At 46.1% G+C, this 104,570-nt stretch overlaps 8 protein-coding genes across 14 annotated transcripts in view; 5 read left to right on the top strand and 3 right to left on the bottom strand.

The window, feature by feature from the left end:
• The window catches only part of LOC118080109 (zinc finger protein RFP-like), a 10,230-nt gene extending 4,561 nt beyond the window's left edge, over window positions 1-5,669 (top strand). The window contains exons 4-7 of the mRNA XM_035105039.2: window positions 262-284; window positions 994-1,109; window positions 3,328-3,381; window positions 5,116-5,669. Coding sequence (XP_034960930.2) covers window positions 262-284; window positions 994-1,109; window positions 3,328-3,381; window positions 5,116-5,669 — 747 coding nt within the window. The remainder of the gene's footprint in view (window positions 1-261; window positions 285-993; window positions 1,110-3,327; window positions 3,382-5,115) is intronic.
• A 9,657-nt stretch (window positions 5,670-15,326) lies between these two features.
• LOC118080111 (zinc finger protein RFP-like) lies at window positions 15,327-25,976 on the top strand. The gene is made up of 7 exons (XM_060270780.1): window positions 15,327-15,735; window positions 16,435-16,530; window positions 19,865-20,095; window positions 21,291-21,313; window positions 21,449-21,567; window positions 22,735-22,761; window positions 24,845-25,976. Exons 1-7 carry the CDS (start codon window positions 15,334-15,336, stop codon window positions 25,387-25,389), a joined length of 1,443 nt encoding a protein of 480 aa, XP_060126763.1. The 5' UTR covers window positions 15,327-15,333; the 3' UTR covers window positions 25,390-25,976.
• A 1,878-nt stretch (window positions 25,977-27,854) lies between these two features.
• LOC118080993 (pogo transposable element with KRAB domain) lies at window positions 27,855-39,703 on the top strand. 4 transcript variants are annotated; one of them, XM_035107079.2, is made up of 7 exons: window positions 27,889-28,053; window positions 29,988-30,480; window positions 32,048-32,152; window positions 32,425-32,499; window positions 33,136-33,197; window positions 33,445-33,634; window positions 37,054-39,703. In XM_035107079.2, the coding sequence occupies exons 2-7, from the start codon at window positions 29,988-29,990 to the stop codon at window positions 37,539-37,541; spliced, it is 1,413 nt and encodes a 470-aa protein (XP_034962970.2). In that variant the 5' UTR covers window positions 27,889-28,053; the 3' UTR covers window positions 37,542-39,703. The 4 variants fall into 4 exon arrangements, with proteins under 4 accessions (XP_060126635.1, XP_034962970.2, XP_060126644.1 ...); XM_060270652.1 differs by lacking the exon at window positions 37,054-39,703 and having other exon boundaries at window positions 27,855-28,053; window positions 33,445-35,997; XM_060270646.1 differs by lacking the exons at window positions 27,889-28,053; window positions 37,054-39,703 and adding an exon at window positions 28,122-28,273 and having other exon boundaries at window positions 33,445-35,997.
• Window positions 39,704-46,674: 6,971 nt separating this feature from the next.
• On the top strand, window positions 46,675-55,180 carry LOC118081011 (E3 ubiquitin-protein ligase TRIM11-like). 2 transcript variants are annotated; one of them, XM_060270810.1, is made up of 3 exons: window positions 46,675-46,952; window positions 49,919-50,122; window positions 52,634-55,180. In XM_060270810.1, exons 2-3 carry the CDS (start codon window positions 50,047-50,049, stop codon window positions 53,251-53,253), a joined length of 696 nt encoding a protein of 231 aa, XP_060126793.1. In that variant the 5' UTR covers window positions 46,675-46,952; window positions 49,919-50,046; the 3' UTR covers window positions 53,254-55,180. The 2 variants fall into 2 exon arrangements, with proteins under 2 accessions (XP_060126793.1, XP_060126794.1); XM_060270811.1 differs by having other exon boundaries at window positions 46,675-46,988.
• A 322-nt stretch (window positions 55,181-55,502) lies between these two features.
• LOC118081010 (16 kDa beta-galactoside-binding lectin-like) lies at window positions 55,503-67,984 on the bottom strand. 2 transcript variants are annotated; one of them, XM_060270817.1, is made up of 4 exons: window positions 67,864-67,984; window positions 59,471-59,550; window positions 57,990-58,161; window positions 55,503-55,710 (listed from the first exon to the last, which is right to left on the bottom strand). In XM_060270817.1, the coding sequence occupies exons 1-4, from the start codon at window positions 67,975-67,977 to the stop codon at window positions 55,564-55,566; spliced, it is 513 nt and encodes a 170-aa protein (XP_060126800.1). In that variant the 5' UTR covers window positions 67,978-67,984; the 3' UTR covers window positions 55,503-55,563. The 2 variants fall into 2 exon arrangements, with proteins under 2 accessions (XP_060126800.1, XP_060126801.1); XM_060270818.1 differs by lacking the exon at window positions 67,864-67,984 and adding an exon at window positions 64,915-65,518.
• Window positions 67,985-68,060: 76 nt separating this feature from the next.
• Window positions 68,061-71,111, bottom strand: LOC132591636 (16 kDa beta-galactoside-binding lectin-like). Its single transcript, XM_060270993.1, has 2 exons — window positions 70,875-71,111; window positions 68,061-68,237 (listed from the first exon to the last, which is right to left on the bottom strand). Exons 1-2 carry the CDS (start codon window positions 71,109-71,111, stop codon window positions 68,061-68,063), a joined length of 414 nt encoding a protein of 137 aa, XP_060126976.1.
• Window positions 71,112-80,613: 9,502 nt separating this feature from the next.
• Window positions 80,614-98,035, top strand: LOC118080985 (zinc finger protein 436-like). The gene is made up of 10 exons (XM_035107067.2): window positions 80,614-80,716; window positions 81,946-82,019; window positions 84,730-84,856; window positions 86,715-86,828; window positions 87,984-88,042; window positions 89,517-89,643; window positions 91,317-91,427; window positions 91,671-91,931; window positions 93,508-93,921; window positions 95,515-98,035. The coding sequence occupies exons 2-10, from the start codon at window positions 81,996-81,998 to the stop codon at window positions 95,859-95,861; spliced, it is 1,584 nt and encodes a 527-aa protein (XP_034962958.2). The 5' UTR covers window positions 80,614-80,716; window positions 81,946-81,995; the 3' UTR covers window positions 95,862-98,035.
• A 704-nt stretch (window positions 98,036-98,739) lies between these two features.
• LOC118081006 (butyrophilin subfamily 1 member A1-like) lies at window positions 98,740-103,870 on the bottom strand. Of its 2 annotated transcripts, XM_035107098.2 has the most exons (4): window positions 103,511-103,870; window positions 102,314-102,403; window positions 101,444-101,527; window positions 98,740-101,018 (listed from the first exon to the last, which is right to left on the bottom strand). In XM_035107098.2, exons 1-4 carry the CDS (start codon window positions 103,590-103,592, stop codon window positions 100,495-100,497), a joined length of 780 nt encoding a protein of 259 aa, XP_034962989.2. In that variant the 5' UTR covers window positions 103,593-103,870; the 3' UTR covers window positions 98,740-100,494. The 2 variants fall into 2 exon arrangements, with proteins under 2 accessions (XP_034962989.2, XP_034962990.2); XM_035107099.2 differs by lacking the exon at window positions 101,444-101,527.
• Window positions 103,871-104,570: the final 700 nt, after the last annotated feature.

Genomic DNA, 104,570 nt, shown 5'->3' with positions numbered 1-104,570 from the left:
GTAAAATCTCTCACTGCCTCCATTTCTTCCCCTTCTATTTGCCAGGAGGTGACGGGACCAGAGGCCATGATCTTAGTTTTTTTTGATGTTGAACTTCAGACCATATTTTGCGCTCTCCTCTTTCACCCTCATTAAAAGGTTCTTTAATTCCTCCTCACTTTCTGCCATCAAGGTTGTGTCATCTGCATATCTGAGGTTGTTGATATTTCTTCTGGCAATCTTTGTCTGTGTAGCTGAGATTTATTTCTCTCTTTCTTTCAGGACGTTAGCCATGCAATCAGTAGGTATGTAGCTCCCCTTTTTGTGTCCTTTGCTCTTTGCATGGACGAGTTTCGGTCACACTGGGGGTGTTCCTGCAAACAAATGACACCGTTTTCCTTCACTGTGTGTGGTTCACACTGTTGTTTGTCTCTTTTAATTTTGAGTTGGTGCTGCCCTGCTATTTTTCCGGGGGGGGGGAGGTCCTCGCCCCCTCACACATTTGTTTTCATTTTAAAAAAAAACAAGCATAAATGGATCTCTGCAAAATATGGTTCTAATATTCCTTAGATACAATCAACTGCTGCAAGCAGTTTTCTTCGTAGGGATAATATGGAAGATTGTGACTTTCTTATTTCCTCTGCAATCTGAGAGCTGTCTACCTGCTTTGGGGGTTTCATGGTGGATATTTTGTCAACGACAAAAGGATACAATTTTGGCCTGATCCAGGAGGTCTCTCCCTACTTTAGGAGAGAAGCTCTTTTTTAATTACTATTTTACATTGTTTTATGTGACCCACTTGGAGGTTTTTTTTCCCTTTTATGATTAAGTGGTCTGCCTTTTTTATTTTTACTACAAATAAATTTTAAAACGTACAAGAGGTCTCAAGCTTTAAAACGCCAGGCCCAGGCACTTGTTCAAGAGTGGTTCTTGAGTTAAAAGCCTGTCTTGTCCTTTAATGATACAAGTTCACGGGAGAATGTCATTAATTTATCATTTTGTACTTCCTTCCAGGTGTGAAGAGAATTTAGTAGAGCCTGTGGTGGACCTTCATTCCTGTTTGGAACCCCATTTCAGAATCGCCGTTCAGAAAAGCATTGCTTTAAAGGAGGCCATGGAGGATTACAAAGGTACAATTTGTTGATGTGTACGCAGCGTTTACTCTTGGGTTTTCTTCTTCTAATAGACTTGCAGCAGAGTCTCCTTTTAATTGAGTATCTTTATTATTTACAAAAAGTTACACTGGTTGAATACAAATAAAATAACACAATTCTTTCCTCTTCCACCCATCTGGCCAGAGACTCATGCTCATTTGCACACTGACCCTTGTTGATCACACGCCTTTAATAAAGGCACCTGTTGCTGGGTAGATTTTTCTATTGCCCAGCAACCTGTTCAAGACCAATTCTCAAGTTCTTTCCAGAATATTCCAACACAGTTGACATTTGAAGGAAGGGAAATGGCTACAAGTGTTCTCAGAAAGCTCCAATTTCACACTCCTCTGCAACGAATGTCGTTTAAAAAGGGGGTTGGGAATCCATTCCCCTGCAAGGTCCCTCAGTAGGTGTTCAAAAAAGAGGCATTGCCTGCTTCTGTTTCTCCTTCACACAATCTATATTCCAGCTACAGAATTTGCCGCCACAAGTTGTAAGGCTGCTGTCTTAGATGAGTTTACAAAAGGCTCTTGGTGGCTACAAGTCATGATAGCTGCAGGTCCTGTGAAGGTCCTGAAGAGTAGGTGGGTTCCCACGAGGCAAGACACAATGATAACATCAAGAACCTTTATTGAACTAACAGAACTCGACAACAGCGGCAAAGCAACTGCTTATATACATTTCTGAAGGCCTGGACCACTCCCACTCCTAACGCGATTGGCTGTGTCCCAACTTCCAAGCTGTGAATCATGACTCAGAGTTTAAGGGCCAATGGCAGAGGCCCAAATCCTGAAATGTCCTGTGATTGGATACCATGTATCGAATCAGAACACGGGGGCTCAGAATCCATAATCCAGACTCAGGCTCAGGCAAACGCAGCCCACTGAATAAATAACAGGTCCCGTCGGTAGTATTTTGGAAGGTGGGTGCCTTTGATGGCCACAGGGTGATAATCTAAACTGGGGGCAGGAACTGGATGCAACTGTTGGAGCAGATTGTCGTTTCTCCACTCCCCTGTGAGCCAAGTAGGACCGATCAAGGGTATGTGACCCCATGCCCACCTATCACCTAAGGATGCCAGGCGACCCTTTGTGGCATGCTCAGTAGGGCAGGTGGGCATGGTTGACCGAAAAGGCTTCATGGGTATAAATGGGCAGATACAGCACCACCATTGCTCTGTCTCTGCCCCAATTAGCAAAAAGTCTCAGAGTGCACCAGCACAAATGGAAAGTGCCTCCTCTTCCTGCTTTGGGAATCCTCCCCTCACTTTCACCTCCGTATGTTGTTGGACTTGCTATTCCCGATAGACATGTTGTACAGGCTTCAAGAATAAAATGTTACTCCAAACAGCATGATCTCAATTTAAATGCTGACTCCGTAAGGTTTTCTGTGCCTTGAGAGAGCTGATTTTTGTTGTTGTTGTTGTTGTTGTTGTTCATGAAAATCACCATTGAAATAAAACTGATATACCGCAGGGCGGTTCACAAGATAAAATTACAATATAAAAACACAAAATACATAAAATATATACAAAAGGGGCTGGATAACCACACACACAGAGTTAAAATAATTTTAAAAAATGCAATTACAGAGCAGTTTAAAAGAATGTAAGCAGTACTCTCTGCTGGGCGATAGCAGTCCTTTTGTAGTCTGTCAGGCCCCACTCTAGGCCAGGTGAAGTAAGGCAGAAGCAGGTTCCATAATAATAATAATAATAATAATAATAATAATAATAATTTATTATTTATACCCCGCCCATCTGGCTGGGTCTCCCCAGAATAAAACACAATAATCTATTAAACATTAAAAGCCTCCCTGAACAGGGCTGCCTTCAGATGTCTTCTAAAAGTCTGGTAGTTGTTTTCCTTTTTGACATCTGTTGGGAGGGCGTTCCACAGGGTAGGCGCCACCACCGAGAAGGCCCTCTGCCTAGTTCCCTGCAACTTGGCTTCTCGCAACGAGGGAACCGCCAGAAGGCCCTCGGTGCTGGACCTCAGTGTCCGGGCAGAATGATGGAGATGGAGACGCTCCTTCAGGTATACTGGACCGAGGCCATTTAGGGCTTTAAAGGTCAGCACCAACACTTTGAATTGTGCTCGGAAACGTACCTCAGACTCTCTGCAGAAGTTCCTTCCTTGCACATGGCCATTTGCTTTATGTTTGAGGGTTTGAGCAATTTCCCCCTCCTCCGCAGATTCCCTGGAGCGAGCTATGGATGCAAGCAACTTGGAGCAAGCTGTGAACACAGGTAACCTCCCAGGGGAGACAGAGAGAGAGGGGACATTTTAGCAGGAGGTGGTCCTTAGGCATTGGGGTCCAAGAGAGCCCCCTCTGCATAACCCAGGGGGGCTACTTTTGCAATGAGGGCGTACGGGAGATGGAACAGCATAGGATGAGGTGCAATGCCCTGAGGACAGGATCACACTTCAGAATGACCTTAACAGATTAGACAACTGGGCCAAAGCAAACAAGATGAATTTTAACAAGGAGAAATGTAAAGTACTACACTTGGGCAAAAAAAATGAAAGGCACAAATACAGGATGGGAGACACCTGGCTTGAGAGCAGTACATGTGAAAAGGATCTAGGAGTCTTGGTAGACCACAAACTTGACATGAGTCAGCAGTGTGATGCAGCAGCTAAAAAAGCCAATGCAATTCTGGGCTGCATCAATAGGAGTATAGCATCTAGATCAAGGGAAGTAATAGTACCACTGTATTCTGCTCTGGTCAGACCTCACCTGGAGTACTGTGTCCAGTTCTGGGCACCACAGTTCAAGAAGGATACTGATAAGCTGGAACGTGTCCAGAAGAGGGCAACCAAAATGGTCAAAGGCCTGGAAACGATGCCTTATGAGGAACGGCTTAGGGAGCTGGGTATGTTTAGCCTGGAGAAGAGAAGGTTAAGGGGTGATATGATAACCATGTTCAAATATATAAAAGGATGTCATATAGAGGAGGGAGAAAGGTTGTTTTCTGCTGCTCCAGAGAAGCGGACATGGAGCAATGGATTCAAACTACAAGAAAGAAGATTCCACCTAAACATTAGGAAGAACTTCCTGACAGTAAGAGCTGTTCGGCAGTGGAATTTGCTGCCAAGGAGTGTGGTGGAGTCTCCTTCTTTGGAGGTCTTTAAGCAGAGGCTTGACAGCCATCTGTCAGGAATGCTTTGATGGTGTTTCCTGCTTGGCAGGGGGTTGGACTGGATGGCCCTTGTGGTCTCTTCCAACTCTATGATTCTATGATTCTATGAGTGGGAGATGAAATGGCACTCCGGCCACAAACTCACAAAATTGGTTGAGGAACCTGTGGCTGTTTGCTGTGCCTCCTGCCTACATTCAGCTGAGGTTTTGGGGAAGGGGTTGGGGGGTGATTCTGCAACAGCTGAATATTATCCTTTGCATGGGAAGCTGTGTTGTACTGACTCCAACAAAAGTGGTACCTTGGTGCTTGAACGGATTCTGTTCCGGAAGTCCGTTTGACTTCCGAAAACGTTCGGAAACCACGGCGCGGCTTCCGATTGGTTGCAGGAGCTTCCTGCACTCAATCTGAAAACGTTCGGCTTCCCAAAAAACATTTGCAAACTGGAACACTCACTTCTGGCTTTGCGGCGTTCGGGAGCCAAAACGTCCGAATCACAAGGTGTTCGAGAACCAAGGTATGAACCAAGGTATGACTGTATTGGCCGATCCAGTTCAGTACAGTCAGGGTTTCCTGAACTTAGGTCTACAGCTGTTTTTGGACTACAACTCCCATCATCTCAGACTCTAGCTAGCAGGGGTGGTGGGAATTGTAGCTGGAGATCCGTATTTGGAGAATCCTGGTCTACTCTGACTGGTAGGGACCTTCCGGCTTCTCAGGCACAGGTCTGTCCCAGCCTTACCTGGAGATGCCCAGAATTGAACCTGGTGCCTTCGACATGCAAGGCACGCACCTCTACCGCCTTCTTCCCTGAAGCTGCTCAGTCTTCCCTCTTTCCTGCAGTGAATGTCGTTCTGGATCAAAACACAGCACACCCCTATCTCATTCTCTCTCCGGACCTGAAGAGTGTGCAATGGGAACCGTTGTGGAAGGAGAGGGAATGGAGGAAGAAGAACGTTTCCCAACATTCGGCCAGATTTGACTGGGAGGTCTGTGTGCTCGGCCGCGAGAGGTTCATTTCGGGGACGCAATGGTGGACGGTGGAGGTGTTGGGAGAAGGCAGCTGGACCCTGGGGGTGGCGAGAGACTCGGTCGCGAGGAAAGGAAGCTTCAACGTCAGCCCTGACGAGGGCTTCTGGGCTCTGAGGAAGCCGTTTCGCGACACGTTCCTGCCTCGCGAAGTCTTGGCCCTAACTTTCCCCAAAACGACACCGTTGATGTTGACAAAGGAGCCCAAGAAGATTCTGGTGGCCCTGGACTATCCATTAGGCTGGGTGGGCTTCTTTGACGCCGAGACCGACGAATTCATCTTTGCTTTCCACTCGGGGTCATTTGCTGGGGAGAGTATCAGGCCCTTTTTCCAGCTGCGGGAGAGAGGATTCGCTCTGAAGTGCTGACTCTTGAGTGGGGGGGCCCTATCACCCCACCCAGAAAGGTAGTGACACACTAGAGCAGGCATTCCCAAACTTCGGCCCTCCAGATGTTTTGGCCTACAATTCCCATCATCTCTGACCACTGGTCCTGTTAGCTAGGGATCATGGGAACTGTAGGCCAAAACATCTGGAGGGCGGCAGTTTGGGGGTGCCTGCACTGACTAGAGCTTTATCTGTGACTATATAAGGGCGGTCATTTTAACTGGTTTTCAGGCAGGACTTTGTTTCCTGACCGCAGGTTTTAGATTGTTTCCCCATCTGCTTTATTTGCATGTTTCCAAGAAGGCTGAGAGGCCCTCCTTGTCATTACTGTGTTTTGAAATAATGATTCCTTCTATCCTTTTTTATATATATAAAATGCTGCAGACAATCAAAAATTTTAGGGGTATTGATCCCGTACCTTTGACGGGGGGAAATGAACAGATTTCAGAATTGCCCTCACTGTGCAGGTGTCGGGGGCAAACAAAAAATGTGAACTCTACCAGAAAACCTTTTCAAAAATTATTTTGGGGGAGAAAGCAGGTTCATTTCAGGATATTGCAATTGGAAGAAGCGTCTAACTGTGCTCACTTTGAGCTTTTTGCATTTATTTCCTTGTGCTTTTTTTCCACCATTCTTTCCCTCCATATGAAGGAATGCAGTATACTGTATATATATATACATCTGTCCCTCAACAACTGCAAAGGGGAAAGTTGCCTCTTTGCAGCCATTCCACGCAATTGGGTCCCCTCCATGACCAGGGACTGTGATCGCAAAGAGTGGTCTGTACTTAAACAGCTGCTCATGCCTTACTCTCTCTTTTGGAAATGTCAAGGGGCGGGTTTTGGGGTGCAATTTTGGAACGGGGCTCACGGTGCACGCCTCTGCTTCGCTTCTACACAAAGAGGCTTGTAGCTGCAATGGGGAGGTCTCACTGGTGAGGAACACATTTCTTTTGGTGGGTGACGGGCTTAGGTAAGTCACGTGACATTCTAGGTCAGGTGCCTGTGAATCTGAGAGCCTAGGCAGGAGTTTCCTGCAGGAGGGGAACCACTATAAAGAGTGGACAAGTGTGGCAGTGGTATGAGGTCAGAATCAGGCAGGCTTAATCCCCATATTTGCAATACGTTTGAAGCTATATCATGCTACTTTGAATAGTCATTGCTTCCCCCCAAAAGAGTCCTAGGAACTGCAGTTTGTTAAGGGTGCTGAGAGTTGTAAGGAGCACCCTATTTCCCTCGCAGAGCTAGACTTTCCCTGGGAATGGGGAATGATTGGAAACCACTCTGGAAATTGAGGCATGTAGGGGTTTCCTAACAACTCTCAGCACCCTTCACAAACTACAGCTCCCAGGATTCATTGGGAGAAGCCGTGCCTGTTCAAAGTGGCACGATACAGCTTTAAATGTTTAGTGCAGGTGGGTCCTTACAGATTGGGACATAACCCCTCGAGTGATTTGATTGCTAATAGGGAGAAATTCCCACTTTTAAAATTAATTCTTATTTTATTATCTTTGACACGATACTGATTTGGGAACATGCAGGTCACACTTCCCTCATAAAAGGGCAGTTCTGTTTTTAGGTTTTTTGGTCTTAGCCATCATTTGCGTGCTTTTAAAAGGATTATGTAACAGAGAGAATAAAGTTACTTTTTTTGAAATTTCCCTTGCTTCAGATGGCCATGTGTGTTTCCCCCCCCCCCCACAACCCTGCTGGTGTTCATAACATTTTAAAATACTTGCAATTTGAATGCTAGCAGCTTGAATTAAATATTTCTGTCCTGTCATTCTGCCCTCTTACAATATTGCATCCCTGATTTTTTTTTTTTACAAATGTATTTTTATTAAAGATTTTCTTGATTTACAAAAGTATGTGCAATGTCTCTCTCTCGTATTTCCCCCCCCCCCATGTAACATTTTTACAAATCAGTTTCATTTGTTGAGACATTAGGAAGTAAAGGGGGAAAGAGGTGAGGGGAGATGGGGGGGTCGGGTGACAATGTTTCTATTTTACTTAATATATGTAGGGTTTGGTGTCAGCGTCGCTTGTGCAGGTTCTCTGCTGTTCCCTTGTGTTCCTTTGGTGGTGAGAGAGGTTGGGGTTGGTCTAGGGTGTGGTTGTTCATTTGTGGTTGGCTGTGGTGTTCTTTGTTTCGTGTGTGAGTGGGGTGGGTGGGTGTTTTGGATCAGGTTAGCCATATTGATTTGTATGCTGTTGGTGGGTTTTTGTCATTGTCTTGTTGGGCTGTGTGTGTGATAAAGGGGAGCCATACTGGGGTGAAGGCGTCTTTTTCTACAGTGGTACCTCAGTTTATGAACACAATTGGTTCCGGAAGTCTGTTCATAAACTGAAGCATTCATAAACTGAAGCGAACTTTCCCATTGAAAGTAATGGAAAGTGGATTAATCCGTTCCAGATGGGTCCGCGGAGTACTCAATCTGAAGCGTACTTAACCCGAAGCATGGGTGTAATTGGTTCCGGAAGTCTGTTCATAAACTGAAGCGTACGAAAATCCGTAAACCGAGGTGTTCATATACCGAGGTTCCACTGTATTTGTCCCCGTGACAGTTTCAGCTTATTGGTTAATTTTTCTAGTAAGGCTGTTTCCCATACTATTTGGTACAATTGGTCCATGCTTACTCCAGACAGGTCTCTCCAGTGTCTGGTTATGATGTTTCTGGCTGCTGAAAGTACTGTAGGTACTGAGTTCTTTGTGGTGTAAGTGGGCATTATTGGCTTGGAAGATGTTTAGTAAGGCCAATTCTGGGGTGGTTTCTAATACTTGCTTGGTTATGTTACATATTTCTGGTATGGTTGTTGTCCAGAATAGTTGTGCATCCCTGTTTTTAAACACACACGCGCACACACACACACACACACACACACACTTCCATTCTGAAGGAAACCAGCCCTAAGTGCTCACTGGAAGGACAGATCGTGAAGCTGAGGCTCCAATACTTTGGCTACCTCATGAGAAGAGAAGACTCCCTGGAAAAGACCCTGATGTTGGGAAAGAAGGAAGGGCACAAGGAGAAGGAAACGACAGAGGACGAGATGGTTGGACAGTGTTCTCGAAGCTACGAACATGAGTTTGACCAAACTGCGGGAGGCGGTGCAAGACAGGAGTGCCTGGCGTGCTCTGGTCCATGGGGTCATGAAGAGTCGGACACGACTAAACGACTAAACAACAACAACAACAACACACACACACACAGCTAAATCACACCAGTTCCACTTTAAAAACCGAAGCAATGACCGCTCCACACATCAAATAGGGGGGCGGCTTTCGCGTGGTCGCACGCAGCCCCCTGATCCCATAGGGCGACTCCCTGGTAGTTTGGGGCTGGCACCGCCTTCCCAGGTAGGGTGCCAGGGGTCTCCACCTACCCCAGCCTAGCGTTCCAGTCCTGCCTGGGGAGGCGTTGCCAGGGGATGGCCAGGTAAGGGGAGGGACTTTCCAGCTCACACAATAGAATTTGAATCTTACCTCCAAGCACCAGTTGGCTCCAGAGCTTCTCCCACCCTCCACACCCTCATTCAAGTTTCTTTTTGCAGGTTAACCTTTTTTCCACAGGTACACAGGCGCTGCTACGTCAAGGTCACTGTTGGAGGGCCGGAAAGGAATTTCCCTGCATTGGCAGGTTTTGCCTTTCCCGTAGCAATACATCACAACTTTGGCGGTTTCAGGCCTTGGGCGGAATTCTTTGGCGATTTTCCTAGAGGGAGGGGCATGAGGCGGAGACCTCACCCCCTTTGCGGCAACAAGAGCGGGGTATTGGGGGGAAGCCTTGACCATGCCAATAGGTGTCATCACTTCCCCCTTCCAGCGGCGGCGAACAGGGGGTGGGCTCTCTCTGCCTGAACATATGTTCTCCAGAGCCAGCCCCAACCCCCATACATGTGGATAACCCCGACGCCTCCCAGAACCCCGGCTGGGGACTGGGATGGATAACGCCCAATGCCTGAGCCAAGGTCTCCCTACATCTGAATCTTAATAAAGTTGTGGCCAATTTGAATCCCATAGCACGTTGTCTTGCGTATTTATTCCGCTCCGGGGGTCGCCTGGGGGTTTGGGGGACTCCGGCTGTCGACGCAAAATATTCCCGATAGGCATGTTTTAGAAAACAACCAACACAAAACAGCTGTTCTCAACATTTGGGCCTTAAAGCATTCTCTAAAGAAGAGGTGGACAACCCGGTGACCCTCAGGATAATAGAATTCCTTCCTTAAGAGTTTTATAAGCAGAGGTTGGATGGCCATCTGCCATGGATGCTTTAGCTGAGATGTCTGCATGTCAGGGGGTTGGACTGGATGACCCTCGGGGTCCCTTCCAACTGTATGATTCTATGATCCTTTGCAGATCCTGCCATCTTCCATTCTGCGGACGTGGAATAACATAGACGTCGCTGAGACAGGCATGTGAACACCTGACCATGAACCTGTTTACCAGCAAACAGAAACTCTTCTGAGAAAGGAAGCTGGTGGAGGAGGGAGGACATAGAACATCCTGGACAAAAGTGATGGCTCAGAGATATCATTAATCCTCTCCAAGGTTGCAGAAAATGCCTGTTTTCCTCTCAGTTCTCCTCCCAGGCCAATCAAGCACTCAGTTGCCTGCCAAAGCCTCGTGCTCCTTTGACTGGCATGCGGACTGGTTACACTTTTAGATATCAGAATTGTAGAGTTGGAAGGGATCCTATGATCATCTAGTCCAACCCCCCTCAATGCAGGAACCTCAACTAAAGCATCCCTGACAGATGGCCAGGGCCATCGTAAGCATACCTGGCGCCCTTGGTGTGACGGATCCCGCCGGGCCCCCCCGGCCTGTTTCGCAGCGCGACTGCCGCCTGGAGGGCCGGAGCCCTGCGCAACCCAGCCTGGCCGAAGGGTAAGGGTTAGGGTTAGGGAACCCGGGCCTAGAGACGGCTCTGCAGATGGCCATCCAACCTCTGCTTAAAAACCCCAAGGAAGGAGAGTCCACCACCTCCCGAGGGAGTCAGTTCCACTGTTGAACAGCTCTTGGTGCCAGAAAGTTTTTCCGTAACTTGAAGCCATGGGTTCGAGCCTTACCCTCCAGAGAAAACGAGCTTGCTCCATCTTCCATGTGACAGCCCATGAGATATTGGAAGATGTCTATCCTATCTCCCCTTAGTTTCCTATTTTCCAGGCTAAAAACATCTTCATTAACAGAAATAAATACAAGTTACAGGTAGGTTGCCGTGTTGGTCTGACGTAGTCGAAACAAAAAATAAAAAAAAAATTCCTTCCAGTAGCACCTGAGAGACCAACTAAGTTTGTCATTGGTATGAGCTTTCGTGTGCATGATATCTGAAGAAGTGTGCATGCACACGAAAGCTCATACTTAGTTGGTCTCTTAAGGTGCTACTGGAAGAAATAAATACAGTGGTACCTCTGTTTACGAACGCTTCTGGTTATGCACACTGTGCATGTGCATGTGCAGCGGGAGGCGCCATTGGCGAAAGCACGCCGCAGGTTAAGAACGGTTTCTGGTTATGAACGGACCACCGGAACGAATTCCGTTCATAACCAGAGGTACCACTGTAAATGGCTAGCAACATCCTGCAGGGATGTGACTATTTTTTCCCCCCATGGTACACAAGAATGAACAAAGAATGGTGAAAGAACCTCACACCATTGAACTGCAAGGAGACTAAGCAACCCAAACAAGTAAAGAACTCCTTTTTGGATTAAGTTGGCATGGGCAATGCTGACTCAGGTTTGAGTGTGACAAATCCTGTACACAGTTCTGTCCTATACAGTGGTACCTTGGTTCTCAAACTTAATCTGCTCCGGGAGTCCGTTTGGCTCCTGAAACTCTTCAAAAACCAAGGTGCAGCTTCCGATTGGTTGCAGGAGTTTCCTGCACTCTTCTACGAGCTTAAAGCTGAAATAAAGTGATTGAGTAATGAGTTTCCTGCACTCAAATCAGAAGCTGCATTGGACGTTCGGCTTCCAAAAAACGTTCACAAACAGGAACACTTACTTCCAGGTTTGTATTGTTTGGGAGCTGACTTGTTCAACAACTAAGCCTTTCGGGAACCAAAGTATGACTGTGTTAGATAAATTTATCACTGAGACTAGCAGAAGGCAAGCAGCATGTGCCATACAGAATGAGAGGTTTACACGCAGGGATAAAGCCTCTATCCATCAGATCTCAAACATGCAGCTACACACAAATTTCTGTTTTTTCACATGTACATTTGTAGGCAGAAAATCTGTGGCTAAAAAGATCATGGGACAAATGACAAGCCAAAATGACAAGCTTTCCAAACATCAGTGGCTTTTTAAAGAATGCCATCTTGCCATTTCTGGAACAAATGGTAAAGAGGAGCGGAAACAGATAAAGAACTGTCTAAGGTCAAACGTGAGATACTTTCCCCTACTTTCAGCTGAGGGTGAGCTGCTGTGGAATAAAAAAATATGATTTGAAGAGGTGATCTGTCATTTCGTTAACATGAAATGCCACAAAGTGAGTGCTTGATTTACATTTACCTAAGGCTTCCCTGCACGTTGTTTGTAGAGATTGAGAAAACAGCTAAATAAAAAGCAATCATCTGCTTTAACTGAACTGAATTTTTTGTAGGACCCCCCCCCCAAAAAAATTGTAGACCCTTGGGTCTTTTTGTATGCCAGAGGCCTGATGGATAGTCCACCCTGAGTCTATCTATTTCAGTATTGTCTACACCAGGCATCCCCAAACTGCGGCCCTCCAGATGTTTTGGCCTACAACTCCCATGATCCCTAACTAACAGGACCAGTGGTTGGGGAAGATGGGAATTGTAGTCCAAAACATCTGGAGGGCTGAAGTTTGGGGGTGCCTGGTCTACACTGACTGGTTGCAGCTTCCTGGGATTTTAGGCAGGGGACATTCCTAACCTTTTAAAAAAATATATTTATAAATTTCAAGTTTACAATTTTAATATAAGATACATCCTAATTGGTATTCGTTTGTCATTTGACTTTCTTTCCACGCCTCCATGGTTTCCCCATATTATGTCATAGTTGTACCTTGGAAGTTGAACAGAATCTGTTCCAGGGGGGTGGGGTGGGAGAGATGAAGGCAGTGGGAAGCAGGTCACACAGTGTAATTTGCCCCAGGCCCTGCACCCCTCTAGGAACAGTCCTTTGCTTGCAGGAAGGTTAAAAAGGTAAAGGGACCCCTGACCATTAGGTCCAGTCGTGACTAACTCTGGGGTTGCGGCGCTCATCTCGCGTTATTGGCCGAGGGAGCCGGCGTACAGCTTCCGGGTCATGTGGCCAGCAGGACTAAGCCGCTTCTGGTGAACCAGAGCAGCGCACGGAAACGCCGTTTACCTTCCCGCCGGAGCGGTACCTGTTTATCTACTTGCACTTTGATGTGCTTTCGAACTGCTAGGTGGGCAGGAGCTGGGACCGAGCAACGGGAGCTCACCCCGTCGCGGGGATTCGAACTACCAACCTTCTGATCAGCAAGCCCTAGGCTCTTTGGTTTAATCCACAGCGCCACCCGCATCCCTTTTTTTTTTTTGCAGGAAGGTTAGACAATGATTTCCCCCCCACTTCCTAATGCATTTCCCCATCACTTTCCATATTGCTAATGATGATGATGATATTTCTACCCCACCCCTCTGGCTGGGTTGCCCCAGCCACTCTAGGCGGCTTCCGGTATATACAAAAAAACATAATAGAAACAGAAAGCTACAAAGAAAAGCAGGTGGTCTCGGGGAAATATTGGAAGGGGGGACTCGCTCGCCCCAATAGCCGTGGGTTCAGCCTGGGAAGCCAAAAGAACCCAGGCCCCAATTTGTCTGTCAAACCAGACGGATTTATTTGAAGCATTGCAATGGTTGTCACTTCACCCCCACGGATACCCTTTAGGCAGAGAGGAAAGTTCCACTGCCCGGGGTAAAAGACACAATATTGATGCCTCAAGTATTCATAAACAGCAGATGTTCCGTCTCGCTCTGGCAAAGTTGCATAGCAACGGCCTTCGGCCTTCACTCCTTATCTCCTGTTCCCTCCAACCTCCTCCTGCTTACGTGCTACTTCGACCTTCTCTTTTGGAAACGCAAGCTTCCCATGCTCGACCCTTCCCACACAATTTTCATTCTATAGTTTCTATAATCACTCCAAAAGCCTGAGTGGGTTTTATTCAGGCATCCCAAGCAATTTTGTGGGGTGAGAATGAGTTAATCAACTTTTATCCACTGCTCGTATTAAAATGTCCCATCTAAAGTTTTTTTGACATTGCCCAAAAACATTTCTCCCATGCGTTGACAAATTAGAATCAGAGAATTGTAGAGTTGGAAGGGACCCCAAGAGCCATCTAGTCGAACCCCCTTTGCCATGCAGGAATCTCAGCTAAATTAGCCAGTTTTAAATTCTGCAGTTTTTTCATTCATGTCGGTTTGGACACTTAGTATTGTTTCTTTGCAATCTGTAAAATGCTCTATTTCATAAAATGTGTACAGTGGTACTTTGGTTCTCAAACTTAATCCATTCCAGAAGTCCGTTCCAAAACCAAAGCATTCCAAAACCAAGGCGCTCTTTCCCATAGAAAGTAATGCAAAACGGATTAATCCGTTCCAGACTTACCCCTAATAACCCCTAAACACTCAGAACGGAGCATGTTTGGCCTCCGAAAATAGTTCGCAAACCAGAACACTTCCTTCCGGGTTTGCAGTGTTTGGGTTCCAAGTTGTTTGAGTACGAAGGCATTTTGAGAACCAAGGTACCACTGTATACCTCTTGATGGTAAAAAAATAAAGTGGTTTTGCAAAAACGATAAAATGATGAGTAAGGTAAAGGTAAAGGGACCCCTGACCATTAGGTCCAGTCGTGACCGACTCTGGGGTTGCGTGCTCATCTCGCATTATTGGCCGAGGGAGCCGGCGTATAGCTTCCAGGTCATGTGGCCAGCATGACAAAGCCGCTTCTGGCGAACCAGAGCAGCACACGGAAACACCGTTTACCTCCCCGCTGTAGCGGTTCCTATTTATCTACTTGCATTTTGACGTGCTTTCGAACTGCTAGGTTGGCAGGAGCTGGGACCGAGCAACGGGAGCTCACCCCGTCACAGGGATTCGAACCGCTGACCTTCTGATCAGCAAGCCCTAGGCTCAGTGGTTTAACCCACAGCGCCACTGTAAAAACAGCTATTTAAAGCATTCAAAAAGTAATCAGAATCAACAAGAAGCTAATAACGAACGCGAACACATGTCAAATGTTGTACTGTATTTTGTAAGTGTTTTTGTCAGGTGGATGGTTTGATTGGAGATGGTAAGCTGTTCTATGGAGGCATATATTTTTGCAGTGCTTTTTTTCTATTAAAAAATAAGTTTAGAGGTACCCTCATTTTCCTACTCATATTGAAATACTGCCCCTCAATGAGGCCAGACGTAGATTCACAAAATGTTTAAGGGTATGCGTATCCCTGCGTTCCCCCAGAAAAAAACCACTGCATTTTTGAATGAATAATTGGCAGCAGTCAAAGCCCACCTTTTAAAATTAAGTGATGTGGCTTGGAACAGCTAATCTGGGATGACTCACGCTCGAGAGCCCTGCAGTTCCAGGAAACAGTCAGTACCTTGAAACCAAAAGCAAAACATCCTCCCTTTCTCCCTTCTGTTTCAGAGAGGAGCAGAGCAGACATGGCAACCCAGAGCCTCGTCCGGCAGTTCTGCCACGAAACCACCTGCCCCATCTGCCTGGAATATTTCAATGACCCGGTGATTCTGGACTGCGGGCACAACTTCTGCAAAGTCTGCCTCATCAGGTGCTGGAAAGAAAGCCAAAGACCCCCAACCTGCCCCCAGTGCAGGCAAGTGGTCCAGAGAAGCAGCTTCAGGCCGAACCGGCAGCTGGCAAACCTGGTCGAAATAGCCAAGAAGTTCACCCACCAGGTGGGGAGAGCCGGTTGCGAGAGACACGGGGAACCCCTGCACCTTTTCTGCAGGCCTTGCGCAGTCCCCATCTGCATCGACTGCAAGAGGTCGAAAGAGCACAGCGAACACGAAGTGACTAATCTGGACCAGGCTTCACGGTGGTTGAAGGTAGGAAATCTCCTGCAGGCATCAATTCTCAGATCTGTGTCTTAGGTTGCATGAGCGCACTACCTGGAAAGCCCATTCCAAGCCCATTTTCCCTGTCAAAGAATTCTGGGCATTGTAGTTGGTTCCTGGGAGTTGTAACCCTGCGTGGGGTGAACTGTAGCGCCCAGAATTCTTTGAAGAGGGAGATGTGCTTCGAATGTGCTTCAGAGGTCTAGCTTTCATCTCCACCGTGCTATGATATACGGATGGTACCTAACACCAAGCAAATTAGCCAAAATATATATAAATCAACGTCAAATCTTTGTTGGAAATGTAAAGGCTCCTTTTACCACATGTGGCGGACAGACGTGCAAAGTAGCTAAGGACTTTTGGGGAGATTGATTTATAATGAGTTGAAAAAGATATTTAAGGTAACTTTCCCAACAAGACCGGAAGTGTTGTTGTTCACTTGCTAAGGTTAACTGGAGCAGCCTTTTCCGTTTGCCGCTTCTACATCAGCAACGTCTGCTTAAAAGGGGGTAGCATGACTGTCCTTTAGCATGAGAAAAGTTGAGCTACAGCACACGCCACCCCAATAAATAAAAATAAAATAATAATAATAATAAATAATCCAATATTTTGTGTGTGGGGGGGGTCGTGTCTAGGCATCAAATTGGCTGATTTCTCGCAGGTCAAAAAGCCTCATTTTATTTTCCACAGCAAAAAATGCAGACCCAGATGCAGTTTCTGGTGCAAGAGAGACGAGTGATTATGGAATGGAAACTGGCTGAAGAAGAGAGGATTCAGGCGTATCCGGTAGGTCTTTGCTGTTATAGTTCCCACACTCGGGATGCATGTCGTCCTGGATATGTATGTAGGCAGATATCTCAGGTTGTATTCACTAGGGCAGTGTTTCTCAACCAGTGTGCCTCCAGATGTTTTGGGACTACAACTCCCATCATCCCTAGCTAGCAAGACCAGCGGTCAGGAATGATGGGAGTTGTAGTCCCAAAACATCTGGAGGCACACTGGTTGAGAAACACTGCACTAGGGTGATGACTTTTTCATTATTTTTCTCAAAAATTATTTCCTGTGGCACAAATGGATGAACTTTTGCCTTGTTGTTGTTGTTTAGTCGTTTAGTCGTGTCCGACTCTTCGTGACGACATGGACCATAGCATGCCAGGCACTCCTGTCTTCCACTGCCTCCCGCAGTTTGGTCAGACTCATGTTCGTAGCTTTGAGAACACTGTCCAACCATCTCGTCCTCTGTCGTCCCCTTCTCCTAGTGCCCTCAATCTTTTCCAGCATCAGGGTCTTTTCCAGGGAGTCTTCTCTTCTCATGAGGTGGCCAAAGTATTGGAGCCTCAGCTTCACGATCTGTCCTTCCAGTGAGCACTCAGGGCTGATTTCTTTCAGAATGGACAGGTTTGATCTTCTTGCAGTCCATGGGACTCTCTATTAATGACTAAAATGAGGTATATTCCATTGAAATATTTAAAAAAGGTTACGCACAAACCGTTTTTTTTGTATGCCGTTTTAGCATTTCATAAAATTGTATTAACAATTCTATATATATTTCGTATCAAAGTTGGACACATTCCACAATGGGGAGTGTTCTTAGCAACATAGGGTATACAAATGTCACACCTGCGCAAGGCAAAAGCCCCTTTTTGGGACCTCCAAACTCAGCCACCATACCCTCCCGGGCATGCTGGGAAAAGAACCTACAGGAGAGGTAGCAAAACATCTTCCTCTAGCGGTGTCTATACTGTTACTGCAGCTAAAAAAAAAGCTTCCTTGTGTGTTTGATGACCCTATATAATGTTGTATATATGTGACTCTAATGCAGGCATCCCCAAACTTCGGCCCTCCAGATGTTTTGGACTACAGTTCCCATCTTCCCCAACCACTGGTCCTGTTAGCTAGGGATCATGGGAGTTGCAGGCCAAAACATCTGGAGGGCCGCAGTTTGGGGACGCCTGCTCTAAAGCTCGGGTTCAATTTTATATCTGCTTACAGTGACTTCAAAGATGGTCAAAAAACTGATAAATAATTTTTTTAAAATCATTTTGTGCGTGTTTTTTTTAAATCAAATCTCTTTGAAAGTAAGATTTTATCTAATCTTTAATGAAAGCTCATCAAATTATGATACAGGGAAATGAGGTTGTAAAAAAGTCATCACCCTAGTGTTCACGTTTCTGCCTTAGAGCTCTGTAAAGTTGCTGTGCAGAAGGGGGGAAAGAACACCATCTGTGCTGGCTGCCCATTTGCTACTGGCTCAGTGTGCTCCTGTGATATGAAGGGCCCTGAACATCTTGGGTCCAGGATACCTTAAAGCAGGGCCGGCTCAGGACATTTTGCCAGCTCGGCCACCTGAGCCCTAATCAGCTCAAAGATGGGGATAACATGAGGGAGCAATGTTTTTTTTAAAAAAAGAATCTTTATTGGTTATTACAAATCGTTTCACAAAATCTACAAATATACAAAAACAGAAGAAAAAGGCAAAACAGAAGAAACAAAACAGAAAAAAAACAATACGGTAAAAAAAACAAAAAACAAGAATAAAAACTAAAACAACAACAACAACAACCAAAAAGAAAACAAAATACACATATATATCCATTCAGTTAATCAGTGTTTAAAATACATCGGATCCTTGCCAATTTATTTTATTAATTTCATTACTTTCCCCCCCCCTCCCCCCACCATGAGGGGGCAATGTTAGTTGTTTCAAAGGCTTTTTTCCTCCAGCCGGAGCTCAGCTCGGGTATGTCTCAAGTGGGCGCCATTCTAAGAGAACAAGGGAGAGGTTCGTGGTAAGCATCTGGCACCTCTTTTTCTAGAAAAATATCACTGGTTGCTTCCCATGTTAGAGAGGCCTGACAGACCTCCACAAGAAATCGGGTGTTTAGTGTTGCAGATCCCATGCTGTGGGATGCTATTCCAATAGATAAATTGGCAGGCAGCCTTTGCAGGGCTGGATTAAGAACTTTGGAGGGACTTGAAAGATTTTGGTGCTAATTCAAAATATAAACACACAAACCTTGGTGAACCGAGTGGCCGTTTTTACCAGTTGTTGTTGTTGTTTAGTCGTTTAGTCGTGTCCGACTCTTCGTGACCCCATGGACCATAGCACGCCAGGCACTCCTGTCTTCCACTGCTTCCCACAGTTTGGGCAAACTCATGTTCGTAGCTTCGAGAACACTGTCCAACCATCTTGTCCTCTGTCGTCCCCTTCTCCTTGTGCCCTCCATCTTTCCCAGAATCAGGGTCTTTTCCAAGGATTCTTCTCTTCTCATGAAGTGGCCAAAGTATTGGAGCCTCAGCTTCACGATCTGTCCTTCCAGTGATCACTCAGGGCTGATTTCCTTCAGAATGGATAGGTTTGATCTTCTTGCAGTCCATGGGACTCGCAAGAGTCTCCTCCAGCACCATAATTCAAAATTCATAATTTTACCAGTTACCTGATTCTAATTTTGTTGCATTCCCAAGATTAATGTATATCATTAATGTATATCATTAATCTCTAATATTAATATAATATTATTTACTTATTTATTTATTTTCTGTGTTTGTGTGTACAGTGGTACCTTGGAAGTTGAACAGAATTCATTCCGGAAGTCCATTTGACTTCCAAAATGTTTAGGAACCAAGGCACGGCTTCCGATTGGCTGCAGGAAGCTCCTGCAGCCAATCAGAAGCAGCGGAAGCCGCGCCGGACGTTCGAGTTCCAAAGAACGTTCACAAACCGGAACAGTCACTTCCGGTATTGCGGCGTTCGGGAGCCAAAAAGTTCGACTCACAAGGCGTTCGGGATCCAAGGTACGACTGTACAGTATGTTTTTTATTTATTTATTTATTTATTGTGAGAGCCTTTCTCCCCAGCTTGCAGTATAAGCACCATGGTAAATCTGGCAACAGAAAAATTTCTGCAGTGTCCCCCTTCCAAAGTGATGACAAAGTCAGTACAAAAAAAAAAAAAGTTCATTCCTAAGAATCCTGTGGAAATTGACGCATTGTGCTACATTAAAGGAGCATTATGTGTAGAATTCTTTTGCAGTATCAGTCGCAGGCCTGTAGCTATGCTCCCTTGAACGGCACTCAGCTTCCACCTCTGCCCCCTCCCCAATTTCTATTTCCCCTTCAGGGGGAGCTAGAGGTGGAGAAGAACAAGATCACGGGCGCTTTTGAGCAAATGCACAGTTTCCTGGAGGAGCTGCAGCGCTTTTGGCTGACCGAGCTGGAGGATCTGGAGAAAGAGATGAGGAAGAAAAAGGAAAGAAATATCGCCAGGCTTTCACAGGATCTCGCCGGTCTCAGTAGCCTCATCACAGACATGGAGGAGAAGTGCGAACTGCCCGCTGTTGAGTTCCTGCAGGTGAGACGTGAAACACAAAGGCAGCTCCCTGATCCCGGGACTTGTAGAAGTCACGGTCCCTTGGGAGGGCACTTGGGCTCTGTACAAACTTATCCATTTGTAGCACAAAGGAGTAGCTTTTTCTCAGCGTGGAACCATGCATGCTCATCCTCAACCTGCTGATTTCAGCCCAGGTTGTTTCTAGAACCTTCCACCACCACCCCAAAAGTGGGTGTGGTTACTTGATACACATTTCAAGATGCTCTTATTGATTAGATTTTTCGTGACTTTTCCTCCCTGCCCCATACGCCAGGGGAATGAAGAAGGAATTGGGGGTTGAAATCTTGGTGTACACCCAGCCACAGCGACATTGGGCAGATCTCAGCCCCCATTGCTGGGGCTGCCTCCGTCCATTTTCAACTGGACGCACCGGGGGGGGGGTAATGCAGAATCGATCTGCGTTAAGCTTTTATTTTGAGAACGAAACTTAATTTGTGAAAAAAGTGCTTTCCCAGGGCACCAAATGTGTAATAGGTCCAGGTTGTGTATGGACTACTTGATAGAAGAAATGTGCCCATTGAATGTATAATGTTCCCGTGCAATCTGGCTTCTGTCATGGTGTCCCGTTGCACCAGGAGCTGTCTAGTCATGCTGGCCTCATGACCCGGAAAGCTGTCTGTGGACAAACGCCGGCTCCCTCAGTCTGAAAGCAAGATGAGGGCTGCAACTCCATACTCGCCTTTGACTGGACACAACCGTCCAGGGGTCCTTGACCTTTTTATAATGTGTGCATGGCATAGGTGCCGACACCCAATTTGAAAAATCCAGGATCGGCAGCGGCGCGGCACCAGAAGTCGCGCTGCGGCCATTTTGGAACTGGGCAGAGCAGCATCGGAAGTCGCTTCTACTCATGCTCTGCCCATTTCCAAAATGGCTGCTGTGCCAGAAATTGCTTCTGCGCATGTCCAGAGACTCCAGACATGCGCAGAAGGAGCCTCCCCGGGCCGGTAAGAATCCGGGGGATTTACGGGTTTTTTAAAAATCCGGGCTGCCAGCGGGAAACGGCTGGAAAAACGGGGGTTTCCCGGGGAATACGGGAGACTTGGCAGCTATGGTGCATGGAGCCTTCTAAGAAAAGTAGTATCCAATGGAGCAAAATGCCCTGTTTGTGTTCTGCCTGTGATCTGAGACCCATTTCTCTCATGCTCTCTTTCAGGGTATCGGGACTACGGTGATGAGGTACGTAGCTCTTTCTCGGTCTCCTTCCCATCCTTTTCCAGTGGCAGGTCATCCACATTGGTTGTTGTTGTTGTTGCTGCTGCTGCTGCTGCTGCTGTTTAAACCATCTCTTAGGCTGACCCACCTTCCTTCCAGGTTTCAGGAGTTGAAAAGAAGGCAGACGCTGCTGGGAATCTCTCCAGGCATGGAAGAGAGACTCATAAGTTACACTCAGAAAAATTCAGTTCTGAAGGATACCATGGAGAAATGCAAAGGTATTCTTTAGGGGTCGGAGGGTCAGTTCGGGGAGGAGGGAGGGCGCCATTTGTCAGGCAGTTCCGCATCTCAGTTGGTTGCTGCGAAAGTCTGAATTTCGCTAAAGAGGAGCTGGCTCCTACTTGGAATGATCCAAGGGGTCTCAAATCACATTTCCCTCATTCCACCCACTTCCTAGAATTCCTTTGATGTAACTATCCTCCTTGGCTGTGGACACACTTAGCCATTTGAAGCACAAAAATGCAGTTGATCTCAGTCTGGAATTCTTCCTGCTAGTCCTCAACCTAGGTGGATTCTAGATCCTGCCATTCATAATGGGGCGTGTGGTTATTCTATAGGTGTTTGAAAACCCTTCCCTTGAATAGGCTATCCATGCCTTTCCCTCCCTGAACATGCCCCAGGTGAGCGAAGAAGGAAGGAAGCGGTGTTTGTGATCTTGGTATATGCATGGCAAGGTCACACATAATCCATAATCCATCTGCAAGTGTATTTTTTTTCTCCCACATACCAGGGATACTCTGAAAAGGAGAGGGGATGAGAAAACCTGGGATTGAGGGAGGGGAAAAGTGTGGGGAGGTTCTGATTTAGAGGAGACCCATCATATGGATAACAGAGAATTGATGGAAGATTCCACCTAAACATTAGGAAGAACTTCCTGACAGTGAGAGCTGTTCGGCAGTGGAATTTGCTGCCAAGGAGTGTGGTGGAGTGTCCTCCTTTGGAGGTCTTTAAGCAGAGGCTTGACAGGCATATGTCAAGAATGCTTTGATGGTGTTTCCTGCTTGGCAGGGGGTTGGACTGGATGGCCCTTGTGGTCTCTTCCAACTCTATGATTCTATGATGGAACCTTATGGCCATATTAAACAACAGTATGGATGAGCCCTTAGCCGAGAAGAGGATGGAGAAAATTAAAAATAGTTGTCTTTGCTTGATAACAACAGTCGTTATTTTTCTTTTTAGGCGAGGCATATCCTTGTTTTTCGTCCGTGAGTAATTGGCCACCTGACCCATCTTCTGTCCCCCCCCCCAATTATATCCACGATAGGCCTCATTAATCAATAATTTAGTATGAGGGGGGCTTGGGGGGCAGGGACATTTAACAAATTATATACTTGATGGACTTTTGACCACGTTTTTAATTAGTTCCTCTTTCTTCCATGTAACAGGGCTTCTGATGCAGGCACCGAACAAAGGTAAACTATCTGTAAGGATGGAAGAAGTATTTTGTTCAAGTATTTCATCTGGCTTCCTTAATTTTTTATTTTTTTTAGTTTGTTAGATTTATATACCCAATCTTCATCAAAAGATCTCAGGGCCTTAGGCGAGTGGCTTGTTGCAACCCTCTTCTGGAAAAGTCCATTTATTTTCTTTCATATGAACAGAAATTGGGCTCATCAATGAGAGGACAACTAAGATGCTGGATGGCAGGGATTCCACATGTGGTATAATCAGTGCCTGCTTAATCCAGAATGCGGCAGCTAGACTGGTGACTGGGAGCGGACGCTGAGACGATATAGCACCGGTCCTGAAAGACCTACATTGGCTCCCAGTAGGTTTCTGAGCACAATTCAAAGTGTTGGCCTTTAAAGCCCTAAACGGCCTCGGCCCAGTATACCTGAAGGAGCATCTCCACCCTCATCGTTCTGCCTGGACACTGAGGTCCAGCGCCGAGGGCCTTCTGGTGGTTCCTTCACTACGAGAAGACAAGTTACAGGGAACCAGGCAGAGGTCCTTCTCGGTAGTTTCCCTGTGGAAATCTGATTTTTAGAAGACATCCGAAGGCAGCCCTGTTTAGGGAAGTTTATAATGTTTGATGTTTTATTGCGCTTTTAGCATTCTGTTGGGAGCTGCCCAGAGTGCCTGGGGAAACCCAGCTGGATGGGCGGGGTATTATTATTATTATTATTATTATTATTATTATTATTATTATTATTGGAATGTGGGGCTTCCAGAATATCTACATGTGAGTGGGGGTCCAGAGTGCCTCTGTGTCCTCAACCTGCCTGTAATAATAATAATAATTATTATTATTATTATTATTATTTATTATTTATACCCCGCCCATCTGGCTGGGTTTCCCCAGCCACTCTGGGCGGCTTACAACAGAACATTAAAATAATCTATTAGACATTAAAAGCTTCCCTAAACAGGGCTGCCTTCAGATGTCTCCTAAAAATCTGGTAGTAGTTGTTCTCTTTGACATCAGATGGGAGGGCGTTCCACAGGGCGGGCGCCACCACCGAGAAGGCCCTCTGCCCGGTTCCCTGTATTTTGGCTTCTCGCAACGAGGGAACCGCCAGAGGGGCCCTTGGTGCTGGACCTCAGTGTCCGGGCAGAACGATGGGCGTGGAGACGCTCCTCCAGGTATACTGGACCAAGGCCGTTTGGGGCGTTAAAGATCATCACCAACACTTTGAATTGTGCTTGGAAATGTACTGGGAGCAAATGTAGGTCTTTCAGGACCGGTGTTATGTGGTCCCGGCGGCCACTCCCAGTCACTAATCTAGCTGCCGCATTCTGGATTAATTGCAGTTTCCAGGTCACCTTCAAAGGTAGCCCCACATAGAGTGCATTGCAGTAGTCCAAGAGAGAGATACCGTGTTTTCCCGAAAATAAGACACTTATATTTATTTTTCCTCAAAAAGACACACTATAGCTTATTTTCAGGGGATGTCTTATTTTTATTATGCGTCCAGCCTCGCCTCTTCCTTGGAGCCCTCCAGAACTGCGCCAATGTCTTATTTTGGGGGGTATGGCTTATATTGTGCAAATGCTTAGAAATCCTGCTACGGCTTATTTTATGGGTATGTCTTATTTTAGGGGAAACAGGGTAACTAGAGCATGCACACACACATAATAATAATAATAATAATAATAATAATAATAATAATAATAATAATTTATTATTCCCCCGTCCATCTGGCTGGGTTTCCCCAGCCACTCTGGGCAGCTTACAACAGAACATTAAAATACAATAATGTATTAAACATTTAAAAGCTTCCCTAAACAGGGCTGCCTTCAGATGTCTTCTAAAAGTCTGGTAGTTGCTTTTCTCTTTGACATCTGATGCCTGTAATTGAAGGAGTGGTCCTTTCCACTTTTTGCTGAGCCCGAGGAACAGGCCTGGAGTGTTTTCGAGCCTCTCTCCAGTAGGCATCCTCAGTCATCCAACCTCCTTTGTCGTCGTCTTCTTCTTCTTCTTCTTCTTCTTCTTCTTCTTCTTCTTCTTCTTCTTCTTCTTCTTCTTCTTCTTCTTCTTCTTCTTCTTCTTTGCAGTGAGTATCACTCTGGATCCAGGAACAGCACACCCGTTTCTTGTTATAACCGAGGACCTGAAGAGTTTGAGAAGGAGAAGGGGAAGGCAGGAAGTGCTGGACAACCCTGGGAGATTCGACAACATGCTCTACGTGCTGGGCCATGCAAAATTCACCTCGGGAAGATATTGGTGGGAGGTGGTGGTGGAAGAGGAGGAGGAAAGGGAACGGGCCACTTGGGCCGTAGGGGTTGCAAAAGAGTCTGTCAGGCGCAAAGGCTTTGTCAGCATGCTTCCTTCTGAGGGGATCTGGGCCATTGGGAAGGCGAAGGATGAGTCAGCCTCATCTGATCCCTTCTGGGCTTCAACCCTCCCCGAGCGGACCCCTTTGAGCTTGAGCTATGAGCCCAGGAAGATCCGGGTGTCCCTAGACTATGATGAGGGCCGTGTGGAATTCTATGATGCCCACACCGACGACTTGATCTTCAATTTCCAGCAAGCCTCATTCTCTGGGGAGAAGGTCCAGCCCTTTTTCCATGTTTGGTGGGGAGTTGGTCTGAAGTGTTGAGTCCTGAGGACGATCGTCACCGCTCCCAGCTCTACCACCCCCACCCTGAGAGGAGGTGACAGCCTAGCATTTCCTCTGCAGTGTTATGAGTTTGTGGGTGCCAGACACCCTAAATTTCTGCATCCAGTAAGTGTTAGAATTTAATTTGTGTGTGGTGTGTTAGAACTGGGTGCCGGTCAGTAGGTTTAGCGAGCATTAAAATATAAGCCAGGCCAGCTTCCCCGTGTCAGGAAAGTGCCTGGGAGACGAGCCATGGCTCCCACACCATTATTTTTCCACTTTATTTTGTGCAACTGAAAAACTTTAAAATAGTAATAATAAAAGAACTACATGGTGGAAGGAAAAAAAGAAGGAAGGAACGGGCCATTGAGAAAAGTCAAGGAGAATGGGATTCTGGACCAGATAGCTGTTGCGTGGGGCCCCTCCTCCAACTCTGAGTTAGTTCAGAAAACAAAGCAGAGTTTGGAAGGAGAGTCTTTGGGATTGGTGGCCTAGGGGGAAGAGGTTGCAGTCTGGTAAAGGCGGCAAGCTGGGGAGAGGGTCAGAGCACGATGGTTGGTGTTATTTTGAATCCTAAGCTGCAGCTATGGAAGAGTTTGTTTTTTGGAAAATAAAAAATGAAAAAAACCTACAAACCTTTGCAATCCTCTTGCGTGTTCTTCACACATACATTCCCTATGAGGTCAATAGCAGCTCCTTAAAGATAATGGTTTCCTTAATTTGCTTCCTCCCGAAATGGGTTGTCCTGCGGCTGCTTAGTGTACTGCGGGGGGTGGTGGCTTAAGTTTGGTGACTTCCATGGTTTTAAGCTTGGTAATTAGTTGCAATTCAGCAACTTCTCTTTCCAGTCTATTTCTGAAATTCTTTTGTAATAAGACAGCTACTTTGAGATCTTGTATAGAATGTCATGGGAGATTGAAGTGTTCTCCTACTGGTTTCTCTCTCTTGTGATTCCTGATGTCAGATTTATGTCCATTTATCCTTTGGCGTAGGGTTTGGCCTGTTTGTCCAATATAGAGAGCTGAAGGGCACTGTTGGCATTTGATGGCATACACAATGTTAGATGAGCAATTAAATAGTCCTGAGATGGTATGTTTGATGTTGTTGGGGCCAGTAATGGTGTTGTCTAGGTGTATGTGGCAGCAAAGTTGGCATCTGGGCTTATGCTTATTGCAAGCTCTGGTACCAGTGTCCATGTTAAGTCTGATGGTTGTATTATTGTGGGTGAGGAGTTGCTGAATTGCAACTTATTACCAAACTTAAAACCATGGAGAGACTTGGTCTGAATAGAGACATTGGATTCTTATCTCATTAAACTGTACATGATAAAGCTATTTTTAGCCATCTCACCCCTTGCTTTCCTGTAAGACCAATTGCAGTCGTTAACAGTCGTCCAGAGGTTTACCACACCTATCAGCCAATCACCCATTTCCACCCCCCTTCGGAGTAATACCCCTCCCCACCCTCTGGGAGACTTCTGTTTCAGTGTATCTGAAGAAGTGTGCATGCACACAAAAGCTCATACCAGTGACAAACTTAGTTGGTCTCTAAGGAGCTACTGGAGGGAAATTTTTATATTTTGTTCAGACGAATGTGCTCAAAGAGCAAGGGTCCCAGCCATACTTTCCTCCAGGTTATGGCAACCAAATGTGAAATGAAATAAAACTGATGTAAAACATGTCTCCTGGTCCAGTTCTTGACCACTGATCTGCCCGGACACTGAGGTCCAGCTCCGAAGGCCTTCTGCAAGAAGCTCTGAGGGCCCCCCTTCAAGAAGTCAGGTTCCAGGGAACCAGGCAGTGGAGCCCTGCCTCAAGGAGATAAAGAAATACACAATCTTTAGAAGGCATTTGAAGGCGGCCCTGTATGGGGACGTTTTTAATGTTTGATGTTCTATTATGTTTTTATATGTCTTTGAAGCCGCCACTGTCTCTTACCCTAACCTACATCACAGGGTTGTCCTGAGAATGAAACGGGGAGAAGGAAATCCTGAATGCCACATTGAGCTCCTTAGAAGATATAAAGTATATAAATGTAATAAATTAAGTAGTAAAATAAGACATTTAAGCGATGCATCAAAGTTACATTGTTCCACAAAAAGGGCAACCTTTTTTTTAAAAAAAAAACTTGCTCTGCTTTTGACATGCACTGGCCAAGATTTGCTATACTTCGAAAGGCTGTGACCAAAAAGGGGGGGAACCACAGAATCTGGATCCCCAAGGGTCATCTAGCCCAAATCCCCTTGCAATGCCGGTGTCTAACCTAAAAAGGAGGCGCGTGGCTGAAGGAGCTCTGCTGCCCCCCAGCGCCAAAACCCGGAGTAGCATGCTTTCAGTTAATACCGTAACACATGCACACACGGCCCAGACTTATTTCCCAAGAAGGAGCAACCCGAAAGCAAAGCTCCGCGGATCCACCCACTTCCGCTGGCTTTCCGCACGGGGCGGGCGGAGAAAGCCGTGAGAATCCCCCGCGAGCGCCTCGTTCCCGGATTGGACGAGGGAACTTCCTGGAACGTTCCTGAGCCGCGCTCGGTCCAATCAGAGGAGCCGCTCCGCGCCGCCAGCCCCCGCGAGTCGCGCTGCCCGGGTCCGGGACTCTCGCCTTTTGTTTTGGGCCCCGCTTTGCAGGCGCGGCTCTTCCTCGTTGCTCCTTCCCTGCAAGGTGTTTGCTGGTTTGGTGAATAATCCGTCGGTGTTTGGGGGGCGGGGCGGGAGGAGGGTGCAATGGTTTCCGCGTGGACTCCCACCTCGGAAGCTGTTGCTGCCAAGCGGCGAGGCAGGCGGCTGGTGCCCCCTCTGCCCTGAGTCTGATGGCATTTTAGGGTGGGGTGGGGCAGATGCAGGGCCGGATTGAGGTTTGATGAGGCCCTAAGCTCCTGCAGGTAACGGGGCCCTTGATATGTCCAGCTGTCCTTTGTCAACAACAAATTGCTGCTGTTTTTTTTGTATTGAATATATGCTATATGGTGATTTATGGACCGCATAGGTATCTAAAGCATAACAAAATATGTATTTAATCAAAGTAATTGTTGAACTGAAATACAATTAAGGAGAAGTATATTAATAAAGGTAAAGGGACCCCTGACCATTAGGTCCAGTCATGACTGACTCTGGGGTTGCGGCGCTCATCTCGCTTTCCTGGCTGAGGGAGCCAGCATACAGCTTCCGGGTTATGTGGGTCAGCATGACTAAGCCGCTTCTGGCGAACCAGAGCAGTGCACGGAAACGCCGTTTACCTTCCCGCCTGAGCGGTACCTATTTATCTACTTGCACTTTGACGTGTTTTCAAACTGCTAGGTTGGCAGGAGCAGGGACCGAGCAACGGGAGCTCACCCCATCGCGGGGATTCGAACCACAGACCTTCTGCTCGGCAAGCCTTAGGCTTAGGTTTAACCCACAGTGCCACTTGCGTCCCTCAGAAGTATATTAATAGTGAAATACAATTAAGAAGAAGTATGTATATTAATAGAGAAATAATTATTAACCACTAAATGATTTTTTAAATTCATAACAGACTTAATAATGCAAACACATTGGCATTGGGCAAGAACAAAAGTTCCTTTAGAAACACAATATACAATTTACAAAGACTCATAATCTAGTCTCTAGAAACTTGCTATAGCATGAAATAATAATAGCAATCCAGTGATATTTTAGGGAACAGGCTAGCAGGGAACAGGCACAGCTTCTTGCCTTCGCAGCCCCCGCACTGCCGCACTTCGGCTCCGTCCAAAGTCTCGCTACACGGTAGACTGCAGTCGGAGGTTCATTTTTCTATGGCCATGCTTCACAAGACAAAGCGGCAGCCATAGAAAACCTCGTCGTCTTACGAGGCAACCTCCGATCGTAAAATCCATTCGTCTAGCGAAAAAATTGTCTTACAGGGCATTCGTTAAGCGAAGCACCACTGTATTAAAAAAACACGATAAAATATCAAACATTAAAAACTTCCGTAAACAGGGCAGCTTTCAGATGTCTTCTAAAAGTCAGATAGTTGTTTATTTCCTTGACATCTGATGTTATAGCTCATTTCCATTCCCCTACATGACAGCGATAGGGACGCGGGTGGCGCTGTGGGTTAAACCACAGAGCCTAGGGCTTGCCGATCAGAAGGTCAGCGGTTCGAATCCCCACGACGGGGTGAACTCCCATTGTTTGGTCCCAGCTCCTGCCAACCTAGCAGTTCAAAAGCACGTTAAAGTGCAAGTAGATAAATAGGTATCGCGCCAGTGAGAAGGTAAACGGCGTTTCCGTGTGCTGCTCTGGTTCACCAGAAAGCGGCTTAATCATGCTGGCCACATAACCCGGAAGCTGTACGCCGGCTCCCTCGGCCAGTAAAGCGAGATGAGCTCCGCAACCCCAGACTAAACTAAACCCTCTTTAGTTTCCTGCATTATGCCAGTTCGTTACAGCAACCACAACCCTTGTGGCACCTCAGAGACCCAACGAATTCATTACGTACCTGAAGAAGCGATCTTCAGGCCGCGAAAGCTGGCGGCAATAAATTGGTTAGCTTTCAAGGTTCTGTTGGTTGTAGCTTACGCATTCTCTGCGTGTGTTTTGAAACTCTTATTTTCCTCCCCGTTGTTTCGATAGATGACCGGCAACAGCAGCGCGGGAACCAGCAACGGCCGCAAGGGCCGTGGCGTTTCGTGGCGGCTCCAGGAAACCTTGAATCTCCTGGAGATCTGGGGAGAGCAGAAAATCCAGGACCAGCTCCGCAACAGCCACCAGAACATAGACTTCTTCGAATACATCGCCCAGAAGATGGCCACGCGGGGCCATCGCCGGACCGCCTTGGAGTGCCGCTCGAAGACCAAAGTGATGAGGCTGGAATACAAGCGTGTGATTGATCACAACTCCAAGGCGGGGAGCAGCAAGGTGACTTGCCCTTTCTACGAACAGCTGCACCACATCCTCCAAGGGAACGCAAGCATGAAACCCAGCCGGGTCGGGCGAACCCTGAGCTTCCACTTGGTGCCGCAGCCGGAAGCAGCACAGGAACAGCCGCAGCCGGCTGTGGAAGAAACCATCCCACCGGACGTCCATGTGGTTAATGTTGGAGAATACCTCAAGCAAGAAGACGCTGGTAGGTTTCCACAGCCGCGGCTGCCTGGAGTCCTGCTATGCTATTTGGTCATTTTAATATTTCTCCACACCGATATTTAGCAATGCCAGCTCAACGGGATAATTTCCAAGGGGGGAGTTTGATTGGCGGTATGCATTGCGGCCTCCTGTTTTCTTTCTCAAGAGAAAATTGCCGCAGTTATAGTTTTGGTCTGTAGCATACAGTGGTACCTTGGTTCTCAGACTTAATCCATTCCGAAAGTTGGTTCCAAAAGCAAAGCGTTCCAAAACCAAGGCACGCTTTCCCATAGAATGTAATGCAGAATGGATTAATCCGTTTCATGCTTTTAAAAACAACCCCTAAAACAGCAATTTAACATGAATTTTACTATCTAACAAGACCATTGATCCATAAAATGAAAGCGGTAAACAATGTACTGCATTCTCACACTCAATCAATCAGTAGCTGAACTGGGTTCCACACAGTCACAAAAACAAAACAAAAAGAGCCGCGAAAACGCAAAATTAGCAAAGACGGACAGACCTCAGCGTGACACTCAAAATGAAAGCGTGGCACTCAGAATGGAGCATGTTCGGCTTCTGAAAGAAGTTTGCAAACCGGAAAACCTACTTCGGGTTTGCAGTGTTTGGATTCCAAGTTGTTTGAGTACCAAGGCGTTTGAGAACCAAGGTACCACTGTACATAAGTAAACATTATTCTCTACGTCAGGCATCCCCAAACTTCGGCCCTCCAGATGTTTTGGACAACAGTTCCCATCATCCCTGACCACTAGTCCTGTTAGCTAGGGATCATGGGAGTTGTAGGCCAAAACATCTGGAGGGCCACAGTTTGGGGATGCTTGCTCTACGTTACCTTTTTCAGTTCACGGTGGGACTGAAATGATTTTTTTGGGGGGGGGGTGTAACGGTTTTTTCCCATTTCACTAGGCCAGCCTTCCCCAACCTGGTTTCCCCCAGATGTTTGGGGCTACAGCCAGTGACTGGGACTGATGTAGTCTAAACATCTGGGGGAAACTAGGTTGGGGAAGGCTGGCCTGGGCTATTGGTCATTTTAACCTGGTGATAACCTATTATTTGAGCACCCACCATGAATTATTGTTGAAGGTAGAGCGTTCAGGGGTTGGCATGAAAGAGAAAAAATTGAGCATTTCTTTATTCTTTATTATTTTCTTAAGTTGTGTCACAAACATAACCAATTGTCTGAAATACCCTGTTTCTCATATTTTAAGACATACCCATAAAATAAGCCATAGCAGGATTTTTAAGCATTCAAGGAATATAAGCCATACCCCGAAAATAAGACATAGTGATAGGCGCAGCAGCAATGCTGGCCGCGGCAGGAGGAGGAGGAAAAAAATAAGACATCCCTTGAAAATAAGCCATAGTGTGTTTTTTTGAGGAAAAAATAAATATAAGACATGTCTTATAATATGAGAAACACGGTATTTGTATAAGCAGTAAAGCACCACCCGTGTCTCGGGAATGTGTCTCTGTCTATTTCCTCTATCTGTTTTAACTTGAACTGTAAGCAGGTGGGTATTTTTTTCCTTGCTTGCTTTGTTCTCCAGATGACACAGGAGTGGTGACTGGGGATGGTACTGAGGAAGACATGGCAGAGGCTGGGGAGAACGACATGGCAGCAATGAAGGAGGAAGACGGCAATGAAGGCAGCGGTAAGAGTTGGCCCCTTGCGCTGTGTGTTTGCTGGGTGTGTTGCTTTGCCCTGTGGGTGCTGGAGAAATTGCAGTGAAAATGTTCTGCATGGTAACTCTGCTATGAATCTTTTTGCTGCTTCATTTGCAACACACTTATCTTTTTGTGCAACAATTTTTTAAAATAAATAATTTAAAAAAACGTTCATTTCTGTTGTGCAAGCCCAGCTCTACTAACCTCCTTTAGTCTCAGGTGTTTCTGCTTTGTTTTTCCTCCCTGCGTTTTGCCACAGGAAGAGACCTGGATTATCAGAGACCCCGAGTTAACCAAAGAAGCCCCATACATCAGGATGCCCCCGTCAACACAGGTACGCATTGTCTAAGTGCAACTCTCGGTTTGGTTTTGTCTGCAACATAAATTTACATTCAAGAATAGTCACGGCCCATATGCTGCTGTTTTTACTGTTCTTGCGACTGGTGTTCAGTCATACCTTGGTTTTTGAACAGCTTAGTTCTCAAACGTTTTGGCTCCCCAATGCTGCAAACCCGGAAGTGACTGTTCCGGTATGTGAACTACCGTATTTTCCGCTCCATAAGATGCACTTTTCCCCTCCTAAAAAGGAAGGGGAAATGTCTGTGTGTCTTAAGGGGCGAAGGCAAGAGCCACGCACAGCGGGTAAGTGGCTCTCGGGCTGCTTGGGCTCTCGGCCGCTTCCTTGACAGCGAGCTGGGAGGAGGGACCTTCCAGGAGTTTTATCAGTTGTTAATGAGGCATGCAGCGATCGCATTAGGAGTTCTATTGATGGCTTAATGAGGCGTGCAGAGGGTTCCATTTGGCTGAGGTCTCTCTGCAAGGCTACAAGGAAGTGAATAAGGAAAAAAAGGGGGGGGCTGTAGCTTTCGTAGGCACATTGATGTTTCTAAAAGTGGTGGTGTTCCCCTCCGCCCATCCTCTGTAAAGCAAGCAGAGAGAGAGCTGCTTACACGGATCCTGTCCTGTACAGGCATCTCCACCTCCTCCTCCGGAGTTCCAGCGTCACGGCGTCACCCACAGGCACCCACAAATGTGAGTTCTCCCCCTCTCTTCCTTCCCTCCCTCTCTCCCTCTTCCAACTTTAATAAAATATTGGGGGGGCAGGTAAGCCCCACCTCACATGCCCTCAACATGGGTGTGTGTGTGATTCTCACAAAGATGGTATTTAATTGGGGGGGAGGCAGCTAGGCCTCTAGGAGTTGGCTGTTATGCCTAGGACAATTCAAGAAAGCAAAATGATGCATATGCTATAATATAATACCACTGTATTTTCTTGCAGAAAACACCCCCCATTCGGATGATGAAGCAGAAAAGACTAGCATATAAGATTCCTTTTAAACTGGAGGTAGTAAAATATGCCAAGGAGCATGGAAACAGAGCAGCGGAGAGACATTTTGCGCCACCTCTAACTGAAAAAATGATAAGAGAGTGGAGGAAACAGGAGGATCAGCTGCAAAAAGCAGATAAAAGTAAGCACACTTTTCGTGGGCATGCTGCAAAGTGGCCGCAGTTGGACATCGCCATGACAAAATGGATCACAAACCACCGGAATAATGGCTTCTCAGTCTCTAGAAAAATGATAATATATGAAGCCAAACGCATCGCTGCAGAGAAAGGCATTCACGATTTTACTGGATCACCATCGTGGTGCTACAGATTTATGAAGCGATGTGGTCTTGCTATGCGCACCAAAACTAGAATTGCACAAAAAATGCCAGAAGAATATGAATCTAAGATTCTGTATTTTCATAAGTTTGTAATTGATGCTAGGAAGAGAAATGGGTTTGAAATTGGCCAGATTGGGAATATGGCTGAAGTCCTGCTAACCTTTGATGTGCCATCTAACAGGACTGTTGATCCGAAAGGTGCCAAAACTATCACCGTGAAAACCTCCGGATATGAGAAAACCCATTTCAAGGTTGTGTTGTCTTGCTGTGCAGACGGCACCAAATTGCCACCCATGTTAATTTTCAAAAGGAAAACCTTTCCAAAAGAAGTGATTCCAAGAGGAGTTGTTGTACATGTTCATGAGAAAGGGTGGATGGACGAAAATGGAATGAGAGTATGGGTTGAAAAAGTGTGGTCCAAACGTCCTGGAGGGCTTTTGAAAAAACCTGCCTTATTAGTGCTTGACCAGTTTAGAGCACATATTAGCGAAACTACAAAAAAGTGCTTTAAAGATGTGAAGACTCATCTAGCTGTAATTCCTGGAGGTCTTACCAGCCAGTTACAACCTCTCGACGCTTCCATCAACAAGCCATTTAAGGTCTTTATGCGAGAAGAGTGGAACAAATGGATGGCTGCTGGTCATCGTGATCTTACTGGAGGGATGAAGAGGCCCACTATCACTCAAGTTTGTGAATGGGTGAAAACATCATGGCACTCGGTGAAGGAGGAAATTGTTGTCCGGTCATTCAAAAAATGTGGCATTAGCAATGCTATGGATGGAAACGAAGATGATATTTTATTTGAAGATAGCGAAGAAAGTGATGTCAGTGATTATGAGCAACTGAGCTTCCTAAATTCTGACTCTAACACTGATGAGTTATTGGGGTTCACAGAAGACTAGAAGATTAGGCGAGCCTTAAAGTCTCTCTTCATTTGTTAATGACGGTGATGATGGTTCTTAATGCCACTGTTGACTGCTTTTCATTTTACATGTTCAAACATTATGCTGATATACTGTACCGGTTGTTTATTAAATAGTTTAGTACAACATTTGATTCAGAATATTTTTTTTCCTTGCTTTCCTCCTCTAAAAAACTAAGTGTGTCTTATGCTCCGTCTTACGGAGCGAAAAATGCGGTATTTTTGGAAGCCGAATGTCCGATGGGGCTTCTGCGGATTCCGATTGGCTGCAGGAGCTTCCTGCAGCCAATCAGAAGCCGCACTTTGGAAGTCAAACAGACTTCCAGAACGGATTCTGTTAGACTTCCAAGGTACGACTGTGATTCTTGAGGCTGTTGCTTTCTTTTGTTACCATAGTAATGATTACTAAGTTTGTTTGTTTTAACTCTAGTTTTAGTCTGTTAGTCGTGTGGAGACTGATGACTAAGGGACCCCTGACCATTAGGTCCAGTCATGACCGACTCTGGGGTTGCGGTGCTCATCTCGCGTTATTGGCTGAGGGAGCCGGTGTACAGCTTCCAGGTCATGTGGCCAGCATGACTAAGCCACTTCTGGCGAACCAGAGCAGCGCACGGAAACGCCATTTACCTTCCCGCCAGAGCGGTACCTATTTATCTACTTGCACTTTGACGTGCTTTCGAACTGCTAGGTTGGCAGGAGCAGGGACCAAGCAACGGGAGCTCACCCCGTCACGGGGATTCGAACCGCCGACTTCCTGATCAGCAAGCCCTAGGCTCTGTGGTTTAACCCGCAGCGCCACCCGTGTCCCTACTAATAAATAGATGATAATAATATCAGTTCAGTCATTTAGCCATTTGAGACGGCTGGAAGAATTCATTGTGATCTGTGCTCAGTTACTCAGTTGAAGAAGTTCTAGCAGATCTGGATTCTTGAGTAATGTGGAAAGAGCTTTGGCTCGGTTGCATCAGGTGTGGTGGGAGTGGTGTTGACTAATGAGAAAAGCCAGCAGCTCTGGACAGAGATGGAGCCCAAAGTGTCCACAGCCTTCCCTTCTTTCCATCAAGTCTTACACACATGCTACCTCTTAGAATTGTAGTGCAAAGAAGCACCTCTGCAATCCACCTGTGGCTCAGAGCCAAGAGGGGCATGCTGGTTTTCTCTCCCCCCCCCCCTGAGCTGTGGGTGGCTGGTGCAAACTGTAGGGTTGCCAGACTCAATAGAGGACAGGACTTCTGTGCCTTTAATTGCCCTGCTCTCTTTTGAGTCTGGAAACCTTAAAGAGAAACCAGCAGACCCTTTGCTTGGAAATTAAACAAAGGGTCTGCTGGTTTCTCTTTAGGGGTTTCCAGGCTCAGAGAGCAGGGCAATTAAAGGCACAGAAGTCCTGCCCTCTATTGAGTCTGGCAACCCTAGCAAACTGTTCCCACAGCGGGAAGGGGTGGGTTCTCCGTTGCTGACGGGTTTCTGAGCAGAGGCTGGACCTCTGCTGCAATGCTGTCATGGTTAACATTTAACGAAAGACAGGAAACTTTTCATAGACCTTTTGTACAAAAGGAGAATATAAAATAATGACCTTTGGATTTGAGAATTGAAGATAATGGTTTGTAGAAAGTGGATTTATTAGGTGTTCTATTGGAGAGGATGAAGTGAATAATGTTTATATATAGCGGTCAGAGGAAAAATGGGAAGTTATTTAGCTTTACCCCCCCCTCCTTTCACTTTCACTCTGTCTGTTCCTTTTTTTTATATCTCCTTCCTTCCTTCCTTCCTTCCTTCCTTCCTTCCTTCCTTCCTTCCTTCCTCTCTCTTGCTTTTTCCTCTTCTCTCTCTTGCCTTTGGATTAATGCTTTACTTTGGACAAAAAAATAGATTTGACAATAATCTTTCTATTTTTCTTTAGAAACTCTAGTACAGGCATCCCCAAGCTGCGGCCCTCCAGATGTTTTGGCCTACAACTCCCATGATCCCTAGCTAACAGGACCAGTGGTCGGGGAAGATGGGAATTGTAGTCTAAAACATCTGGAGGGCCGAAGTCTGGGGATGCCTGCTCTAGTATGATTTATTTTATATTTTATGTTTGAATTCAATTGAATTGAATTGAATTGAATGCTGTAGTACTGGGTTTCCTGCCTTGGTAGGGGGTTGGGCTAGATCGCCTGACTCCAAATAATACTACCTGTGTGGGCTTCCATCTTTTGACAAACCATTGTTCCATTTGTTGTTGTTGTTAAAATTTAAAAAAGTTAAATAAAAGTAAATAAGTAGATAAAGTTATCATTTGTATTTCCCCCACCCTCAGAACCCCCCGTGGCCCACCCGCCACCCGCCCCATCTCCCCTGGCTGACTTTGCCATTCTGCGGCCCAAGAAGAGGAAAGGGGCCGAGACGCTCTTCCAGGAGTTGCTGCAGCAGTCGAGAGAAGAGCAGGAGGAGCTACTCCTCGAGATGGGCCGCGACAGAGAGGTGGCGCTCAGTCTCCTGAAGACCCTGAGGCAGGACGCGGCCGGGTGCCGGGAGGAGAGGAGGCAGATTATGGAGACGATGCGCGCCCACCACGAGATTCTGAAGGGACTCGCCGCCAACCTCAACAGCCTCACCGACGCCTTCGCGAGCCCCCCGCAGGCCAGGACGCCTCGTCCCGGCGTGGCCAACAGTGCCCCGGCCCAGAGGGGCCACACAAGGCCGAATGACGAGAACTGCAGCCCGCGGAGCCCCCTCCGCCGGTTGCACTCCAATATCCTGTCCTCTTCGTTGTTCCCCGCCAACAACACGCACCACATGGCCTAGCCCTGGAGAGACCAACGAAATGGCGGCCGCGAACGGCAGCCACGGAAACGTGTGTTCTTACCAAGAGACGTTTTTCAGTTCAGTTTTTGAAAGCGGGTTGTTGTGAAAGAACGGGTAGCTTGATATAAACTCGTTGCTGAAAAAGGAATTCTGGACCACCTGTTTCTCTGCAGGCCCATCCACCCGACTGCTTATAGTGCAGAGGTGCCTTTCAAAGGGTGTCAAACCGCCCTGGTCCATTGGGAAAGGCAGGAGGAAATCATCCTTTAGTTGGGAGCCCTTAGTTGTCTAGCTAGCTAGTGCTTCCCGTGTGGCTTACAGGGTTTTCCTCCTCCCCATATCCTCCTCACAACAACCCTGTGAGGTAGGTTAGGGCAGGCATCAGCACCCTCTGGCCCATGGTCCGGATATGGCACATGGAGGCCGTTTATCCGGCCCACAGGCCGCCCATGAAACGAGCCGCCCGCTCGGCAAGTCCCCCGCCCGCTGCGGCAAACCAGCGCAGCCGCGGACATGCGCAGAAGCGATTTCTGGTGCTGCACTGCCCATTTCCAAAATGTCCGCAGCGCCAGAAACTGGTTCTGCGCCTATGCAGCCCTTGTCCGGCCCACGGGCTGAAAAGGTTGCCGACGCCTGGGTTTGGGTAAGAGATAGTGACTGCTTCAAACACATATAAAAACATAATAGAACATCAGACATTAAAATCTTCCCGATACAGGGCTGCCTTCAGATGTCTTCTAAAGGTTGTGTATGTCTTTATCTGAAGGGAGGGGGTTCCACAGGGAGGGTGCCACTATTATTATTTTATTTATTATTATTGATTGAATTTATATACCCCCCCCCATACCCGGAGATCCCAGGGCGGTTCACAGAACAAAATCAATATATAAAACCATAAAATACCTAATCAAAATAAAACCAACAACCCAATAACCCCCATTTTAAAAGGCCAATCAACTGACCCAAAGACCTGGTTAAAAAGGAGCGTTTTTGCCTGGTGCCTATTGGTGTATAGTGAAGGCGCCAGGTGAACTTCCCTGGGGAGAGCATTCCACAGATGGGGAACCACCGCAGAGAAGGCCCTGTTCTCGTGTTGCTACCCTCCAGACCTTTCAAGGAGGAGGCAAATGAAGAAGGGCCTCAGAAGATGATCTCAAGGTCTGGGTAGGTTCATATGAGAAGAGGCAGACCCTGAGGTCTTGCGGTGCTTAACTAGTGTTATGTCTTCCCTCTTGTTTTCTCGAACAGTTTCTGGGGTGGTTTAACAATCCCTCTCTCCAGAGAACAGGGAATGGAATGGCCGTTCTGAGAGTGGAATAGGGATCTCCCAGCAACGCTTTTTAACAGATTACATGTCCCAGGATTCTGGGGGGAAGCCATGCCTGTTTTAAAATGGCGGGAGACTTCTCTAAATGAAGAGAGTCTTGTGCATCTGTGGTTGGTGTTTTGTATCATTCGTTCCTTTAGAAATAAACAGTTAAAGAGCAACTGCCTCAGAAGAGCTATGGAGTTTCCACCCTGCGGTTTCTGTTTCTCGTACACCAGCCTCCTTTTTCTCCTAAGTTTCAGTTTCCTGGGATGGCCCTTTGAACCACTTGGTAAAAAAACAGTTGCGGGGGTTAATGACGATAATTTTATTATTTGTACTCTGAGTTGCCCCAGCCACTCTGTGTGGCTTCCAGCATATAAACAAACATACAGTCATACCTCGGTTTAAGTACGCCTGGGTTTGAGTACTTTCAGTTTAAGTACTCCGCGGACCCGTCTGGAACGGATTAATCCACTTTCTGTTACTTTCAATGGGAAAGTTCGCTTCAGGTTAAGTACAGACTTCCAGAACCAATTGTGTACTTAAACCGAGGTACCAGTGTAATTAAACATGGAAAACCTCCCTATACAGGGCTGCCTTCAGAAAACAACCGCCATGTTATCATGGAAACCAAATTGAGCTGGTGAGACAATTTCACTCCTGCACAAAAACATATACTCCCATTTTTCCCAGGTACCTGCTATGAGCTCTAGCTGGATCATCCACCGACACAGCTTTTTCCATCCTCAACTTTTATATTTGCAAGCAGCCTGGAAGCTTAGAATCATAGAGTTGGAAGAGACCACAAGGGCCATCCAGTCCAACCCCCTGCCGAGCAGGAAACACCATCAAAGCATTCTTGACATATGCCTGTCAAGCCTCTGCTTAAAGACCTCCAAAGAAGGAGACTCCACCACACTCCTTGGTAGCAAACTCCACTGCCGAACAGCTCTTACTGTCAGGAAGTTCTTCCTAATGTTGAGGTGGAATATTCTTGTAGTTTGAATCCATTGCTCCGTGTCCGCTTCTCTGGAGCAGCAGAAAACAACCTTTCTCCCTCCTCTATATGACATCCTTTTATATATTTGAACATGGCTATCATATCACCCCTTAACCTTCTCTTCTCCAGGCTAAACATACCCAGCTACCTAAGCTGTTCCTCATAAGGCATCCTTTCCAGGCCTTTGACCATTTTGGTTGGACACGTTCCAGCTTGTCAGTATCCTCCTTGAACTGTGGTGCCCAGAACTGGACACAGTACTCCAGGTGAGGTCTGACCAGAGCAGAATACAGTGGTACTATTACTTCCCTTGATCTAGATCAGGCATCCCCAAACTTTGGCCCTCCAGATGTTTTGGACTACAATTCCCATCTTCCCTGACCACTGGTCCTGTTAGCTAGGGATCATGGGAGTTGTAGGCCAAAACATCTTCTTCTTCTTTTACAATCTATTTTTATTAATTTTCCAATTAAAACACAACTATATCACATCCGTTATTCCAAATTATACAAATCCATATCAATTAAACCGAATATTATACCAAATCATATACAATTTTGGAGTTCCCATGCTTCAAAAATTGGGGTTTTCTCGCAACTGCTTACTGCCGTCTTTATTCTAAAGTCCAAATAGTCACTCATAATCCATGTTAATCCCGATCTTCCCCTGCAATCACTAAAATATTTTCTTCTTTCATCCATTCATCCGATTTTTCCACCGCTGCTGAAATAAGCATCAAACGAGATTTCCCATATATTCATTCTCCTGTGTGAGTTTTAATCAGTCCGGCCTCCCCCTAAATCCCCATAAATCCTCTTTGTCTGGAGTGCTTTCTTCTTGCGTAGGTCTTTCAACACAAAACAGCGCCATCTTAAAAAGCTCAGATCACTTTCGTTTTCTTCTCGACGTTTTTTTTGCAGACGATCATAGTAAAATTTATAGCTTTCCGGGCATAGGCACAGCTGTCACATGATGTAGAGACTCTTAACAGATTTATAGCTCTCCTTGCCCTATAGCTGAACTTAACTTCAGATCGCTGTTCAAATTCCAAGTGCGTCACACCTCATAAATCCAAACGCTTCCAGCCGCACTCCGATTGTCCAGTTGGAGGGGGGGGGCCTCTCTTCAACAGTTTTACAGCTTCTGACCATATCATATCGATAGTTTTATAGAGTCCAACTCACACAGTTAAGTTCCATTTCTCATTTGTTCCAAACAAACAGGACATCACGTCCGGGAAGGTATAAAATAACTCGTAGAGTGTATGAAAGAATAAAGAAGACTCACTTCCCTTCTCGTGGCGTCCCAATCAATCTTTCTTGCCGATGATATACTCCCTCACTCCTCACGCTCAGCAGCGAAAATTCCTTGGCAATAAACAGAGCTTCTGCCCTTCCTTTTTGAAGCACGTCCATGAATTTAAGCCCAATTATCTTCTTTAATCATGGAGATCCCGCTACGCAGGTAGGCGTCCGGGGAGCTCCGCTCCTCCATAAGTGCTTTCAGCCCTGGCCCCCCCACCCCTTGAACAGTCGGGGTGGGTTTAGGGGCATCTGCGGGCCTGCGGCCCCTCTCCGTAACCCCCGGAGAGGTGGGGAGGTTGCCATTTACTCCCCTAGCAACCGCCAAATTCCTTATGAAGGTCGGAAAGATGGAAAAAGGGTCAGCCATTCCTGCGACCGGAACCGGAACTCGTAGGCCAAAACATCTAGAGGGCCGCAGTTTGGGGATGTCTGAGCTAAATGCTATACTCCTATTGATGCAGCCCAGAATTGCATTGGCTTTTTTAGCTGCTGCATCACACTGTTGACTCATGTCAAGTTTGTGGTCTACCAAGACTCCTAGATCCTTTTCACATGTACTGCTCTCAAGCCAGGTGTCTCCCATCCTGTATTTGTGCCTTTCACTTTTTTTGCCCAAGTATAGTACCTTACATTTCTCCTTGTTAAAATTCCTCTTGTTTGCTTTGGCCCAGTTGTCTAATCTGTTAAGGCACGGGTGTCAAACTCAAGGCCCGGGGGCCAAATCCGGCCCGCCAGGCCTCGTCATGTGGCCCACCGAGCGCCCCAGCCAGCGGGACCCAGCAGCGGGACCTTGCTGCTAAAGCACCGCGCCGACAAACAGCTGGGGCCTGGGGGAGGTAGAAAGGCGGCCGGTGGAGCGCCCCGAGCCACAGCAGGAGAAGGAGGAGGCAGCTTGCCGGGTCAGCCCCCAGCAGCGCCGCACGAAGAGTCCCGAGCCTCTGCGACGCAGCAGTGCCCTGTAGCACTTTGAATCCTCCTCCTCCTGCCACGGCTCGGCGCCTGGAAACGGCTGCTGCTGCTGAATCACAGACAAAGCACCCAGCAGCGCCGCGTGGAGGAGGAGGAGGATTCAAAGTGCTACAGAGCACTGCTGCGTCCCAGCGGCTCGGCACTCTCCGTACGGTGCTGCCGGGCACCGACCCAACAAGCCTCCTCCTCCTCCTCTTGCCTCACCTCCTCCTCCTCCTGCCGCGGCTCAGCCTCATGAACGTGAGCTCAGCAGCGGCTCAGCCTCATGAACGTGCAACTCTGAGGCTTTACGCACGTCTGCTAAAACGGACACCCGCTGCCTCACGCTGCACGGGAAATGCTTTTTGCCCCTGGGTCCCTTCGCGCTCTTTTCTGGCGCTGAATCAAGGCGGCGACCCCCCCTTCCCTTTCTTTCTTCCTCTCTCTCGTTCTTATTCTTTCTTTCCCTCTCCTTCCTTCTTTATCTCTGTCTTCTCTCCGTCTTTCTTTTTCTTTCCTTCTTTATTCCCTTCCTTCTTTCCTACTCTTCTTTCTCTCCCCTCTTTCCTTCCTCTCTCCCTCCTGCTCCCTCTTTTCTTTCTTTCTTCCTTCCTTCCTTCCTTCCGTCCTTCCCATCTTTCTTCCTCTCCCTCATTCTTATTCTTTCTTTCCCTCTCTACTTCCTTCCTTTCTTCTTTCTCCCTTTCCGTCTTCTCTCCCTCTTTTTTTTCTTTCCTACTCTCCCCTCTTTCCTTCCTCTCTCCCCCCTGCTCCTTCTTTTCTTTCTTTCTTCCTTCCTTCCGTCATTCACATCTTTCTTCCTCTCTCTCATTCTTATTCTTTCTTTCCCTCTCTACTTCCTTCCTTCTTTCTCCCTTTCCGTCTTTTCTCCCTTTCTTTTTCTTTCCTTCTTTATTCCCTTCCTTATTTCCTACTCTTCTTTCTCTCCCCTCTTTCCTTCCTTCCTCTCTCCCTCCCACTCCCTCTTTTCTTCCTTCCTTCCTCCCTCCCTCCCTCCCCTCCCTCTTCCTCTCCTCAGAAACATAGGGTGCTGCTTTATACTTCTGGCCCTTAAACCCTGGAACCAGGAGAGCAGCTCCAGTGAGTCAACCTCAGCCAGTCCCTTTGGTGAAGGGTGGTGGCTCACTGGCAGAACATCTGTCCTGCATGCAGAAAGACCCCAGCATCTCCAGGTACTAGTAGCTCTGCAAAGGTCCTGCATGAAACCCTAGTGAGCCTCCACCACCCAGTGCAGTTACAAAAAATCATTTTTCAATAAATTGTACAATAATTGTACATTTGAATATCTACTTGCCATTATTCTGACTATGTTTCTGCTTTCAGAGCTAGTTATTACTTACATTATTACAAAAAAACAGTAATAATTGAATGCAGTGACAATAATTTATGATAATAAAGAGTGGACACATAGTCCTACAGATACAACCGGCCCTTTGAGGGTGACCAAACTGCTGATGCGGCCCCCGATGAATTTGAGTTTGACACCCCTGACTGTTAAGGTCATTTTGAAGTGTGATCCTGTCCTCTGGGGTATTAGCCACCCCTCCCAATTTGGTGTCGTCTGCAAACTTGCTCAGGATGCCCTCAAGCCCATCATCCAAGTCATTGATAAAGATGTTGAATAAGACTGGGCCCAAGACAGAACCCTGTGGCACCCCACTAGTCACTACTCTCCAGGATGAGGAGGAGCCATTGATGAGCACCCTTTGGGTTCGGTCAGTCAGCTTCAGAGATCTTTGACAGACCACTTCATAAAAAATACATTTATTTACAAAATTTCTACATCACCTTTCTGTGATTCTATGAGAGTTGATAGGGAAGGGGTTGTACCATTGCAGTGTGGATTGGGGCTGGTCCTGGGATCACTAAGGTGATTTGAGGGTATGGATGGGGAGGGGGAGAGGTTTGATTCATTTTGCATCTCAAGCTGAGCCTACCTAATTCACACTTTCTGAAACAGCACAAGAACTGAAACTCAGCCATCCTTTGAAACCCGCGCTTCTCCAGACTTTGCAATGCAGCTGTCCATTTGTGTGTGCAAAAGTGCATGCACTGATGTAAAGTGTGCATACAAATGCGTATAATGGGTGGGGGAAACACACATAGGTGTTACGTTAGGCAAAATTGCTTTGCAAAAATGTATATATTTGGAGAAAGGGACATTAAAATGCTAATTAACTTTCACGGGTCCTTTAACAATAAAAGCACCAGAAACAAATGTGGAGGACAGAGCTTGAGATTGGGAAAAGGAGAAACAGAAACAGAAATTGAGACATTTGCCCATCTGTACTTGATGGACCTTTGTTCCCGGGTTTTAAACATGCAGCTGGAAAGTCCCAAGTTTACTCTTGAGATTGGAAATGCCATGCTGAAGGCCATAAAATCGTTAGTTGGCCTTACGATAAATCATATAAACCTGGAAGTGGCAACAAGAGAAGTGCCCTCGAAAGATGGGCTGCATCCCCTCTAGATGAGCCCCCCCCCACATTATACATTTAAAACAGCATCCTACCCCTCTAAACAGTCATGGCTTCCCCCTCATAAAATCCTGGGAACAAGTTCGTTTAGGTTTCTGAGAATTGTTAGGAGAGACGCCCCTGTTCCCCTCACAGAGCTTCACACAGCTTCCTGTGGGAATGAGAGCTCTGTGCGGATGTCCTAGAAATTCTCAGCACCTTTATAATAAACTACAGTTCTTTTACGGGATTCTTTTGAGGGGCTATATGGGACGCGGGTGGCGCTGTGGGTTAAACCACAGAGCCTAGGGCTTGCCGATCAGAAGGTGGGTGGTTTGAATCCCCGTGACGGGGTGAGCTCCCGTTGCTCGGTCCCAGCTCCTGCCAACCTAGCAGTTCGAAAGCACGTCAAAGTGCAAGTAGATAAATAGGTACCGCTCCGGCGGGAAGGTAAACTGTTTCTGTGCGCTGCTCTGGTTCGCCAGAAAGCGGCTTAGTCGTGCTGGCCACATAACCCGGAAGCTGTACGCCGGCTCCCTCGGCCAGTAAAGCGAGCTGAGCTCCGCAACCCCAGAGTCGTCCGCGACTAGACCTAATGGTCAGGGGTCCCTTTACCTTTACCTTTGAGGGGCTAGCCATGACTGTTCTAAAGTCTATACTGCTTTGAGTCTATAGTGCAGAATGTGGCCTTTGTTCCCATGCAGATCAATGGGCCTGAAGTCTTGACACATGATGTCCCATTGATTTCAGTGGGAACAGACTGCAGTTGGGCCGATCGGGGGATTTTTTCCTCGGGTGGCAGAAGCTGGAGCCTCTGCCCCCAAGCCCCCCCTGGAAAAGGGTACCTCACTGGCTGGCTTCAAAGAGCGGAGCTGAACTGCTTCTTGCCGGCTTTCCTCACTGACTTTGTGGGCTCCTGTGGTTGGCCTGGAGGACCCTCGCAGGCCCTTCCAACGCTACAGTTCCTTTTTTTAAGATTCTTTATTACAAAACAATTTACATAGAACGTAAACAAAATGGAAAACAACATAAACAGACCCTAGACACTGGCTAACAACACCTCATTTGACATTACATACCCTTTAATTTCCGATTCACCTCATTGTGCTATTTATACCTTACTAGTCTATACGCAGCAGTTCGAAAGCAAAATAAAAGTGCAGGTAGATAAATAGGGACCACTCTAGCGGGAAGGTAAACGGCGTTTCCGTGTGCTGCTCTGGTTCGCCAGAAGCAGCTTTGTCATGCTGGCCACATGACCCAGAAGCTGTCTGCAGACAAACGCCGGCTCCCTCGGCATATAGAGCGAGATGAGCGCCCCAACCCCAGAGTCGGACACGACTGGACCTGATGGTCAGGGGCCCCTTTACCTTTTAGTCTATACACACTTCATTTTTAAAAATTCTTTTCAGTTAATTATCAGGGACAAAATTTACTTTATAATTTCCTTAAACTTCAAGATTCAATCCAAATCTGTCAGGAGATTTGTGTTATTACTAAATGATTTACTAAATTTCTGGTCAGAATTTCCTCTTATTCTCCCAATCATCCTTGCAAGTTTTGAATATTCTATCTTCTTTGCTTGCCAATCAGTTTTTGTGGGGATTACATCACCTTTCCAATTTTTTGCTATTAAAATCTTCACCGCTGTGGTTGTGTACATAAAGAGGTTTCTGTGGGGTTTTTTTGTATATCAATGGACATAATGCCTAACAAAAAGGCTTCAGGGGTTTTTTTTAACGATGATTTAAAGATCTTTTTGAGTTCATTGTATATTCTATCTCAAAATTATCCAATCTTCACACAGTCCCACCCCATGTGCATAAAGGTACCAGCCCCTTTTTGGCATCTCCAGCAAACGTCGGAGCTTTTCTTGTACAACCTGGCCTGTTTGGCCGGGGTCAGATACCATCGGTACAGCATTTTCATTACGTTTTCTCTCAAATTATAACATGTCTTCTCTCCATGCTACAGTTCCATGAGGAAGCTTCTCTGCCCCCCCCCCCCCGGCGGCCACCCCTCTCACATCTTTCTCTGAGGCCTCACTTTTTCCCCTGATAACTTAGCTCATAAATTCGGGCTTGTTTGAGCACTTTGTCCGCTTACGTAAATCCAACTTGCTTGTAGGAGAGGCAAAACCGATAAGCAAAGGTTTCATTTTGCAATGTTTGGCGTTGCCAAAGAAAAGTCCGACTCAAAAAGTCCCCTGAGTAACCAATGAGGATTGCATTGGAGTAGCATCAAGGGCAGGCTATAAAACCACCTGAGGAGGGAGGTGACAAGAAGCATTGGTGTAAAGTCTCTGCCTGGAAGCTGCTGTCAACTTCAGAGACACCGAAACTTGAAGACTGGCGAGGTCCGATTAGCCAGCAGGTCTGTTCATTCCACTGTTTCATGTCCTATTGTGTGGTAAGTGTGGTCTGAGTTTCCCCCAGGAACCTTATCTTGCGGCTTTGCTTAATATCCTGAGTCTGCCTCGGCCTTCGCAAGTTCCCTTGCATGTGTGTGCGATAACTGCAAACGTGCATTTTGCAGCACTGCCTCCGGTTGTCTTGAGTTATCCTCCACCTCAAAGCAAAAAGGTTTCACAGACAGAGGACTTCTGGGGTCTGGGATCAAGGTAAGGAGGAAGGAGCAAGATGCAAAGCTGTTCGTTTGTTTGTTGTGTGCTTACCTGCTTACACTTTGCACCTTCAAAAAGTTCCTGGTTTTTTTTTTTATAAAAAACAACAACAATCCAAAATCATTTAATTTTAAAAATAATTTATATACCTCCTTAAATATCACAGTTTTAAGCAACATACAAAACACAGATACAGTAATAAGAAATAGCACCATATAAACAGAAAACCTCAAGAAAATTAAAACTTTGCAGAATAGAAAAGCAGACAGTGGAATTTAGAACATTTATAAATTCCCATTAATGTATTATATTTGCTGACACTGGGTTTTTGTTTTTTTAAAAGCATTTTTGAGATACATGCTGGGAAGCAGTAGTTTTTATAGTATTTTGTCGTTGCCCCCCCCCAAATACCCCCAGTGATTCTCAGACTTCCTCCTTACTCCCATAGACTACTTGAAAATTGCTGGTGGTCTTAGCAGACCACTGGATTATTTTAATTATTTTGCCTGTTGTAGTTACTGTATTGTAATTCACATTGTGCTAGGTTTTTAATTGTATTTTTACAGCTTCTTTCATTTCTTACATTGCATTTTACTTCGTCACCATTTGCATTCTGTAGAATTAAAAAAAACTGTAAAACAATAAAAATGCAAGGCAAGAAATACAAGTAGCAATCGAATGTGCAGTTAATGTGGAGATGCCATGGACCACCCAAATGAAGTTCACAGACCACAGTTTGGGAAGCCCTGTGCTAACGTATTAGGAGTAGAGGAGCAGCTATTAAGAAAGAAGATTCCACCTAAACATTAGGAAGAACTTCCTGACAGTAAGAGCTGTTCGACAGTGGAATTTGCTGCCAAGAAGTGTGGTGGAGTCTCCTTCTTTGGAGGTCTTTAAGCAGAGGCTTGACAGGCATATGTCAAGAATGCTTTGATGGTGTTTCCTGCTTGGCAGGGGGTTGGACTGGGATGGCCCTTGTGGTCTCTTCCAACTCTATGATTCTATGATTCGAATGGCAGTTCTTTGGGGGGATGGGGGGGGGAGAGGGGCAAAATCAAGTTCTGTTTGCATTTTCCCCTCACTAAAGTAATTTATACGGCCACAGAACAGTCCCTTCCCTTTTAAGACCACCTAGTCCAGGGTTTCTTAAAATTACTTTGCGGCACCACAATCTGGAGGGACAATGGTTACCTACTCTAGTTTAAAGCTCATCCTATTATGGAATCTGTTGCCAGCACTCTGCTTGCAATACTCAGCCAGTATGTTTGTAGCATTAAGCTCTGTTCTGGAAGCGCCCATATTGTTTCACTTTAACTTTCAGTTCAGTCAAAGGAATGCTGTTGTAGGCGTAGCTGCTGCAAACTGGTTTCGGTTATCGCTTCTGAGCACATCTGAAGTTAGCCACAGACTAAAGGAACCTATCAACACATCTGGTTGGCGAAGCTACCCCATGTTGTCTCCCTAACCCAGAGGTAGGCAATCTAAGGCCCGGGGGCCGGATGTGGCCCAATTGCCTTCGCAATCCGGCCTGCGGGTGGTCCAGGAATCAGCGTGTTTTTACATGAGTAGAATGTGTCCTTTTATTTAAAATGCATCTCTGGGTTATTTGTGGGGCATAGGAATTCATTCAGTGGTACCTCTACTTATGAATAACTCTACTTACTAATGTTTCTACTTACGAACGGAGCTCCGTCCGCCATCTTGGATGCGGTTTAGATAGGATGTTTTCTACTTACGAATTTTTAGATAGGGTTGCTTCAACTTACGATTTTTTTTAGACTTACGAATGTGCGTTCGGAACGCATTAAGTTCGTAAGTAGGGGTACCACTGTATTTATTTATTTTCAAAATCTAGTCCGGCCCACCACATGGTCTGAGGGACGGTGGACCGGCCAACGGCTAGAAAAGGTTGCTCACCCCTGCCCTAACCTGTGGAATCTGGCACCCAAAGACACCCCACCACAGTGCCTTTCGGGTCGCAGCGTGCAGAGCAGCTCAGCAACCGACGCCGACAAATGGGCATCTGCAACAAAATGTTGCAGTGCAGCCACAACACCACTTCATAGAAGTGCTTCTATTCAGGGGTAACAACTGCTAGCCTTTGACAGGAGTCCGATACTGCTTTGCGGGCTCACGAAGGAACGGGGGAGCTCACACGACACGGCTGCGGTATACGACATTGCGTTAAGTCGCAGAACAACCACCGCAGCTTAAAAACTAGTAGGCATGACCCACATGCTGAAACAGCAATAGAATAATGCAAAGGAACTCTCACTATCCCCTACAAATGCACAAAAATGGGAGAAGAGTTTTAACCATAAAACAGGGTTTGAGAAAGTTGTTGTTCTCCTCCTCCTCCTCCTCCTCCTCCTCCTCCTCCTCCTCCTCCTCCTCCTCCTCCTCCTCCTCCTCCTCCTCCCATCAGGCCTAGCCAGCATGGCCAATGGTCAGGGATGATAGGAAATGGAGCCCCAGAACATCTGAAGGGCTCCCAGCATTTTTGTAAAGGGATCGTGCCTTCCCTCAGGGCTGGGGAGGCAGAGAAAGAGGAGGTGGAGGTCTCTGTTGGCTTCAGGTTAAATAACAACAACAACAACAACAATTTATTATTTGTACTCCGCCCATCCGGCTGGGTTTCCCCAGCCACTCTAGGCAGCTTCCAACAAAAATTAAAATACATTAAAATGTCACACATTAAAAATGTTTTGCCTTGCAGGAGTCATGCCAAACCATAGTCGGGGGAAGGACTGACCTCTGAGCAAACGTTTTATTCTGACCGAAGTCACCCCTCTGCGCCGCTGAAGCCACCCATTTTTGCATCGTTGTGCCGGCAACACCAAACCCATGGCAAGGTTGTGCCTGCATGAAAAGTTCAAGGAGAACACGCCTCTACGAATCCTTTCACAACCACGGAAGAAAGGTAGATCTCCGCGACTGAAACATAAGGGAGCTTTTGGCTCTTTAAATGCATGAGGTTGAGGTCAAGTAAGGGGCCTTTGTGTTAAATCGCACCTGCTCCCCATGAAAAACATCATTGCAATATAATCCTATGTCAAAACAAGAATTTCTTAACCTAGGTTGCACCTTGCTATATGTTAAACACCTAGGTAAATCTAATAATCGGCTGCCAATTCAGTTCTCGGTGAATTTAAGGCGCTCTTGCTGGTGGTGTTTAAAGCTCTAAATGACTTAGGCCCCAAATATCTGAGAGGTTGCCTGCTTCCCTGCAAGACCCTCTTGGGCAGGCATCCCCAAACTCGGCTCTCCAGATGTTTTGGGACTACAATTCCCATCATCCCTGACCACTGGCCCTATTAGCTAGGGATGATGGGAGTTGTAGTCCCATAACATCTGGAGGGCCAAGTTTGGGGGTGCCTGTTCTTGGGTGTTAGGATCAGAAGAGGGAGTATTTCCACTGCCCACAGATGTTCAAGGAGGGGGCATTTTCTGTGGCAGCCTCAAACATTGGTGCCAAAGTGAAGGGGCCAGGTATGTATCCACAAATTTTGGTGTCAGGGCCATGCATGCTGCATGGCACCCACGGCCCCAGGCACCCACAGTTGTGGGGCCAAGCTGGCACTCCTGGCCTCAAAGTTGTGGGGTTTCCTCCCCACAGAGGTGAGTGCCTGGCCCCTTCAGAGAGGTTACCCTGGCCTTTGACACCTATTTAAATTGTTCCAACCCGCCCTGGGACCTGCCGGTAAAGGGCAGGGAATGAATTTTATGTGACAACATTAAATATCTGCAGCGTTTTCTTCCACACAAATGGGCCACATTCCATGCCACAGTATAAACGGTGTGGGTGAAAAGATGTTCAACATGGCTTGGAGAACAAGCAGCAGCTAGGCCTCAATCTAGAATTTGTTCCCCCTCGAACCCTGAGCCAGCAGCCTCCTCAGCCAACGTCCATCAAGGATACTGTAAAAAGGTAAAGGTAAAGGGACCCCTGACCATTAGGTCCAGTCGTGACCGACTCTGGGGTTGCGCGCTCATCTCTTCTGTTTAAATATCAACGCCAAAGTAAAATTTGGAATGGGAGGGCTCAAGTTATGTGAAAGGAGACAGGGACCGTTTGATTCAGGGGGTGAGTGCCCAAGGCTCAAAATCAGGTTGCAATGCATTTTTTATTCTTCTTATTCTTTATTTATGTTAATGCCATCAGTGTGCACATGAAACTTTGCACAGAATGGTTCCTCGGTGCTAAGGACCATCATTCCTCCCTTCCCATTTGCAACCAGCCCAGAGGGGCTTATGGGCCCCGGCAGTCGTCTTCCTGCTCCTGCTCCGTCTCGATGTCGTTGCCTCGAGCTGGGTGTGCCGGGCAGTTCCTCTGGCTCCCCCTGCTGCTGGCCTCCCTCCCTTCCTCTCCGATGAGCATCAGCCGCTGCCAGATTCCCTCCCCGCCGGACTTCTGGCCCTGCGCTCCATTCAAAGGGCTATGCTTATTATGGCTGGGCATTGCCAGAGGAGGATGGGGGGTTTGGATGCTGAAGCAGGTGAGTTTTATGCCCCTCCCTGGAGTCAGCTGACATTGAGGTGGGCGAGGACTTAACAAGAAACAAGAAAATTCAGAGTTATCCATATATAACACAGGTGGACCCGGAAGCTGTCTGCGGACAAACGCTGGCTCCCTCGGCCTATAGAGCAAGATGAGCGCTGCAATCCCAGAGGCGGACACGACTGGACCTGATTTTTTTCCAGTTCATTATATATCACTGATCATAATCTTTCCCCGCCCATCTGACTGGGTTGCCCCTCTGAGCAGCTTCCAGCATATACTAAAACATTAAACATTAAAATCTTCCCTCAGGTTGAGAAGGCTACTTTTTAGTTGTTTATTATTACTTATAACTTATTATTATTATTAGACTTTATATACTGCCCTATACCCACAGGTCTCAGGGTGGTTCTTGGATAAAATCGGAATATAAATCCACAAAATACATAATCAAAATAAAAACAACTACCCAATAACCACCACCCCCAAACAGATTTTAAAAGGGCATAGGATGTCCATCAAACCAACCAAAGGCCTGCTTAAAGAGGTATGTTTTTGCCTGGCGCCAGGCAGCCATTTAAATTTCATTACATTCAAATCCCATATTTTTGTAAGCTTGAGGTGGCTTATGTTGTTCACATTTAATACTGTATACTGTGTGTAGTCTATACAGTGTTAGTTTTATGATGTTAGCCGCCTTGAGCCCGGCTCCTGCCGGGGAGGGCGGGGTACAAATAAATTATTATTATTATTATTATTATTATTATTATTATTATTATTAATCCCCAGAACACCTCTGTGAGGTAGGTTAGCCTTGCCTCCTGACCAGAAGCCAGTGGAAAGAGAGTTTTGTGAGTCCCTCTCTGGTCATGTTTATGCTTCTACGGGCACCATCCAACCATCCTTCTTTATTATTTTTTCTATTCTCTGCAGTGAACGTGACTCTGGATCCCAGCACAGCTCATGCCAACCTCATCCTCTCCCAGGACCTGAAGAGAGTAAGATGGGGATGCAGGACACAGGACCTGCCTGACAACCCTTCGCGGTTCGACTGGGAGCCCTTTGTGCTGGGCCAAGAGAGACTCGCTTCGGGAAGACACTGGTGGGAGGTGGAAGTGGAAGAGGCGACGCCACAGGCCCTGCGGGCTTCGCAAGAACCGTCCGTCAGGAGGAAAGGAGAGTCACGTCCACGTGAAAGGCAATGGGAGGTCTGGGCCGTGGGAGCTGCCAGAGAGTCCGTCGTGAGGAAAGGAAAGGTCAATTTCAATCCCAACGGGGGAATCTGGGCTCTGGGCAAGGCCCTGCCAGACTCACTGAGGACTCCATTGTCTCCTTATCGGCTCACGGCGTTTACATCCTCCGAGAGGACCCTCTTGAGCTTGAGATACGAGCCCAGGAAGATCCGGGTGTACCTGGACTATGAAGGCGGTCGCGTGGATTTCTTTGACGCCAATACAGATGACTTGATATTCAATTTCCCTACAGCCTCATTCTCCGGGGAGAGGATCTGTCCCTTTTTCGGGGTGTATTGGGGAGTCAGACTGAGCTGCTGAAACATCAAATTCCCCAGCTCAACCCAATGGCCCAGTGGCAAATTAAGTTTTAAAATAAAATAAAATAAAATACTTTTTATTATTTTCTCAAATACAAACACAAGATTACAACATACAGAAAGGAAAAATAATCATCTATTAGACAATTCTTCTGTTTCACTTCCATTACTATTTACTATATACATTCTAATGTTCTGCCGAATGTGACTTCCTCCTTTCTCCACTTTTGGTTTTCTACGCTATCGTCTTATACCTTGCGCTTTCTTCATCCTAGTCTCTGTTATTCTGTTATTCTCTTAGTTATATTTACCATTTTTGTAACCACAGACCTCTGTTACTCCTGTTGTAGGTTTTATGTCAATCCTGTTAAGTGTTTTTATTGTTTTACAGTAATCCTTTAAATATTCCACAAATTTACTCCAATCTTTTTGGAACTTCTGGTCTTTTTGCTCCCTTATCCTTCCAGTCATTTTAGCTAACTCTGAGTATTCCATCATTTGGACCCTCCACTCTTCAACTGTTGGAATATCTGTTGTTTTCCATCTTTGAGCCATTCTAGCAGCTGTGGTGGCATACATGAATAGTCTTTGGTCTTCCTTTTTAATTTCGTTGCCCATTGATCCTAACAAAAAGATTTCTGGTTTCTTGGGAAATGTATATTTTAACTTTTTTAAAAAACACATTGTATATTAGCTCCCAGAATGTTTTCACTTTTTCACATAACCACCACATGTGATATATTTCTCCATCCTTTTGGTTACATTTCCAACACTTTTTGTCTTTCTTTTTGTAAATTTCTGCCAATTTGACTGGTGTCAGGTACCAGCGGTACATCATTTTCATGACTTTTTCTTTTAATACCGTACACGCTGTAAACTTTATATGTTGATTCCAGAGCTTTAGCCACAAATCATAGTCTATATCAGGCACCCCCAAACAGCAGCCCTCCAGATATTTTGGTCTACAACTCCCATGATCCCTAGCTAACAGGATCAGTGGTTGGGGAAGATGGGAATTGTAGTCCAAAACATCTGGTGGGCCGAAGTCTAGGGATGCCTGGTCTATATTATAACCAAAGTCAATTGCCCACTTAATCATAACCTCCTTAGTCTCTTCATCCTTGGTGTTCCACTCTAATATAAAGTTATACATTCTTGACAATTTGTTTTTCCCCTCTACCAGTTCAATTTGAAATTCAGATTCAGTATTTTCAAATCCGTTATTTCTTTTATCTTCATTAAACAGATCATTTATTTGGTGGAAAATTCTGAACTGCGAGTGCTCTTTGTGACCAGCCGCACGTGAGGTATAAAAGGGAAATGGATTTTTGACCCCTGCAGATGTCAACAGCAAGACAGCTTTCCTCCATCACTCCTCTTCCTTGCTTTGCTTAAGACCTAAGTTCTGGTGGACTCAAAAACCTTTTTTGATTTTGCTGTCTGGTTTTATATGTTGCTGTAAAGCACGCTGACAATTTTTTATGATACAACAGCATATAAATATATAAATAGCTAAATAAATAAAAGCTTGCTCACTAGTTTGAGACATTTGGGTTGGCCATAATAATGTTAAACTTAGATGGCTGTAAGGAGACAGTTACCATATTATGGTGAAGGAAAGATCAGAACTCATTTATTTCAAGTACAGTCGTACCTTGGTTTTCGAACACTTAGTTCTCAGACATTTTGGCTCCTGAATGCCACAAACCCAGAAGTGAGTGTTCTGGTTTTCAAACTGTTATGTCCTAAGCTTGGATCTTAGAACAATAGGCAAGTAGGATCCTAGAATGCAACAACTGATGGGCTTGCAGGAGAAGACCAATCAGGCTCCAGGAGGGAAGCAGAATCAGCCAATCAGATGGGACTCATGTATATAAAAGCCTGAGGTTTGGGGGGGCATTTCATTCACAGTTTTACAAGCTGCAATAAAGAGCATGAAGTCACTACAGGACTCCGAGTATATTTCACAAACGTTCTTTTGGAAGCTGAACGTCCAACGGGGCTTCCGATTATATAATAATAATAATAATAATAATTTATTATTTATACCCCGCCCATCTGGCCGGGTTCCCCCAGCCACTCTGGGCGGCTTCCAAAAAAAACAGAAATTCTAAAATACAGAAATCCATCAAACATTAAAAGCTTCCCTAGACGATTGGCTGCAGGAACATCTGTTTGCCTCCCAGAGTGGAGCGGTATTTGTATGTCAATAGGAATCCCCAAGAAAATGGCAAGGCAGACAAGGTCAAGCAACACATTTTATTTACTGTTTTTCCTTCTATAGACATACAAAATGAGACACGGCTGAACTTCAGTCAAACTTGACACTTCTGATCGCAATGTCTCCCTCCACGGAGAATATTTTTGCAGAATTCACCCCAAGCCGATTAGGGAACTTGACTTCCTGGTCTCCATTGATCTTTACAGTCACTTCCTCTTCATCAAAGGACAAACAGATCTGGGAAGAAGAGGAGTCAAGAGTTAGGGTTGTGGGTTGTTCCTTGGAAAGAGGCAATTAGATGCTTCCAAGAGATTTATGGCCCAAACAGGAGTGGATTAATGCAGGGAGGGAGGGAGGGAGGGAAAGAAAAAGAAAGAAAGAAACTACTACCACCCTTGCATTACACTTCCTGACCAATTTTGTTTGGGGGGTTCTTTTAGGGCAGTCCAACCTGAAACTATGACCCTCATCATTTGGCTGTAGAAGTTAAGGTTGGGGAGAGAAATTCACAGTTGTAGCCAATGCTAGTTCTACTTAGGGTAGGCCCCCTGAATTAATAGGCATGGAAAAATTGAGTTCATTCATTTCAATGGGTCTACTGTAAACAGAACATGGATGCAACCCTCTTTTAAAAAACATTTTAATGAAAAAACCTGATGCCTTTCACATGAAAACACAGCTGTCCTTTCTCTCCCTCTAGTGGTGCAGCAATAAAATTGCTAACACATTTGCAAGGCTAAGCAGGCTTTGGTACAATTTCAAACATAGCTGCCAAGTCTCCCGTTTCCCCCGGGAAAACCCATTTTTTACTTACCTTTTCCCGGTGGTCCCCCGTATCACTTTGTCTCCCGTTTTTCTCAATTATTTTCTCCTGCAGGCGGCCATTTTTTTTCTTTCCGATTTGCCCTTCTATGGGCACCAAACATGGCCGCAGCCAGCTTCAAAAGTCGCATCTACACATGTCCGGAAGTGCATAGACATGACTGGCGGCGGCCATTTTGGTGCCCATAGATGGGTGGAGCGACACGAAGTCGCGTCGACACACTTCCTGACACGTGTACAAGCGACTTTCGAAGCCGGTGACGGCCATTTTGGGTGCCCATAGAAGGGCAAAGCAACACTGAAAGTTACGCCGACACAACTTCCGGTGTCAAATGGCTGCCGGTCCCGGATTCTGCAGTCCGGAACTTGGAATGTAAGATTTCAAATTGGATGGGAAACCATGTGTTAAGATGCCTGCATTGCAGGGGGTGTCTGGAGGCAGTTGGAGGATGGATGGCGGCTAACAGATTGAGGTTGAATCCTGACAAGACAGAAGTATTGTTTGTGGGGAACAGGAGGCAGGCTGGTGTAACTGTGCCCCTGAAGGACCAGGTGCGCAGCCTGGGAGTCATTTTGGACTCGTAGCTGTCCATGGAGGCGCAGGTCCTGAAAGACCTACATTGGTTCCCAGTACATTTCCGAGCACAGTTCAAAGTGTTGGTGCTGACCTTTAAAGCCCTAAATGGCCTCGGCCCAGTATACCTGAAGGAGCGTCTCCACCTCCATCGTTCTGCCCGGACACTGAGGTCCAGCTTCGAGGGCCTTCTGGCGGTTCCCCCCCCCCTGCAAGAAGCAAAGTTACAGGGAACCAGGCAGAGGGCCTTCTCGGCAGTGGCGCTTGCCCTGTGGAACATCCTCCCATCAGATGTCAAAGAAATTAACAACTATTTGATGTTTAGAAGACATCTGAAGGCAGCCCTGTTTAGGGAAGTTTTTAATGACTGGTGTTTTAATGTATTTTTAATATTTTGTTGGAAGCCACCCAAAGTGGCTGGAGAAACCCAGCCAGATGGGCGGGGTATAAATAAATTATTATTATAAGAAATTATGTGCCGAAATTAAGAGAGAGATTCACCAGAAATTATCATACTTCACTTCAGAACACCCTCAAAAAGGCAGAAGCAGCACAAGAGAATTATTTCATGACATTCCTATCTGGTTAGCAGCCCCTCTGAGGATGCTATAGCCCAGGGGAAAGAGCAAGCACATCACATGCAGAAGACCCTGGGTTCAGTTTTTCAGCATTTCCAGGTAGCCTCTCCCTGAAACCCAGGAGAGTCACTGCCTGTCAGTGACGGCAGTGCTGAGAGAGATGGACCAAAGATTCAACTTACAGTGGTGCCTCGACTTACGAATTTAATCCGTTCCGAAGGCACCTTCGTAAGTCAAAAAATTCGTAAGTCGAAAAACGCCATTGGAAACGCGATTTCTCATAGGAATGCAACCCTATCTAAAAATTCGTAAGTCGAAAAATCCCTATCTAAAACCGCCGCGGTTTTTTTCCGGATGCTGAGACATTCGTAAGCGCGCGGCCATTACCCCCATTCGTAAGTCAAAAATTCGGTTGTCGATTCGTTCGTAAGTCGAGGTACCACTGTATTTACAAGTTCCCAGTGCCCAAGGAGCCCCCAAATCTAGGAATGACAACTGCCTCTCCTTGAAGTTATGGTGGTGCGGAGACTATTCCTACTCACCTTGGTGTCTTCTCCCTGCTGGAAGGGGAAGACCGACTCCCGCAGCTCCGAGTCCCACTGCCCATTCGTCTTTGAGTTGCACACAATGGTGTTGACATCTCCATGACAATCAAAGCGAGGATTGAAGTGGAGGATCATGTCTGAATCATCGTGGCCCAAGTTGAGGGCAAAGCTGGAAAGAGGGGAGCACCACATGAGACAAACACTCACAAGGTGGATTAGCAGGAGCTGGCGGAGACAAAGACTAACCAGTTCTATTGGTATAGTGATATTGGAAGTAGGATACTGCTGCCAATTGACAAAAACCTAGTCTGGGCTTGTGGCTTGGCAAAAGTCTTTCTGCCTTTGCAAAGCCCTGTTGGCAGTGGTGTAGCATGGGGACAGTTACCCGGGGCGCAGATTTCAACACCCGGTGCTACCTCAATACAGTTGTGTGCTTCTGTCGCTGGGCTCCATTGAAAACAACTTCTCCATGTGAAGCAGGAAGTCACCTCTCCAGACAAAGGAAGAGCTCTTCTTATCTCTGCAGCTGCGATCTCCCGGGTGATGCGGATGCCGTTAAGAGTTGAACGTGCATGCGTACTACATCCATTTACCTCCCTCTCACCCCCTCCATGTGGCCCCGGGCACTGCCAACCCACGCTAAGCCACTGCCTGCTGCTGAAGGTATTTGACTGTATCTTTCAAGTCTATTAACAAACTGGTGGCGGTTGTGGTGACCATGGAACCGTTTAACTTGCTTGTACTAAGAGGTGTCGGAAAAATGATTAATGGGAAGGTATGTAACCTCCCCACAAGGCTATGCTCTGCCTCCACCGTCAGAGCAAATGCTCAATAAAGAGAAGGCATTGAATAGCTCCACGTAAGCTTTGAAAATCAGGATGAACACATAATGAACAGTTCACCTGGAGGAGCCCATAAATGCACACAAAAATAGCATCTAATAATTCTTAAGGAAAGTTAAGCTAAGCATCCTTTAGTAGTGAGCAGCATCAATGGCTGGTCAGATTACCAATTTAACAAATATGGTTGTACTGCGTCTCTTACCTTATTACAATTGGTTGCTCCAACCGCATGGCTCTCATAAACCATGATTGAGTTCCTACACCAATAATTTAGGCCCTTTCACCATTTTGTAACCAAGCTAAGTTTTGCTGCCTGTGCAACTTTTCTGAAGCACATGAATCTGACCTTTGGAGAGTTTGTAAGTAAACCATTTATAACATACCAAATGTGTGGTCTTTTTTATGCTGGGGAAAGAAACATTGGAAGGAATTTTTTTAAGGGGGCATTTTGGAGAGGCATTTTTAAAATGCAGACTGTGTTTCCACGCTCTGCTTTGCTGCATATTTTGTGACTTTGAATCTCTGCTGGAGTTCCTTGACCAAAGAGTACTTCCCCCTTGGCATTCAGGAATTCTCCTTTCTATAGGTTTTCTTGCACCAACAAAAATAGGCCAGTCCACCTTTAACAACACAAACCTCTTGGCCTCTGGTGGCACTTTCCCCTTCACTTTGATGCATTCACCAGACTTGATTGACAAGTGGGAAAAAACCATTTGCTGGAGGAAAGGCAGAAACAAAGAGCATTAGAATGCACACAGGTAACTTCTCTGCTATCTTTCCTCTGGAAAGAGGAAGCATTTCCATTCCAGTTTCTCTTGGAAGAAACTTCCTGCGAATGTTTGCAGTTCCCAGAAATGGCCCAAATCAATGAAAGATTGTCCCTACCCCCACCCCCTGTGTCTTGGCCTGTCTATTATAGAACACACAAGCCCTTAAACATGCCCACAGTTTATTGGGTTCCAGAATTAGATACCTACCTATTCCGAAGGAAGGAGACATGTAACAGGCTGCTTTCTGTGAGCAAGTGGGGGCAGTGGCCATTATTTCCATTGATGGAGGGGACATGCCCGTACATGTTCTGGTCCCATCTGTTTCTGGTCTTTCGGATGTGGCAGCCATTTTGCATTATGCTATGCCGCACCACCACTGCCATCTTGTATTGCGCCACAATTCCACAGGCACCATTTTGCTTTATCCCAACCCCACCACAACAGCCATGTTATGACTGGTGCCCACACTCCCAAAAAGGTTAGGAACCCCCTGAAATAAACAAATTAGGGTATTGCTTATCTATATATATATATAAATGTAAAAATCGTGAAAGTGTGGGCTCCACTTTTCTCCGTAACTGCTTGACCGATCGTCCTGAAATTTTGACACAATGATCCAGCCCACTCCCCAAGTGTTCCTAGAAAAAAAATCCCTCAGAACTCACACCTGCGCAGGTACAGACCTCTTTTTCAACAAAGTAAAACAGCGCCCTGAAGTGCATTTCTTCCCACAGTACACCTCCTCCCTTCCTGTGAAATCTACACCAAACCCACAAACCCCGCCTCCACCACGAGATCCACCACTCACATACATACATCCGGCAGAGGTATTGAAGACCTCAGCAGAACTGAAAACAGGCCTTTTACAGCAACAAGGCCCAACATTGCCAAGTGGAGGTAGGGGCCTGCCTGGGGGGGGGATGGGGGCCCGAATACAGGGCAGGGATAGGTAATGGGTCACAACAGGTTGGGGGTAGACACAGGGATGAAACCTGCCCTCTCCACAGTATCTCACCTTGGCTCAGGGGGACTCTGAGGCTCAGAGGGATCTGAAGGGGGGCTATTACCCTCCATCTCGCAGACTAATGCACAGCAACGCGTGCAGGGCCAGCTAGTATATAATAAATGTTCATAAATGTACCAAGCAAACACATACAGGAAAACAGTCCTGAAACCATTTTGACTCTACTTGGCTGACTGGGCATTTCTCTGGAAGGAGGGAGGAAATGGAAAAACCTCCCCATTCTCTTTGTGCTCACAGATCCTGCCTTAAGGGCACATTTAAGGTGTGAATGGGGTGAGCCTGGGACCTGGATTCCAGGAATTGAGTAGTTAACAAAGGGTGGCGAGGCCCCAGGAAATCCAGCATTAACAGGTAAACTGCCAGGCAGGAGATAAACAAGGTTCTGTACTCAGATTTCTGCTGTAGACCACCCTTTTCTGTGATGCAGGTATGATGTGTCTGGGGTGGTGGTCTTGGGCTACACCCCTTCTGTGATGAATGTATGGCGCTTCTGGGGGTGGCCTTAGACTGGAGGGTGGGCAATTATAAATGTCTATATAAGGGCAGGCACGCTTTTGTTCTGGGTCCTTCTTTTTTCTCCTGTGTGAGAGAGAACACCCTGTTGCAACAGTCAATAAAGATCTGGCTTACTAGCTGCTTTGCTTCTCAATATTCTCTGGTTGGCCCGTTATTTCCTCCTACCAATGGAGAACCTCCAAAGGACTCAAGGCTTAGCTGCCAAGTATCCCGTTTTTCGAGGGAAACCCCCGGATTTTAATTGGTTTCCCCGTTCTCCCGAATGGAGAAAAATCCCGGAAATCCCCCGGATTTCCTACCTGCCAAGGAGCCTTCATTTTGGGTGCCGCTCTTCCCATGTGTGGGCACCGGAAATCGGGCAGAGCGCATAGCTGCCAAGTCTCCCGTATTCCCCGGGAAACCCCCGTTTTCCCAGCCATTTCCTGCTGGCAGCCCAGATTTTTAAAAAACCCGTAAATCCCCCGGATTCTTACCCGCCCAGGGAGGCTCCTTCTGCGCATGTCTGGAATCTCTGGACATGCGCAGGAGCGATTTCTGGTGCTGCAGCCATTTTGGAAATGGGCAGAGCATGAGTAGAAGCGACTTCCGGTGCTGCTCTGCCCAGTTCAAAAATGGCCGCAGTGCGACTTCCAGCGCTGTGGCCATTTTGGAAATGGGCAGAGCATGCGTAGAAGCAACTTCCAGTGTCGCTCTGCCCAGTTCCAAAATGGCCGCAGCGTGACTTCCGGTTCCACGCAGCTGCCGATCCCGGATTTTTCAATCTGGAAGTTGGCACCTATGCAGAGCGGCACTGGAAGTCACTTCTACACCACTTGGTGGTGGATGCATGGCGGTGGCCATCTTGGTGGGGGCCGCATGACGGCGGCCGTCACCAAGATGACCGCTGCTGTGTGGCCACCAAGATGGCCATCGAGCATGCGTAGAAGCGACTTCCGGTGCCGCTCCACCCGATTTCCGGTGCCCACACATGGGAAGAGCGGCCCCGGAAGTTGCTTCTACACAACTTTCGGTGCCGCACCGCTGCTGATCCCACATTTTTCAACGGGAGCCTTGGCAGGTATGCTACAAGGGCTCTTGTATACTCCTTAAGGAAATAAGGGCAGATTTTGTTTATTACACCCCCTCTTCCCAGAAAACCGGGGAACTGTAATTCTGCAAGCATGGAAGGGGAAGGGAGAAGGAACCAGAGATCCACACCTGCATTATACATTTAAAACACTCATACCACGTTAAAACAGCTATGTTCCCAAAGATTCCCAAAGAGGGTGCCAAGAGTTGTTAAAAATCTTAAACCACAGTTCTCAATATTCTTTGGGGGAAACCAAGTATACGAGTGATTTAAATCTATGGTCTGGACATGATCACAGACAAAGTGTTACACAGCTGTTATTGCTGGTTTCCAGGTGAATGCTCCCACATGCAGAGCAGGGACACAGGGCAAGAAATGACAAGCCTTCCCCGTTTCCTAGCAATTATAGGAATCCAGCTGGAAGAGAGGCATTTTCAGGACAGCTCACCTGCGGCGTCCAGCTCTTGCTGGACTCCAGCTCCCATCAGACCCCAGCAAAATGGTCAATGGCCAGAGAGGATGGGAGTGGGAGTCCCCAACAGCTGGAGGGCACTATGTTGGTTGCAGATGTGGTTCACGTCAGACAAGGGAGTCACACAAATAGTTCATTACTTCAGAATAAAATTATGATGTGGAGCGAGGCACAGAAAACCATTAACAAATGTGTTTGTACAGGGGAGAAAATTCGGCTATTTCGATTCTGTTTCACAAGAAGTCATCTGCAGCTCTCTCCACGTAGTTAATGAGTAAATGAGCAAGGCGAGTTGTTTGCGTTTCTCTGACTTAATCCAACAGGAATGCTCTTTTTTTGGTTAAGAAAATCAAGGGTGTCTTTTTCCAGGAATGTCCGTTATCATTAGGAGCTATAGCTAAGCGTTTGCCTTTCCGTTTTGCTCACAATGCCTCTGTCCTCCTCAAGGTTGGCATCCTCCTACCCACAAGTCTCCCACGTAGTATCATGGCTTGCAGAGCAAGAGAGAACGTTTACAACCCCTAATAAGCCCAGCGGCATCATCAGGGAAAACCTTCGGGCAGAGATTCAGGGCCACACTCTGTGGAATATGCCGGAAGGCCCCAAACACAGCAGAGCTGCTTTGGTACATTTTGAAGTGAATTTAAGTAATAGGCGTTATCTAAACAAGAGAACAATAAGAAAACGAAGTCCAGAGAGCTTTAAGCAATTTAAGATCTAGCTGTACCACTGAATAATTTCTAATGGTATGCCTGGTCACACGCAGAGCACAATACAGTGGTACCTCGGGTTACGAACGCGATCCGTTCCGGGTGGCAGTTCGTAACCCGAAAAGTTCGTAACCCGAAACCGCCATTTTGTGCATGTGCAAAGTGCTATTTTCGCGCTTTGCGCATGTGCAAATGTGTGTGGCGCTTCTGCGCATGGGGCGAAAATACTTCCGGGTTTGTGCAGTTCGTAACCCGAGTTCGTAACCCGAGGTGTTCGCAACACAAGGTACGACTGTACAGTGGTACCTCTACTTACGAATAACTACTTACGAATGTTTCTACTTACGAACGGAGCTCCGTCTGCCATCTTGGATGCGGTTTAGATAGGGTTGCTTCGACTTACGAATTTTTTCTCCCAATGCATTCCTATGGGATTCGACTTACAAATGTGCGTTCAGAACGCATTAAATTCGTAAGTAGAGGTACCACTGTAATTAAATTTGTTTATTACCAACCGTTATATCAGCAAATAACTACTCTGAAGGCATGAGTAACTGCTGTAGCCTTGACTCCTTCTGATCATAATCAACTCATGGATAAACATAGATTTGCAGAGTTGGAAGGGACCGTGAGGGTCATCTAGTCCAACCCCCTGCAATGAGAGATTCTTTCACCCAATGTGGGGCTCGAAACAACAACCCTGAGATTAAGAGTCTCATGCTCTGCCGAGCAAAAACAGGAATGACCATGAGAGATAATATTTTGTTGCCCAAAGCAAATTACACACACACACGGCCACCTCCAACAATTTACAGGAACCTTTCCTTTTTCTAGAAGTAAGGAGATACAGGAAGTTAGATGCTGAGAATTTGCTACCCTTTCACAAAACCCAGCATCACCAGCATCAGCTGCCCGAGGCTGGAATGTCACTTTGCCTAAACGGTAGCGCCAGGGCAGTGCTTTGAGCTCAAAGCACTATGCAATACTAGCCTTCATTCAGAAGGGACTGCTGCAGCTATGAACATTTCATCCACCTTGACCCATACAACAAGGAACTAGGAAACTACAATCACTGCCTGCAATTCTAACCCCACTTACACCCAGGAGTACGCAGAAGTACAATAGGACTTGCAACCTCGTAGACCCAGACAGAATTGGACTGCTAGTTCCTTTTCCATTCTGTCCAGCAGCGGAGCTTGGGGGGAGAACTCTTTTAAGGCGGTTTCGCTAGAGCATCTTTCAAGAATCCTTAGATATGCGCATGCCACAATGAGCCAGAGAAACCTATTATTGACCTAGAGCCGCCAACCTCCGTTCCCCAACTCATTAAGGCTGCAATCTCTCAGCTCCACTTAGAAATAAGCCTCCATCAATTCTACCGGGCTGACTTCCAAATAGACATACTTAAGAAGATTAAACAGTAAGCTAAAATGCTTACCAGCTGACCCTATCTAACATTAAAGAACAAACTAAACTCCCCTATGCCTCAGTCGGTGTCCACTCTCTCCGTACAACTTACAGTCTCCATTGTGAATGTTTGATGACTCAGCTGCAGGCAAACACAAAAGCAAGCAAGTCTTCCTTCTTCTGCCTGAGCTTTAAATAGTGGCCAAGAGGAGGTGTGGCCTTCTTCCTGCCAATCAGGAGCAAGCCTGTAAGGACCAATCAATCAGAGAGGAAGAGACTGGCCAATGGAAATTGGAGTCTCTCCAATTATTAACCAAATTGCTAAGTGACGTGACTTGTGTCTCTCTCGGTCCATTTGATGCCCTTTGCATTCCTGACTCCATGTGAGGAACCCATAATTTTAGTCAAGTCCCAGCATCATGAACATAGAGCAAGTGTTGAACTACAATTCCCATCATCCCTGGCTGTTGGCCATGCTGATGGAAGAATAGGGCATCACCACCCACAAAATGTCAGAGCAATGTTTTTGATCCTGTCACTGATTAACAGAACAAGCCCAGGCATCTACTCAGATGTTAAGTCCCACTGAATCCTGGTAAATTTCGCCCAGTAAAATAAGTATATGGAACGCAGGTGGCACTGTGGGTTAAACCACTGAGCCTAGGGCTTGCCGATCAGAAGGTCGGTGGTTCGAATCTCCGCGACGGGGTGAGCTCCCATTGTCAGTCCCTGCTCCTGCCAACCTAGCAGTTCGAAAGCACGTCAAAGTGCAAGTAGATAAATAGGTACCGCTCCGGCGGGAATGTAAAATGGGATTTCTGTGCGCTGTTCTGGTTCTCCAGAAGCGGCTTAGTCATGCTGGCCACATGACTCGGAAGCTGTACGCCGCCTCCCTCGGCCAATAAAGCGAGATGAGCGCCGCAACCCCAGAGTCGTCTGCAACTGGACCTAATGGTCAGGGGTCCCTTTACCGTTTACTAAATATGTACAGTGGTACCTCGGGTTACAAACGCTTCAGGTTATAAACTCCGCTAAGCCAGAAATAGTACCTCAGGTTAACTTTGCTTCAGGATGAGAACAGAAATCTTGCTCCGGCAGCGCAGCAGCAGCAGGAGGCCCATTAGCTAAAGTGGTGCTTCAGGTTAAGAACGGACCTCCAGAACGAATTAAGTTCTTAACCAGAGGTACCACTGTATTTAGGATTGCTCCGGGCAGCTGCTAGTGGAATCTCTCAGAGCTGCAATTCTCAGTATGATTTAACAGTCAATCCCTCTTTTCAGGGAAATCTGGGAATCGTTGCTCTGTGAGGGGAATGGGGTCTGCATGCAATGCTGGTTACCCTTAACAAACTACAGTTCTCAGGATCCTTTGGGGCAGCGATCCTCAACCTTGGCCTCCAGATGTTTTTGGCCTACAACTCCCATGATCCCTAGCTAGCAGGACCAGTGGTCAGGGATGGTGGTCCAAACATCTGGAGGCCCAAGGTTGAGGACCACTGCTTTGGGGGAAGCCATGGAAGTTACTACTATCAAAAACCTTTATTAGGCATTTTACAAATAGAATTGCAAGAAAAAGAATCACATACAAAAGTATTTAAAAGGCATACAAAGAGGCAACAATAAACAGCATATACTAATTGTGTGTGTGTGTGTGTGTGTGTGTGTGTGTGTGTATGTATGTGTGTATATATATATATATATATATATATATATATATATATATATATATATATCTCCAAGCCATGGAAGTTTAAAGAGGTATTAGGTAAAGGGACCCCTGACCATTAGGTCCAGTCGTGACCGACTCTGGGGTTGCACGCTCATCTCGCATTATTGGCCGAGGGAGCCGGCGTATAGCTTCCAGGTCATGTGGCCAGCATATATATAAAATCCAAGCCATGGAAGTTTAAAGAGGTATTATACAGCTTTAAATGTGTAGTGCATTGTTGTAGTTCTTGTTGGAATTTGGCAAATATATTGCAGATGCAACTTACACCTGTAGTAACCAAATGTGGAGAAGCACCAGGAAGGAAGCAAAGTCCAAAAGGAAGCAAGCTACTTTAGCAGCAGAGCAATTCTTACAACTTTATTTGGGGCTGAAATCAAACCTTCAGACAAATAAACCTTGTTTCAATCTGTAAGACTTTAAGCCATATATCTCCCCCCCTCTCTCTGAATTCCCCATGCATGGCTGGAAAGTAAAAGTGTGATTGACCTTACAGATGCCAGTAAAAACATGGGCAAAATTACCGTGTAATTTATCCAAACAAAATATTTTGTTGGAGATTTTTCTTCTTCTTTGGGTGTAGAAATGGTCCCTTGGTTACAGGGACTCTCTCAACACCACCACCATCAAAGTAAAGTCCCATAATTCTTTTGGGGAAAGCCACAACAGCTAAACACCGATTACCGCACAGCATTTTTTAAAAAGGCGCTAAAAATGATGATGATGATTAAGAATCTCTTGTGTCGATTCCTCCTTGGTGAAGTCACACTGTCAAAGCCTGAGGGTGACTCCCGGGGATGATTAGCTCAGACACAGTTGGGAGATGTTAACAGCCAAATTACTCCCAACTGCATCTGTGTCGGTGCTAATAAGATGTTTTAAATGAAGACCTGCCCACTTAAAGGGCCCCCTCTGTGCTCCCACAGCTTCTATTTGCATTGAAGCTGATTCAACAGAGACGATGGGCAGGTGTTTCTCTTGTCGCTTTCCAAAACACCTTCCTCCATCCCCGGGGGCATAATCTTAGCTGCTGTCATTGTAAGAACTGGCCGGCCTGTTATCATCTTGCACCTTGAACTCCAGAATTGTACATGTACCAAAAGTTATTAATGAGGCCTCTAGAGGCACGTTGCAGGAGCCACAATGCCAATATGACACACGACATAGCAACAGACTACACTGGTGTCTGCCTGTTGGGTGAAAAGGGGGACATGGGTTGCCCAGAGAAGGGACAAAGAAAGCTGCCTTCTACCAAGTCAGGCCATTGGTATTGTCAGTATTGTCTACAGTGACTGGCAGCAGCTCTCCAGGGGTGTCAGGCAGGGGATATTCCCACCTTTAAGGGACGCGGGTGGCGCTGTGGTCTAAACCACTCAGCCTCTTGGGCTTGCCGATCAGAAGGTTGGCGGTTCAAAGCCCCGCGATGGGGTGAGCTAATTGGTGAAGTCATTTGGAGGACACGGTTCCTGATTTCGCATTCAAACAACAGAAACTACGGGAGAAGGGACTTTATTTGCATATTCTTTCCACCAGTTAGTTCAGAGCTGCAAAGGGAGCATAAAAGTTCAGAAACTTGACGGATTTGATCTTGAAGTCTCCAGCCACCGAGAAGAAATGTACAGAATCCAACCCAAGCTGGTTGGGGAACTTGATCACCTTGTTTCCTGGCATCGTCACCGTCGCTGCCTTGGCATCAAAGGAGATGGAGATCTAGCGAGGAGAAACCAATGACTTAGCCAACCTGTTGCTCAAAAGAAGTTGTTGGAATGCAACAAGTGTCGGCCAGGCTGTTTGCTGGAGTTGATGGGAGTTGTAGTTCTAGATAGACCTTTGGTGCAATGAGATCCATTCTTTCTTCTCCAGCCAGAAGGCAAGCAGGTGGGAGATGACTGAGGGCAGAAGGAAACTAGTGGAGCAAATGGCCCCAAATTGCAGCAGAGGCACTTTGGACCAGGGGCGTCGCAATAGGGGGGCGGGGCACCCTGGGCTCCGCTCTGGGGGGGCAGCACTGCTGCGGGGGGCAGCGCGGTGCCCCCTCGCTACTGTGGCGCCGGCGCAACTGCCATCGCGGAGGCCCTGATGTTTCTGGCCTCGCCCCTCGCTTCTTCCTTGTGGGGCAGAGGCAAGGGGCGGGCCAGAGAGCAGCGTCAGCGGCCGCTGCTGATGCCCCTCGCCGCTCCACCTCCGCCTGAGTAGGAAGAAGACAAAGCGCGCGGCAAGCCGATCCATAACGCGCTTTGTCTTCTTCCTACTTAGGCGGAGGTGGAGTGGTGAGGGGCATCAGTGGAGACGCCCCTCGCCACTCTGCCTGATTAGGAAGAAGCACACATCACGCTACGGAGCAGGTTGCCGGCGGCGGTGATCCAGCGCCCGGATCCGGGGATCTGGGTGCTGCGTCGTGACGCGTGCGTCGTGACAGACGCCACGCCCCCGGCAGGATGCCTTCTGGTTTGCCACCCCGGGCAGCCAGAAGGCTAGCGACGCTGCTGTTTGGACAGTGCTGCATGATGCCCACTCTGGGATTACCAACAGGGCAGCAGACGTGGCGCCGGTGTGCAAATATCTGCCCAGCACCCCCAAATTACCATAGATGGGGGGGGAAGCTGTGCACTGCCAGCCATGGGGAGGGCTGTGCAAACTCTCTGCCATGCCACTGTGGGAGAGCAGCCCCCGCAGAGGTTTGGGAGGGAAGCTGCGCGCCGGCCAGCCATATAGTTGGAGGGGCACAGCTTCTATCCTAAGCCTCTGCAGGGATCGCTCTCCTCCCGCGGAGGCTTGGGAGGCAAGCTGCACGCCCGCCAGCCATGTGGTTGACAGGACACAGCTGGCGGGCATGCAGGGAAAGGGGAGGCCGTTGGCAAAGCCGCGCAGCTCCCCCACTCGCTGGGCACCCCTGAGACCGGCGCCCTGGCGCAACGAACCACTAAGCCCTATAGGAAAGACGGCTCTGATTACCAGGAATAGGGCATTCAGTGTGGCAGCGCCAGGACTGTGGCACTTGCTGCCAAGCAACCACCACCTACTAAAAACTTATTTATTCACTCATCCTTTCCCCGTTATGCAACTTACTATTTATGTGTTGTAAACTGTTTTCATATTTTATTATCTTAATATCACATTCGTGTGTTCGCCGCTTAGGTATTTTATTATTAAGCGGCGTACAAACTTATATAAATACATTAAAAGAGTTTGGAGGGAGCCTGCTTTACAACATTATCGCCCCACATTATCCAACTAACCTTATGAGGAACACAGGAAATGGCCTTAAAGCGAGTTAAGACCATTGATCGATCATCAAGCTCAGTATTGTCTAAAGCACTGGTTCCGCAAAACCCACTCAGGAGGTCCACGGCACATACTGTATATTCCTGCGTATAAGACTACTTTTTAGCCCAGGAAAATCTTCTCAAAAGTCGGGGGTTGTCTTATATGCCAGGTTGTATTTCTTATATGGCGAGTATATCCCAAACTCTATATTTTAACTGGAAAAGTCTTATACGCCCAGTCATACCGAAAGGCAAACCAGTCTTTATGGTCTTTGAGGCTATGTAGCGGTAAGCAAAGTGGCAGCAGGTCGAACGAAGTGTCAATAATATGTATTGGCTTAGTCAATACATGCTCAAATTAAGAAAACCCTGAATATAAGAAATTGAATATGTAAATGTATCAAAGCCGCATGAGAGAACCTTTTGAAATAAGAACTTGAGCATTGTGGCCTAAGCCAAGATAAGTGCTTTCATACGAATTTGAATGTATTAAACATAACAGAAAGCAGAAGGAGAAACTACTGAAGAAGCCCGTCATATGGGCGAAACAGGTGAAAAACGCAGGCAGCCTGTCTATTATTGACACTTCGTTCGACCTGCTGCCACTTTGCTGACCGCTACATAGCCTCAAAGACCATAAAGACTGGTTTGCCTTTCGGTATTTATTTGTATATGCCATTTGCTTGACGTTTGGTTTTGGCTTCTGTGTCAGCATTTGTATATGGTTCTCTTATTGTTTTCTTTTTGTACTAATAATATTTCATTGAAACTTGGTTGAATCTTGTGCCCTTGCGTGCTGCTTGTATTGTATTGGACTTTTGAAGAAATTGGCAGCATTAGCCCATTATTTCAGTTTTTTTTAAGGATCTAATGCAGGCATCCCCAAACTTCGGCCCTCCAGATGTTTTGGACTACAATTCCCATCTTCCCCAACCACTGGTCCTGTTAGCTAGGGATCATGGGAGTTGTAGGCCAAAACATCTGGAGGGCCGCAGTTTGGGGATGCCTGATCTAACCTGTGACCTCTTGCTTGTGAGGCCGATGCTCTACCCCTGAGCTAATGGCGTATCCCCATATTCACCTTGGCTTCTTCTCCCTGTTGGAAAGGGAACAGCGACTCTCGCAGCTCCTGACCCCACACTCCACACGCCTTGTAATTACACACAATGTCACTTGTATCAAAGCGAGGGTTGAAGTGCAGAAGGAGGTTGTCGCGATCCCGGCCCAGGTTGATGGCAAACCTGTCATGGAGACGGAGGAGATAATGGATATGAAACTCACATTTGATAGGAAGCAACAGAACCCCACATGGCTCCATCCCCCTTCAGCCCTTGTATTTTTCTTCTGCTTTATCAATACGAACCTCTTGGCATCTGGAGTCACCCTCCCGGTCACCAGGATGCCATCGTTAGCCTTGATGGTCTTGTCGGTGACAGCCAGCTGCTAAAAAAAGACCAAAGGGCAGCGTTAGACCAGGCGTGGAGAAACTTTGGCCCCCAAATATTTGCTGAACGGCAACCCCCCTTATTACATTTTCATCATGTGATGTCCCATTTTTAGTTGCTACTTTACAGGTGAAACTCGGAAAATTAGAATGTTGTCGAAAAGTGCATTTATTTCTGTAATGCAACTTAAAAGGTGAAACCAATATATGAGATAGATGCATGACATGCAAAGCAAGATATGTCAAGCCTTTATTTGTTGTAATTGCAATTATTTGTCGTTAGGCAGGTCAATTATAAATGGAATGTAATTAATGAAATGTAATAGCAATGTTTATTTTTGTATTATTGTAACTATTTGTTTTATTACTGTGGGATTTCCAAAAGAAAGCATTTGTAAAAATTAAAAGAAAAATTAAAAATAATAAGTTGCATTATTGAAATAAATGCACTTTTCGACGATATTCTAATTTTCCAAGTTTCACCTGTAATTATAAAAAAAAATTCCTTCTCGTTTTTAAGTTTCCATGCCTGGTTTGCAAATTCAGAAGCTCATTGCTTTAGATATTTCAGCTTCTGCTCCAACATAGATAAGATAAGATATCTTTATTGTCATTGGCCCCTTGCGGGAACAACGATAATTGTTGTTGTAATATTGCTTGTACAATTTCACCTTTTTAAAATTTGTCTGTAAGTTCCCTCTCTTTCTGAGCTATTTCCAACGTTGTCTCTTGTCCCCCCCCCCAAACTCCTTCTACTTCTTAAGAAGCGAATTCTGCTGGATGGGAAATCCTCTCACCACTGCTTTTCCAGCATCCCATCTTAATATCTGTTTCTTGGTTTAAGTTCAATTCAAAGTCATCTTTTAATTTTAGGTTTTTTATATTTAAAAAGTAGGTATTCATTAAGTCTCCATCGAAATGATGTCTATCTGTCCTTTCTCCATGTAAAGCATTGTGGTCTGAAAATGTTCTCTAGGTTGAAAAGCTTTTCTACGGAGATCCACATTTGGAACGCTAACTTGGAACTTTAAAATTGGACACTATGGGAGACTTATAACTGGAATAAAAAGGTAAAGGTAAACTAACTCATTAAAAGATTGAAAGACTGCTGTGCCATAAATCCTATCAAGACAAGGAGAGCTGGCATGTGTTGAGAGAGTTGGAACAGAGTCATAGCTACCAAGTCTCCCGTATTCCCCGGGAAACCCCCATTTTTCCAGCCGTTTCCCGCTGGCAGCCCGGATTTTAAAAAAACCCCGTAAATCCCCCGGATTCTTACCGGCCCGGGGAGGCTCCTTCTGCGCATGTCTGGAGTCTCTGGACATGCGCAGAAGCGATTTCTGGCGCTGCAGCCATTTTGGAACTGGGCAGAGCATGCGTAGAAGCGACTTCCGGTGCTGTTCTGCCCCGTTCCAAAATGGCTGCAGTGCGACTTCCGTGCTGCAGCCATTTTGGAACGGGGCAGAGCATGCGTAGAAGCAACTTCCGGTGTCACTCTGCCCAGTTCCAAAATGGCCGCAGCGCGACTTCCGGTTCCACACAGCTGCCGATCCCGGATTTTTCAATCTGGAAGTTGGCACCTATGAACAGAGCCCAGAGCCTGGAAGATAGAATGGTGAAATGAAAGACTGAGATGACTAGGCTAAAAATCAATTAAAGGATATAAACACAGCATAAACTGCCTCCTGCATGCTAAAAGAAAGGTGTATTTGTTGGACACGATAGAGTCATACACCAGGACTGTGAAGACTTAACAATGGGTTAAGATCAGACTTATGAAATTGGGGGGAAACGAGAGAGATGAACGCAGGAACAACTGAAAGAGACTTTCTCCAGACATCCAGAACATGGGAAGTCCCAAAATTCTTGTAATTTGGAATGTATAACTGGCTTTGTTTGTATTATGATGTGGCAAGATTTGATTTGATACAAATTGGATTATTATTAAATTAAAATTAATAAAAATTATTTGCAAAAAAAGAGAGAAAATGTTCTAGGACAGTTGAATGTCCATTTTTGGAATACAGGTAATAATTGCTTTTGATGGACAATTCCCACGATCCCTGCCCACTGGATATGCTCCCTGGGGCTGATGGGAGTTGTAGTTCAGCAACATCTGGGTGGTCAAAGGTTGCTCACACCTTTGACCACAATAGATGGCATTGATAATGAGCAGGGCCACTTCAACGTATCTCCCAAACAGAGGAGAGTTCCTGCCATGGTTATCTGCCACTACTTTCCCCAGAACAATCTACTGTTTATATATATTACTCTCTCTCTCTCTCTCTCTCTCTCTCTCTCTCTCTCTCTCTCTCTCTCTCTCTCTCTCTCTCTCTTTAGGGCAGGTAAAATCAGAACTCGGCCAAAACCAATTTTGCACTGTCAATCAGCTGATCAATGCCGCCAGACAGCTGGCTGGTGCACTTGCAAACCCTGACAGCTGATCATCTGGCATGACACAGATGACTTAATTTCTTTTCTTTCTTTCTTTTAAAAAAAAATGCATTTTCAAAAACAGGAACAGATGTTACTAGCCTAGAGATGAAAAGAAGAAAGAGTCCCTACCAGAGAGGAATGGCAAACTAAGCTGATGGACTACGACAAAATGGCAAAGCTGACCGGAAAGCTCAGGAATCAAGAGGACAAAAACTTTTTTAAAAGAATGGGGGGAATTTATAATTTACTTAGGAGACCACTGTAAACAGATGAAAACATTAGCAGGACTGTAATATATTTATTAGCAGGACTGGCGTGCTATGGTCCATGGGGTCACGAAGAGTTGGACACGACTAAACGACTTAACAACAACAAATATATTATTATTATTTGAATTTAATATCACTTGTAATGTAACAGGTATTATGGATAATATGGATAAATACAAAAAAATAGATCATGAAATAATATGTACCGGTAGTTGAAAATGTTCACATTAGGACCCATGGAAGGGGTGGGGGAAGTGGCGAGATTCAGAGAAATCTTTTTAAATGGATATGGATTTGGTATTGTTATAAACTTTTTTTGTTTGCTTGTAAAATCTAATTAAAAAGGAATTAAAAAACAGGAATAGGGAGCATATTTAACCCCCCTCCCCCTCCCCTCCTCTCCTCTTGTCCCACTTCTCTTTTTAAAAAACAGGTATTTTTTTTTACCAATTACCAATGGTAATTAAATTGCTTAGTCACTTGTTACAAAAGAAAATATCCAAGCAACTTACAACATAAATAAACAAGTAAACAAAAAAACCACAATATAGGCATATTTACACAAACATGCACATTATTAGTGAAATATACAAGCAGCTGCCAGCCCAGTGGAAAACCAGGTCCTGCTCCACTGGCAAGTTGCACAAGGGAGACCGAGTCACCAGCCTGCTCTTTCTCCTACACTTTCTATAAGGACTTGACAAAATTGCAATTTAATCTGCTCCCCTTAAGAGGCGTTACATAATCACACACACCCTGCAAGCACAAACACAGTACAGGAGGCAGCTAGAACTATTCCTATTGCTACACAGAAGGGTCACACTCGGGAGTGACTTACATACTCCATAATTTTCTCAGAGCTGCTCCGAAAAAGACACAGGAGGAATCCACTGAAGGTCTTAAAAGGCTGAACCTTAAAGCGGTGATCAGGAGTCTGTCCTTCCTCCTTCCATCCAATCAGAGGCGCAGGCCTGTAAACACCATGCAGTCAAGAGTAGCAGATTGGAGCCATATCCACCAGGTGAGTTCCTTCCAGACCAATTATTAAGTGTGCCATATATGTGTGTGTGTGTTTTGTTGTTGTTGTTGTTGTTTAGTCCAGGGGTCCCCAAACTAAAACCCGGGGGCCCAATCGCCTTCTAAATCCAGCCCTCGGACGGTCCGGGAACCAGCATGTTTTTACATGAGTAGAATGTGTCCTTTTATTTAAAATGCACCTCTGGGTTATTTGTGGGGCATAGGAATTCGTTCATTTTTTTTCTTTCAAAATATAGTCCGCCCCCCCCCCCCCAAGTCTGAGGGACAGTGGACCAGCCCACTGCTGAAAAAGTTTGCTAACTCCCATAGCTGCCAAGTTATCCCTTTTTTACAGGGATTTTCCCTTATGCTGAATAGGCTTCCTCGTGAGAAAAGCGAAAACTTGGCAGCTATGCTAACTCCTGTCGTTTAGTTGTGTCCGACTCTTCGTGACCCCATGGACCAGAGCACGCCAGGCACTCCTGTCTCCCACTGCCTCCCGCAGTTTGGTCAGAGTCATGTTGGTGGCTTCAAGAACACCGTCCAACCATCTCATCCTCTGTCGTCCCCTTCTCCTTGTGCCCTCCATCTTTCCCAACATCAGGGTCTTTTCCAGGGAGTCTTCTCTTCTCATGAGGTGGCCATAGTACTGGAGCCTCAGCTTCAGGATCTGTCCTTCCAGTGAGTACTCAGGGTTGATTTCCTTCAGAATGGATATATATCATTTGCACAGCTCGCTCAAGGGGAAGAATACTTTAAAATCTGCCCTAATACCCTGAAGACGAGCGAAAGCATTTGTGGGTGGGCTTTTTCCACCCACCTCTTTCTCCAAAGGTTGCAATTCCTACCTCAATCTGTTGTTGTTTAGTCGTTTAGTCGTGTCCGACTCTTCGTGACCCCATGGACCAGAGCACGCCAGGCACTCCTGTCTTGCACTGCCTCCCGCAGTTTGGTCAAACTCATGTTCGTAGCTTCGAGAACACTGTCCAACCATCTTGTCCTCTGTCGTCCCCTTCTCCTAGTGCCCTCAATCTTTCCCAACATCAGGGTCTTTTCCAAGGATTCTTCTCTTCTCATGAGGTGGCCAAAGTATTGGAGCCTCAGCTTCACGATCTGTCCTTCCAGGGAGCACTCAGGGCTGATTTCCTTAAGAATGGATAGGTTTGATCTTCTTGCAGTCCATGGGACTCTCAAGAGTCTCCTCCAGCACCATAATTCAAAAGCATCAATCCTTTGGCGATCAGCCTTCTTTATGGTCCAACTCTCACTTCCATACATCACTACTGGGAAAACCATAGCTTTAACTATACGGACCTTTGTCGGCAAGGTGATGTCTCTGCTTTTTAAGATGCTGTCTAGGTTTGTCATTGCTTTTCTCCCAAGAAGCAGGCGTCTTTTAATTTCGTGACTGCTGTCACCATCTGCAGTGATCAAGGAACCCAAGAAAGTAAAATCTCTCACTGCCTCCATTTCTTCCCCTTCTATTTGCCAGGAGGTGATGGGACCAGTGGCCATGATCTTGGTTTTTTTGATGTTGAGCTTCAGACCATATTTTGCGCTCTCCTCTTTCACCCTCATTAAAAGGTTCTTTAATTCCTCCTCGCTTTCTGCCATCAAGGTTGTGTCATCTGCATATCTGAGGTTGTTGATATTTCTTCCAGCAATCTTAATTCCGGCTTGGGATTCATCTAGTCCAGCCTTTCGCATGATGAATTCTGCATATAAGTTAAATAAGCAGGGAGACAATATACAACCTTGTCGTACTCCTTTCCCAATTTTGAACCAATCAGTTGTTCCATATCCAGTTCTAACTGTAGCTTCTTGTCCCACATAGAGATTTCTCAGGAGACAGATGAGGTGATCAGGCACTCCCATTTCTTTAAGAACTTGCCATAGTTTGCTGTGGTCGACACAGTCAAAGGCTTTTGCATAGTCAATGAAGCAGAAGTAGACGTTTTTCTGGAACTCTCTAGCTTTCTCCATAATCCAGCGCATGTTTGCTATTTGGTCTCTGGTTCCTCTGCCCTTTCGAAATCCAGCTTGCACTTCTGGGAGTTCTCGGTCCACATACTGCCTAAGCCTGCCTTGTAGAATTTTAAGCATAACCTTGCTAGCGTGTGAAATGAGCGCAATTGTGCGGTAGTTGCAGCATTCTTTGGCACTGCCCTTCTTTGGAATTGGGATGTAGACTGATCTTCTCCAATCCTCTGGCCATTGCTGAGTTTTCCAAACTTGCTGGCATATTGGGTGTAGCACCTTAACAGCATCATCTTTTAAAATTTTAAACAGTTCAGCTGGAATATCATCACTTCCACTGGCCTTGTTATTAGCAATGCTTTCTAAGGCCCATTTGACTTCACTCTCCAAGATGTCTGGCTCAAGGTCAGCAACCACACTACCTGAGGTGTACGAGACCTCCATATCTTTCTGGTATAATTCCTCTGTGTATTCTTGCCACCTCTTCTTGATGTCTTCTGCTTCTGTTAGGTCCTTACCACTTTTGTCCTTGATTATGGTAATCTTTGTACGAAATGTTCCTTTCATATCTCCAATTTTCTTGAACAGATCTCTGGTTTTCCCCATTCTATTGTTTTCCTCTATTTCTTTGCATTGCTCATTTAAGAAGACCCTCTTGTCTCTCCTTGCTGTTTTTTGGAAATCTGCATTCAGTTTCCTGTATCTTTCCCTATCTCCCTTGCATTTTGCTTGCCTCCTCTCCTCCGCTATTTGTAAGGCCTCGTTGGACAGCCATTTTGCTTTCTTGCATTTCCTTTTCCTTGGGATGGTTTTCATTGCTGCCTCCTGTATAATGTTACGAGCCTCCATCCATAGTTCTTCAGGCACTCTGTCCACCAAATCTAAATCCTTAAACCTGTTCCTCACTTCCACTGTGTATTCATAAGGGATTTGATTCAGATTGTATCTTACTGGCCCAGTGGTTTTTCCTACTTTCTTCAGTTTAAGCTGGAATTCTGCTATAAGAAGCTGATGATCTGAGTTACAGTCAGCTCCAGGTCTTGTTTTTGCTGACTGTATAGAGCTTCTCCATCTTTGGCTGCAGAGAATATAATCAATCTGATTTCGATGCTGTCCATTTGGTGATATCCATGTGTAGAGTCGTCTCTTGTGTTGTTGGAATAGAGTGTTTGTGATGACCAGCTTGTTCTCTTGACAGAACTCTATTAGCCTTTGCCCTGCTTCATTTTGAACTCCAAGGCCAAACTTGCCAGTTGTTCCTTTTATCTCTTGATTCCCTACTTTAGCATTCCAGTCCCCTGTAATGAGAAGAACATCCTTCTTTGGTGTCATTTCTAGAAGGTGTTGTAGGTCTTCATAGAATTGGTCAATTTCACTTTCTTCAGCACCGGTAGTTGGTGCATAAACTTGGATTACTGTGATGTTAAAAGGTCTGCCTTGGATTCGTATCGAGATCATTCTACTGATCAATCTACTGATCAATCTACTGATCTGATTAAGCATCTCTCTTCTGAGGATTGGTTTGTAGCCAGGCATGGCCAAATTTGGCCCTCTAGCTGTTTTGGGACCACAATTCCCAACATCCCTGACCACTGGTCCTGTTAGCTAGGGATTGTGGGAGTTGTAGTCCCAAAACAGCTAGAGGGCCAAGTTTGGCCATGCCAAGGGCACATGCAGTACTGTAGAGCTTTATCGGCACTCCCAGCACGAAACTGATCTGGTTTACGATCTGACTGCTAATTCCACGTACATGGAGCTTTTGGAGCGAGTAAAACAAAAAAACAAAAAAGCCCCACACAGGTAAATTAAAATATAGTCTTCCTAATAATTATGTACGTGCAGGACATTTTTGTAACCCAACTGGAGATCTTTGCTAAAATAAACTATCAGTTTCATTGGGAAATAATCACAGATGTGATCTGCTAACTGAAGTCTGAAATCAAATGGAGAGTGCTATTGCACTCAAGCCCTTCTCATACACTCATACACTCACACACACACACACACACACATTCTGTTTTACAATTTTGAATAGTCATTAAAATATCAAAAACAAATCCCTTCTCTTTCCATGGTTCATTTTGCATAACATAAATCCCTGCATATTTTATACAAACTAAACCATTGTGTATTCCATTATTACATCCACCAAAACTTATTTACACTTCGCATAGACATCCATGCAAACAGGGTGATGAATTAGATAGATCTTTGGCCCATGGCAGCTAAACAGTTTTTATTGTTCTTCCCCACTTCTGCCCAGTGTATTAACTGGGCTTGAGACAGGATTGATCTGAGCTGCTGGGTAAAGCCTTAATTCTGCAACCACTTATTGACCTTCTGTAACAGGGAGGGGATAACTGTAGCCATTCCAATGTTGCTGGACTCTAACTCCCATCAGCCCCAGCTGACATAGCCAGTGGCCAAGGATGATGGGATATGGTAGCAAGAAAGGGAGGAACCCGCTTATATTTAATTAAGGATGAAAGATCAGAGCTTTGCAAACTCTGTGTCGCGAAATGTTAGTTTGTCGGCTTGTAGTGTGCAGGTGTGTCGTTGCGAATGCTCTTATAAGGGGTTAGTTTAACCTCCGGTTTGCTAATAAAACTGAATTACTGTTTACTGTCCAAAAAGTGTGTCACCAACATGAAAAGTTTGGAAAGCTCCGATTTAGATCATTGGTTGCCCACTCTTTCAGGTAAAAAGAAAGAAATAAATGCTTTCAAGAGTGGCTTACATGCCCAGAAAGTAAAACAAGGACATTCCTTGCCTGCAGGTTTACAATCTTAAGGTCAAAACACAAAAGGAAAAGGGGGCAGGGAGGGAAGAGGAAGAAACCAAACTCATGGGCTGGTTATTTAAGTCAAATGGAAGTTCTTCTAACTACCGGATATTGCATTCTCTTCTACAGAACAAGCCTAAACTAATGGAAAGCTTAGGTAGCAGGAAGGATTTTGAGGGGTGTATGTATGTATGTGTGTGTGTGGGGGGGTGTGTGTCACAGCAGACAGAGAAGGATTAACCCTTCCCTTCCCAGCTGCGTAGCAGCAACCAGGCTTGAAAAAGGCCTAGAGCAGCTTAATAAAAGCACATCAAATCTTAACACCTGGACCCTTGCTGCATGTGTAGGTCTAGCAGTCTCAAAAGCAAAGACCCCGTGCTATAGGGTGCTATGTAAATAAAGCCTAAGTTGTACAGGGACTTTGAACAATGGAAAGATTTCAAAATTGTAATATTTTCTCTCTCTGTGTGTATATATATATATTTGTTTTACAATCTAGAATACCCGTTTAAGCATCATTAAAATATCTGCGACTTTCCTTCTCTTTCCATGGTTCATTTTGCATAACACAAATCCCTGCATATTTTGCAAAAAAACCTAAACCATTCAGCATTCCATTATTACATCCATCACAACTTATTTACACTGTTGAATTTATCTTAATGCTGCCAAGATTCAATATTTTAATTCTAGACAAGAATAAGAGCTGTTGGATAGAGAGAGAGAGAAGCGATATTTTAAAAGGGATTCAAGCCGTTACAGAGCACCTGGAGCAGTGGCAAACACAATACTGTACACACTGTATGAGAAATGCGTTGCTTTGTTGCCCAGCTCCCGTTGCGTTAAGGGTTAAAAGCCAAGCGAGTCCTTTCCTAGCTCGGCTGAATGGCCGGGAGATCGATGGCGGAAGTCGCTTCCTGCTCCGCCCGCCGTGGGAAATAATTCTTTGAATTTCCCAGGCCTTGGGGCGGTGCTTTGTTTATTGGGGGAGAAAGCCGGTGAGTTTAAAAATAAATAAACTGAAAAGCCCGTGGGTGAAAGATGCCATTCCGGGTGGAAGAAAAGGAGAAAGGGAGGGGGTGCAGGTTGGATTCGTGGGGCCGGAGGGAGGCGAGGCATTGTTCAGGCTAAGAGCATCCGAAGATCAGGATCAGGCCAGGGGATCCTCCGTCCAGCGGCAAACCGGATGCTCTCCAAGCAGGACCTCCCCACTCGCGATCCCCAACAACTCGGTTTTCAGAGGCGTTTCTAAGGGAATAAATAGCCATTGGCACAGCCTTTGCCCTCTTTCAAAGCCGTTCCTGCATTTTGGGGGGTTGGGGTTGGGCTAGATCAGGGATCCCCAAACTGCGGCCCTCCAGATGTTTTGGCCTACAACTCCCATGATCCCTAGCTAACAGGACCAGTGGTCGGGGAAGATGGGAATTGTAGTCCAAAACATCTGGAGGGCCGAAGTTTGGGGGTGCCTGGGCTAGATGACCGTTTCAACTCTACAATTCTAGGATTCTGCCTCTTGTACAGAGCAAATTCCACGCACGCACACCTTCTTTTGTCTTTCCCGAATCTCTCAATATTATGCTGTCTGTTAGTTTGCTTTTCATTACGTTTTTATTACTGATGTTCATAAAATGTCGCCCCCCTTTCTTAAATCAAAATTTTACTGTTTCTTAAACAAATACAATAATCCTTAAACACTTATTCAGCAGTAAAGCTAACGCTGTTTGTTTTATCCATTGTCTCTAGACATACACTTGCATGTTCAACCTCTCCACTGACTGGAATCAATATCTTCTTATACCAACCTCTCTGAATGTGCTCCTAATGTTGTACAATGCCCTGGGGGGTCTTTCGATAAAGGGCAGTATGTAAGCCGAATAAATAATAACAATAATGATCTTATGCACGCTTAATGTGGGAGTTCGCCCCGCTAAACTCAGTGGGATTTACTGCCAAGTAAGCTTGGGCAGATTGTGATTGTTCTGTTGTCCCACTCCGAGCATGGCTGGGAGACTTTTGGCTTGCTAGATGTTGCCAGGACTACAACTCCCATCTTACCTGATCATTGGCCGAATGATGGCAGCTGGAGTCGGTGGGATCTGGAGCTCAGCAACACCTGGGGTGGGGACCACAGGCTCCCCAGCCCTGAACCAGAAGATTTCAAGCACATCTTGAGAAAAGATGTGATCCCCGTTCCTGAAACCATCTCCTTTCCACTTTGTCCTCACAGGCTGTGGCACGTTTGAGCTCCGATGGCCCTTTCATCCTGAAGGAACAGAGATGGCAGTAACACACCTGGCTCAGGTATGCAGGAGGATGAATCATAGAATCATAGAGTTGGAAGAGACCACAAGGGCCATCCAGTCCAACCCCCTGCCAAGCAGGAAGCATTCTTGACATATGCCTGTCAAGCCTCTGCTTAAAGACCTCCAAAGAAGGAGACTCCACCACACACTGTGGAATGCCCTCCCACTAGAGGTCAAAGAGAACAGCAATTACCAGACCTTTAGAAGGCATCTCAAGGCAGCCCTGTTTAGGGAAGCTTTTAATGTGTGATGGATTTCTGTATTTTAATGTTTGATGGGTTTCTGTATTTTAGAATTTCTGTTTTGTTGGAAGCCGCCCAGAGTGGCTGGGGGAACCCGGCCAGATGGGCAGGGTATAAATAATAAATTATTATTATTATTATTATTATTACTCCTTGGTAGCAAATTCCACTGCCGAACAGCTCTTACTGTCAGGAAGTTCTTCCTAATGTTTAGGTGGAATCTTCTTTCTTGTAGTTTGAATCCATTGCTCCGTGTCCGCTTCTCTGGAGCAGCAGAAAACAACCTTTCACCCTCTTCTATATGACATCCTTTTATATATTTGAACATGGCTATCATATCACCAATTAACCTTCTCTTCTCCAGGCTAAACATACCCAGCTCCCTAAGCTGTTCCTCATAAGGCATTGTTTCCAGGGCTTTGAAGGCAGAGGGTTTGTGCCAGGGAGATGTGAGCTCAGAGAAATGCTCTTTTTTTCTTCTGCTCTTGCCAGCCTATTACTATTGTTAAACCACTGAGCCTCCTGGGCTTGCCGGTCGGAAGGTCAGCATTTCGAATCCCCGTGATGTTGCTCTGTCCTAGCTCCTGCTAACCTAGCAGTTTGAAAGCACACCAGTGCAAGTAGATAAATAGGTACCGCTGTGGCAGGAAGGTAAACGGCATTTCCGTGCGCTCTGGTTTCCGTCACGGTGTCCTGTTGCGGCAGAAGTGGTTTAGTCCTGCTGGCCACATGACCTGGAGAGCTGTCTGTGGACAAATGCCGGCTCCCTTGGCCTGAAAGCAAGACGAGTGCTGCAACCCCATAGTCGCCTTTGACTAGACTTAACCGTACAGGGGTCCTTTACCTTTTTTACCTGCTACCCAAAGGTCTCCAAGGAACTCAGAACACTTTGGAAAACATTAATATAAATTACATTATGCCCAGTGTTTGAAATTCCTCAGGCGCATTTTGCAACTGGCGTGGGTCCAATTGTGACAATATGGAAATCTTTGGGTGCCAGGTTGGCGACTGATGGCTGGCCCCTCCAGCCTTCTTAAGCAGGTAAGCGGAAGAGCTTATTTATTGCATGTATCTCCTCCTTTTTTTCCTCCAAGGAGTACACCATTCACCCCCTCCTCATTTAATCCCGGCAACGACCCTGTGAGATAGGTTAGCTTAGCAGGTTAACTGAGTGAGGATTTGAACCCTGATCTCCCAGTTCCTAGTACGGCACTCTAAACATGACACCGCATTGACTTCCTAGAGTACTTCTGCTATGGGGCAGCTCTATAAACTGGGTAGGAAAATACAGGGAAAGCAAAATGTCACTCAGAGAAGGATCTGAAATATTTTCCTTGAAGCTTGAATTGGTTTTATTCTGGATTGTTTAATTTGATGTTTTAATGTGTTGTAAACTGCTTTTAGATTTTTTTCCCTTTAAAATATAAAGCTGTACAGTTGTACCTTGGTTGCCGAACGCCCTGGAACTCGGACGTTTTGGCTCCCGAATGCCGCAAACCTGGAAGTGATTGTTCCGGTTTGTGAACATTATCTTGGAACTTGAACGTCTGACGGCTTCTGATTGGAGCTTCCTGCAGCCCAGGCATCCCCAAACTGCGGCCCTCCAGATGTTTTTGCCTACAACTCCCATGATCCCTAGCTAACAGGACCAGTGGTTGGGGGAGATGGGAATTACAGTCCAAAACATCTGGAGGGCCGAAGTTTGGGGATGCCTGCTGCAGCCAATCAGAAGCCGTGATTTGGTTTCCGAACGTTTTGGAACAATAAACCCCACCTTGGGGTAGGCAGGGGACGATGCCTAGACATTTCGTTGTGGCACCTGTAACCTAGGTTGAAGGTTATTTGATGATTAGCTTATATATTTTAACACTGGCTATACTATCAGTGTTCTCGAAGCTACGAACATGAGTTTGACCAAACTGTGGGAGGCAGTGGAAGACAGGAGTGCCTGGCGTGCCTGGCGTGCTATGGTCCATGGGGTCACGAAGAGTCGGACACGACTAAACGACTAAACAACAACAATACTATCAGTACAGCCACAATAGGAATAGCATACTAGTAACAAATCACTATCTCCTCAGTCTATCAAAAGGCCGGGGTGGAGGGAGGTAAGCATTTTCCTGGTACTGAAAACCCTTTCAGTAAAGTCACCAGGTGGATCTTGCTGGGGAGAGCATTGCACAGAGGGGAAGCCACCACTGAAAAGGCCCTCTGCCTTCTGCACCTTCCTTAGAGCGAGGATCTTGAGAAGATCTGTCCAAAGAAGATCTGGGTAGGTTCCTATTGGGAGAGGCATTCCTGAAGATATTGGAGTCCTTGTTGTTATTTATTAGAAAACCTATGAGCTTTGTGTGCCCTGTTCAACCTGGGAAATAATTATGGCACACGGTGCGACCATTTTTCTTTTTATTGGTGAAATCAGCCTGTTTTGCATTTCCTTCTTGTAGTTGTTTTTTCCCCTTTCAGGTGCTCGTGAGCTTTGAAGACGTTGCTGTGTATTTCACCAAGGGCCAGTGGGATCTTCTGGATTCGCATCAAAAATCTTTGTACAGCGATGTCATGGGGGAGAATTACGGCCACGTGGCTTTCCTGAGTAGGTACTATTTATCGTCGTTTTGTTGGGACAAATATGTTCTGAAGCAGCCATCTTATAGCCTTTAAAATGTGTGGGAGGGGAAGCAGGGCTATTTGTTTGTTTGTTTGTTTGTTTCTTCTTGTTTTTAACAGGTATTTTGTGTTCTTATGTTGCATTTTTATGTTGCGAACTGCCCTGAGCTCTGCGGATGAATGACGGCATGCACATTTAATAAATAATAATAAGGCTGTTCTGGAAAATCAGTTGAGGGCATTTGCCAGATATAAGAACACCTGAATAATAATAATAATAATAATAATAATGATAATAATAATAATAATAATAATAATAATAATAATAATAAATAAATAAATAAATTTTTATTTATACCCCGCCCTCCCCAGTGAGAGCCAGGCTCAGGGCGGCTGACATCAATAAAATTACAATAAAACGTAAAAGAAAGAAAAACAATTGATTAAAATGCAGATTAAAATACAATTTAGATTTAAAAATTGTTTTAAAAATGCAGCCTCATTTTAAAATGGCCCAAATCAAAACCCAAAGGCCAGGCGGAACAGCTCCATCTTGCAGGCCCTGCGGAAAGATGTCAAATCCCGCAGGGCCCTGGTCTCCTGTGAGAGAGCGTTCCACCAAGTCGGGGCCAATACTGAAAAGGCCCTGGCCCTAGTTGAGGCCAATCTAGCCACCTTATGGCTCGGGATCTCCAAAATATTGTTATTTGTGGACCTTAAGGTCCTCTGCTGGGCATACCAGGAGAGGCGGTCCCGTAGGTACGAGGGTCCCAAGAAGACCTGCTAGATCAGGCCAAAGGCCCATCTACGCCAGATTCACAACATACATTGCAGGGGGTTGGACTAGATGACCCTTGGGGTCCCTTCCAACTCTGTGATTCTATGATTCTATACATCTAAAGCCCTATGATAACATTTTAAACAGTCCTGGCTTCCCCCAAAGGATACTGGGAGCTGCTCTTTATCATGGTTTGTGCCTTCATTATACACCTTTACGCACCAGGCAAAACATGTTCCTTTTTAACCATGCCTTTGGTTGACCTGATTGACATACTATATATACCTAAAGGAGTGTCTCCACCCCCATCGTTCTGCCTGGACACTGAAGTCCAGCTCCGAGGGCCTTCTTGCGGTTCCCTCATTGCGAGAAGCCAAGTTGCAGGGAACCAGGCAGAGGGCCTTCTCGGTGGTGGCGCCTGCCCTGTGGAACGCCCTCTCATCAGATGTCAAAAATGAAAACAGCTACCATATTTTTAGAAGACATCTGAAGGCAGCCCTGTTTAGGGAGGCTTTTAATATTTAAGAAATTAGTGTATTTTAATGTTTCTGTTGTAAGCCGCCCAGAGTGGCTGGGGAAACCCAGCCAGATGGGCAGGGTATAAATAATAATAAATTATTATTATTATTATTATTATTATTATTATTATTATTATTTTAAAATGTGGCTTTTTTGGGGGGTATTATTGGGTTATTGTTATATACTGTAGTGCTCTTTTCTGTGAACCGCCCTGAGACCTCCGGGTATAGGGCGGTATATAAATTCAATAAATAAATAATAAAAATAATAAAACCGAGGGTGTCGAGAGTTTGGAGACCCCTGTCTCCTTCCCAAAGCTATACTTCCAAAAGTAGTGGAACAATCAACCGCCTTCCCCGCCTCTGATTGCTGTGCTGTTTTCATGGGGTTCTTTTATTGCGTGTTTCAATTATGGATGTTCGTATGTGCAACTGGCCTTTGTACTTTGTAAACCAAAAACAGCAGCCAGTTTTTGACATTAGGCGGCATATTGAGTAATAAATAGCAAGAGGAACGGTAATAATACTGTTCACATCCTTTACCCAAGTGGGGTCTCCAGTTCTCAAACCCGACCTGATCTCCCGTCTGGAACAAGAGGAAGAGCCGTGGATTCCGATCCCCTGTGAGGTGGATGGAGGGAAGACTCTGGACTCTGGACCAGGTGCGAAATTAGACAAAGCCAGCTTTCAAATAAGGTGTATGGGATTGTGGACGATGCAAGGCTGGCAGGTGGGGAGGCTGCTCCTCCTCTTCCTTCCTGGCTCGTCTTCCTTGAATTCACCCTGGTGCACCAGAGGTCGCTAAGTATGTGCTGTGCTGACACTCTAGAACCGTGTTTCTCAAAATTGGGTCCCCAGATGTTGTTGGACTACAACTCCCATCATCCCTGTTCGGGAGGGAAGGTCCTACTTGGGCAGGAAGTTGCCAGTATGGTGGGGTGGTGTCACAAAGTTTCCCTCGCGTAAGCCCCCTTGAGATTATACAGCCATACCTCGGTTTTAGTATGCTTCGGTTTGAGTACTTTCAGTTTAAGTACTCCGCGGATTAATCCGTATGGAACGGATTAATCCACTTTCCATTACTTTCACTGGGAAAGTTCACTTCAGGTTAAGTACGCTTCAGGTTGAGTATTCTGTGGACCCGTCTGGAACGGATTAATCCACTTTCCATTACATTCAATGGGAAAGTTCACTTCAGGTTAAGTACGCTTCAGGTTGAGTACTCTGTGGACCCGTCTGGAACGGATTAATCCACTTTCCATTACTTTCAATGGGAAAGTTCGCTTCAGGTTAAGTACGCTTCAGGTTAAGTACAGACTTCCGGAACCAATTGTGTACTTAAACCGAGGTACCACTGTATTTCATTGCCTTGAGAACAGCGGTTTAGATCACAAGGGTGATGATCATCAATGTAATCAAATTGGTGCTAACTCTGTGTGCCAGTTCCCACCCCGCCCCCCACATGCATTCCCCCCCCCCCCGCATGTCATATTTGCTGAAGGAGAAGAATTCCTGACAGTAAGAGCTGTTCGACAGTGGAATTTGCTGCCAAGAAGTGTGGTGGAGTCTCCTTCTTTGGAGGTCTTTAAGCAGAGGCTTGACAGCCATATGTCAAGAATGCTTTGATGGTGTTTCCTGCTTGGCAGGGGGTTGGACTGGATGGCCCTTGTGGTCTCTTCCAACTCTATGGTTCTATGATTCCTTTCTGCAGAATTTGCTCACTTTCTGAGGCTTGCTTTGAACAGAGCATCAAAAGTTCTGAAACCTTCAAGGATGGGTAGAAATTGAATTACTCTCTGCATTTTTTATGCCTTCAGGTGCTGGTGTATTCGCTCCTCCTGGTGGAAGGGATACGACTGAGGCAGACCCCGGGCAGGTAGGAAACTCTGATTGCAGAGCCCAGCGGCAGAAACCTGTCATTTGCCCAACATTGAGAAGCCAGCGTTGTGTGTAGTGGATCGAAAGCCTGACTGGGCCAAGGAGACCAGCATTTCAGTTGCTGTCTCTTGGCCATCCCTGCCTCACAGTGTTGCTGTGAGGACGGCATCAGAGAGTCCCACTGTGTGGCTGTGGGAGAGGGGAGGCATTACAAACTGCCTTGTTCCGAGGCAGATTATTGGCCCATCCAGCACAGTATTGTCTACAGATCCTGTGATGATTGGCAGAAGCTCTCCAAGGTTTCAGGAAGTGGCGCTGTGGTCTAAACCACTGAGCCTCTTGGGCTTGCCAATCAGAAGGTTGGTGGTTCAAATCCCTGCTCCCTTTGCTCTGTCCCCCAGCTCCTGTCAACCTAGCAGTTCAAAAGCATGCCAGTGCAAGTACAGGTGAGACTCAGAAAATTAGTCGAAACAAAATAAAGAAATTCCTCCCAGTAGCACCTTAAAGACCAACTAAGTTTTTTATTTTGGTATGAGCTTTCGTGTGGATGCACACTTCTTCAGATACACGAAATGCACACAAAAGCTCATACCAAAATAAAAAACTTAGTTGGTCTTTAAGGTGCTGCTGGAAGAAATTTCTTTATTTTGTTTCGACTACGTCAGACCAACACGGCTACCTACCTGTAACTCAGAAAATTAGAATATCGTTGAAAAGTGCATTTATTTCAGTAATGCAACTTATTATTTTTTTATTTTAATTTTAATTTTTACAAATGCTTTCTTTTGGAAATTCCATAGTATTAAACAAATAGTTACAATAATACAAAAATGAACATCGCTAATACATTTCATTAATTATATTCCATTTATAATTGACCTGCCTAACAACAAATAATTACAATTACAACAAATAAAGGCTTGACATATCTTGCTTTGCATGTCATGCATCTATCTCATATATTGGTTTCACCTTTTAAGTTGCTTTACTGAAATAAATGCACTTTTCAATGATATTCTAATTTTCCGCGTTTCACCTGTAGATAAATAGGTACCGCTGTGGCGGTAAGGTAAATGGTGTGTCCGTGCGCTCTGGCTCCCGTCACGGTGTTCTCTTGCACCAGAAGCGGTTTAGTCCCACTGGCCACTTGACCCGGAAAGCTGTCTGTGGACAAACGCCGGCTCCCTCGGCCCGAAAGCGAGATGAGCGCCGCAACCCCACAGTCGCCTTTGACTGGATTGAACTGTCCAGGGGTCCTTTACCCCTGGGGTGCCAGGGATTGAACCCAAGCAGACACGGGCTGGCTGAGGACAGACTGAGTTTAGTGCCTCCACTGAATTTCAGATCAGAGCAAAACCACATTTTGAAGCAGATATGCCACTATTGAGTGTGGTTTGGGTAGACGCCTCTTTGGGATGGTATCAAGTGAAGATCTTTAGTTTGCCGACCTGTTCTTGTTGTCACTGTTGCAGAGACCAGTGACCTTTGAGGATGTGGCTATGTACTTTTCAGAGCAGGAGTGGGCCTTGCTGGATCCGGCTCAAAGGAGCTTGTACAGGGATGTCATGCTTGAGAACTATGAAAATACATCTTTGCTGGGTAAGTACCATTCCCTGCCATTTGTGGGAGAGTCCTTTGCCCAGGGATGCCCTGGAATAGCCAGATCTCTCCACCACACTACCCCGTTCTCTGAAATGCAGGAATACCACCATAGTGTCGCTAATAAATTAGTTTGGGTGGAATCCATTGTTGCGCTGGGACAGTCGTTCAGTCGCCACAAATGTTTCTGCTCGCAGATGGATTGATTCCGTGCATACCCAGCCACCTGATTTTTTGGGGGGGTGCTCCTGATTTTCCAGAGCAGATCCGGGGGGAGAGCATAGGAAGCCCCATTGTTCTACCTGTTGTCCTGGTGCTGGATTTACCAACGCACCAGGTGAGTTGAGTCTGGGCACTTATCAAGGGTCAGAGACAAAGGTATAATGCAGCAAAATAAAATCTAAAAATTCAACACCAGATATCAGTCCAAAACAAAAACAAATTTAGGATAATGCAGCATAAAAGAAGCAAAAAGAAAAAAAGAAATATTTTTATTTATTTATTTATTTATTTATTTATTTATTTATACCCCGCCCATCTGGCTGGGTTTCCCCAGCCACTCTGGGCGGCTTCCAACAGAAGAATAAAATAATCTATTAAACATTAAAAGCCTCCCTAAACAGGGCTGCCTTCAGATGTCTTCTAAAAATCTGGTAGCTGTTTTTCTCTTTGACATCTGATGGGAGGGTGGGCGCCACTACCGAGAAGGCCCTCTGCCTGCTTCCCTGCAACTTGGCTTCTCACAACGAGGGAACCGCCAGAAGGCCCTCGGTGCTGGACCTCAGTGTCCGGGCAGAATGATGGGGGTTGAGACGCTCCTTCAGGTATACTGGACCGAGGCCATTTAGGGCTGTAAAGGTCAGCACCAACACTTTGAATTGTGCTCGGAAACGTACTGGGAGCCAATGTAGATCTTTCAAGACCGGTGTTATGTGGTCTCGGCGGCCACTCCCAGTCACCAGTCTAGCTGCCGCATTCTGGATTAGTTGTAGCTTCCGGGTCACCTTCAAAGGTAGCCCCACGTAGAGCGCATTGCAGTAGTCCAAGTGGGAGATAACTAAGAAGAGTATTAAATAGAACTGCAAAAAGTTCTGGAAGCCTTACAAGGAGTGCTTGAAGGAGCTGCGTATGTTTAACCTGGAAAAGAGGAGACTGAAAGGAGATAGGATAGCCATCTTCAGATCTCCATGGACGATGGAGCAAGCTTGTTTTCTCCTGCTCTGGAGGGTAGGACTTGAACCAATGGCTTCAAGTTACAAGAAAGGAGATTCCTACAAAACGTTGGGGGGGGGGGACTTTCTGACAGTAAGAGCTGTTCAGCAGTGGAACCGACTCCCACAAGAGGCAGTGGAATCTCCTTCCTTGGAGGCTTTTAAGCAGAGGGTGGATGGGGATCTGTCCTGGATGCTTTAGCTGAAGTTCCTGCATTGCAGGGGGTTGGACTAGATGACCCTTGAGTCCCTTCCAGCTGTAAGATTCTGTGATTCTAAACTTTTTAAAGCCTATGGAAATGCTGTCAATTTTGCCATGTTGTGTGTGTATGTGATTTATGCATATCCTTCCCCCATCCCTTTCAGGCTGCGATAGACCTGGTAGTTGTAGCTCAGTATGGGAGGAGAATAAATGATTGTCCGATTCCTCCTTGATCCTCTTTGCCTTTTCTCTCCAAATAGGGTCTCCTGTCCTCAAACCCTCCCTGATCTCCAGCTTAGAAGAAGAGGAGGAACCTTGGGTGCCAGATCCGCAGGCCCTGGAGGAAAGGAAGGCCTTGGACGACAGCTCTGGTGAGAGAGGAAGGATGTTAGATTTGTTTTGAATTGAAGAGCATTTAAGCATAATCTCCCCTCCCATTCCTGGAAAGGCCCTGCCTCGTGTCCCCCCCCCCAACATTTTAATTTCCTCTCGGCTCCTTCTAAATGGTTTATTTAGGTTTGTGTTCTGTTAGCACTCCCTCATGTTCTCAGCTCCTAAAATGCCTCTAGTTTATTCCTTTGTTTACATGAGTGCTCTCTCTTTCTCCCTCCCAGCAGGTGACAAGAAAAAAAGGCACTTTTGCCCCGATTGTGGGAACAGTTTTACGGTGCTAGCGAGCCTCGTGAGGCACCAGAGATCCCACACGGGGGAGAGGCCTTACAAATGCCTCGAGTGTGGGAAAGGGTTTCGTGACAAAGGAGGCCTCGTCAAACACAGGAGAATCCATACTGGCAAAAAGCCCCACGAGTGCCACGAATGCAGGAAAAAGTTCACGGAGAGAGACGCGCTTATTCAGCATCAGAAAACCCACCTTGGTGAGGGAATTGTGGTCACCGCGCTTTGGGGCTGTCGCTTATTTATTTGCGCACTGCTCTGCAACAACTAAAGCACCGGTTTTTTATAATAATAAAAAAACAAGATAGAAATGAACAGCAGCAGGCAATAAAAATCTACCATAAAAGCAAAACGGCCTGAACAAATCAGTCTTGTTCCCCTGTTCTGAAAAGAAGTTAAAGGCAGTACTTGTTTTAGAATCCCCACCCCCTATTTTCCTCTTCTTCATTTTTGATTGGCTGCTCTTTACCAATTCCTGCTAGACTTTTGCTTAACTATAGCACATTCCCAAATATCAAGAAGAGTTGCTCTTCGCTTTGTCAGCCCACATTATAATAAATCAATAATCTTTACAGGTAGGTAGCCGTGTTGGTCTGACGTAGTCGGGGAAAAATAAAAAAATTCCTTCCAGTAGCACCTTGGAATAGTTATAAATCAATAATCCGTATGTCACAACCCGTCTCTCCCACTGTTTATCATACATTAATGCCTGACTGGTTTTAGTAATTTATTTATTCATTTATTTATTTATTTACACCCCGCCCAACTGGCTGGGTTTTCCCAGCCACTCTGGGCAGCTCCCAACAGAATATTAAAAACACGACAAAACATCAAACATTAAAAACTTTCCTAAACAGGGCTGTCTTCAGATGTCTTTTAAAAGTAAGATAGTTGTTTATTTCCTTGACATTCCACAGGGAGGGTGCCACTACCGAGAAGGCCCTCTGCCTGGTTCCCTGTACCTTCACTTCTCACAGGGAGGGAACTGCCAGAAGGCCCTTGGAGCTGGACCTCAGTGTCTGGGCTGAACGATGGGGGTGGAGACGCTCCTTCACGTATACTGGACCGAGGCCGTTTAGGGCTTTAAAGTTCAGCACCAAGACTTTGAATTGTCCTCGGAAACATACTGGGCGCCAATGTAGGTCTTTCAAGACCGGTGTTATGTGTTCTCGGCGGCCACTCCCAGTCACCAGTCTCGCTGCCACGTTCTGGATTATTTGTAGTTTCTGGGTCACCTTCAAAGGTAGCCCCACGTAGAGCGTATAGCAGTAGTCCAAGCAGGAGATAACCAGAGCATGCACCACTCTAGACACAAACTCCTCTGTAGACCCAGCATTCCACTTCTGCCGCAAACACACAGACATACCTGACATCTTTCAATTCACTTTGTTATGAGGCTCAGTGATCTCAAATCCCCAGGCCTCAAAATAATCTCTGGACTGTCTGTTTTAACTTTGTCTCTGCCAAGTATCAAGTGGGGAGGGAGAGAAGGGCATTACAGTCAAACCTCGGTTTATGCCTACCTCTGTTAGCAACCGCTTCGGCGAGCTACCGCCACGGACCCAGAAGTGTTTACATCCGGGTTCCGAGGTGTCGGATGCGCAGACACAATCTGCGCAGCTCGCGCATGCGCAGAAGCGCACGTTCGGGGAGCGACTGCTTCGGTGAGCAACCGCCTCTGCGGAACGGATTGCGGTCGCAAACCGAGGTACCACTGTAGTCCTTGCACCATCATTTCCAGAGGGTTCACTCCTTGCCTGTTTGTTCCCTTCGCAGGTGACCTGAGGAAGCGTTACCTGTGCCTGGAGTGCGAGATGAGCTTTCTCAGCAAAGGAGGCCTCGAGAGGCACCAGAGGGTCCACGCGGGAGAGAGGCCCTTCCAGTGCCCTGAGTGCGAGAAGAGCTTCTACGACAACGGGAGCCTGGTGAGGCACCGGAGGACCCACCAGCAGGACAGGCCCTTCCCCTGCCTCGAGTGCGGGAAGCGCTTCAACATCCGGTCCAACCTCGCCAGGCACGAAATCCTCCACAAGGAAGCCAAGCCCTTCCAGTGCGCCGACTGCGGGAAGCAGTTTAGCAGGAAGGGGCGCTACCTGAAGCACGCGAGGGAGAAGCCCTACGAGTGCCCCGTGTGTGGCAAGGCCTTCTGCGAGAGGGGAGGCATGGTCCGACACCGGAATCAGCACCCAGGTGAGCGGGGCAGCGCCAGGGGGGGGTTTCTCCGGGTCGCAAGGACAGCATCTTGTTCTCATAGCAGCCAGCCAGAGCTTAGAGTTGGGAGTGGCCACAAGGGCAGCATTCAAAACTCCCATGGTTCCAGGCACATTTTGCGACAGGGAATTTCATTAGCGCAAGCAGTTTCTGCGCTCTGGGCGCAGGGCTGTGCCTAAGCTTTCAGATTAAAACTGCAGCGTTGGAAGGAAAGGAGGGCCTTTTTTTCTGCCTCCCCATTTCCAGCTACTCTCTGAAGACTGGAGAAGAGAGCCTCTTAAGAATATTAGGGGGGGTGGGCAGCGGAAGGACTAGACCACGTGAAAAACAAAAATAATATTTTAGCTGCGGTTCGTTCATTTTTCAGCTTTGCATTCTTGTTATTAAAAAAGTGCGCATAGACAATCCATTGTCCAATCACCAAAATAATAGGTTTTAATTTTTTTAAAAAAAAACGTTAAAAAAAATCCTTGAATTCACACAAATTTCACATTTAAAAATCCAATACATAATAAATGTTTGTTTTATTTTAGTGGCTTCCTGTCCCATTTTCAATGGGTTTTTAAAAATTCTGTCTCATTGCTTCACCCTGTTTTTAAATATGGTTTGCCATACAGGTGAAACTTGGAAAATTAGAATATTGTTGAAAAGTTCATTAATTTCAGTAATGCAACTTTTTTATTTTTTATTTTTCTTTTAATTTTTACAAATGTTTTCTTTTGGAAATTCCACAGTAATAAAACAAATAGTTACAGTAATACAAAAAGAAACATCACTATTACATTTCATTAATTACATTCCATTTATAATTGACCCACCTAACGACAAATAATTACAATTACTACAAATAAAAGCTTGGCCTATCTTGCTTTGCATGTCATGCATCTATCTCATATATTGCTTTCACCTTTTAAGTTGCGTTACTGAAATAAATGCACTTTTCACCAATATTCTAATTTTCCGAGTTTCACCTGTATTTCAAAAAGTAAAAACCAGGACACGCTGAAGGTTGTTTATTTAGGAAGACCCCAAAATTGTTGATCTTTTCCCCCCAAACATCACTTTCGTCTTGGAAATCCTGGACGTATGGCACCCCTATTTTATATCCTAACCATAATACAATAATCTCTCATTCTTATTTATTATAATAAATCCTGCTCGCAAAGTCATCATATTATCATTGTCTGAAAAAGGCTTCCATTCTTCCAATAGGTTTTAATTCCTCACACCCAAAAGCCTATTTCTAAGGCTTCTCGCTGAGGTTCACATCCTAAAATGGCCCACCCTTCTCTCTTAGGATTCTTGCCCGCTCTGGACTTCAGATATGTGCCTGTTCCCTAAAGGAGAGGAGGCTGAACTACACAGGCACGAGAGAAACTGAATGGACATGATATATATTAAAAATGGGATATTATAACAGAGAGATCCTGTCGGCAGCCATGTAAACTGCAGCATGATTTGCCTTGCAAAAACAGAGAGACACAAGTGTCAGTGTGTGTGTATACTTATTATATATGATTGAAGATATATACATATATAGATATCTACACATTCTGCTCTTTGTTCCAACAGATGAGCTGAGGGAAAAGTTCGTCTGCCCGGAATGCGGGAAGGTTTTTAGCAAGAAATCCAACCTGAGGAGCCACCAGAAACGCCACACGACCGAGAGGCCCTTTGAGTGCTACATCTGCGGGAAGAGGTTCAAGAAGAAAGGGGAATTGGGGACGCACCAAAACAGCCACACTGGGGAGAGGCCCCACAAGTGCTTTGAGTGCGGGAAGATGTTTGGTAGCAACGCAGCCCTCTATCAACACCACCGGATTCACACGGGAGAGAAACCTTACTCCTGCGCAGAGTGCGGGAAGCAGTTCACTCACAAAGGAAACTTCGATCGGCATCGGAGGACCCATGTTGGATGAGGCAAGATGGCGGCAGGGAAATGATGTCTTTGGGCAGAAGCTGTGTGGCAGAAAAGGAGAGACCCCTCCACCCTGCCTTTGTGTGTGTGTGTGTGTGTAATGAATGACTTGTATATGCCTGTTGTCTTTGTCCATGGAGTTTTCTTGGCAGGGATACTGGAGTGGCTTGCCAGTTCCTGCTCCACTATGACCTGTCCATCTTGGGTGGCCCTGCACGGCATAGCTCATAGCTTCTCTGAGTTATTCAAACCCCTTCGCCACGACAAGGCAGTGATCCATGAAGGACCATAAGTGAGAGCTGGACCATAAAGAAGGCTGATCGCCGAAGAATGGATGCTTTTGAATTCTGGTGCTGGAGGAGACCCTTGAGAGTCCCATGGACTGCAAGAAGATCAGACCTATCCATTCTGAAGGAAATCAGCCCTGAGTGCTCACTGGAAGGACAAATTGTGAAGCTGAGGCTCCAATACTTTGGCCACCTCATGAGAAGAGAAGAATCCTTGGAAAAGACCCTGATGTTGGGAAAGATTGAGGGAACTAGGAGAAGGGGACGACAGAGGACAAGATGGTTGGACAGTGTTCTCAAAGCTACGAACATGAGTTTGACCAAACTGCGGGAGGCAGTGCAAGACAGGAGTGCCTGGCGTGCTATGGTCCATGGGGTCACGAGGAGTCGGACACAACTAAACAACAACATTGAATGACTGTCTATTTAGAGGAAGGCTCACCAGCTGTTTTGCTCCACAAGGCACCCATTTTGAATTTTGAGGGTAGCCAGGCAGCCAGCTCCCCTCACAAAAAAAGCCTTACGGGGCCCCGTTTTGGGAAGTGAGAGCTGCTTGAACAGCGCTTCGCCGAGGGCACACTTAACCCCGTGTAGTGGTTTAAGAGACTTGAGGTCACATCCACACCGTTCCTTCAAAGCATGTGGGGGAGGATTCAGCTAACTAGTCCCACTAGGAGAAGCCTGTGCATTGAGGCTGCCCCACATGTCCTGAAATTGGCTCGGGGGGTGTTAGGGAAGGGAGGAGAGGGGCGTTCGTTTTGTCTAGCAGCTGGCTGAGAAGATTGCACTGGCAGGACAATCTCCTCGGCGCTACATTGAATCCCTCACTCGGCTTCCCCCAAAGAATCTTGGAAACTGTAGTTTCTTAAAGATGCTGCGTGTCTTAGCTATGTCAGAGCTGAACTGCAGTTCCCTCCGCATGCGCAGTGCGAGGATCCTAATAATGACCTAAGTTGCAGGGTGTTTGTCAGGGTTACAGAGCTCATGTGAAACACTATCAGCGTGCAGCTCTGAAAAGAAATGTTACCCGTTTTTATTATTATTATTATTTTGTTATTTATTAAAGTTGTATACTGCCCTGCACCCGCAAGTCTCAGGGTGGTTCACAGGAGAAAATCACAATATAAAAACACAAAATACACAATGGAAACAAAAGCAACCCAGTAACCCTCCCCACCCCAACCCAATTTTGAAAGGGCATTGGATGTGAAATCAGCCCAAGGCCTGGTTGAAGAGGAACATTTTTGCCTGGCGCCTAAAGGTGTATAATGAAGGCGCCAGGCGAAGTTCCCTGGGGAGGGCATTCCTCAAACGGGGAGCCACTGCAGAAAAGGCCCCTTCTCTCCTCCCTCCCCAATTCCTGTTTGCCTAATGTTGAGCAAGCAGGGGTAACCTGTGGCACAACAGCTCCCATGTTTGCCGGCCCTTGACCCTTGTGGCTGAGGCAGGTGGCCGTTAGACTCGAGCAACCTCTGCGAGGCCACAGGTGAGCCACCCCTCCTTGCTGTGTTCGTTGCTGTGTTCTGTGTTGCGTGCCATGTGTGAAATGGCTATAGCAGCCCCTTGAGCAATTTCCCCCTTTTGCAGTCGACTGCCAAGCTCAAAATAGGAAGAGGAAAATCTTGACAGGGCAGTAAGGTGAGTCCAAAACGCGGCCCTTTTCTTCTTCCTTTTTTTTTTTACATTCTTGTTTAATTTTTTATTTTATTCTGACAAAGTAACAATCATAGATAAGAACAGGGGTAGGCAACCTAAGGCCCGTGGCTGGATGCGGCCCAGTCGCTGCCTCAATCCGGCCCACGGACTGTCCGTAAATCAGCATGTTTTTACATGAGTAGAATGTGTGCGTTTATTTAAAATGCATCTCTGGGTTATTTGTGGGGCATAGAATTCGTTCATATATATTTTCAAAATATAGTCTGGCCCACCACAAAATATAGTCTGGCCCACATGTCTGAGGGACGGTGGACCAGCCCATGGCTGAAAACGGTTGCTGACCCCTGGATAAGAATAAAAATGTGCCCCCCCCCACCGAGACCATTCCATTGTAACTTTCCAACCTCCCAAAATTTCAACACCTCTTGTGATGGTTTGACCCCTTTCCATTTTAACAGTAGAAATTCTACAAATACCTTCCATATCTCCTCAAAATCATTTCTCCTGCATATTCCCCACCTTACCTTAATGGCACATGTTAATTTATCATTAATAGTTATATCCCAAACCTCTTCCATTCTATATTCTGCTTGCCCCTTCCACTTCCTGGCTATAATAATTTGTGCAGCTGTCAATAAATTTGTGAGCAAATCCTTCATAGCCTGCGAACCTTCCACCCCATTGCAGATTGATAATGATGCTACCTCTGGACTTTTGGTCAACTTTAACCCAGTGATTTCTGTTATCTCCTTAAACACCCTTTGCCCCCCAAAATTGAACATATTTACCACATGTGAACTTAATTCCCTGTTTCCTGACACCCCCTCCAACATTACACCGAATATTCCTTGTTTATTTGATTTAATCTGACGTGTTAAATACCATCTCCAAACTAATTTATAATAATTTTCTTCTTAACCCGAGGTACCACTGTATTATTATTTATTAATCTCTGCAAGGAAATGCAAATACAAACCAAAACTGAAGGCTAGAAGCTTTATTACATGACAAAATATTTACACAACGAGGTGTCCTCTGCTTTGTGGAAGTTGACTCTGGGAAGGTACTCCCCAATTCGCATTCACATATCCCAAAGACCTGGCTTAGAGATCCCACAAAAGCAAAAATTGGAAGAAAGTGAGGCCTGCAAGCGTGGGTAGGTAGCTTCTAGGGATTTTTGCTGTTTTAATACTTCTCTGGATTGTGATCTCTCCTTTAAGTTGCAGTCCTTTTCCCCAATTTGTTTCTTTCTGTTGCACTTCTCGAAACTGTCTTCTCAGTTCCAGTTGGTTTTCTTCACAGTTAGCTTCTCTGCCCAGATTGCCTTCTCCGAATTGGAATTGAGAGGGAACTGTTTTTATTTTATAGTCACAAGTCCTGGCAAATAAAATTTATTCCCCATAGAATCCTGAAAGTAAATTGGCTTGTTAAAAAAATGGTAGTCTTCTCTGCCAGGGCCCAGGTTCGAAATGTCTCAATATTGTTCTTCTCACCACATGCATGGGAACTTTTCTTAAAGTAGCAAAGAGTTTAGATTGCTCATCTCCTAAGCCAAACCTGCTTCTTATCCCCCTGCAAGCAAAATCCGTCCAGAATTTACAGGAATGTAAATGTTCTGGCCATTTTGGTTTGGTTTCAAGCCTGGAATTACTCTGCAAAGGTGAAGGTCTAACTCAGGTACCCCCAACCGTTGGCCCTCCAGATGTTTGGGCCTACAACTCCCATGATCCCTAGCTAACAGGACCCAGTGGTCATGGATGATGGGAATTGTAGTCCAAAACATCTGGAGGGCTGAAGGTTGGGAATGCCTGGTCTAACTAGGTTAAAAACACAACGTTTCTCAGCTTTTAAAAGGATAGACTAAAGAGGTTTGATACATGGTTTTAACAGCATTTGTGACTGTATCATAAAGGGTAAATGGCTCCAATAAACATTAATTTACCAGGTTACCAAGCTGGCCCTAGTGTTTCTGTTTATTAGGGTTGGCAAGTTACTACCGTGTTTCTCCGAAAATAAGACACCATCTTATATTTATTTTTCCTCAAAAAAACACACTATGGCTTATTTTCAGGGGATGTCTTAATTTTTTTCCTCCTCCTCCTAGTGCCATGGTTGGCATTGCTGCTGCGCCTATCACTCTGTCTTATTTTCGGGGTATGGCTTATATTCCTCGAATGCTTAAAAACCCTGCTACGTCTTATTTTATGGCTACGTTTTATTTTTGGAGAAACAGGGTAAAAGCATGCTTGAAAAACCCAAGATGTATTTTAATTGTCAGATTAGCACAGAAAACAATGGTGTCCTGTTCAAACGTCTCGCTCTCTCAAATTACACAAAGCACCTATTGGCTTCTGTGGCTTTTGTCAAAAAGCAAAAGCTTGCTTGTAATTGTAGAAAGTTAATTATCTTAGAACCCCTCCCACAGTCTAGCCCTCTCATGTTTGGAGATGTTTACTTAATTTTTATTTATTTTTTAACATTTGTAACCCACCCTTCCTTGCTAAGGAGCCCTGGGTTGCAAATACCCAAGATGTTAAAGCCATACATTGAAAAATAATATAGATCTTGTTTAAAAACAAGTAAAAGCTGAGTGAAAACACAGGAAAGGTGCCATCGAGAGAGATCAGGCGGGTGTTCCGGCATCACAGAGTCTAGGATGCTCCAGAACCCTTTTGTGTGGAGTCCAGTGTCTCAGGGACGCACAATAAGCTCAGTTCCATCCCACACACGGAACCAAGGGAGAACCTTTCCCCCACTAAACTTGACTGAACTGAACGTGTAGATTGTGGTCTGGGTTTCCGGATCGAAAAAATCCACCTGCCCTGCAGTGTAGTCCAAAAACACACGAATCTTCTGTGGCCTCCTGCCAAGGGAGAGCCGTGTGTGTTGTGGGGAGGTGAAAGCTATGTAGTTACCGAGTCCCTCGTATTCTCCTATCCCCCAGATGCCTGCAGCGGGGCTGAAGCCTGTCGGCCCTTCTCTCTTCACAGACTCCTTGGCCACCCCTACTGCCCATTCCCCCTTGCCCTTCACGCCAACCTCCCAGCAGTGTTTCCCTGAAGCGAATCCCTGCCTGCCCAGCACAAAAGCGCGCTGGTTAAATCTCTTGGCGCTCTTGGGAAAGGTCTGCTCCACCTCTCCCCACCGCACACTTTTCTCGTCCTTGGACACCACCAGCCGCCGGTGGGCCGTGTCTGGATCCAGAGTCACACGGGCTGCAAGGAAAGGAAAGGAAAAGATCAAATCGTAGGATGGTAGATTCCTGCCCTGGGAGATGATTTGGTGGCTCTGTACTAGCTGGTAGATCCCACTTTCTGAACCTTGGGGAAATATATTTGATTGTCAATCAAGGGAGATTTATATTCATCCTGTGTTTGCTCTTCCTATCAAGGTGCAATGGTGAAAGGCGAAGCTTCACCTTCAGGGGTGAGGAACATTATTTTCAGCCTCGGGGGGTCCCGTTCTCACGTGAGGAACCTTCCAGAAGCTTCTTACCTCAGGTGGGCAGTTGAAGAGGCAGAAGCTGGCAGAGTTTGACCCAAACAGAATGACCACCCTGCTAACAATACAGTGAAATATTAAGAATTGGAAGTTCAGGACAGGCTTTGTATTCCAAGAGAGGCAAAGGAGATGAAATTACCTGCTGGACTTCCTGGGAGCGAGTCACACGAATTGGGCAAAGTCCGGAGGCAGGAACCGCCTTCCATGTTTTTTATCTGGAAAACTTTCAGCATAGCTCAGGTTAGGGCGGGGATGGAGAATCTGTGGCCCACCAGATGTCCTTAGGGAAGCCCTGTTCTGCAATAGCAGGCAGGTGTGGTCTAATCTGGACAATCCATGGTTGCCCTAGACCACCCACAGAAGAAAACATGGTACCATACTGCTTTAAAAATATAGTGCATATGGGGCCTTTCTTTTTTTAAAAAAAAAAGTGGCCAAGAAGCTTTGGCAACAAGAAAGAAGAGGCTGTTTCCCAGAATTCTTAAGGGCAAAGTGATCCCCACACACACACACACTGATGGGCTTACTCACATAATCTCTTAAAACGATATTTTCTGAGGTATTTTTAAATAGCTAGGACTATATTTCCAAGTGGCAGGCCACTGTTAAAAAATAGGATGGGAAGCGGAACCTTTTCCAGCCTGAGGGTCGCATTAGCTTTGGGGCGACCTTCCCAGATGTGGCAGAGCCAGAGGCAAAAGTAGGCAGTTAATTGATGTAAATTGTTGCCTTTGCATGGTAGGCTAGCTTCTACACATACTCTCCATCCAGGCAAGTAGAGGTATTATTTGAGTTGGAGGATATATTCCAGCCAAACGAAAACACTCGCACAAGGTGCCAAGTAGGGCCAGTGAGGAATCTGGCCCGCGGAGAGTCCCATGGGCCAGGAAGAGAAACCTGAAGAGAAACATTTGGCCCCAGGCCTGAGGTTTCCCAAGCCTGGCACAGGAGCAGGGCCAAGAAAAGACATGGCAGCCCCACCATGAGTTAGATTGCGCTAGAAGCTTACCTATAAGAACAACGATCAGGGCCACGTTCAGTGCGATGCTGACTACCAGTAAGACCATCAGCATGATGTTGCAGCATTTTGAAGGAGATTCTGTGGAGTTGATAAATTCCATCAGGAAAACACATGCATGTCAGGAGCGAGCCAATAATAATAATATTAATATTAATAACAATAATAAATTTATTATTTATACCCCGCCCATCTGGCTGGGTTTCCCTAGCTGCTTCCAACCGAATATTAAAATACAACACTCAATAATAATAATAATAATAATTTATCATTCATCCATCTGGCCGAGTTCCCCCAACCACTCTGGGCGGCTTCCAACAAAATATTAAAATACAGAAATCCATCAAACATTAAAAGCTTCCCTAAACCGGGCTGCCTTGAGATGCCTTCTAAAGGTCTGGTAATTGTTATTCTCTTTGACCTCCCCATTCAGGACCACACCTGCCCGTCTCCTGTCAGCATTCTGGATTAGTTGTAGTTTCCGGGTCGCCTTCAAAGGCAGCCCCACATAGAGCGCATTGCAGTAGTCCAAGCGGGAGTTAACCAGAGCATGTACCACTCTGGCGAGACAGTCTGCGGGCAGGTAGGCTCTCAGCCTGCGTACCAGATGGATCTGATAAACAGCTGCCCTGGACACAGAATTGACCTGCACCTCCATGGACAGCTGTGAGTCCAAAATGACTCCCAGGCTGCGCACCTGGTCCTTCAGGGGCACAGTTGAGTTACCTATTATTATTTATTCTTATCCGCCATTCCTTTGAAGTGGTCAGGGCGGCATACATGGTTTTTAGATTCACAACACCCCTAGGTAATCCTGGCTTGATGGCCTCAAACTTCACTTCCTTAATTGACTTCAGAGTGTGGTGAACCTGCCCTGCTGTTTTTTTTGGGGGGGGGTGTCCCTGCTTCTCATTCTGCTGAGTGTGGCTCTGGACTTCCGCCCCCAATTGTGTCACTGGGTAGATTAGGCTGAGACAGATTAAATGCCCCAAAGTGATTTTTGTTGCTGAGCAGGGATTTGAACCCCTGCGTCCTGAGCCTTAGTCTGACACTCTGACCACTACACCTCACTCCCCCTCCTCATAATCAGTAACAGCCAGCAACTTCACTAAGAAATGAAACACCCTTGACTGGAATTATTGCATGCCAGCCGGCTGAAACCTGCAGTGTCCACGATTCACTCCATACCTTGTGCCTTTGGGGGAACAGGTAGCGTGTAGATTTTTCTGCTTCTTTCATCTACTGCCATGTATCCTTCTTCATCTTCCATCTTCTAATATCTCTCTTAAAGCCCCAAGGGGAGGAGGATCAGCAAGCAAAGTGATTCCTGAAAGCTAGGCTGTCTGTCTTTGGAAGGAGAATTTAGCAGTTTTTAGACCACTCGAGCTGCAAAAATAGCACGTAAAAATAGTCCTCTCCTCCTCAGTCTCATGAATATGAGACTTCCCCAATTGCCGTCGAAGTCACTGGGAGTTCACCACACGAAACATGTGAAGCAATGCACCTTTCCCCTCTGCCGGCTTGTGACACACTCGCTTGTGCAATGGTTGCGTGCGGCGGCAGCACACCATAAACTGAAGCTGAATCCTGCGAAGAAGGAAATCCTGTGGGTTAGCGGTTTGCAGGTTTGGGAAGCTGACAGCTCACCTGTTATTGATGGGGTTGCACTTTCCACGAAGGAACAGATAGAATCATAGAATCACAGAGTTGGAAGAGACCACAAGGGCCATCCAGTCCAACCCCCTGCTAAGCAGGAAACACCATCAAAGCATTATTGACATATGCCTGTCAAGCCTCTGCTTAAAGACCTCCAAAGAAGGAGACTCCACCACACTCCTTGGTAGCAAATTCCACTGCCGAACAGCTCTTACTGTCAGGAAGTTCTTCCTAATGTTTAGGTGCAATCTTCTTTCTTGAAGTTTGAATCCATTGCTCCGTGTCCGCTTCTCTGGAGCAGCAGAAAACAATCTTTCTCCCTCCTCCATATGACATCCTTTCATATATTTGAACATGGCTATCGTATCACCCCTTAACCTTCTCTTCTCCAGGCTAAACATACCCAGGTCCCTCATAAGGCATCGTTTCCAGGCCTTTGACCATTTTGGTTGCCCTCTTCTGGACACGTTCCAGCTTGTCAGTATCCTTCTTGAACTGTGGTGTCCAGAACTGGACACAGTACTCCAGGTGAGGTCTGACCAGAGCAGAATGCAGTGGTACTATTACTATTACTTCCCTAGATCTAGATACG

Source organism: Zootoca vivipara, chromosome 2 (genome assembly GCF_963506605.1).
Source record: "Zootoca vivipara chromosome 2, rZooViv1.1, whole genome shotgun sequence".
NCBI classification, from domain to species: Eukaryota; Metazoa; Chordata; class Lepidosauria; order Squamata; family Lacertidae; genus Zootoca; species Zootoca vivipara.
Note: the sequence above shows the minus strand (reverse complement) of the source record. Positions and strands in the feature narration are given on the sequence as shown.

What these genes read in the sequence shown, in the direction of transcription:
- LOC118080111 (XM_060270780.1), top strand. Translation starts at nt 15,334, where the DNA reads ATGGCAACCCAGAGCCTCGTCCGGCAGTTCTGCCACGAAACCACCTGC. An exon ending in ATCGGGACTACGGTGATGAG is followed by an intron (nt 21,314 to 21,448) that starts GTACGTAGCTCT and finishes CCTTCCTTCCAG; the next exon opens with GTTTCAGGAGTTGAAAAGAA. An exon ending in TACCATGGAGAAATGCAAAG is followed by an intron (nt 21,568 to 22,734) that starts GTATTCTTTAGG and finishes TCCATGTAACAG; the next exon opens with GGCTTCTGATGCAGGCACCG.
- LOC118080993 (XM_060270652.1), top strand. Translation starts at nt 29,988, where the DNA reads ATGACCGGCAACAGCAGCGCGGGAACCAGCAACGGCCGCAAGGGCCGT. An exon ending in AGACGGCAATGAAGGCAGCG is followed by an intron (nt 32,153 to 32,424) that starts GTAAGAGTTGGC and finishes GTTTTGCCACAG; the next exon opens with GAAGAGACCTGGATTATCAG. An exon ending in GGATGCCCCCGTCAACACAG is followed by an intron (nt 32,500 to 33,135) that starts GTACGCATTGTC and finishes TGTCCTGTACAG; the next exon opens with GCATCTCCACCTCCTCCTCC.
- LOC118081011 (XM_060270810.1), top strand. Translation starts at nt 50,047, where the DNA reads ATGGCAAGGTTGTGCCTGCATGAAAAGTTCAAGGAGAACACGCCTCTA. An exon ending in TTCACAACCACGGAAGAAAG is followed by an intron (nt 50,123 to 52,633) that starts GTAGATCTCCGC and finishes TATTCTCTGCAG; the next exon opens with TGAACGTGACTCTGGATCCC.
- LOC118081010 (XM_060270817.1), bottom strand. Translation starts at nt 67,977, where the DNA reads ATGACTTCACCAATTAGCTCACCCCATCGCGGGGCTTTGAACCGCCAA. An exon ending in GTGCCACCAGAGGCCAAGAG is followed by an intron (nt 58,162 to 59,470) that starts GTTTGTGTTGTT and finishes CCCTCTTTCCAG; the next exon opens with CTTTGCCCTCAACTTGGGCC. An exon ending in AGCAGGGAGAAGACACCAAG is followed by an intron (nt 55,711 to 57,989) that starts GTGAGTAGGAAT and finishes TCTTCTTCCCAG; the next exon opens with ATCTGTTTGTCCTTTGATGA.
- LOC132591636 (XM_060270993.1), bottom strand. Translation starts at nt 71,111, where the DNA reads ATGGAGCCATGTGGGGTTCTGTTGCTTCCTATCAAATGTGAGTTTCAT. An exon ending in AACAGGGAGAAGAAGCCAAG is followed by an intron (nt 68,238 to 70,874) that starts GTGAATATGGGG and finishes TCTCCTCGCTAG; the next exon opens with ATCTCCATCTCCTTTGATGC.
- LOC118080985 (XM_035107067.2), top strand. Translation starts at nt 81,996, where the DNA reads ATGGCAGTAACACACCTGGCTCAG. An exon ending in CAGTAACACACCTGGCTCAG is followed by an intron (nt 82,020 to 84,729) that starts GTATGCAGGAGG and finishes TTCCCCTTTCAG; the next exon opens with GTGCTCGTGAGCTTTGAAGA. An exon ending in CGGCCACGTGGCTTTCCTGA is followed by an intron (nt 84,857 to 86,714) that starts GTAGGTACTATT and finishes CCTTTACCCAAG; the next exon opens with TGGGGTCTCCAGTTCTCAAA.
- LOC118081006 (XM_035107098.2), bottom strand. Translation starts at nt 103,592, where the DNA reads ATGGAAGATGAAGAAGGATACATGGCAGTAGATGAAAGAAGCAGAAAA. An exon ending in TGTTCCCCCAAAGGCACAAG is followed by an intron (nt 102,404 to 103,510) that starts GTATGGAGTGAA and finishes TCAACTCCACAG; the next exon opens with AATCTCCTTCAAAATGCTGC. An exon ending in GCTCCCAGGAAGTCCAGCAG is followed by an intron (nt 101,019 to 101,443) that starts GTAATTTCATCT and finishes CTTTCCTTGCAG; the next exon opens with CCCGTGTGACTCTGGATCCA.